Source organism: Tenrec ecaudatus, chromosome 9, assembly GCF_050624435.1.
Source record: "Tenrec ecaudatus isolate mTenEca1 chromosome 9, mTenEca1.hap1, whole genome shotgun sequence".
NCBI lineage: Eukaryota > Metazoa > Chordata > Mammalia > Afrosoricida > Tenrecidae > Tenrec > Tenrec ecaudatus.
Window position 1 is genome coordinate 159,731,558 of NC_134538.1, and position 137,031 is coordinate 159,868,588.

Below are 137,031 nucleotides of genomic sequence, written 5' to 3' on the forward strand. Positions count from 1 at the left end.
GTTTTACGTGGCACCCATAGGATTCCTTTGACCATGCGGCCTGGCAGAGACTGCTCCGGGTCACGCAAGGATCTCTCTCCTCCCAAGAAGACGACCAGACCACCAAGCAAGACAAGACCCTCTCCCTCTCGGTTCCTGCCTTCTTAGGGGTTCCTGGGGGAGGCGTGGTGAATGACCCCAGGTTGATCCCATTGGCTGAATTGCAGTCACCTGGCCCAGGTGGGCTGCTCCAGGTGTAACGCCCATCTCCACCCACTGGCGGGAAAATCCAGCTTTGTCCTTTGCTGGCTCTCCTGGGCATGCGTAAATGGACTTCCTAATTCCCTAAGCTAAGCTGCCTAACATTTCCCCCAAATAGATACCAAACTTAGCTACTTGCTACACATAGTAAGTGACCATACACTTGGAGGTCAATGAAAAGAGGCCAGAGATTATTCTCCCTAAGGGTTATCAATATCAAGAGCAACCAAACTATAAGTCTGTCCCACCCTAAGTGGGGCCCACTCCCTTCTGATAAGGATGGTAGTAGATTGTTTCCTTGTAGGAGAGCCCAGGGAGGCCAAGCCCACTCAGGGATGACCAAGGTTAGGCCACAATATTGAGTCTAGGGTCCGCCTTTCTTGTCACATGTATACCCCTAGTCCCTCCTCTTCCTATTATGTGTACACCCCTAGCTCATCCCCTTCCTGCTACACTTATGCCCATTGTATGCTCCCCTTCTATTGCTTGTATTGCCTATGTTGCAACCCCTTCCTGTGACGTATGTCTTTACCTGCAATTATGGGGCATGCATGCCCCCAAAGATATATAAACCTTGGTTAGTAATAAATCTCGCTCTCCTGCCCTCTCTGCCTGAGCTGACCTGGCTGTTGAGATCATGGTCGTCCAGGAGGTGAGCATGCTACTATGAAATATATCTGACTCCTTTATTTTACTCTCTCTCCCATCTCTCTCATTTCTCTATGACTTTACTATGATCTTTACGTATCTCAACCATACAATTGCACCTATCAAACCCAGGATTGTTTGTGGGGAGCTGGCTTCCCCCACACCCTGGCCTCAGGGGACTCTCGGGCCTGCTTCCTGGCTTTCCCAAAAACTTCCCAGGAAAGGGGTTCAGACAAAATGTTGCCTGTGAGTCTCGCTCTTTTTGGGGGACTCAGCTCCTGCCATTCAGCAGGGGGAGGCCAGAGATGCCACTGGTCATTCTTTACTGGACAACCTCCCTCTTCCCCACCCCCTGCCCTCAATGGGGACAGCACAGTCCAGGAGGCCAGTGTGGCCAGCAGAGAAACCTATCCTTGGGGAGTGAAAGTGAGACTTTGTATAGCCCTCAGTTAAAGGGACTATCCTCACCTGCCTTCCCAGTCTCAGACATTTCAAAAGGTGTTTTAGAGTTCTGACCCCTCCCACAACTTGACCTTGGTTTCTCTAATGATACAACTTGCAAATAGTGCCCAGGAAGTGGCACACATCCCTAGGACCCTGCAACCCTCTGCACATGCACCTGTGGTAGTTACATATTCCGGTGTCAACTCGAGACTATTAAGAGTGAAGGGGTGGAGTCTGGCCTGTCAATCAGGTCGCAGTTGATTACCTCATTTGGAGGCGTGACAGGTATACATAGCTCCCTGGAGGCCAGACAGACACTTTCTGCTTGGTCTTCCTCCTGGCAAGACACAGAGAGCTACATTAGAGCCGTGGAACTGGAGGAGCCATGGGGAGACACCTGCCAGCACTGAGATGCTTCCACCGCCACTGGATCCACAAGCCTTTCCTCCCACTGAATTGTGATCTTCCTGCATTCAGCATCATTGAATGGGCTGTGTGTGAGTCTGAAGAGGAATTTATAGACTGGTACTGGACATATGGGCTACTATCAGACCTATGAACTTGATCTGGACTCGTTGGGATGTTTTCTTAATGCATTCTTTGTATAAAGCTCTTTCTTAGACACATATGAGTGTCTATGAATTTGTTTCTCTGGTCCACCCCAGACTAATACATCCACCCCAGCTCCACAGTTCCTTAAGGGGCTCCCGCAGGCTTGATTAAGTCAGCTCCCACCCCAGCCTACATGCTCCTCCTCCCGTCCCTCCCCTCTCCCTTCATTTCCCTCCATTCTGGCCTCACTCCCTCCTCTTTGCTCTCCTCATCTGTCACCTCCTCTTCCTCCCCTCCCTCTCCACTTCCCTTTTTCCCTTCCTCTCTCCATCCTCCCTGCCTGTCCTGCTTTCTGGGTGCATCCTGCACTTCCATGTTCAAAAGCCCTAAAATACAGAGAGGAGGCATAGACAGAGAAAACTCTCCCCTACCCCCACCCCATGTCCTGCCCCCAGTCACTCAGTGCCCCCTCCTCCAAGAGAACGGTCCTGCCCACTTTCCAGCTCCCCATCCAGCGATGCCAGCACGCACCTATAGCTGAGTCTGTGTACACACACGGCCCATGTCTCCCCCTGAAAAATTGTGGCAACAGCGAATTAAACACCTATTCCAGCGAATTAGAGGACCCGCTCCTTTCTCTGACGAACACGCAGTCTGTCTATTCCCCAACATGCATCTCTAAAAAACTCTGACTTCTCTTTGAAGTTAGGACACATGCCAACTATGGGTGTTTCTCATCAGTCCCAGATTGAGCCCTGGCTAACTGGTCCCCGTCATCCCACTACCCCACACACAGGGCTGTAACATATCTGTGCCTGAGCATCACCCTGCCTGTCCTTGAGCATGTTTACACTGCATGTCCTCTAAAGGAGAATGGCTCTGTGTGTGTGTGTGTCTGTGTGTGTAAAATTGAGAGATGGTGCTAAGCTGTCTCCCCCCACCCCACCCCCGCCAAAGCCTGCTCTGCACACTCCCCACCCAACCGTTATGTAAGAGATGATTTTCCAGGATCCCTGCCAGCCGCTGACTCACCGGAGCCTTCCTCTCTGCCAGCTTGATAAACAGGCCTATCTCCACCGTCTCCGCTCACCACCACCCCAGGCATGGACCCCAGGCCTTGGGGTGTTCACAGCTGTCTCGACGATGCTGCTTTCAGGGAGGGACTGGTTCTATGCTTCACCCGCTTCCCCACTGCATGCTGCACATCCAACCTTTTCGCAGATTTCTGCCTCTTTCTACTTTAGGATAATTCGCTTTTTGACTTTTCTCGTCTCCTTGGTTTGTTTGTTTGGCACGTTGGATTTTGTCAGGTAGGTTTTCTTTTGAATTTTACGCAGTTGAAAGCATCAGCCTTTTTCTTTTAAGGCTTCTGAACGTTGCCGTGCCGTTAGCAAGATGGTCTCTGTCCCAGTTTTATTGTTATTTCCCTCAGGTGCGTGATTGCTGTCCTTTTTAACATTGCAATATGTGATCCAGCTGTAGATGACCCTAGTATGACATTTTAGATAAGAAACCAATGGCTCCATGTCGTAAGCCAGCAGTTGTCCCACCTAGCTGTCAAGCACAGGTCAGCGGTTCAAACCTACCACTCACTCTGCCAGAAGAAGATGAGGCTCTCTATTCCCACAAAGAATTAGAGTCTCAGAAGCCCACAGGAGCAAGTCCCACCCTGTCCTACAGCATCACTGTGAGTCAAAATCGATTCGAAGGCAGTGAATTTCAGTTTCTGGATGGCACATCTTGTAAGTGACAGTGAGGTAGTTAGTTTATTGTGCCAAACTGGTGGGGTTAATTGAAGGGCAGAGAGATAAATGGCTCAGCGAGCCTCGCCTTTCTTGTCTCTCTCTCTTTGCTTATCGGACCAGTGTGCGGCTGCCTTGCTTGTTCTGTGCCTCAATTTGCAAGCTACACTACCCGTGGGACACCTAACCCGTGGACTGTGTCACTATAACTTGAGGTTCTTTCAAGAGCTGCTTCGCTACACCATTGGAATTTACATCTCTTGAGCTGGGGACTGTCGGACCCTGTCATCTGGCTGACTGTTGGTGACCTGCCTTGCTGTTTTCTGCCTGTGCCCGGATAGCCTGAAATGCTCTACAGAGGGCTACCCAGAGGCCCTCAAGATTTGAAGGACTGCCAGTGTCTCACAACTGTCTCATGGGAGTGAGTTGCACTGAGCCATTTGTACTGCTTTATAATTTAATTGTTTCTTTCTTGTGTCATATACCTATCTGTATAAATATATAGAAAGTGATTAGCATTCCGGTTTTGTTTCTCTAGAGAGCCCTGTCTAACACAGACCGTATAGTATGAGCACAGCTTTTATATGCTCCCCAGCCACGGTCAATCACGGTGGTCCCTGCATTATGCCACCTGGAACCAAACTCTCAATAGCACCCAGGCTAATTCCTGTGCATCTTTGTGGGTGCTTCCGCTCCTTAGCACCCTGAACAGGCCCAGCCACATGCTAGGGATAATAGTAATAACGTGGAGCGTGGAGAGACCCAGAATGCCCGTCAGCCCGTGTTGAGAGAAAAAAAGGACCGAGCACATGTACAGACGAGGAAGGAGGGGCGTTATCCTTTTCGAAGAATCGCAGCTAAGAGAAGTGGAAGAAACAAGGAAAGAAGCCCCCAGCCATGCTGCTGCAGACCACCCCGCCCCATCGTGAGTGAGACCAGCAGCAGCAGGATACTTGCAGTCTGGGGCCTCTATGGAGCAGGGGGCTGGTTTTAACTGGGGTTAACTAATCCCTTGATACGCTTCCCTGGAGGACAGGTGGACCCAACACCCTGCTCTCCCCAGCATGAGCGGCACCACCTGGCAGGGAAAACAGTTCAGAAAGGGGCAGCCCCCACCTTAAGCAGGGGCTCGGGTAACAACTCCAGTGTTGGTCCATGGTGCTATGTGTACCCTCTATCATTAGTCAAGAAAAGGGGTACTTTATTCCTCAACTCTGTGATCCCCACCCCAAACCCCACGTCCTGTCTGGCGGTGAGAACGCATGGAGGGACCCCTGAGAAAACACCTGACCACCATGAATTCCAAAGTGCCCAAGGCATGAAGGGCAGACCCGGTGGGGAAGCTCTCGTAGGCTGCACGCTGCCCAGAGACGGGGCAGTCGACGCCTGCCTTGTGGCTCCTGGGAAAACGGCAGAGGGAAACCAGCTGACTCTCGCTCATCACGGTCACAACAGGGGGAAGGAAGCCTGCCGCCCCACTATGTCATCCACTAGCGGCATTTAATGACAGATGGGAAACCACTTCTTGACGTCCAGTGCCTTCTGACTCAGAGCAGCCTACAGGGCAGGGTAAAACTGCACTGCAGGTGTCAGGCCCCATCCAAGAGGCACGGAGAACACATGGGCGCCCAGCCCACCCGAACGGGACCCTATGGCCGCGCCCCACTCCCCCCGGGGAGGTGGGAGGAACGGCGCAGGCTCTCCTCCCACAGCGCCCTCCCCGCACCTGGGACTTTGCCCAAGCAGGCTGCGCCTCAGGTGGGCCAGTAATCGCCCAGCTCTGGGAGTGACGGGAAGCAGGACTGGGGCAGTGCGGGTGGAGAGGCGGGTCTGGGGCGGGGTCTGAACGGGAAGGTACGGGGTGGTCTTGCAGGACAGAGTCCAGAGAACCCAACGGAGGGCGAGGCCAGACACAGGCTGATGCCCTGGGCAAGGCCCAGTGGCGGGGGCGGGGCCTATGGGCGGGGCCTAAAGGAGGCGGGGCCGAAGGAAGGTGGGGCCAGGGGCCGGCTGGGAGGGAGGCGGGTATCAGAGAAGGGGGCGGGGCCTACAGAATGGGCGGGTCCTGGAGCCGGGGGTGTGGGAGGCCGAGGCAGGAGCGTAGCCAGGGAGGCGTGGGGAGGCGGGGCTGGTGTATGGACGGGGTAGGAGAAGGGCGTGACAGAAAGGTGGCAGTCCTAGGAACCAAGGCGGGGGCGGGGCCTGGCGGGGCGGGTCCTGGAGGTGGGGCCGGGCCGGGAGGCGGGGGCGAGGCCTGGAGGCGGGGCCGGGCCTGGAGGCGGGGCCGAGAACAGGAGGTGATCTGCAGCGGGGCGGCCCAGAGCCCTAACCTTCAGACCAGGCAGCGCGCAGCATGGGGCCTTTACCACGGACCCTGGAGCTCTTCTACGACGTGTTGTCCCCCTACTCGTGGCTGGGTTTCGAGGTGACTCAGGGATGCAGGGCGGGGACGGGCCGCGGACCGGGGTCCCTGGGCGATCCGGAAGCCTGGCGGGGGTGGGGTAAACACCCCACAAAAGCCCCGGAGAGCCAGGACCGCTACTTCCACCCGGCGACAGATGGGGGTGGGGCAGGCTGGGGCAGGGTCTGTGGGGCGCTGGCCGTGAATAATTTGCCCGGTGTGAGTTTCACGCCGCCGCCACTGCTCTTAGGCACCCTGGGTTCGGTTCCACCCGAGAACCCGCGCGAGTCCCTGCCTTCCAGGCGCTACGTGTGAGCCCATTGTTGCAGCCACTGTGCCAATCCATCTGGCTCTGCTTTTTGCTGACCCTCCATCTTACCAAGCATGATGCCCTTCTCCAGGGCCTGGGCCTTGCTAATAACTTGAACAAAGTGCGATCACGTGTCCTGAGTCCTTTAGACAGTTTCACTGTCCTGGCTGCTTAGGGACTTTCTGGCCATAATCATTCCGCTACAGATTGGTTTGGGTTTTTTTGGCTTCCGTGGTCATTGTGAACTTTCACTTGCATGTGAGTTCGATTGAAAATTACCATGACTTGGGTCAGGACATCTTGCTTTGGAACACTTTCTAAAAGAGGTCTTTACAGCAGATGTGCCCAGTGCGGTGTGCTGTTTGCTATGACAAAATCAATCTCTTCTCTTTAGCATGAAGTTCATTGTTGGCCCAGTGGCGAGGATTTAGGTTTTCTTTACATTGAGTTGTAATCCATACTGAAGGCTGTAAAAGTCTTTGATCTTCATCAGTAAGTGTTTCAAGCAAGTCATTTTTAATCTGCACTTCAACGACTGTTCCTGAGCCTTCTTCAAGCAGGCAATCCAGCTTGTCAGATCATGTGCTCAGTTTACTGACTGAATAAGTACAGTGTAGGGATACAACCCTGATGTACACCTTTCCTGATTTATTTTTAAAGATCATTTTATTGGGGGCTCTTACAGCTCTTATAACAATCCATCATATCATCATATCACTCATATCAAGCATATCTGTACCAATTTTGCCATCATTATTTTCTAAACTTTTATTTTCTATTTGAGCCCCTGGTATCAGCTCCTCTTTTTTCGCTCCCCCACCCCCACCCTCATGACCCCTTCATAAATTAACATTATTATTTTCATATATTACACCGACTGACTCCCTCCCACCCCACCCCCACACCTGTTCTGTTGATTGTCTCCCCCGGGGGTGGGCACTCCCCACCTTCCCACTACCCTCCTGGTATGGCTACTCCCATTCCGTTCCTGAGCGGTTTATCTGACCTGGATTCCATGTGTCCTGAGCTCTTATCTGTACCTGTGTACATGCTCCAGTCTAGCCTGCAGTGAAAGGCAGGACTGGGGTCATGACAGTGGAGGGTGAGGAAGCCTCAAGGAACCAGAGGAATATTGTGTGTTTCATCTGTGCTATACTGCACCCTGGTTGACTCATCCCTTCCTTGTGACCCTTCTGTGAGAGTATTTTGTCTACAGATGGCTTTGGAGTCTGCTCTGTCCCCCCCCCCCCCCCGTTCTCAACAATGTTTGTTTGTGGCCTTCTGATGCCAGTTACCCGATCCGTAGACACCTCATGATCCACAGGTTGGTGTGCTGCTTCCATGTGGCCGTCTTGCTTCTGTGCTAGATGGCCTCTTGTTTAACTTCAAGCCTTTAAGACCCCAGACGCTGTATCTTTTGCCAGCCGGGGATGGTTCCCTTTCCGATTCTGAACCATGCTTCTTCCAGTTGTTCTTTTAGAAAGACCGCCGCTTGGTCTATGTACAGATTCTTCATGAGAGTGTTCTGGAATTCCCATTCTTGATGTTAACCATAATTGGGTATGATAACATAGTTTAGTAGCTTTGCATCAAAGCAATAAAATACAAGTAAACATCTTTCTGGTCTTCTCTACTTTCAAACAAGATCCACTTGACCTCCGTAATGATAGCCCTCATCCCACATCCTCGTCTCAGTTGGGCTTGAAATTCCCAGCTGCCTGCCGATGTGCCGCTGTAACCATCTTTGTGTGATCTAAAGCAAAATTTTCTAAAGGAGCTCTGCTGGTGTAGTGGTTATCGGTTGGACTAACTGTGGCAGTTCAAAACCACCAGCCACTCCCTGGCAGAAAGATGAGATTGTCTAATCCTGTAAAGAGTTTCAGTCTCAGAAACCCACAGGCATCAGTTCTACCCTGTCCTAGAGCATCACTACGAGTCTGAATCAACTCAATGGCAGTGAGTTCTATATGGAGCAAATCACGGTGTGTGAAGTTGATGCTATTGTTTAATAAGGTTCACATACTCCAGGGTCACCTTTCTTTGGAATGGTGGGTCTCTTCCAGTCAAGTGACCGCGTTGCTATCATCCAGATGTCTTGGCAGAGACCAGCGAGTGCTTCCAACATTGCATGTTCACAGAGACAGCTCCTTTGCTCTCCTGCCAATTCCTGGATCCTTGTTTTTGCCAATGCCTTCGGTGTAACTTGGACTTCTTCCTTCAACACCATTGGTCTTAAATCACATACCAGTGATTGAATGGAAATGATTGAATGCAACCAGTCGTTTGGGGCACAGCGGCCTTGTGTATTCTTTGTGTCTTCATTGGATGCCTTCCTCCTGTGTTGTTCAATGTGTTGCCTGTAGACTCTTACAATCGTGCGGCTCAAGGCTTGGAGTGTCAATTATACAAATGCACACGCAGGAGGTCACTTCCCGTGGTTCGTGGAAAAATAAATATTTAAAGAAATGGAATTGGTCCACTACCTTTTTGAAGGCCTCTTTTGCCTGTGTGCCCCTCACCCCCTGCAGGCTGGATGGGAGTGTGCAGAGTGTTAACTATCTATGATGTAACTTCTTTTCAATGCAACTACAATGTTGCGAAGGACTGCAGCCGGGGCGCAGCCAATTCCATTTTGGCTGAATGGAATGAACTGGCTTGTGGAATTGTCCATGGATGCCGGGTACACCTTCTACAAAAAGAATAATTTGTAGCAATGTTCTACAACAAACAACAGAAATGAGCCAGCCATGTCAAGTTCTAGAGAAGCCCATCCCAGACAGTCTGCCTCCAGGACAAATGGACTGTCGCTCAAGTTGCCTGAAGTGGCTCCTACTCGCACCTGCTCTTGACCCCTGTCTTGTGACAAATGCCGTACTTCTAAAGTGGACACGTGCAGAGACGTCAGACAAGCAACTGCCATCATCAGAAAGCTACAACACATCGCTACAGCGCCTTAATCTCTTTCATCACAACAATGGTGAGGATGGACGGCGCAGGACCAGGCGGGGTCTCCTTCTGTTGTACATCAAGCTGTGGTGAGTCGGCGCAGGCTCAAGGGCGCCCACCACCACCAACAGGTGATCGTGGACATTTCTTTGTGTTGTTTGCTCTTGTGCAGTTGTGATTCCATCCCAATGAGGCTGCTGCACAGTATTGACTTGCAAACACACAAGGATTGGCAGTCGAGTCTTCTTTGACTCGCGGTTTGCAGGTCGAGGACTTTTGAGGGTCTTTAGGGCCAAAGAGGTGTGTGCCGATGTGCAGTGTGTCATCACTGGGTTTAGGGATCTGCCTAAAGCTATTTCAACTCTGGGAACTAGCCATACTGGCTCCATGAACGCCCTCGCCCGAAGCTGTTCGTTCCTGTTATACCACCAGCTGGATCCTCTGTGAAATGCAGCAGAGTCCATCCAGCAGATGCCCAGCTGAACAGAACACCGCCGGGCCCTGCGCCTCCTCACACGGCTTTGGGTTCATTGTTGCAGCCGCGGACCGTGTCAATCCAACTTGTCAACCTCCTTCCTCTCTTTCCCTGCTCCTCTGCTTTACCGAGCGTGACGGCCCTTTCCAGGGCCTGGGGCAATATGGCAAGAGCTAGCCTAAACAGCACCCCCCCACACACACCTCTTGTTATTAGGAAGAAAATGTCTGTTCCCAAGAGACCTGTGGAGAGAAGGGCTCTCGGCTACACGGCACGGGGGCTGGAGGCAGCAGGCTTCAGGGAAGGGGTTGAGTGGTTGGTGCCTTAGAACTTGAGCTCACCCTCGTGAATTTCCAGCGGGCACGGCCTCACTCTCTGGAGCTGGTGCCCCGCCAGGCCCCTTGCTCTGGGTCCTGTCTGGTTGGCATCCCTGGGGCTCTGCGCCTGTGCTTGCCATGTCTGCTGGAAATCAGGCCACCTCCCCACCCTGCAAGGGACTGAGCAGGAGGCCCAGGCCCAGGAGCAGTGTGGGGCCCCTGGATCTCGGGGCTGCGGAGGGTCTGCCCTTCCAGACAGCACTCCTCAACCCCAGATCCACGCCTCTGCAACTGGCCTGCTGGCCTTGTCTCCGGCCTGGCAGTGACCCCCCACCCCCACCCCTCGCAGATTCTATGCCGCTACCAGCACCTGTGGAACGTGGACCTGCATCTTCGTCCATGCCTCATCGGGGGCATCATGAAGGACAGCGGTAGGCCATGCCCCGACCCCCCTCCCCACTAGGGTTCACAACTCCTATCTCTTACCAGCCTGCCCCCCACCATCCCACCCACAGGAAACAAGCCCCCCGCCCTGCTTCCCAGCAAAGCGCAATACTTGGCCACAGACCTCAAGAATCTGCGGGAGCACTACCAGGTCCCTATCTCCTTCCCCAAGGATTTCTTTGCCGTAATCCTTGAAAAAGGTGCTGGGGAAGGTGGGGAGGGGTTGTGCTCAGGAGGGGCCCTCTGAAGTGTCAGGGTCATTGCCAGGGTGCGGGAAGGGCGGGAGAGCACTGACAGGAACAGGCAGGACACCCCAGTGAACCTGAGGGGTCTCTGAGTACCTTGCCCACAGGGAGCCTGTCGGCCATGCGGTTCCTGACGGCCGTGCACCTGGAGTGCCCCGAGATGCTGGAGAAGACGTCTCGAGAGCTGTGGATGCGTGTCTGGTCCAGGGTGAGCACCGGGACCGTGGGAGACCTCTGGCCCCTCCCCAGGCTCCTTGGCTGGCCCCCAGATGGCCGGGCGCACCCCCCCCCACACACACACACCCTCTTCTCCCTCTGCTCCCAGGATGAAGACATCACAGAGCCCCAGAGCATCCTGGCGGTGAGTGCCCTCCCCGCCATCCTCTCCCCAGGAGGCTGAGAGGACCCCACCTTGGGGAGGGAGATGGACAGATGCCTGCTCACTGGGCAGAGCAGCCACGGTGACGTCAAGGGAGAAGGGCATTCATGTTTGAGGGGACAAGTGACTGACAAGACAGAACCAAGAGAACCCCCCCTCCCTCAGCAATGGAAGGGAGCACATGCACTGGTGGGTGGCGTCGGTGGAGAGGAGACAGCACTGGCCCCCTGGAGGTCAGGAGGCAAGGCTTGACCCACCGGACGCTGCCCAGACCGCCCCACACGTCCTGAAGAGGGCTTTGTGGTTAGACACTGCCCACTGGGTTCTGACTCACACGATGCCCGTGCCCTAAGGGGAAACCACCACCTGGTCCTGCACCAACCTCATGTTGGGACGCTTGAGCCCGTCATTGCAGCCACCGTGCCAATCATTTCATTCGGAGTCTTGCTCTTTTTCACTGACCCCGCTGCTTTACCAAGCGAGAAGGACATCCTTCTCCAGGGACTGGGCCCTCCTGGCAACATGTCCAAAGCTCGTGAGATGAAGCGTCTCCCTCCTCACTGCTCCCAAGGCAGATCTCTTTGCTTTGCTGGCAGTCCCTGGTGTATCTACTCCATAGTCTTTCCCAGTGTCCTACTCCAAAGGCATCGGTGCTTCCTTAGCCATCCTTATGCTTTGCCCAGTGTGCGCACACCTTGGAGGTGACAGAAAGCACCGCAGCTCAGATCAGGCCCATTTGAGTCCTCCTGTTTAGGGGCATCTTTAGGGGGCGTCTTGTGCGACAGTTGTTCCCATGCAACACATCATTAGGACTCTGGCCTGATGCTTCAAGCCAGGTTTGTTCACAAGCATGGGGACCCCTGGAAACAGCTCTGAACACAGACAGCCCTGCGGGGCATCGACGGATGGAGCTCACGAGCACATTTCTTCTGAGAGTCATTTCCTTGGGAAATACAGAGCCTATAAATAATACCATTAGCCGCGGGGTGACCCTCGAGCTTCAGCATGGGACGGTGCCCCCACAGCATCTTCAGTGGCCCCTATTTCAGAAGCAGGTAGCCAGGTATCTCCTCTGCAGCACTACTGGGCAGACCACCCTGGCTCACAGCGAAGTATCCCAACCGCAGGCACCCTGGTGGCACAGGGATGGCATGCTGGACCACTAACTGCAAGGTCCGTGGTATGAAACCACCAGCTGCTCCAAGGGCGAGAGATGAGGCTTTCTACTCCCCGTAGAGTTATGGTCTCAGACACCCACAGGGGCTGTTCTACCCTGCCCGCCAGGGTCACTAGACATCGGAAATGACTCGATGGCGGTGAGTTTTGTTTTTGTTTCCCTGTTTATCTTCGCCACTGGTGTCTCCAGGGTGGCTTTTATGAATGAGTCTGAGCATGTGGACTCGGCCGGTCCCACAGAAGTTAAATGTGCAACATGAAAACCAGCCAGGACCGCCCCTCCTGTGCTTGTTGTCTGGGCAGCAAATTAGATGAATAAGATTTAGCTTAATATTTGACCATCATTCCCCACGCCAACTTAAACACCCACGAAGCACGAGTCTTAGTGGTCACCCAACCGTCCATGCGGTGGACTTAATTTTGTTTGCTTAACAACTCTCCCCTCTCACCAAGCCTTCTCTCTGGGAAGCAGACCCCTGGAGAAGCCGAACCCAAAGCAAATGCCCATTACAAGGCCTGGCTTTACAAGGACTTGTGTGTCCCTCCTGGTAGGACGTCTGGGGGGTGGGGGTGGCCGCTCAACCTGGCACTTCGTAAATCCACCTGCCCCTTGACAGAGCTGCTCCAGAAGCAGGTGGGTGCCTGGTCCTTGGAAAGCTCCCCTGAGAGATATTTGAATGTGTGTCCAAGATTGAGCACACCGGAGCAAGGACAGCAGAGCCATTCTGGAGTCCCCAGAGTCTGCTGAAGCAGCCTTGCTCCCTGGGAATTCCATGGGGGTTAGGCCCAGCGCTCTCCCCCAGGCTTCCGAGACACCCAGGGATTGTTGGGAGTGACCGATGGAGAGATGAAACTGGGCTTCTGAGGGCAGGAACTCGGAGGCTATTGGCCTGGCCTCCTAAGCTGCTCCGCTCTTGGCAGCGTGGCTTCCTCTCGGACCGCAGGGTCTGTGAAAGGAGATGGACCGATTGGTGTCGAAAAGGCCTCCTGCAGACACCTGCCCCTTCCCACCTGTCTGGGGGTCCCAGGATTTCTGAGCTCTTCTTGGTGGGAATAGGCAGGATGACCCCACCCTGAAGACTTGGGGGCAGACAATAGAAGGAACATTCACTCCCTTGAGCCCCCTACCTTCTGACGCAGAGACATGGGTGCTCCCCCGCCTCTCACTCTACCCCCCACCACCACCACCCCCCCAGGCTGCAGAGAAGGCTGGGATGTCCCGAGAACAAGCCCAAGGGATTCTGGAAAAGATATCCTCCCCCACGGTGAAGAACCAGCTCAAGGAGAGCACAGCGGCTGCCTGCAAATATGGGGTGAGCACCCCACCTTGGTATTCCTAGCCCTGAGGTTCTGGGGTTCCCCACACGCAGGGGCCCTCCCCAGCTCAGGAGAGGGAGGGCAGGAGCTTTGAGCTGACACCACCAAGAACCTCCGGAGGGTCTAGGCCCGCTGGCAACGCTGGCTCTGGGTTTCAGCCCCAACGGTCACTGCCATCCTAGCCCCCACCCCTCTGTCCCCAGGCCTTTGGGCTGCCCGTCACCGTGGCCCACGTGGAAGGGCAGACCCACATGCTGTTTGGCTCTGATCGCATGGAACTGCTGGCGTTCCTCCTGGGTAAGGCAAAGGTCAAGGGCAGCTGCCTCTGCCTGCTGACTGGCAGGGTGCCCAGGTGACGTGGGTCCTGGCAGGAGGGCAGCTTGCCCTCTGGGCCTGGAGGAGGTCACTGACCCCTAACATTGCCTCCCTTGGACCCCTGAGAGCCCTGGGGGGCAGGGATTCACAGGAGGCCCTGGAGGGCTGACGGGTTCCCCTCTTCCAGGAGAGAAGTGGATGGGCCCTGTGCCTGCAGCCTCCCACGCCAGAATGTAGGCACACCCAGGACGGGGAGCAGACCATGGTCCTGTTCTCCAAAGACCATGCGGGTGGTCTTCCTGGGGACTCCAAGTGCCTGCATTTGGGGTCTGCCTCACAAATAAACTTCAGACATGCATAGACCGTCCAGTCTCGGCTGTCCTGTCCTATCTGCCCTGCCCCCATACACATACCAATCCCTCACCGCCCACTCCTGCCCTGGTTCTTGGCAGCAGCTGCCTCTCAGGAGAGGGGAAAAGGCAAGAGGCAGGAAACCATGCCAGCTGCCAGTTGTACCAGACTCTGACCTAGGAACCTCGGCCCAGGCACTGGCTGCGCCGGCCAGGGAACTATAGCCAGGCTTTCCCTCCCCTTGGGCTGTACCCTGGCCTGCTTTTGGCCTGGGCCCCTCCGAGGTCAGCATCAGGTGCTGACCCCACTGGGTGCCCCATTGGAACCCGGGGAGTGGCGTGGGAACCTGCCTGGTTCCCAGTTCCTGCCTGGCTGCCTTGCTGACACTCCCTCCCTGATTGCTTTCCATCTTACTCTCCCACGTCTGTCTGTCTGTGGGTCCCAGCACACTTGTCTCCCACCTCTCCTGGGGAGCCGGGGTCCCACTCAAGAACACACCACCAATAGCACTTCCCTGCTTCTACACATGCACCCAGGGACCCGGCACCTGGCAGTGATTCCAGGCCACAGCCACCCTGGAGGGCCCAGAACAGACCTTCCTGTCCATGCCTGTCCATCTTCACCCCTGCTGACAGTCACCCCTTTCTCCTGCAGAGAGCTGGTAGATCAGACAGGACACCTTCAGTCAGCAGCTGAGCACTGCAGCCCTGTGCAACCAGGGCTCAATGCAGAACGTGGCATCCCACACCCATACCCATGGCCCCGGGTTTGTTCCCACTCAGTGACCCTGGATGACAGCCCCCTCAGGTGTCCAGACTCCCAAGTCAGTTGCAGGGCTCAGTGAGGCCCCGCCAGGACCCCACACGAGGAGTGTGTAGCCTTGAGAAAGACAAACACAAAACTCAGCGCTGTAGCCCCGACTGTGAGCCCCAGAGGCTGAGCCATCTGCGTTGACTTGCTAGCCGCAAGGTCACCAGTTGGAAACCACCAGCGGCTCCACGGGAGAAGGACAAGGCTTTGTGCTCCCCTCAAGAGTGAGGTAGTTAGTTTATTGTGCCAACCTGGCCGATAAACACATGGGGGGTTAATTGAAGGCCGGAGGGATAAATGGCTCGGTGAGCCTCGCCTTTCTAGTTCTATGGTCTCTTGCTTTCTGATGGTCAGACCAGTGTGCAGCTGCCTTAGCCAGTTCCCTGCTTTAGCTGGCAAGGCTCACTTCTTCCAAGACATCCCTGAGGGGAAGCCACATGGACCTACCCCAATGCAACCCTGGAGCAGCCGCGTGGAGACCCCTGCCAGTGCTGAGATGTTTACATATTCACTGATTTGGCATCTGTTTTGTGAGATGGAGGAGGACTTCGTGGATTGGTGTTGGACATATGGGTTAATGGGTTAATGTTGGACTTGTGGGCTTGGGCAGCACTGGGTTGGGATGTTTTCTTGATGTGCACTTAACCTTTATAATGAGTTTCTGTGGATTTGTTTCTAAAGTACCCAAACTAACACTAAGAGCCACCGACTTGGCAGCCCTGAGGGGCAGTTCTACCCTGTCCTGTAGGGTGGACTCGGGGGCAGTAAGTTTGGTTAGAGCCTCAAGTGAAAGCACAGCGTCAGAACCACAGAAAGCAGAGGGCAGAGGGCAGAGGGCAGCCACGTCGAAGGACCCAGGTCTTGTCGGATGGCCCGGAGGGCAGTGCGTTCCGTTTGGTTTGTGTGACAGCAGGCAGAAGGTGGCTCTGAAGGGTGACCCCTCCTGAGTGCAGTGTTCCTGGCTGCCTCAGGGAGCCTGCCTCAGGGAGACCTTTCCAGAACAACTGGGAATGCTAATTGCCTATGATGTGGGCTGGAGCAAAGATAGGGTGTCCAAGACTGCCTTCCTTCTGTACCTCAGACTGACCCACTCAGCACATGAACCCGAAATGTTTGTTGATCCCAAGTGTGAGAGCTCGCTGTTATTTAGGGCCTGGAGGACAGGTCCCCTGCCAGAGGGGAAGGGGAAGAGGTAGGTGTGTGTGTGTGTGTGTGTGTGTGTGTGTGTGTGTGCTGAGGCTGCAGATCATCATGGGAGCAGACAACCTCATTGTTCTCTCAGAGAGTGGCTGGTGGGTTTGAACCGCCAACCTGGCAGCAGTCCACCACATCCTCGACTCCTTCATCACGTCCAAGGAAAGACAAGAATCACAAAATCCAGGAGGGAGAGTTGTCACAGGGATCGATCAGCTTCTGTGCCCCGGTTGCCTTCAGAGGTGGCCGAGACTCCAGGACAGGGGTTGTTTGTGGGGAAGCATTCTAGATCAGGGTTTGGGCCGCCTGAGATGTGCTTTCATCAGCACTCGGGATAAACCCCAAAAACCCAAACTCATGCCGTCTCATCCCCACCGACTCGTAGCCACCCCAGAGGACAGGGTAGAACCGCCCCTGTGGGTTTCTGAGACTGTCACTCTTAAAGGGAGTAGAAAGTCCTGTGTTTCTCCCGGGGAGCAGCTGGTGGTTTCAAACTGCTGACCCTGCGGATCGTGGCCCAATGCATAAACACTGTCCCACTGGGGCTCCTTAGTCAGGGGTCGGATGGCCCATGCTGAATCTGCATTTTATCCTAGACACCCTGCACTTCGAAACAAAAGGCTTGCTCTGAAAGCCAACACCGCTAGTTGCTTTCATACACAAGGGTGTCCAAGTGTAAGTGAGCCAAGGCCTGCAGCTGACGGTGCAGAAATATGTTCCTGCAACAAACTGTGAGATGAAATGCACTTCGCTAGCCACAAGACATCTCTTGACTTCATTGCCCCATTGAGAGAACCTGTGTAGCATGTGGAGAACTTAGGACTCTGAACACACTGATGAGCATCAGGAAAAGATGGACCACTCAGAAAGAAACTGAGTAGAAGATGCGGTGTTTTCACGGATGGGTCGGACAATAGGCACCTGCTTCATCGTCATCGCACTTGTGCGATGCGCGGCATTCTTCTGTGTGTGTGCACCAGGGTCTCTCCGGCCACGCTTCTCCTGATGCACACAGGGCTGTTTCCGTCTTCTTGCTGTCGTGAACAGTGCTGCGATGGGCTTGGGTGTGAAGCACCTCCTGGAGTGGGTAGTGGGGTGCCAGCCCTCATAACCGAATGGATCCAAAGGGCAATTGTGTAATTGAGGGGTAAGTTAAAGAGACTTCAGGAGCCAGGCCCGGGCAGAGAGTCAGTAATGTAATCTCACAAGTTGATAGATTTTCGGGCATACAGTTTATGGTATGTGTATACTTAACAGGGAGGGGTTGCACTAGAGTCATGCATGTGACAGGAAGGGGACAAGCTAGGGGTATACATGCAATTGGAAGGGGAGGCACACATGTGACGGGAAGGCACATACATAACAAGATGGGCAGGCTCCAGAGTCAAGAGGGCAGCCTAACCTTGATCTTCCCTGAGCTGTGCGGACTCTCCTCTCAGGGAACAATCTCTGATCGGTACCAGAAGAGAGCGGGCCCTGCTTGGGGTGGGACAGACAATAGGGTCGGATTGTCTTAGATGGCAGACCGCCTCCAGGCAGATAGCTTTCAAGTAGTTGACCTTTGAGCACATAGTAAGGACCATGTGTTAGCAGATAACACCTTAAATTTGGCAACATTCTGGGGGGACATTAAGGGGAATAACTTTTACTTAAGAGAACGTGAGTGGGATGCATCTCCAACTTACGAACATGAAGGTTCCCTCCCTCCACTAGAGCCCCAGTTTCCTGAATGTACAGCATTGAGTTTGTCCATACACTCTCTTCCGGGCCTTCAATTTCCCACAGCGGGTGGTCTCAGAGAACATGGTGCCAAGTGGAATCCAACCCAGTAACGCAACTGACTGCCAACTAGTCAATTCTGTCTCCTAGCAACCCTGTAGGACAGGGTAGAACTGACCCTGTGGGTTTCCCAAACTAAATCTTTACGGTGTAGGAAAGCCTTGTCTTTTTCCCTTGGAGCAGCTGGTGGTTTCAAACTGCTGGTCTTACAGTTATTAGCCCAACACGCAGCCCAAAGCAGACAGTACCAGAAAGATGTTTGCTGGCATTACATTGACTATGCAAAGGTACTGGACTGTGGGACTCCCAGCGAGGAGACCACCTCCAAGCCTAGTGGACCCGCGCTGCTGTCAGCCACAGTTCTGCACTGAGCTCGAGCCTGCTGTGGGAAGAAGATGGTGTTCTGCATGGACTGACAGCACAGTGTGTTACCCTGTTTCCCTGAAAGTAAGACATCCTCAAAAATAAGACCTACTCACAGTTACCTCTCACTGAAATATAAGGCATCCCCTGAAAATAAGACCTTCCTGGAAATAAGGCCCCGAAGCTACCTTAACGCTGGACCCTGACCAGACCGGTGGGCACCACTACACAGCTCACTGTTGGCTGTAGTGCAGCCGGAGCAGACAGGAAGTGCAAGGTCTCTTAATAAAACAATAAATGTGTACTGTATTCTTCATGGAAAAATAAGCCATCCCCTGAAAACAAGACCTAGCGCATCTTTGGAAGCAAACATTAATATAAGACACTGTCTTATTTTCGGGGAAACAGGGTAGTGGTGGACATCCCTCGCCTTCTCGCTCAGCCATGCTTTTCAATTCTCTCCTCCGTTCCTTTCTCTTCAATCGCGCTCAGGCTCCTCAGACCACGAAAGGCTCGTGTCCTTTCAGATTGGCCGTCTGAGGCGGCTCACGGTGCATGGTGTCCAGGTCTCTGCTCAGGAAAACTCCGTGGCCTGAACTAAATATTTTTAAAATGTGGATAAAAAACCACTAATATTGAACACTGCTCTTCCCGCACGCCAAAATGCCTTCCTTCTACTTTAAAACCCCTGACGACTTTATTTCCTACTTCCGCCCACTTTCTTCCTGAGCCACCGCAGGGACACAATGTCGACGTTAACCTGTTGTGCAGTGTGGCAGGCACCTAACACACACGTGCACGCACACACACACACACACCCACATCCAACACATGCACACATACACAACACACACCAACACACACGCACACATACCCAACACACACACACACCAACACCCAACACACACATACTCAACACTCACACCCAACACACACACACGCGCGCGCGCACATGGTTTGGGAAAAATTAAGATTTTTGTGGAAGGTTTTACCTCTGCGGTTTGTCTTCTTTTTTTTGTGTTTATGTTTATGTTTAACCTTTATGAACCAAGATTAAACGCTGTGACGTGTGTGTAGAATAACATGTATGCATGCCTGTGCTCACACAGTGGCTGTTGCTGATAGAATAAAAACCAGCTCTCATTTTCCTAAAAAGACAGAGTCCTGGAGGCACCGAGGGTTGGCTTTGCCATGTGGCCGATGGATTGGGTGTTTTGCTCTGGGAAGATGTATGTTAGAAACCAACGCTAGTGGCCACAGACCCAGGAAGGGGCCAGCAGAGGGTGCTGGCTGGTGAGGGACTGGGGGCAGGAGTCAACACACTGCCCTGCTTGGCCTTGGCTGCAGGTGCCAGTGGTGGGATGGCACCCCCTGCTGTCGGTACTGGGAAGTGCCCAGCTTAGGTTGCGAGGGGCCGGCGGGTGGGGAGCTGGGCCATTCCTACCATGTATAGCTGAGGAGTGTCCCTGCCCATGCCATTCCTGCTGGGCACAGCGTCTTTGTGCTCCTCGGCGGCAGGCATGCACACCTTCCCAACTTTCTGAATATCACTGGGTGACCTTAGTGCCATGGTCTGCGTGGTGTGGTGTCCCGGGCCTGCACATTCACTGGGGAGGGTGACCACACGCAGGACTCAGAAACCGAGGTGCCACAGACCCTTCAAGTTAAGCTGTTGACCCATCTGTGCATGAGGCAAGGGCCGTGGGCTGAAGGTGTGCCGGTCACCTAAGCCCGGGCCTGTGGCCACCGTGCCGCTTGGGAAGCGCATTGCTGTGCTCCACTGACCAGGCCTCACCCCTGCGGAGCAAGACGTCACAGCCAAGCCCGCTGCTCTGGAGTCTGCTCATGGAGACCCTGTAGGACTTCGTAGAGCTCCCCAGGGGGCTTCCCGAGGCTGCCTATCTCCACCGAACCAGACAGCCTCGTCTTCCTCCCAGCAGCGGCTGCTGGGCTCCAACTGCTGACCTGTCGGCTAGGAGTCCAACGTGCCACCGCGGCACTGCCCAGGCTTCTTGACTGCACGAGCAGGGCAGCTCCTTTCTTCCACCCAGCCTCACATACTCACAGAGGCCCTGGTGGCACATTGGCTACAGGTTGGGCTGCTAACTGCAAGGTTGGCCGTTCAAAACCACCAGCTACTCCATGGGAGAAAGATGGGTCTTTCTACTCCCATAAATAGTTACAGTGTTGGAAGCCCACAGGGACACTTCTACCCTGTCGTATGGAGTCGCTGTGAGTCAGCATTGACTGGCTGCAGTGGATCTGGTTTGAGTCTGTGGAGCACACACTTGTTCTGAATCTCTCAGGCTGCTGCTCAGGCTGCTGACACCCAGAGCTTAAGGGTGGGGCCCTTCTCCCAAAAGGACGTGGATCCTTCACACCGGATTTTGGGGTCTCTGCCCAGGGGCCCTTGCCTCTCAGCCAGGATTCCTCCTTAGCGAGGCCTACTTACTCCCATGCACTGCAGGGACCTGGCCCTCCTGAGTGAACTAGAGAGGCCACCTGCCTGCTGGACTGGAGGAAGGGAACTGGTGGGAACAAAATAAAGCCAGCCTACCTCTGTCCACCCCACTTGTTGCCCACTGGCTGACCTGCTCCAAAGGAGCCCCGACACACAGCAGTGAACCGAGCATTGGGCAGTGGACAGAAGGACATGAGGTGGGAACCACACCGCAATAGCAGAAGCACTGGGGACCAGTACCTATGAGCGTGAAGCCCACAGCCACCGGGCTGATGCGGACTGCTAATGACTCTAGCACTAGGTAAAGCTGCCTGTAGAAAGCCTCTTCTTTCTTCTAAAGACCAACTGGAGGCTTTGAACCTCTGACCCTGAAGTTAGCAGTCCGAGACTTGAGGGGTAGGCCTGCTTTGTTACATGGTTGCCATGGTAACAGCATGCTTCCCTAACTGCTCTCTGCTCTGCCATCCTCCCCCACTACATACCACACACACGCACACACACACCCCACACTGTCCCTTGGGGAGCCTGGGGGAGCTCTGTGCCATTTTGTCTACAATTCTGCTGGGCTTGTCCACTGGTAATGCTCCCAGGCCTGGCATCAGGTGTGACCCCCACCTCCTCTGGGCCAAGAACAAAGTAGCCACCTCCTGGCACCCGCCTGACAGACACTCAGCTCCTGGCCTGTACCTAAGGACCAGCGGGTGATCCAGAAAGTGAGGAGACCAGATGGAAAGCAACACCCCATGAGAGCAGCCCCCCTGGCCACCAACATTGCAGCCATGAGTTCCTGTCGGGGGCTCCAAGGGGACTGAGGCGAATCCCTCGGGCTGGAGGGAAAGAAAATTTCCAGGAAGCAGAAAAAGACCTATGCATTAGGAGGGTCTCCTTGGAGATGCCCGGAATGCACCCTTTAGTGGAGACACAGTCGATGCAGTGGGCACTGGGAGGCAGCCCACCAACTGCTGCACTGGGCCAGGGCGTGCAGCGAGTTACTTCAAGTGACTCTTTTAACCACTGTCTTCAAGGAGCCCTGGAGGCCCAATGGCCAGACTGTTGGGCTGCACACTGCAGTTCTAGCCTCCCAAGCCGCTCCTTGGGAGGAAGATGAGGCTGTTTCCCTGATCGTAGAGTGAAAGTCTCAGAAACGTTGCTCTCTGCTCTGCCCTAGGTCTCCCTGAGTGGGAATTGACCACAGTGGCCACAGCCACAGCCATAACCAAAGGAGCCTGGTGGCTATGTGTTGGGCTTCTCACTGCAAAGGTCCCCAGTTCAAAACCATCAGCCGTCTGTGGGAGACCGGCAAAGCTTTCTACTCCCGTAAAGGTTTACAGTCTCAGAGACTCACAGGGGAGTTTTAATCCATCCCGTGGGTCTCGGTGAGCTGGAATCAACTTGATGGCCCTGAGTGTTTATTTGGGGCTGGTGGTACTGTCAGGTAAGAAGTGGACTGCTAACCCCAAATCGTTGGTTCCTTTCTGCCAGCTGCTCCACAGGATGAAGTTGAGGCTATCTGCTCCCATAAAGATGTACAGCCTCAGAAATCCTATATAGGGTATGCAGATAAGGCGTTTGTGGACCAACAAAGAGATTGGACAGTTTGGTGCTCACGCAAATAAGGTACATGAAACACTAGAGAGGAAATCAGTCGATTTTGCATTGCTGCTAGGCTGAAAGGAAACCAACTCCAAAGCAAGAGGGGCCCTATCACCAAGAAAAAAGGGCCAAGGGTGGGGTGTGTCCTTTGAACCTCGGGTCCTTGTGCTGAGAACCACCTAGACCCCAGAGCCAGAACTGTAGCACAGAGATGGCTCCAGACAAAGAAAGTAAGTACAGACAGAAATGGCAGCTGCAGAACCAGGAACCCGAGACCCAGGTGGTGTGGTGGGGTTCCTGGCCCCACAGTGGGGGCTCGGACCTCTGGCAGGAAGCTTGCTGGTCAGGGGTTCCTCCCAGTACTTGTGCTGTGGAGCTTTGATCACACAGGGCAGCAGCCAGGCAGAGAGGCAGGCCAAGGGGAGCCTCTTTTCTCAGGGGCCAGTGGAGCCAAGGGAGCTGGCCTACAGTGAGAGAGTTGGGGGAGGATTTTGTTTACATGTTTCCTGATCCCATCTCTATCCGGAGTTTAGCCTGTTGATCCTTAGCCTAGTCTGCCCCAGTAAACCCCCTAACTGGGAGTGTGGCCATGGTCACCACGTACTCTCAAACACAGCAGGAGCAGAGAGGCCCAGGCCCAGTCAGGGTCAGTGGCTTCCAAACTGGTCAGGAGGTTGGAGGGTGGCGTTATGAATATTGCCTGGAGCTGCAGTGCTGATAAGATCTACACCTCCCAGCCTGGTATGCCATTCTTACAGCCAGGGGCAGGTCTGCAGACAATGGGCAGTGCACAGGAAGGACCTGGGCAGCCAGCCCACCCGAGAGACAGTGGCAAAGGCATCCTGTCCCTGCTACACATGAGGTGGCTGCTTTGTTGGGGGGAGCATTGAGATCCAGGCCCCGGATAGACGCCTGCCTTTAAGGTGAGCTGCTGGGGGTTGAAATGAAATCCCCAGTCCCTTCTAGCTCTGGCTCCAGGTGGAAAGAGCACGGGGAGGGGGTGGAAAGAGCACCTTGGTGGGGGTGGGGCAGCGGAGTGAGCAAAACCAAGAAAAATGCGGGTGAGGCCCAGGAGGTCAGCCAGAGGGTGGAAGAAAACAGGCCAGCTGGATCCAGGACCTAGAATCTGGGGAAGGCAGGTAGGCGGGTCTGCGTGGCACCCTGCCCTCCTCCTGGGTGCTGGCTGGGCCCTGCGCACACAGGTGAGGCAAGCTGGGGCCAGGGCAGGGCGGGTAGGTGGGCAGAGGATCCCTGGGCCCGGTGGGGTTGGGGCTGGCACTCAGATGCAGGGACTCAGCTGTGTGGGTCCTGGATGCCCCAGTGGTTGCTACTTTCAGGGGGAGAGACACTCACCACCCTCTGCAGTCACTGTAGTAACCCTGGGCAACTGACCCACCACAGTCCAGTCGGTTCCAATTCATAATGACCCGAGAGAAGAGAGCGGAACTGCTCCCCAGGACTTCCACGGCAGTCATCCCAGGACGGGGTGGTCAGGTCTTTGTGCCGCTCTTGCTGGGGGTGAACATCCAGTCTTTTGACGTCAGCAGCCTTGTCCTGTGCCCGCTGCGCCTCCAGGACTAACAGGTCACGGCAGCAAGGTTGAAATCCAGTTGCCCACTTGGACCGGGGGCCCAAGGGCCTGCCTGTCCAGGACAGGTGTGAACTGGGCTTTGTCCTCTGCTGCAGGTTTTTTGTCCGAAGATTCTGCGTCTTGTAGCCGTGTCCCTGAGTCCACACACACATTCTGTCTCCTGGAGCAGAAATAGGGCGATGGATGCCTACTGGTGATAACTGAGGGCCTCTGTCCGGCCATGGCGGGAGGCCCAGAGCCATCAGGTGGCAGACCAGCAGCGTCCACTGAATGGGAAATGGGTGAGGGTGGGGAGTGGGGGCTGGGGACTGGAGCTGTAGGGCAGGGAGGAAGGAAATGGGCTGTGGGCTGTGCCTTGAGGTGTGTAGCCAGAACTTCTGGGTCTCTTTCCTGGGTGCTCCACCAGAACCAGGACTAGGGGCTTGGGGGACACCCAAGCTGTACTAGGTCCCTGAGAGGGGAGGCCCTAGATACTGGGGGAGGGAAGCCAGACACAGTCTGCAGGCCCACAAGACTGTGTGTGTGTGTGTGTCTTTGCAGGAGCCGGGGCCATGGTGCCTGGTCAGCAGTGGGGGCACCTGAAGAAGCCGCTCTTTTTTCTGGGTGGCACCTTCTCCCTCTTGGGGTTGGCCTTGCTGGGCATCTGGCCGGCCGCTGCGCCCGGCGTGGCCTACTTCCTCCTGGTGCTGGGAGGCTTCTGTGGGTTTGCGTACCTGGGTGCCTGTGTGCTGGAGCATAGGATGCATTCTGTGCAGGCTGGGAGCCGGGGGTCCTCGGTCAGCATGTGGTGAGTGAAGGCCCCCACAAGCAGGCTTTGCTATCCCCACCCCGGAAAAGCTGGGAGGGGACAGGAGGAGGGGGAGAGGGCTCCTTTCAGAAAACTGCTGGTGACCTCATTTCTCTCCCATCAGGGACAATGAGGCCTTTGAGGTGCCAGTCTACCAGGCGGCCACAGCATTGGGGCCACCTTGCGACCCCCAGGAGTGGGAGAACCCGCCATCCTACAGCAGCGTATATCCTCTGGGTCTGAATGTGGATGAGAGGAGCCATCCAGAGGCACCCCGGAGAGTGGGGCTGGCCAGGAGAGGGGGCTCAGAGGGGTGCCTCAGACGAGCCCCAGTCAGCCTTAGGCTTCGGGGAGCACGGACCGTGTCCACCGATCCTGACTTGCAGACCCTGGGCATGGCCCCCAAACTGGAGCCTCTCACTCCGCCCCCAGGCTACGAGGTCAGCCTCAGTCACCTGGATGATGACAGTGTGTTTTATGAGGACAACAGGGCAGTCCCCTAAACCGCTCTCCCTGCTCGCTGAGATAGTACTGAACCTGCAGAGGGAGGGGTGGGGAGGAAGGATGGCCCAGAGATGCTGGGATGGGGATGCACCAGGCCCTCAGCCTGTGCTGGGGTTCAGAGACACAGGGTCACTCGCAAAGGGTGTCCTGCTAGGACAGGCCTAGTGCACGCGGGGCGACGCCCGTGGGGCCACGCCCCTCGACCCACCCTGGAATTGTCAGCTCGTCAACGAATAAAGTGAAAGGTTATCTGCCTCGGTCCCACGGTTTCTGCTATGCGTAGAGCGCAGGAGTCAGGCGCCCAACACACACCCCCAGCCCGCCCAGGCCTGCCCGCCGATCTGCGCCTGCGCACAGTCCAGCTGAGCGACCTAATACGTGTGGGAAGCAGCCTGGAAACGTGGGGGCGGGGCCAACAGTGGGAGGGTGGGGCCGGCTTCGGCGGGTCGGTGACGGCTGGAGTAAGGGCGGAGCCGGCTCACGTAGAGGCCAGGCTCCCTTAGGAGGTAGGGTAGGCCCACATGGGGGCGGGACAAGACCTCGTAGGGCGGGGCTCGTTCGCATTGGGTCCGCGCTGACTCACGTAGGCTAGGTTCGCCGAGGGGCGTGACAAGGCCACGTAGGGAGGGGCCATCTTGCGTGGAGGCGGGGCTAACAAGTGTGGGCTGCGTAAAGGCGGCCCCGCTCTCGTAGCAGCGGGGCCGGGAGGCGTGGCGGGCGCGTGGTGACGTCAGGCGGGCTGGGAGGCCCGGCGTGCGCCGTTGCGTCGGCGCTGGGCGGGGCGTCCGACGCGCTGCCGCCGGGTTCGCTCGGCTGTGGGCGGTGCGAACACAACCCGCGAAAGGCGGGAAATGGCGGCGCCGAGCGCTGTGTCGCGGCTGGCTCTCCCGCCGAGGGGATTAATGGCCGCTGACAGGGGGCGCAGGTGAGTGGGGAAGGGGCACGGCGGTCCTCTGGGGGCCTCAGGCGTGCAGCCCTGGCGTCCCCTTCGCGTTGGACTCGGACCTCGGCCGCGTTGGCCCCTCCTGCTGAAGACAGGAGGCCCCTGAGGGGCGCGGGGTGCTTGGGGTGGTCCCCGCGGCGCCCCACCGCCCTCTCCAGGGCCTGCGGCGGCAGAGCGCCCTGGCTCTGCAGGCTGGCCACCTCCCGGCCTCCCGGAGGGCGCGAAGCGCTGTAACCCGACCCGCGGAGACCCGGGCTGCGGCGTGCTCGCGTCGGTGTGGCGTGGCCCGTAAGGCGCCCTGAGAAGCCTGCTCGGCTTGGGATGGGAGTCCTCGGGTAGGCAGGCTCGGCTCCCGGGGCTCCGATGTGTGTTCGAACCCGCCAGCCGCTCCGACGGAGGCGGATGAGTCCGGCAGCCCCCATGACAGAGTTCAGCCCGGATGGCGGAGTCGGAACCAGCCCGATGGTGGCAGTGGGTCTGATTTTGTTTGGTTGGTTGCTGTTCTCCACCAGACTGCCTCGGAATCGGAAGAGAACCGAGACTTCGAAAGGGCCCCTCCTTTCGTTGGCAAGCCCGCTTTTGGGGGCTCTGGGGTCCTGTCGCGTGATAGCAAAGCTTGTGGACCCGGGGCGACGCTGCACAACCGATGAGCGGTGCTTTGTTTGGCTTTGCTTTGTTTCCGGACTTCTTTCCCCTCCCCATTGTGGTTTGGGTGGAAGTTGGCAACGCATTTTGGCTTTCAGTTCATACACGTTTTGTTGGGGTAGGCGGGGGACAACCCCCCTGATCAGAACTGCACCTTCCCATTTCCTCCCTGCGGCTCTCGCTGCACTGTCCTGCCGCCTGTCTTTGTTCCTGGCATATGCTGTCCTTTTGTTCTGAGGGGTAGGGACCTCTCTGGTTCCCCGCATAGGTACATCTGTGGTTTGGCCGGAGGGTGATCCCTAGGGAAAACGGATGCTCCAGCCTGGCGGCTCTGTGCTGGGAAGGAGAGAAGGAGTACTGGTGGTGAGGCTGCCTGGAGGAAGTTCTGGTAGAGGGAAAATTCTTAAGTGTACGGGCCGGTCTGAGGTCTGCCAAGGACAGGGGATTGCAGTGGACAGAGGGGACCCCAAGGGGATGGGTGGCACAGGAAGGACTCCAGGGAGAGGAGAGGAGAAAGTTCCAAGGGAGGACACCCAACCTGTTCCACCACTGCCCTGGGAATCTCTCTGGAAACACCCATTCTCACCAGACTCTCACTGAGCTCACCCAGGAGTGGCTGTCACTGCAGGTTTTTACCAAAGGTCTGGAGCACAGAAGTGTTGTATTCTAGCAGAAACCACAGGGTTAAAAGGAGTTTCTGGCCACACACACACCACACAAATATTTACCTCCCACTCCCCCTGCTGTACAAGCTCAGTTGAGGGCTCTCATTGGGGCTTTCTTCCTCTGGACTGAAATTCCCCTGCCACGGCTAGCACGCGCACGCACGCGCACACACACACACACACACACACCACCCCCACCCCTACCTTTGAAATCAGGTTGCATTTTGAAACCATCTCAGCTAAGTTATAAAGTGAAGTCCACCCCCATTCCTCCATGCCATTCTGTTCTCATTCGGCTGTGCAGCACACTCAGGGTTTGTCACTCAAATCAGACATAGGTGATAGGTACACGGGATACGGGATTCTGTTGTGCACAGCCAGACCAGAACCGGTCTAAGTCATCCCTGAAAGTAAGGCCGCCCAGGGGACCAGATTCGCACAGAACCCAGCCCCACTAAGCTGAATGCTGAAATGGGTTGGGGGTTCACTGACCATATCTGTGATGTCCTTGGTGTCAAGGGAACCTAAGTTACAATGTCAACAACAAAAGACCCACCAAGTATTCGCTGGTACAAATACATTAGAGAGCCCAGCCCATTGTGTATCTCACCTACAGTGAAAAGTGGCCCCCACTCTGCTGTCCTTGTCCATCCCCGCCAGGGTCAGTAATATGAAGCGTTTTTCTGTGGTTTCAATCATTAAATTCAGACAGCCAGACAGAGCATGCCTCGCCAACAGTGTTTGCATATATGTGTGTGTGTTGTGCGCATGTGTGTGTGATCTCTCACTAAGGTAACCCCCACCCCCTGGTCAGACAGCTTGTCTCCAAAGACTCCTAAGGTGAACTCATTCCACAGAGAAGTGAACCTGCTCGAAGTTCTGTTCTACTTGGGTCTCTGGCATCAGGGTACCTCTGCGCCCCCACCCCCACTGCCCCTCACAGGGTACAGAACCTGTGTGGTCTGAGGACCTCATTAAACCCCTCCCTGCAGGGTGCTGGGCCTGTGTGGCATGCATCCTGACCACCAGGAAGTGCTGAAGCGGAACCGTGTGCTGCTGGCCAAGCAGCTGGTGCTGAGCGAGCTGCTGGAGCACCTGCTGGAACAAGACATCATCACACTGGAGATGCGTGAGCTGGTCCAGGTGGGGCCAGGCTGCCTTGGAAGGTCTGGGGGAGTGCCCAAGTGATCACTCGGCATGACATGTGGCCTTCTCCCGGTATCGCAGGCCCGTGTAGGCAGTTTCGGCCAGAACGTGGAGCTCCTCAGCCTGCTGCCCAAGCGGGGCCCCCGGGCCTTCGAGGCCTTCTGCGCAGCCCTGCGGGAGACCAAGCAGGCTCACCTGGAGGAGCTGCTGCTGGGTGCCCTCGCTGCCCTCCAGCATGAGCCCCCACCACCACCGGTACTGCCTGCCCTTGGGAGCCTGGGGGTGGAGGTGGGAGCAGGCTGCATCCCTTCCCTGAGGCTGCTGCTCTTACAGCTGAGCTGTGACTACGACTTGGGTCTTCCACTGCCTGTGTGTGAGTCCTGCCCCCCACTCAAGCAGCCCCGCATGACTGCAGGTGAGGGACCACCCTCAGTGGGCTTCTCTGCCCAGTCCCCTCTATCACCTTGATTTCCTCCTTGGTATGCTGGGTGATGGCAGGTCATATAGACAGGGCGGTGGGAGATCTCAAGCTGATGGCCTGTCCCCTCCATGTGGAGTCATTTACATCGAGGCTGCTGGTGGAGCGACCTTGTGGACCAAGCTCTCCTCAGACCCTCACACCTTGCAGCGGAAGCAGACAGGCCTGGGCCCTTCTGGGGTGTGGGGGGTACTGACCAGAGCTCAGAGTCCTGGGCTGTGGCCATGCTACCAAGCCAGCCATGGTGCTTGGACGTGTCCCCATCATTGCCTCTGCCTGCACAGAGCCCCTGGAGCCCTCCATGGACAGTGGGGATGGCCCGCCCAGTCTACAGGTCAAGCCCTGCTCGCCTGCCTTCTACCAGGCACACTGCCAGGCGGTAAGCCCCATGGCGGAGGTCGGGGGACCCACAGGAGCCGCTGTCATTTGCACCTTGGGTGGGCTGCAAATACGGGACGCTTTTCACCAATGGGCGAGGCTCTCTGCCCCCTCCTCTCTAGCCAGACTGCAGGATGCAGGCCCTGCCAGCCATGGTCTGGCCTCCCTCTGGTCTTTATCTGTCCTCGAGGTACACACACACACACACACATCATCATCATCATCCCCCCCACCCGCCTGGCCTGCTGCACCCAGGTTGCCAGCCCCAGACTCTGGTTTCTGGAGCACTCACCACCCTTCCCCGGCAGGCGTACCGCATGCAGACGCGTACTCGTGGTCTGGCGCTGGTGCTGAGCAACGTGCACTTCACGGGAGAGAAGGACCTAGAGTTCCGCTCAGGGGGCGACGTGGACCAGGCCATGCTGGCCAGCCTTTTCAAGCTGCTGGGCTACTCCGTCCATGTCCTCCAGAATCAGACGGCTCAGGTACCAGGCAGAGCGGGTGTGCATCTGGCACCTCTGCTCCTCAGGACCACCTGTGCAGGCATGGGGCATCCCCGGGGCCCTGCACTAGGGAACAGGGTGCAGCAGGGGCCATCGGGCCACAGAGGGAGTTCTGGCGAGCAATTGGTTAGAATCGCCCCATAATGCCATTGAGTTATGCCATTTGTTGGAAGTCTCCTGCGTCAGCCAGTGGGAACGCCCTAGCCCTGTGCCCAGGGAGTGGTGCTGTCGGAGGAGGTTGTTGCCGCCCTAGGGCCCCTTACCTGTGGACTCCCCACACAGCACAGCATCACTGGCCCGCTCTCTCTCCTGGGGACCTTCTGTCTTTACTGGATGGTAGTTGTTATTTTGACTCCAGAGTGGCAGTGTTTTACTGAACTTAGCATTGGGGCTGTCGGGTAGGGTAGGGGGCTCTGCTGGCCTTCTAGCTGCCTTGTGACTGGGGGAGGTTGGGGGCAGGGATGACTGCTCACTCCTGAAGGTGGGGACAGATGGAGCAATGGGTGCTGGTGGGGGACTGCCTTTGTGGGTGCTGGAGTACCGAGTCAGAGGTGGCACAGCTAGGGGTCTGCCTGTGTGGGTGCCTGTGCAGCGGGGACACTCAGCAGTGCCTGTCCTCCAGGAGATGGAGAAGCAGCTGCAGGACTTCGCCCAGCGGCCGGAGCACCGCCTCACGGATTCCTGTGTGGTGGCGCTGCTGTCCCACGGGGTGGAGGGTGCCATCTATGGGGTGGATGGCAAACTGCTCGAGGTGCGTGCTGGTGGGCTGGGAGGGGTGGGGGCCCGGCGCCAACCCTGCTGCCTGCGCCCACCTGGGCGCCACTCATGCTGTCACTTCTCCCCCGGCAGCTACAAGAGGTCTTCCGGCTCTTCGACAACGCCAGCTGCCCGAGCCTACAGAACAAGCCCAAGATGTTCTTCGTGCAGGCCTGCCGCGGAGGTAAGTGCCTGGCCCGGCTGGCGCTGGGTGGCGGTGCCTGGCCCCCGCCAGCTCTCACTGTCCTGTTTGCTCCTCTCAGGTGCTATCGGACCCTCGGGCACCTCCTTCTGTTCCCTGCTGCCGCCGCCCTCTTGCTCTGTAAGTGTCTCCAACTCGGTGCTCAGCGTGCACCCCCTCGGAGGGGCGCCGGCGCCCTTCTGCTGTAGGCCTTCCTCTGCTCTGTGTCTCCCTCTTGCTGTCCCTTCCTGTTTCCTCTTGCTCTCTGTCCCAACCCCTCCTTGCCACTTTCAGCTTCACCCCTGCTGCCGCCTGCACCCATAGAAGACGCAGGCCCGCCAGTCCGCTTCCCAGGACTGGCCCCTGGCTTGCTCTTTAGAGAGCTGTTAGGAGTCCCGGCTCTGGGTCAGAGTATAGCAACCCTCTCCATGTGTGAGGTCACAGGCGGTGTCCCAGGTGTGGCTAGCTGGGTCCCTGCTGCCATTGGTGGCTGGTGACCAGGACTCTCTGAGGAGGTTGCACCTGACTGGTAGGGAGGCCTGGCCATGGCTCGAAGGCCCAACCCCAGATCTTTGTGCCCTTGTGAGCAGACCAGTATCACTGCATACAGTGTGCGAGTCCCATTGCCCACCACACATCTGTCAGTCTGTCGCACCGTGGTGGCTTAAGAGTTGCTGGGATGCTGGAGGCTATGTCACTGGTATTTCAAATGCCAGCAAGATCACCCAGAGTGAACAGGTTTCAGCAGAGCTTCAGACGAAGACTACCATACTCACTCAATCTGTGTGCTAAGCAAATACTCAAAGAAGCTGGCTTCTATGAGGAAGACATCAGGATTGGAGGAAGGATGATTAACAACCTGTGATGTACAGATGACACAACCTTGCTCGCTGAAAGTGAGGAGGACTTGATGCCCTTGCTGATGAAGATCAAGGGTTGCCACCTTCCATGTGGTTTACAGCTCAATGTAAAGAGACTAAAATCCTCACAACTGGACCAATAGGTAACATCATGATAAACAGAAAAGGTTGAAGTTGTCAAGGATTTTGTCGTGACTTCGATCCAGTCAGTGTTTGTGGAAGCAGCAATCAAGATATCAAACGACGAATTACATTGGGCACATCTGTTGCACAGAGCTCTTTTATAGTGTTGCAGAGCCAGGATGGTGCTTATAGGAGTAAGGTGTGCCTTCCCCGAGCCATGTGTTTTCCATTACCTCCTACGTGCATTTGCAAGTTGGACAGTGACTAAGGAAGACAGAAGAGACCGGGGATTTGAGTCCTGGAGCTGGGAAGGAAGGCTGGACGTCCCCTGAGTGGCCAGAACCAGAAATAAATCTTGTCTGGGAAGAAGGAAGCCCGTGTGCTCCTTAGAGGGAGGCAAGGATCGTAAGACTTCATTGCACATACTTTCGACATGTGGTCAGGAGAGACCATCCCTGGAGAAGGACGTCATGCTTGGTAAAGTGAAGGAAGGACAGCGCAAAGAGGAAGACCTTGGGCAAGATGGATGGACACAGAGTCTGCATCAATGGGCTCGAACATGGGAACAGTTGTGAGGATGGCGCAGGACTGGGCAGTGTTTCATTCTACTGTACAGCGGGTCACTGAGTTAGAATGAACTCGATGGCAGCAACAGTCCCCTACGGGCTTCCTGAGCATGCACAGACTCATGATGCCAGGACAGAACTGGATCCCTGGGGGGACAGCTGGGTTTGCTTGGAGGCATGGGGAGGCTGCTGGGTGGAGGGTGTTCCCAGGGAGGCGGTGGGCTGTTTGAAGGGCTGCTGTCACGTGGAACTCGGGGTGCAGGGATGTGGCCCCAGGTGACAGAGGAGCAAGCACTATGGTGGTCAAGCAGTTTTCTTCCCTCAGACTGGCCCGGGCTCCCACCACGAGCCTGTCCTCTAGAGAAAGGCTGCATGGTCTGCCCCGTCAAGATTACAGCCTGGCAACCTGGTCAGGGCTGCTGCTCAGTCCTGCAGGCTGGCCACAGTAAAGGCCCCTGAGCCTGTGCTCCGTGGTTTGTGGCAGCAGGCGGGTGGGCAGTGATGTGGAGGTGAGTGCTACTGCTCAGCTCCTGATCTAGAGGTTGGCAGTGGCCCCCATTCAGAGGTGCCTTCAGAAGGAAACCCTGGAAACCGATGTCTCTAAACTCAGCCATTGAACCCCTCAGCACAGCTTCTCTGCCACAGCGGGTCACCGAGTGACAGCCCATCCACCAGCAAGGACTAGACACTGGTCTGAGAGGTGGGGGCCCTCTGCCAGGAGTCTGGCCTCCACTGCAGCAGCTTGCAGCCTCGACCCCTTTCCCCTATTCACGAGTGGATGGCTGATCACTCTGAGCCCATCGAGCGCTGTAACCCAGACTGCTTCTCAGCCCCTCCTCAAAGTTCCCCTCTCAGCTTGTTGAATGAAGTGAACAGCAGGTGGATAGGTGATGGGCAACTGGAACTGATGGCCCGGAGCCTTTTGAGAGACACTGGGTTTTAGATGGCGCCGCACGTTTGATTTATGAGCTTGTTTTTCTCATCTGTGGTAAAACCATCAGTGTTTATTGGCACAGCCATAAACAGCCGTGGACTGGCGCTCCCAGGCTGCAGGTGTGGAACCAGCAAGCAGGGACACGGGGGTCGGTGGGATGCCACAGAATGTTTGCCACGGCCGCACCCTGTCGAATGCGCCTGTGTGCATAGTGCAGGAGACCAGCCTGTGTCCCCACGGGGTTGTGAGGGCAGGGGGAGGGGGAATGGCACTCGGACCCACGTGCAGGGGGTCGAACTTCCCCACCTGTGTTTGCATGTTGAGTGCAGTGCACCTGGACCCCATGTGGCCAGTAGTGAAGCCTGGCTGCATCCCGTGGGCTTGGGGGCCAGTGTGTCCAAGGGGCAGCAAGCTTGGTCCCATTTGCGGACCGTTTGGTTTGCTGCAGGGGTGGGAGGTGTGCACATGGATACACTGTGGAGGACTGGCACACCGACTTGTTCTCCCCTGGGCAGCCCAGGTTGGACGCAGCAGCTGGACGGAGATGGCCCTTCCCACCCTCTTGGGAGCCAAGGCTCTGGGACTGTGCTGACTGGCCCCCCTACCCTGTCTTCCTGCAGATGAGACAGACCTCGGGGTTGACCAGCAGGACGGGAAGAGCCAGGCACAGTCCCCTGGGTGTGAGGAGAGCGACGCAGGCGCTGCGGGGCTGCTGAAGACACGACTGCCCACACGCTCTGACATGATCTGCGGCTATGCATGCCTACGAGGTAACCAGGCGGGGGCCAGGCCTGGGGCCGTGGGTCCAGGGAGGTCCTCACACCGCTGACCCGGTGGGTTGTAGGCACGGCTGCCATGCGCAACACCAAGCGGGGTTCCTGGTACATTGAGGCGCTGGCCCGAGTCTTCTCCCAGCGCGCCTGCGACATGCACGTGGCTGACATGCTGGTGGAGGTGAGTGGTTCTGGTTGTGGCCAGGCCCGTCCCAGACCCACCTCAGCCCCCAACCCCACCCTCCGACTTTGCCCCACCCTGCCCCACAGGTGAACGCCCTCATCAAGGAGCGGGAAGGCTATGCCCCAGGGACCGAGTTCCACCGCTGCAAGGAGATGTCTGAGTACTGCAGCACACTCTGCCGCCACCTCTACTTGTTCCCAGGACACCAGGCCACGTGACCCTCATCGCCTTACAGCCTCCACGCACGGCCCTGCAGGGGTTGTGTGTTGGGATCCCCTGGGCAGGGGGAGCAGAGGCATCTATTTGGGGCCACAGCTGTTTGCCTTCAGGCCTGGCAGCCACTGAGCCCTGCATCTGGACACTGCATGGGGGCCACCTCCCTTTCCCTGGACCTTGGGGGATGGGAGGTGAGAGTCAGCCTGGGCAGCAAGTGGAGTACTACTCCTGCCTCTAACCAGCCCAGGTTTGGCCACCCCCACCCAGACTCTGTGTTCACCCCACTCTGATACTCTGAGCCCACCCCAGCACCCTATGGCCTGCCCCTCATCTGTGGCCTTTCCTGGACAGCTCTCCTGGGTCCCTGGCTATCGAGGGCGAGAGGAGCCCAGGCCTGACGTGGCCCGTGTTCTTCCTCTGCCCCCTCCCGGCTCATCCCGTTCCCTCCACACTGCCACAGAGCCACCCAGGGCGAGAAGGGCTGCTCCTCAGGGCTACCTGGCCTGTCACAAAGGCCTTTCTTTGGGTCCCACCGAGTAGCTTTGGATGGCACAGGGCTGGCTGTGCTCCTTCCACCCAGACACACTCACATGTTTGCGCGTGTGCTCACACACATGCTCACACACACGTGTGCACACACCTGCTGCCCTAGGTGTCAGCTTCTGCTTTCCTTCCATCAACTGCTGGGCTTTGTCTAAGTCCCAGCTGCGGCTTCATCTTCTGCACTTGGCACGCTCTTGCTTCCGCCCTCTGCCCTGGGCCACAGCCTCGCCCCTTTGCTTGACCGCAGGCCCTTGGAGAATGGGCTGGGATTGCCTTGCACCCTCCCTGAGCAGGGCTGCCCAGGCCTCCGCAGGCTCCCTGGCCCCTCCTGCCCTACCTGGTTGCGGCCTGCAATATGTGGTTGCAGGCTGGCCTGTGACTTAGTCCCCTCCCCGCTAGGTTGTAGGCTCCAAGATGCAGCGAGCGCCCCGCCAGCTGGTAGGTGCCCTTGTACTCGCTGTCGCCTTTGGACTCTTTCTACCTATTTGTCACAGGTCAGTGAGCCGCATGGGCTTCTAGTGTGGGCAGCGTGCTTGCCTCCCCAAGGGCTAGGCTTCCCTCAAGAGGATTGGTGCTTCCTGTCCCACCTGCCCCACCCAGCCACCCACTGCCAGGACCCTGCGTGGCCCTCGGGTGCCAAATAAAATGTTTTTGTTACTGGGCTGTGCTGGTGGCTGCTCTCCAAGCTCCTGCGTCTCGCCCCCTGGCCCTGCTGTCTATAGTGCACGTGTGTCCTGAGCTGAGGGGTCGGGGAGTGGGCAGGAGAACCGAGCAGTGGATGATGCAGAGGCTGGGACTTTCAGGTACCCTGAGTCTGCAGTGGGCTTGGGGGCACCAAGGGTCCAAGATGGTGGGCAGAGCAGACTCCAGGTAGGCAGCTGCCCGGGAAGTGGAGGGGGACAGGTCTGGCTGGGGCACATCGGGGTCCTTGCTTTGTGAGAGGGCGCCCTCCCTGAGCCGAGTTGGCGTAGGTTGGGTTTCACTCCTCCACTGCCACCCTGTCCCTGCCAGAGTTCTCTTCTAAAATTATCCCCTTGGCCAGAGGCTGGCTGGACACAGCAGGAGTCAGGTCTGGCCTCCCTTGAGGGATGGTCAGTTCAGCTCTGCCACCGGGCCCTTCCAGCCTCCTTGTCAGAAGGGGAACCAGGCTACCCAGCCAGCATCCAACAAAAGCAAACAGCCTGGGTCTGGTTGGAGCCTGGCCCTCCCTCCTATAGCCTCCCTCCTGAGACCTCCATTTTCCTCATCTGAAAGCCAGGAGACAGTCCTGAGCTCAGAAAACAGTGAGCCTCCTGTTGGGGCAGGGTCACCTGGGGGCTGCGGCCTCCAAGCTTGGCTGAGTGCATACGCCCCCATCCTAGCCGGGATGTCCCTCTGAGACACTTTGGAGCGAGCTCAGGAGTGGGTAGGACATGCCCTCCGAGTCACCCCTCCCCCCAGGGTGGATGTCTTGAGTCTGGACACTGGGGAGCAAGTGTGGCCCCAGATGACAGCTGCATTTGTTTAGGGGTGCCAGTGGGCTGTGCTGTGAGCCCCTAGCTACATGTGACTTCGGGTGCTGAAGGGCACCCCCCTACCCAGAGCCCACCTGGTACACGCTGAAGAAGCTTGCGAAATGTCAGGGCAGGTCATGTCCTGCAGGGCAGTCCCCAACAGTAGGTGTCCCTGACTCCAACCTGGGCCCCTTCCCCTCAGAGCCCGCCCCCAGCCCTGGCCTAAACAGGTCCCTACAGAAAGCTCAGCCACTGCCCTATGCACCTGGCACTGGGGCAGCTGGGTGACTGTTGATGTCACCAAGTCCCCTCAGTAACTCAGCTGATGCCAGTGTCACTGTCTCAGATTGCCCCAAAGAAGGTCTCTCCTTTTCCACCTGCAGGGAATGCCTGTAGGTCACCTAACAGCCAGCCAGCCACCTGCACTTAGGCCCATGCCTGAGGCCTTTGGTCTGTCCTGACAGGCATGGGCCCAGGGTCCCATGTCTTATGTGGCCTGCCCAGTCCAGGTGGGGGCGTTCTCCCTGGTCTTGGCCTGTGGGGACAAGCCCCACCCACTTGCTGAGGACCCCAAAGCTGCGTGCTGGCCCTTGCCCCATGGGAGGGGGCCCAGGGACTCAGCATGCCCTTGGCCTCGGCCTTTATCCCTGAAAGGGGAAGCAAATGGTCACTACCCAAGGGTGCGGTGGCTCCTGGCTCTGCCCTCTGTGCGCCTCACTGCCATAAACCTGCAGCAGTGTGGGAAACGGGTGGCAACCCAGGGCCCCTGCCACCCTGGCCCAAGCTGATTGGTAGGCAGGTCTAGAAAAACCAAGGGCAGGACAGGCCTGGACAGCAGAAACACCCACACCATGAAGGAGCAGCACCCACTTCTCCAGGGGAAACCCCTCTCTATGTGTGGGGACCCTTGCCTCCACAGGAGACAGGTGAGAAAGCAGACAGGTGTGGGGGTCCCGGGACAGGCAGGAGAGTCCTTTGGCCAGGTGTGGAGGCCCTGGGGTAGTCAGAGGAGCCCTGTCTCTAGATGTGGGCCCTGGGGCAGGCAGAGGAGACCCCTCCCTGTCCAGGTGTAGGGGCCTTGGGGCGGGCAGAGGAGCCATGTGTCTAGGTGTGGACTCTTGGGTGGGCAGGAGATGGAGCACAGAGAAAAGGGATGGTGGATGACAGTGCCCGGCACTCCCCTGTGCCCTGCAGGCCTTCGCCCCACCCCCACTGCACTGCCCACACCTGCTTCGACCCCAAGCGGATCAGATGTGGCCCTGGGGTCATGTGATGCTGGGGGGCTGCTATAAATAGCTGGGGTGGGCACTGTGCCCCAGACGCCTTGGGGACGCACAGGAGGAGCAGCTTGAGGAGCTGGGGAGGACGGCAGGCCTCGGTCTGGGGGCATGGAGCAACGAGCGGGGTCACAGGGAGTGGGGGGTGAGCAGAGCTGGTGGGGCAGCGCCCCCCAGTACCAGTACATGCCCTTCGAGCACTGCACCAGCTACGGTCTGCCCTCGGAGAACGGCGGGCTGCAGCACCGGCTGCGGAGGGACACGGGCCCCCACCCCAGCGCCCACCCCACGCAGGTACACCGTGGTCTGCGGGCCACGGAGGGGCCAGGTGGGAGCACGGGCTTCAGTAGGCTGAGCAGCATAACCACGTGGCCCACGCGCGCCTGTTCTGGGCCAGGCCTCCCCATGGGCTGTAGGGTACGCCCACAGAATTGCACACCAGAGGTGAGGGGTTCCTCTTCACCGCAGAGTGTGGGATTCCCCTTCACTCAGTTGCAGGCACCCCCTTAATCAGAGGTGAGGTGTACCCCTTAACTGACAAGTGTGCCCCATTTATCACAGAGGTTCAGGACACCCCTTAACCACAGAGATGGGGGCTCCCTTAACTCAGGTATAGGGTGCCCCTCTAATTGCACAGATGTGGTGCCCCTACAAGGCTGTTCTGGGGCTGGTAGTCCAGGGCCGACCACCTGGCATTGCTGACTGGTTCACATAAGTGTGACCACAGACTGCCTGGCCTCACTTCCGCCACCCTGCCACCTACCCCAAAGCCGACCAGCCCACCCCCAGCCTTGAACCACCCCCCACAGCCAGACCTCCCCCCAGCCAACCCAGCCTACCCCCAACCTCAAACCCATCCCCCACAGCCAGACCTCCCCCCAGCCAGCCCAGCCCACCCCCAGCCTGAAACTTATCCCCCACAACCAGACCTCCCCACAGTTGGCCCAGCCCACCCCCACCCTTGAATGCCCCCACACACCCCGAAACCAGACCTCCCAGCCTCAAACCCACCTGCTACAACCAGACCTCCCCCAGCCAGCCCAGCCCACCCCCACCCCCAGCCTCAAACTCACCCTCCACAACCAGATCTCCCCTCAGTTGGCCCAGCCCACCCTAAGCCAGGCACCAGGGGGAGCTGGGCACCTGGTCAGGGTAGAGAGGCAGCTGCCCTCTGTGACTTAGCATTGGGGGACAGCTACCCTTCCACATGTGGGACCGTGGTTTGTGGGAGACATCCACTTTCTAGGACTTGGGGTATTCACCTTCCAAATTCACCTTGGAAATTCACCTTCCAAAATGTGTGTGTGTGTGTGTGTGTGTGTGTGTGTGTGTGTGTGACCCTCAGAATTGGCAGCAACAGCACCCTCCAGGACAGAAGTTGGGGGGACAGCCACCTTTTGGGACTTGGGGTGGTGGGCCCAGGATCCAAGATGGGGGGTGTCAGGCGCCCGTAGGGTGGGGTATGGAGTTGTCCGGAGCAACAGATGGGCAGCGTGTGAGTCCAGGCTCTGGGAACACAGGAGTGGATCTGGAAGTGGCCCAGGGTCCCGCAGTGAGCAGCTTGGGGCTCAAGGAACCTGGGAGGGGCAGTGTTGTCCAGTGTGTGTGTGTGTTGGTGGGGGGGGCAGTCGGTCTTGCCTGCCCTTCAGGGGACCCACGTTGCATCTTGGCAGGTGTGGCTCTGGCTGAGCACCATGCCTGTCCGTAATGCTCAGCAGGGCTTGGGTAGCTGCCAGGGAGACAGAGTAGGAGGACAGATGGGCGATGGAAGCATGGCGGGTTCTGTTGAACGGCCGGGAGGAAACCTTAATAAAAACCACATTCCCTGCCAGAGGGTGCGTGCTGACTCACAGCGCCCCCTGTGGGTCCACATTGCAACTGCTTATGGGAGTAGAAAGCCCAGTCTGCGTCCCTCAGAGCTGCTGGTGGCTTTGAACCGCCGACCATGAGGATTGCAGCCCAAAGCATAACCACTGCATCACTAGAGTTCCAGAGGATAGCATTAGAGGTTTAAAAGTGATTAAATGTCAGCCTCTGCAAAACAGAAACAGAAAGCAAGCAGTGAGAACCTAGTGGTAACCGCGGCCTGCTTCACTGCTGACCTCGGAACGGCCCAGGTGCCACTGCTGGCCACAGGATGACCAACCAAGTGTTGACCCTGGGGAGTCCTGGTCCACCACTAACGTTGGGGACTTCCTGGGCAACCGCCAACCCCGGGGGACAGCACCAGTGCTGGGGCTCATATGAGTCCGCTATCCAGGCAGTTAATAGCCACCCCCACAAGAAGGGCTGAGTGCTTGGAAATGGGCCAGCCAGTTCAGGCAGCACTGCTGACCTGAGCCCCTGAGTGCAGCTGCGAGGGCCACATGTAAGAGAGATGGATTTCCTGGAGGTGGGGTGACCACATGGGCCTCTGAGCATGCCTATGTCTCAGCGGGAGGGACAGGTCACCACAGCACCCTCCTGCAGGCTCTGGAGCTTGGAGTGGAGGGCTGTGTGGGGACAGGCTGCACTGGTCCCCACCATTCCTCACTACCAGCGAGCCCATGCTGACTTGGCTACCCTGTAGGACAGAGGACAGGGTAGAACTGGACCTACTTGTGGGAGTAGAAAGCCTCATCTTTTCCCATGGAGTGACTGGTGGTTTTGAACTGCTGACCTTGTGGTTTAGTAGTCCGATGTAAAATCCACTGTTTGCCTCCAGGGCACCTACTGGTCTCCATGGGGCTGTCCAAGCCTACAGAGCTGCGCTACCAGTCTCCACAGTGGTCAGTAGTCAGCTCAGTCCCAATCCCTCAATGCCAGACTGCCCCGCCTCCAGACTCCCTTCCCTGCTGTCAGTGGGTGTCAGCTCTACACCACACCTACTCTGCTCATCTCGGAGCATCTTCTGAGCAGGGTGGCACAGGATGAAGCCCCTCCCCATCCTCAGCCTCCCTCAGTCTTCAGTCTGGTCCGGGAAGCCAGGGGCCTGGTCAAGGTTGAGTCTGAGGCCCAGGCTGTGGCTGTGGAATTGGAGCGAGGTGGTTGACTGGCTGGCTGTCGGGCTGCTGCCCTGTCTGGGAAGCCCCTCCAGGGCAGCCCCAGGGGTTCTGCTGATGCGACCAGCCCACCCTCGCCATCCACACCAGACCTAGGGCCGGCTTGGTGCTATGGACACAGGTCCCCTGGTGAAGTCCAGGGTACACGCCATGGGGACAAAGGCGTTCACAGACCAGCACAGCACAGTAGAAGGACAGGCAGACAGAGAGTGAACAGTGGGTCAGGGAGGGGCACTAAGGGCCGAAATGACCCCACTGCCCAGCTGGCCATCAGCATGCCAGGGCCCCCACTGCTCTTGCTCTGCATTCTCCTGTCCTGTCCATTGTCCTCTTGACTGTGAGATGCAGGCGTGTCCGTTGCCCCTCTGCCCAGATCTATGGCCACCACAAAGGGCAGTTCTTCGAGAAGGAGCCAGAAGCAGGGTTCCCCCAGAGGACAGGCTCCAGCACCTCCATGGACAGCAAGGATGAGGACCATGCCTCCAAGTGCCGCAGTAAGTATGGGGACCTGGGGACGGGGAGCTCGGGAGGGGGGGGCTGCTGTGGCTCTCACACACAAGGACAGAGAGTTGGGGGGTTGGGGCACAGGGCCAGGAGGGCAGCAAGGGGGTCCATGCCACCTTCACCCCATGGCCCAATCCCCTTAAGCAGTAGGAGCCCCGTGCCCCTAGTGTCCCTGCTGCCAGGACACATGCACAAGGGCAGGAGCATTGGGTGGGTAGGGGCCAGACGGGTCTGGATGACCAGCCCTGCCCCCCTGCTGCCCCTCAGACTGTTGCCGCCGCCTGGGTCACATGGTGCAGAGGAAGCTGGGGGAGGACTGGATCTTCCTGGTCCTGCTAGGTCTGCTGATGGCACTGGTCAGCTGGAGCATGGACTACGTCAGCGCCAAGAGCCTGCAGGGTGAGCTTCCCAGGCTGTGTAGCGGGGGGGGGGGGGGCGTGGGGATGGATGGGGTCCCCTGGCATGCCGTGGGCACCCGAGGGGTTGGAGGCCCTGGTGGGGGCCATGGTGAAGTGCTTGGGTGCTGGCCAGGGGATACCAACTCAGCAGTGCCTCCCTTGGGGAAGCTGACCACTGAGAGCCCTGTGGGACTCAGGGAGTTGAGCGCCGGATCACTGTCACCAGGGGCCCCCACACAGACAGGACTGCCCCTGCACCAGCACTGAGAGTCCACACCCAGAGTCCTTGGTCCCAGGCCCCACTGTCGCCTCACTCGGGTGGGTTTCCTGCATAGCCTTTAGTCCCCACACCACAGTGTCCACAGTAAACCAATGGGCTACAGGGTGCCGGGCACACTGGCCGGGCTGTGGGTGGGTGGGCGGGCCCCTTGCCCACTCACTGCTCGGCTCCACAGCCTACAAGTGGACCTACTACCAGATGCAGCCCAGCCTGGCCCTGCAGTACCTGGCCTGGGTCACCTTCCCACTGGTCCTCATCCTCTTCAGTGCACTGTTCTGCCACCTCATCTCCCCGCAGGCTGTGGGTGAGGAGCTTGCTGGGCTGTCCCACCACTGCCTGCCTCTATCACTGTCCCCCCACCCACTCCCTCCTATCCCTGTCACCGTCCCCTCTGTCCCACTGCCCTCTCACTGCCCGCCCCTCTGCTGGCCGGTCTGCCTCTGCTGCCTGTCCCCCAGGCTCCGGGATCCCTGAGATGAAGACCATCCTGCGAGGGGTCGTCTTGAAGGAGTACCTCACCGTCAAGGCCTTCATCGCCAAGGTGGTGGCGCTGACCGCTGGACTGGGCAGTGGCATCCCAGTGGGCAAAGAGGTGGGGGCCACATGGTCAGCTCGACAGGTGTCTGACTCAGTGGACATGGAGAGGAGGAGGGTGGGGACAGAGACTCAGGAGGGAGCAGGTACGCAGAGACCCCCACACAAAGTTCTCTGCCGCCAGCCAGCCGCACCTCAGCCCTTGCCCAACCAGGAGCAGGATCAGCCCCCCGCTGATCCAGGAGAAGGCTCCAGCCAGTGAGAGTCCGTGGCCCCAGACCTTGTCCGGTAGTCCATCCTAACCGGCCCTCCCAGGGACACTTTGGTTCTGTGGTCCCTCAGTCACCGTCCGCATATGCTCCAGGGTATCCAGGGCCTCCAGTACACAGGTGGCCAGAGCTCACTGCGGCCTGTGTCCACCCCACCTGTCCTGCAGCCAGGACGCTGTCCCTCCTCACAGCATGAGACCTGGCTCCGCCAGGACCTGCAGGCTTAGCACCCTGGTGGTGTGTGCTCATGGGACACAAGTCTCCATCTCTCAGCTCAGGGGTGGCTGCCCGAGATTGGGGGGTCTCCCCGTCCACTCCTCTGAGGGTGTGGGGAGAATCCGGCCTCCTTCCTGACCCCCACCGGCTCCCATGTGCCTCACGTGGAGTCCATCCTTCCTGGGTCCCTCTGGCCCTGTCTCGCATGGTGACCTGACCCGTCACACCTTCCAACACCCCATTCCCAAACAATGTCACATTAAAGGGATGGGGCTCCGGGCTACAACACAGGTCAACCAGGGGACCTGCTCTGGCTTCCCCACATGCCCACCACACCCCCAGCCCACCCCCATTGGAGAGCTGGCCACGCTCTCATCTCAGGTCCCCTGCTATCCCCCAGTGCAGGCAGGAGTGAGTGTGGGGTGTGGCAGCCCCCCAAGCCCATGCCCATGCCCCCTCCCCAGGGCCCCTTTGTGCACATTGCCAGCATCTGTGCCGCGGTGCTCAGCAAGTTCATGTCCATTTTCTGTGGCCTCTACGAGGTAAGGCTGGGCCATGGGTCCGCTGTGCACGGGCTGCCTCGCTCGGCTGGCCATGCTGCGGGCTCTGCGCCAATGTAACTGGGTGACCCCACGTCCTCCACGTGCCACCCACTCCCCTGTGCCAGCCTGTCCTGTGGCCCCTCCCCTCCCCTGTGCCAACCTGTCCTGTGACCCCTGCCCTCCCATCCCTGTCATGTGGCCCCTGCCCTCCTCTGTGCTGGCCTGTGACCCCTGCCCTTCCTCCCCTGTCCTGTGACCCCTGCCCTTCCTCCCCTGCCCTTCCTCCCCTGTCCTGTGCCCCTGTCCTGTGACCCCTGCCCTTCCTCCCCTGTCCTGTGCCCCCTGTCCTGTGACCCCTGCCCTTCCTCTCCTGTCCTGTGCCCCACATCCTCTAGTCCTGTCCCCAGCGCCTGCCTGCCCGCCCGCCCTCTGTTGCAGAGCACGCCTGGCCAGCTTGAATTCCTGGTGTCGGCCTGCGCAGTGGGCGTGGGATGCTGCTTTGCCGCCCCGCTTGGAGGCAAGTCTCCCACCCTCCTGCTCCGGGGCCGGAGGGGTCAGGTGCTCTGCGAGCCTGTGGGTGCAGCCAGGTCCCCAGCCTGTGAGACACGCCCATCACACATGAGTCCCAGGGTGCTGTCCACTGTGACAGAAGCCCCCTTCTGCCACCCTCAGCCCCCAATCCCATTTACGGGGCGCCTGATAGCCAGAGCCTTTGGCCATCTTCCTCCCTCCCTGATCCGACAGGAGTAGCTTGCTGCTTCCTGTTTGCCAGGCTCCCCTTTCTTGGCCCCAGGTCCACCGGGGGTGCAAGGACTGCCTGGATTTCTGGACTTTGGGCTCTCACCCTGCCTATCCCTCCCTGTCACCCTCCTCCCCTCCCCTCCTCTCTCTGTCCCCTCGGTCTCTCTCTGCCCTTCCTGTATCTCTGCCTGTCCCCTCTGTCTGTCTCCCCATCTCTGTCTCCCCCATCTCTCTCTGTCTCACTCTCTCCCTCCCATCTCCCTCTATCTGTCTCCCCATCTCTCTGTCTCTGCCTCCCCTATCTCTCTCCACCACCACTCCGTCCCCCAGTAGCAGCCCTACTACTATACAGACACCCTGACGGTTGGCTGTGCCGTAGGAGTCGGCTGCTGTTTTGGGACCCCACTTGGAGGCAAGTGACTGATCTCCCCCAAACCAGTATGTGTACCAAACCCAGCCCCCGACGGTGCTGGCCCGACCCAGAATCAAGGGATGCCCGTCCTGAGTGCACGTGGTGGCCATCTGGTGGGCCTGTGTCCTCAGCTCCAGCTGAGTGGGGCCACGTGCTGGGTGCGTGGCTGACCACCGCTGTGTCCACTCCATCTAGAGGCGCCTCCCTAGTCCCAGTGCCCTGCTCTTGGGGCAGTCCATGGGCAGTGGGCCATCCTAGATCTTTTCACTGGGCACTCTCCTTCCCTGACCCAGGGGTCCCGCAGTGCGTGGGTTTTTTCTCAAACACGCAGAGGTTAGGGGGTGTGAAAGTCGGTTTCTGCTCACAAGGAACAGAGATGGGACGTGGAAGCTGGGAGTTGTACCTCTGCTTCTTGGCAGCTAGTGATTGGTGCGTGACTTCATTATTACCTGTAGGGAGGCAGCCACCCACCCAGAGGGGCTGCAGAAAACAGACCTGGAAATCTACTTTCAGACAGAGTCGGCCCCTGGTGCCCCTGTGGAGCCCAGTTCTGTGACATGCGTGGCCTGGCCAGGAGTCAGGCCCTTGGGCACACACAGAGGCAGCAGCTGTGCCTGGGGTCCAGTCATCAAAGCCAGAGTCTGCCCACGCACACTGGGGAGCTCCTGGGTCACTCTTGGGGTGCCAGGTAGGAGGACGGGCAGGGGCATCTACTGGCCCTTCTGTGGAGGGCCTGCTAGGCAGTTGGGGGTGGGGTGAATGGAGGAGGGACAAGGGTGCCCAGGCCAGTGGGCAGTCAGCTCAGGTCCCCTAGGCAGGCTTGGCCCGGGTGTAATTCCCCCAGGCACACGTCTCCCACCGCCCTACCTGCACCTACTCTGCGGCCCTGCCAGGCCCCGAGGTCTGAGAGGGTCTCCATGCTGAGCCAGGTGCAGCACAGTGGAGAGAACTTTGGGCAAGACTGGACCACCTTCCATTCTGTTGTCCATGGGGCCACCCACCACAGCCGGAGCCCACTGGATGGCCCTCGCTCCAGCCACAGTGGTGACTGTCCAGGGGTGCTGGCCAGGGATAAGCTCAGGAGCTAAGGCTGGTGGTAAGCAGGAGCTGACCTTGCACAAGGGGGGACCTCAGAGCCAGGCTCCAGAACGCAGACTTCGGTCTGGGCTGGTGCTCACCCGTCATGCCTTTCAGGGCCCCAGGTGACACAGATGGGAGTTGCTGGGCAGACAGGTATTGTTATCAGTGGCCCAGTGGTCAGACTGTGTGATACGTGAGTGTGTGGCCTGGCACCCTGCCGCCCGTGGGCAGGGGCCCATCTCCCAGGATGCGGAGACTAGAGATGGGCTTCGGGGAACTGGGCCTCTGCAAGGACCACCAGGGAAGGACCCTGAGCAAGATGATGACATGACCGACCTGCCTCTCTGTCCAGTCACCTGGGTAGCCGGGTACAAGTGGGTGGAGGGCCGGAGGTTGACAGGAAGGCCATTGTCATTGGCCTGGTGGGCAGCAGGCAGGAGGGCCAGCACGGCGTGGAGGGTGAAGCTGTGATGGAGGTGGTGTGGCCAGAGGGCATGGGGAGCACAGAGAGAGGCAGGTTCCTGCGTGATGCCCAGTCTCTGACAGAGGGTAGGGAGGGGGCCACCACTGGACAGCCAGCTAGCTGGGGACAGGGCTGGGAAGAGTCTTCACCCTGGATTGTAGCTTCCAGGTGAGGTTGGCCCAGTAGCTGTGGGCAGCAGCCTGGGCTGGGGCTCTGTGAGTGCGGTGCACCGGAGGAGCTGGGGCAGGGGAGGGGACACACTGAGCAGGGTCACTGGAGCCAGCGGCACGCAGTCTCTGTGGCAGGGTCTCACACCTCCTGGCTTCCCACCTGCAGCCTGGCTTCTCCCTCACCGAAGCGGCTTCTCTTGCCTGGGTCCTCAGGGACAGACAGACTGCCATGAGAGGCTGTGTGCTTGCAAAGTTTGCTGTTGTGTGTGACCACCTGCACTGCCTGGGGCGAGGAAGGAGTGTGGGCTCCCCGGACCCAGACCCAGGTCCGAAATCCCACCCACTGGTCAGAGTAGGGACCCAGGCCTGGGGACTGTCGTGGCCAAGCTGGGTCTTTGAAAGCCAGAAGGGGCAGGTGTCACTCAGTCCTGCCGTGGCCTGTGAGATGATGATTAGGGGCCGGCATTGCTCCCCTGTCACTGGGTGTGAGGAAAATGAGGGGTGGGTGTTGCTCAGCCCTCAGGGACCTCTGGGTGACCAGGGAGCCACCCATGGTGTGGGGGGTGACGGAGGAAGGTGCTGGCTGGTGTCGTCAAGCCCCTGGCCAGGAGTGTGCAGACATTTGGACAGGGTGCTGTCTTCTGCAGGGACAGGGTGTCTCTATGTCCCACAGACTTTGACTCGGTCTATGGCCCTGAGGGCCTCAGCGGTAAGCCTTTTGCCTCAGAAGGTGACCTTGGATCCCCCTAGCCCACAGCCTGGGTGCACGGGTGCCACCAGTGGAGAGTCATGCTGTGGGTGGGGCTCCTCTGTGTGTCCTTTGGTCTGTTTAGGGCGTACCTGATCCCTGCCAGCACCACATGACTTGGGGTACAGCCCTCAGAAGGGCCTGGGCTGACTGCCCACCTTTTGAGAGTTCAAGTCCAGCAGCAGCACCAAGAGGGCTGGGGCAGGGGGCAGGGGTCCCCAGTCTGCTGACCCTCTCCCGCCCCCAGGAGTGCTGTTCAGCATCGAGGTCACCTCCACCTACTTTGCTGTGAGGAACTACTGGAGGGGCTTCTTCGCTGCCACCTTCAGCGCCTTTGTCTTCCGTGTACTGGCCGTGTGGAACAAGGACGCCAGTAACCGGGGGTGACGGGCAGGGGTGATGGGGGGCAGGGATGATTGCGGAAGCAGTGACGGGGACAGGGGTGACGGGGTCAGGGATGCATGTGGAACTGGTAGCAGCTGTGGACGGTGGCCGTAAAATGAGGGAGGGGTGCAATGGGGGAGGGGTGAGACACAGAGGAGAGGCCTGGCTATCCTGACACCTCCCTGGCCCGCAGTCACCATCACCGCGCTCTTCAGAACCAACTTCCGCATGGACTTCCCCTTTGACCTGCAGGAGCTGCCAGCCTTCGCTGTCATTGGGTGTGTGTTGCTGCTGGGGGAGAGGGGGGCAGGGTTTGGGGGACAGGGCAGTGGGGAATGGCATGGGGGCACATTGCGGGGCAGGGGCCAGGGCATGTGGGGCACGCAGGTGCTTACTGTGCCTGAATGCTCACTTTCCTGCCTTACCCCGCTGCTCACCACCAGGATCTGCTCCGGGCTCCTGGGGGCCGTATTCGTCTACCTGCACCGCCAGGTGATGCTGGGCGTCCGAAAGAACAAGATGCTGAGCCAGTTCCTGGCCAAGCAGTGAGCCCTGCCTCCCCCGCCCAGGTGACCCCGTGTCAAGGGTCCCCCTTTACCTGTGTGGATGGCACACATGACTCTCAGGTGGGGGCAGGGCAGAGGGGATGTGGCTCAGGGGACAGGAGGGGGCTCAGAAGTTTGAGTGAGGCTGTGCTTGGAGCTCCTTTCTGGAAGACATTGTGGGAAGCAAATGTATGTGGCGTGAAGACCCCCGACTGCAGGAGACCCAGGCTGTGCCCGGGGTGGGGGTGGGCATGGTGTCCATGGGCAGCTGTTCGGGCGGGTTCACTGCATCTCTCTTCCAGCCGCCTGCTGTACCCTGGCATCGTCACCTTTGTCATCGCCTCCTTCACCTTCCCACCGGGCATGGGCCAGTTCATGGCTGGAGAGGTCAGCTTGGGGCGCCTGGGAGGGCAGCTCAGCTCTGCTGGGTGGAGGGAGGAGGGCCAGGCAAAGGGGGGACAGGGAGGCAGTGAAGGCCCAGGGCTGTGGTTGGGCCCAGGGTGGACGCAGTCCTAAGGGAAGGTCTGGGGACCTTGAATGGGGACTCGGGTTCATTCCCTTCCTCCTTCTACCGGCCAGCTGATGCCCCGGGAAGCCATCAGCACCCTGTTTGACAACAATACGTGGGTCAAACACACCGGGGACCCCAAGAGCCTGGGCCAGTCGGCCGTGTGGATCCACCCCAAGGTCAATGTGGTCGTCGTCATCCTGCTCTTCTTTGTCATGAAGGTGAGCCCAGCACCTCTGACCCGCCCTGGGCGGCCCATCTCCCGTCCTTGGTCCAGCCTGACCTGAGACAGCACGGCCTCCATGGCCACGGCCCAGGATCTGGGCCCTCACTCCGTTCTTGTCCGCGGGGTGGCCTTGGGCTTAGAAATCAGGGCTGACACTGGCGAGAGCCTCTGGCTCAATGCCCCCGAGCTGATCCGATTACTCGGAGAACACACACTCGGGCATCTGATTCCCCATCCGTCCCGAAGGCCTGCAGAGAGGTGGAATTCTGCCTCAGAATCATGGAACAGGTAAAAGACAAACCCTCGCCTTGAGGGGGCACGAGACGTTTGCTCAGTAGCAACACTGGTGTCAGCCAGGAAGGTTAACTCCGGGGATAGACACCTTACGAGCTACACGCTGCTTCAGCGCAGCTGTTCTGGGTTCTCTGGTCCCAGCAACTACACAGGCCTGTCGGAGCCTTCTCCACCACCAGCAGGGAGCCCCTGAGACTCCTGGGGTTGCCACCCCCTTTCCAGGTCGTCCCTGTGGTAGATTGGCGCAGGTCAGCGGAGCTGGCGGTGAGCGGTGAATGGCTTTGCAGTTATGGCTCAGGCGGGCGTCTTGTTATAAAACAGGGAAATGTTTCTGCACAAACATTCGCCATCGCCCCTCTGCCTATTTTTCCCAGCCTGGTCCCTCCTGCCCCTAGGGACACCCCCGAGTTTATATCCACGTCTCCATGTTCTGCTCCGGCGACGAGGCTGTCTGCCCGCTCCCCACTTTCTCCTCACTCGGTTCAGGAGACCGGAGTTGGCCTCTGTGATGTCGTCCTTGTCTGTGTCTGCCAACCAGCCCCGTGCCTCTAGGTCCCGCATGACCGCCACAGACAAAGAGAAGATAGTTCTCTTCCCACTCCCGCCTGCTGGTGTCTCTCTGGTTCTGTCTTTTGCTGGTGTTAGGAGCCCACGAGGCCCGGTGCTTGCATGCTGGGCTGGGAGCCTCCAGGCTGGCACTTGGGAAACACCAGCAGCTTTCTACGCCCGTGGGGAGTGGCGGTCTGGGCACTCACCCGGGCAGGTCCAGCCTGTCCTGTAGGGCTGCGATGAGCCGGCTTCCACCCACAGCAGTGAGCTTGGCTTTGGGGGTGTGGCTGCCTCAGCTCTGAGCTTCAAGGCTCTTGTCACCTCAGCCTGTCCACACCAGACGGTCCTGCTTTTGGACCTGTCTGCCTCCTTCCGGACGATTTTTTTATCCACGCGGGTCCTACAGTGCTTCCATTTTCTCCCAGCAAACACATCTGAGCCCTGATCTGGGGCCCATTAAGCACGAGATGATATTGCTTCTCGGTCTTTGGACCGTCTGCCTCCTCCTGAAAGAGTCTTTTAAAATCTCCCTCTGTGTTGTTACTTAGCAAGGAACACTGGTGGCAGAGGGGTTACGCATTAGGCTGCTAACCACAAGGTCAGCAGTTCCAATCCACCAGCCGCTCTGTGGGACATAGACAGGATTTCCACTCTGAGTTACAGTCTTGGAAACCCACGAGGACAGTTCTACGCTGTCCTCTGGGGTCCCTGTGAGTCAGCATCCGCTCAGTGGTAGAGAAAGAGCTATTTGCTGGCATGGAAAGTGGGCCCAGTGGACACAGTGGACAGTGGTCCCCTGAAGCTCCTCCCACATGTCCTGGTCCAGACTGCCTAGAGGCCAATACCCAAGCACGCTCTCTGTCTCTCACATGCACGGCTATGGTGCTGTCTTGATTGCCTGTTCAGGCTGTGGGCACCGTGGGTTTGGGCTCTGGGGGTCAGTGTCCCCAAGAAGGATGATCTGGTCCTGGCTCGCAGTGGCTCCGGACATGAGAAGGGGAGAGGAGGGGTGAAAGTGGAGTGTGTGTATTGGGGGGAGAGGGAGAGTGGAGTGTGTGTATTGGGGGTGGGGATGGTCTCTCAAGCCTTTTTGTGCCCCAGTTCTGGATGTCCATCGTGGCTACCACCATGCCCATACCCTGCGGAGGCTTCATGCCCGTGTTCGTGCTGGGTGAGTCCCGTCGGGGGTCTGGGAGGGCACGGGAAGGTTTGGGACCCTGCTGGGCTCAGCTCTGGGCACCCAGGGGCCGGCACTCAGCTTCCTGGACTCTTCCCCACCCGTGGTCTCTGCTCAGGCGCTGCCTTCGGGAGGTTGGTCGGGGAGCTCATGGCCATGCTGTTCCCGGACGGCATCCTGTTTGACGGCATCGTCTACAAGATCCTCCCCGGAGGCTACGCCGTGATTGGTGAGCCACACGCCCCCCCCCCCCGCAGCCACACCCCGAGAACCTCTGGTACTCACGGCTCCAGGCTGGGTGGGTTACACACCCTGGTGTTTATACCCACTGTCAACCCTGGGCTCTGGCTCTAAGACCTGCTGTGAGGCTGCCCTGGGCCTGGGGGCCAGGTGTGCTCCCAGGACTGTCTGTCTGTCTGTCCTGCAGTGTGGTTGCCCTGAGCCTGGGGGCCAGGTGTGCTCCCAGGACTGTGTCTGTCTGTCCTGCAGTGTGGCTGCCCTGGGCCTGGTGTGCTCCCAGGACTGTATCTGTCTCTCTGTCCTGCAGTGTGGCTGCCCTGGGCTGGTGTACTCCCAGGACTGAGTCTGTCTTGCTATGGGGCTGCTTTGGGTCACACGGGGTCCCCAGATGGCCGCTGGTCCACCGTTGGGATTGCCTTCCTGAGCTGTCACCTCTGGATTCTGAGATGGTTTTCAGGACACCTCGTGGCTTTGCCCAGGATATGCGAGTCCAGGGCAACCCTAGTCCCTTCACTGTGCCGTCCTGCCCCACCCAGAGCCAACTGCAGCCTAGAACCCACACTGGACTCCCCAGTCAGTGGGGCGGTCTGGACTCACAGGGACCCATTCAGAGTCCACCAATGCTGTTGATTGGTGCCATCCAACCAGTTCCCACTCAGCAGCTCCATGGGCAACTCCACCTAGCACTGCCTGCTCCTGAGTCGTCCTCACAGAAGTTCTGTGTGAGCCCGCTGGGCAGCCCCTGTGTCCAGAGACCAATAAAACCCCACTTACCCACATGTTGCCTCCTGCTCAGCTTCCCATGGCACCCAAGGCCATGCCCCCACTGCACCCCCAGATAGCCACAGTGAGCAATTCCAAAGTCAGTGGAGAACCTCCCCCTCCCCGACCCCCAACCCCTTCCCCAGAGCCCCTTCCATGCCATTTCCTCTGCCTCTTGGCTTCCTCCCCACTCCCCAAGCAAACAAAATTCCTCCAATAGCTCAAGTCCTGAGGGGTGCCCTGAGCTCTGCCAGGTGGGCCCTGCTCTTCCAATACCCCCTCCCCACTTTCAGGCACTCAGGGATCCATTTTGCCCGCCTTCTGCAGGCAACCTCACCCAGACACAGGGACTCCTTCAGCTCGTGCGGAGACAGACAGACAGGTACCGTCAGGTTTGACCCACAGGAACCTCGGGCGCAACAGAAGGAAACCCCACCCCGTCTGATCTGCAACATTGTCAGTCATCCTTATGTCAGAGCCCACTGCTGCGGCCACTCTGTCAGTCTGTCTCGGCGAGGGCCCTCCTCTTTCTCCCTGAGCCTCGGCTTTACCAATTACGGTGTCCTTCTCCAGGGAGGGCCTGCTCCCTGCTGACAGTCCATGAGACCAGGTCTCAGCACCCTGGCTCCTCTGGAGCTTCTGGACAGATCTGTTTGTTCTCCCGGCCATCCATGACACCTGTGAAATTCTCTGCCGAGATGATTCTTGACGTGCGCCGTCTCTTCCATTCCCAGGACGCACTCGCCTCACGCGTTTCGTTTTGTGTTTAACAAACCGCAGGTCCCTGGCCATCCTTCCTCAAGAAGGTCTCTGGGCATCTTTTTCCAACAGCGCTCTCACACCGTGCCTCGGCGCCACATTTCCATTCTTCTCACCAGCCCGCGGTGCTGCCATCCACGCATCCACGTCATGGGCCACAGCCCATTGTCATTGTGGCTTGGGCAGGCACGGGGTCTCTACAAGTGCATGCGCTTATTCGTGGTGGTCCGGAAGCGAACCCGAAGCATCTCTGAGGGGCACCGGGGAGCAAGGCAGAGCATGTCTCCACAGAGCTCTTAGGTCCAGAGTGCCTTCAGGAGCTGGTGGCACCATTGCATAAACAGGCTACTAGCCTCCAGTTGGCAGTTCTGCAGTGGCTCCTCCAGAGAAAGATGCCGCTGTCTGCTCCCGTAAAGGTCTACAGTCTCGGAATTCCAAAGGAGCAGTTCCACCCCATCCCACAGGGTCACAGGGTCAGAATAGACCTGAAGGCCGTGGGTTTAGGGGGTTTTTCATGAGTCTCTGGGTCATCCCCTTGGCCTTGCAGATGAGAGTCTGGGGCCGTCTGGTGAGCTGGGCCTGAGCAGGACTGGGAGAAAGAGGGGCGTGGAGACTTGGGCCTGAACAGGACACGGAGCTGGCCCTGGTGCTCCAAGTCCGCAGCACTGTCCTTGGAATAAACCAGCCACTGCTCAGGCACTGTTGGCACCAGGACCTGAGGCCCAAGACCAAAGGACCCGGGGGACCCGGAGAGCCTACGGAGGAGTCACTTCATAAATGAAGCGTGGGTGCACACCGCCTGTTGGCTTGCTGAAGGTCGTAGGATGGATGAGATCGCATCTGCTCCTTTCTGTCCGCTTGGGGCCTGGTCACTTCTCCTGACCTTTTATCTTCTCATGGTGCCTGCAGGGCCAGGGATGCTGTTACCGTACCCCACCCCTCCCCTCTCACTGACAGACCTGCGTCTCATTGCAGGAGCCGCGGCACTGACGGGCGCTGTGTCCCACACGGTCTCCACGGCTGTCATCTGCTTTGAGCTGACAGGCCAGATCGCTCACATCCTGCCCATGATGGTGGCTGTGATCCTGGCCAACATGGTGGCGCAGAACCTGCAGCCTTCCCTGTACGACAGCATCATCCAAGTCAAGAAGCTGCCCTACCTGCCCGACCTGGGCTGGAACCAGCTCAGGTCAGTGGCCAGAGTGAGCTTCAGGGCCGGGGCCACGTTGCCAGCACCATGCTCGGTTGGGGTCTGTGCTCCCTGTGGGTCGGACGGTGGGCTGACCACCTTGCTCTCTCTGTCCCCAGCAAGTTCACTATCTTTGTGGAGGACATCATGGTGCGGGACGTGAAGTTCATCTCGGCTTCCTGCACGTACAGCGAGCTGCAGGTGCTGCTGCAGACCACCACGGCCAAGACACTGCCACTGGTGGACTCGAAAGGTCAGTGGAAGGCAGGGTGAGAGGCCTGATCGGAGGCAGCGCCAGAAGGTGGTAACACAAATAGCAACTTGTTGGACGGTTGGGTGCTGGGATCCACCAAGTGCCCCTCTATCCATCCACGCAGGGGACAGTCTAGAAAGGCCATGGGTGGGTCTGCCCCACATGAGTGTGGTCTCGGTCAGCGGAGTGGACCGTGAGACTGGCTGAACAGCCTGTGCTAACCCGTCCCCCAGAGTCCATGATCCTGCTGGGCTCCGTGGAGCGTTCGGAGCTGCAGGCCTTGCTGCAACGACACCTGAGTGTGGAGCGACGGCTACGGGCCACCCAAGAGCTGGCCCGGAAGCTGTCGGAGCTGCCCTATGACGGGAAGGCCGCCATGGGCCGCCCGGAGTCCTTCATCTTTGTGGACGAAGATGAAGATGAAGACCTGCCTGGGAGGGTGGAGGTGAACCAGTGGGAGCAGGGTTCAGGGACCACTGTGGGGGGACCTGGAGGTGGAGTATAAGGGTCACTGTCAGGAAACCTGGAGAGGGGGTGCAGGAACCACATTAGGGGGTTCAGAAGGGGCATAGGGATCATTGTGAGGGGCCGGGAGGGAGGGTACAGGGACCACATTTGGGGGCTGGGTGAGAGAGTGCAGGGGATAACTGTGGGGGACTGGGCGGGGTCAGATAAGGGGACCATGGTCACCCACAGGGACCCCCACCACCCTCATTCTGGGAGGGTTGGGAGGAAGGGGTTGCAGGGAAGGTTTGAAGGTCTGGGTGTGGCGCCCAGGTCTCATCCAGGCAGAGGGGACTGTGGGCGGGCAGGAGGCGCCGCTGGGCTGCTCCTGGGCACCCCGGAAACCAGGTCTTCCTCACAGCTGCCCACGCCGCTGCCCCCCATCTTCCCTGTGGCCCCACCACCCCCTGAAGAGCCCAACGGACCCCTGCCCAGCCACAAGCAGCAGCCCGAGGCCCCGGAGCCTGCAGGTGACTGCCGATGCTCCTCGGGCTAGAGGTGGGGTGGGGGGTCCTGATGCATCCAGCCTGTGTCACTGCCCCCTGGAGCAGGTGGCCTGGGAGAGTCTCTGCAGAGGGGATGGCCGGAGGTGCGGGCCCAAGGGATGCAAGGACCCAGAGGGGGTGCAGGTCCTGAGCCCACCATGTCTGGGGGGACGTGTGAGGCCTCGGGCAGAGGGTCAGGGCTAAAGCTCACCCGGCCCAGAGTGGGGTGCCTGAGGAAGGGGACCACTGCTGCTCGCCCTGTGGCCTTCCCCCCACCCTGCCCTCCTCACACACAGAGAGAAGACACTGGGTCCTGCAGACCATGCTGTGCTGTCTGCTCGGTGGGCCCCGGCCTGTAAAGAAGAAGCTTGCCCAGGTGAACAGCGGGTGGGTGGAATGAAGGGCCCTGAGGAGGGAGACCCCATGGTGGTCCCCCTTCCCCTGCCCAGGCGTGTGTGGTGGGCCGCAGGTGGGCGGAGTGAGGGCCCACAAGGAAGGGAGTCCCCTCCATAGTGCCCCGCAGGCTGTGCGAGACCCCAGCTGTGGACAGCCGAGCCTGCCTTTCCCCACAGGACTCTGCAGACCTGGTGGATCACATGACCCCTGAAGAGGTATGTGGGGAGTGGGGTTGGCAGGGCATTCTATGGAAGGACTCTGCTTCTCCTCTGTGGTGTGGCTTCGGGAGGTGGGGGGTGGGGCCGAGGGCGACAGAGAGGGTGGGCCAGCTGGGGCTGAGATCAGGGACAGCCATCAGTGATAATCAGACTCCAGAGGCGGAATTTGGGCAGCACAAGGCCCGGCTGAGTGGCTGTGCAGGACATGACGGGCCAGACAGAGGCTGTTGGGCAAGGCCAAGCTCCCCCAAGTCATGTGCCCCAGGTGACGATGTGGAGGCACCAGCATGGGCAGCACTGGGAGGCCTGGAGGGCGGACACAGGACACTCCGAGACCAGAGGCCCCGAGCGTGCACAGAGGACACTGAAGGGAGCCAGGCAACAGAGCTGCCTTCTCTCCCGGCTCCCCCGTGGGGATGACCAGGCCTGCTCTCTACATGAGGGTCACTCTGCTGCCATCTGCAGAGTCTGCAGTTCAAACCCACCAGCTGCTCCTTGGGAGAAAGATGAGGCTGTCTGCTCTCACCAAGACTGACGGTCTCAGAAAACACAGGGGGTGGTGGGGGCAGTTCTCCCCTGTGCTATAGGGTCACTGTGAGTTGGAATTGACTTGATGGTCATGAGTTTGAGGTCTGCAAGAGAGGCAAGGGAGCTGGTCAGACACGCCTCCCCTAAACCCTATGGCACAGAGGAGTGAGGCGCCTCCAGAGCTACCTGGCAGCTACCTCGATTTGGAGTAGAGCTGCCCGCCCCATCCCAGCGGCAGGGCCAGCCTTTGGAGGTAGGCAGCCTGTCCCTGCAACCTGCAACCACGGTGGGGCGTGTGTTACAGCGCCACCTACTGCCCATGCACAGAAGGTGCCACTGTTAGAGCAGAAGCCCAGGGTTCAGGTGTGTCTGCTGCAGGCTGGCCACGCTGCCCGCCTGCAGGCAAAGGAGGCGGGGACAGAGAGGAGGGATTCTATGCTCTTCTCCCCATGGCCCACGGACGCGTGGGCGCGCGCACACACACACACGTATACACTCACTCACAGACACATGCACTCACATACAAATGCTCATACACATATACACACACACACTCCTGATAATTGATTCATGAGCCCTGGAATTTATGGCCAGAGGAAAGAAAAAGCTTGTATCCACAAACGGGCAGCCACCTGGCCGGGAAAGACAGCATCTCTTGTTGGACGCCGAAACCTGCCCTGTGGCGGTCAGGTGCTGTCGGTCCCACAAATAGAACACTGCCCAGTCCTGCCCACTCCCCAGCGGTGCTGGGACCCAGTGTGGCAGGCACCAGCCGTCCAGACCTTGGGGTGTCTTCTTCTTTGTCACTGGTCCTCCACTTCACTGAGTGTGCTGTCCCCCAAGAACTTCAGAATACCCCACAGGGTGGTATGGGCAGTCAGCATGGGGCGCTGGGTTGAGGCACCGTGACTCAGGGTGAGTCCCTGCACTCCCAGGAGGATGCCAAGCCCACAGTGACACCCTCCTCCAAAGCCAATTGCCGGTCCTGGACCAGGGCCAACCGCACCGGATGTGGTGTGCTCCTCTGCCGTGACCTGGGTGGCTGTAAGGGTTGAGTAAGCCCGTGAGTAAGCCCGGGCAGGTGGCAGGCTGAGAGACCCGGCATGGAGGAGGTACCTGGGCTTGTCACTCCTTCAGGGAAGGCAGAACAGTCCTGGAATCAGACAAGAGGACATGCACATGTGAACCTCTCCACATCACCCTTGCAGGCGACTGCACCTGCCACCCAAGGAGGGGACTTGGGAGACACTGCTTCTGCCAGAGAGCCCCTGGGGAGGACAGATGACCACTATGTGGTTTCACACCCACACCAGTAAAAGAGGCCTTGGGTCACCCTTGGAGCCCGACAGGCAAGGGTTGGGACGGGTGGAAGGAGAAGCGGAGAGCGGTGCTGCTCAGAGGCACTTGGATGACGCGGAAAGGACCGCAGACTGCCAAAGGACAGACAGATCGGTCTTGGAGGAAGTGCAGCCCGAGTGCTCCTTAGAGGCAGGGGTGGCGAGACCCTCTCACGTCCTTTGGACGGGTTGTCAGGAGAGACTGGTTCCTGGGAAAGGACCCCATGCTTGGGCAGTGAGAACGAGGAAGACCCCGAGCAAGGTGGACGGACACAGTGGCTGCGACCCTGGGCTCAGACATAAGACCCCCACTGAGGACGACGCAGGGCCGGGCGCTGTGCACGGGGTCACCAGGGTTGGGTCAGGCCGGGATGAACCGATGGCATCAGAGAACATGGACTGAGTCTGGGAATGCCAGGCCTCAGGTGGATTCAGGCAGGCATCTGGGTCCCCATGAGCATCTCTGGGGCCCAGGGCTCAGCTCGCTTGGAGCCTGCAAACCTCTGCCTCAGTGGTGCCAACAGCATTCAGGAGGGGCAACTCCAGGTGGTCCCACTCAGCGCCCCACCCAGCAAGCGTGCGCCTACTCCGCACTCGCTCTCCGGGGAGTTTGCACCTCACAGGCTGCCCCCATGCGGACGCCACCTTGAGAGCAAAAACGGCTGGTGATGTGCAAGGGAACCCAGAGGGGACACCAGGGCCAGGATGAGTGACCAGCCACGTCCAGGGAAACCTGGACATGAGTATGAGGATGAGCAGAACCAGCAAGGAACCCAGCGATGTGCGAGGAGAATGGAGCCGCGAACAGCCAGCAGAGAAGGAGTTAGCCGGGGCACCCAGGCCAGGGCCGACACCCAGGAGGGAGCAGGGGTCGAAGCTGGCACCTGGGCTGAGGGTGTCACAGGAGAGGGCTGAATTGGGGTTCACACCTGGAAACAGATGCCCCTTGAGGGGACACCTGGTGCTCTGCCTGTTCCCTCAGCACCCTTTGTGCTCCAGCAGGCCCCTGGACAGCAGCTGTGTGTGGTGGAAACCAGGCAGCCTGGTGGGCATGGGGCAGCAGGGTCTGGAGTCGGGGAAGGGGAGGTGCTGGGTTTGACCCACTTCTAGCGGGAGGCTCGGGGTGCTGCAGTGACTGCCCTGTGCCCTCAGGTGGCGGCCTGGGAGCAAGAACAACTGGCCCAGCCTGTGTGCTTCGACACGTGCTGCATTGACCAGTCCCCGTTCCAGCTGGTGGAGCAGACAACCCTGCACAAGGCCAGTCCACCCCCACTCGTCAGTGTGGGACACCCGACACGGGCGGGCCGACCACTGACCATCATGTGGCTCACCGTGCGCTGACTGCTGTCAGCCACACAGGGTGTCTCACGGGGCAGGGAGGTGCACTGACTATGACACAGGAGCACCATGGGCTGTGCCCTGATCACTGACCTCTGCATGGGAGGCACTGGGGCGCTGTGTGCTGACCACTGACCACCACTTGAAGTGCCCCGAGGAGCTGTGTGCTGACCGATGACCGCAATGTAGGGAGCTGTGCACTGACTACTGACCACCCCATGAGGGAGCTGTTGCTGCCTGCCAACTGCAGACACTGTGGGGGGCTGCACACTGACCACCTACCAATATACCCGGGTGGGGGTTGGGCTGTGTGCTGACTGCTGGCTGCCATGTAGGAAGCTATGAGCTGACTACCAATCACTCCATGGGGGGCTGTATGCTGACCACTGACCACTAAGTAGGGGTTGTTGTTGTGTGTGGGGGGGATCTCTGTGCTGACCACTGACTACCATGCGGGGGGGCTGTGTGCTGCCAAGTGGGGGTCTGTAAGTGCCCCTGACCGCTGACCATCGCAGGGGGCACACTAGAGGGGTTGTACTGACTGTGGGGGTGGGGGTGGGGAGCTGTGTCCTGATGCCCGACCCCCAACAGACACACACACTCTTCTCGCTGCTGGGCCTGCACCTGGCCTACGTGACCAGCATGGGCAAGCTGCGGGGTGTGCTGGCGCTCGAGGAGGTGAGTCCACAGCCCCGCCCCGGGGCGCTAGTCAGATCCCAGGTCAGGGCGGGGACCCAGTGTGCAGAGGACTCCAGGTTAGGGCAGGGGCCCAGTGTGAGCATCACCACCACCACCCCCGTCTCCATTCAGCCCCTGTCCTCAGGGGTCCCTGCATGCCCACCCCATCTATCCGCTCTCCCCTTCACATCAGACCCTCTCTTCCTCCCCACCCCACCCCCAGCTCCAGAAGGCTATTGAGGGCCACACCAAGTCGGGGGTACAGCTCCGGCCCCCTCTCGCCAGCTTCCGGAACACAACTTCTACCCGAAAGAGCATCGGGGGACCGCCCCCTCCTGCTGAGGGTTGGAGCCTGCCTGAGAGGCCTGGGGCCTCCAACCTCCCTGAGTCACCAGCACCCTCACCTTCCCCAGAGCCCCCCATTGACCCGGTCCCTCTGCGTGATGACGAGCTGGATGGCCTGGAGCTGGACGAGCTAGAGCAGGGCCCGGGGCCCGAGGACGGGCTGGCCGGCATCCTGCAGGGGCCCAGCCTGAGGTCCACGGACGCCGAGGAGGAGGAGGAGCTCATGCTCTGAGTTGGCACCACTGCTGGGAAGGCGGCACCCCCAACCCAAGCCCCTCAGGGGCAGGCCTGGGCAGGGGGCTCCCCACATTCCCTAGGCCCTTCTCCTCTCAGCCAGACAGATGGGCCCTGGCCCCCAGCAACAGGCTTTCTGGGTGTTCTGTCACACCCACCTCTGCCCTGAGCCCGACCCCTGTGGCACCTGCCTGGTGTGCCCCCTGCTCTCTAGTCCTTGGGAGGGGGAGGCCTTGTCGTCACCGGACAGGCGCCCCATGGATGGGGAGACCCAGAAAGGCCTGTGCCCAGCACCCCCATCCCAAGTTCCCACAGGCCCCAGCCCACTGCCATGCAGGCAAGGGCCATAGTGGAGGGGCCCCCAGTCATCTGCACCCCACTTTTGTCCTGCTTGATCCAGTGCCACATGCCACTGGGGCTGGCAGCTTTCAGAGAAAGAGCCACTGCCCACCACCCGGCAGCACTGCACCCCTCAGATGGGACCCCCCTATCCCCTGCACACACACTAGCAGTGGGGTCCATGGGCCACCACAGGTCACCCATGCTGACTCACCGTGCCCCCTGGGGTTCCCATGCTGGCTTTATTTTAAGGCACACCATGTGGCGTGGCACCTGCAGGCTTCATGGGAGCATGAGGACCGCAGGCGGTGGCACCAGGTGCTACGCTCTGCATCTCCCTCCCTCTCATCTCCCCTAGCCCAGGTGCCCGGGTCCCCAAATGAGGCACACACAGCCAGGGGTGCCACCACGTGGTTTAGTGCCCAAAACACAGTCGACATCACAGTGCCCAGGCCAGCGAGGCTGTCCGGGCCGCCCCGCCAAAGACATATGGCCTGGGGTGTTTGTATATATTTGTACAGAATTATCTCTGTGAGACACGCAGCCAGTCGCTCTCGGGTCTGGGGGGTATGTCGGGCAAGAAAACATGCGGAGACGGGCCAGCAGAGGGCATGTCCCAGACCTGGAAGACGGCACGAGGGAGGTAGAGGCAGGGCGGGGTGGGGACTGCACCCCAAGGTTTCCCGTAGCACAGGGATGGGGGGGTGGGAGGTTTGGACTCTCTTTTAATAAAGTGAATTGATTAAAAGTGCAACCCCTCCCCCCAAAGAAAATGGTTCAGCAAGAGCAGTGTCATTCACCAGAATATACAAACGGCCCACCAGGCATGTGCTGCATGGCCTCCCCTGGAAGGAAAGCAGCCCCCACCCCAACAGCTGTTCTGCACATGCCTCCCAGCCCCAAAGTAGAAGCGAACCCCATGCACCCTGCCCCATCACTGAGAGCACCCTCCATCCAGCCCCCCACCCCCAGCGGGGCCAGCTCCATTGGACACAGACCCCTGGCAGTGAGGGAAGCAGGTAGCAGAGGAGCCAGGAGACCCTCTCTGCTCACACCCACCTGTTGCCCCAGCTGCATCTCAGAAGCGTGTGTGTGTGTGTGTGTGTGTGTGTGTATAAGGGGGTGGGCAGGTCACACAGCACTGAAGCGTCTCACTCCTGAGACAGCAGTGCGGGTCCTGGAAAGGTGAGGCAGCTGAGGGACAGTCCTGGGCTGGGGCAGGGAGAGTGGAGTCCATCGCTGCCAAGCCTGGGGCCTGGCGCCCAGGTCCGCGTGGAAGGGATGGGGTGTTGGAGTTCAGGGAAGCTGCGGGGTGGGGGGCTGCGAGAGCAGGAGGAGCAGAGGGCCACGTTGATCTGGGAACCCCCACCTGCAGCACCGAGTCCACACTCCACCCCCTCAACCCTGAGTCCCCCGGAAGTTATAAAAACGTAGAAAAGGCCAAGAGAAAAGTGTAAACAGCCCCAGAGAGTCGGGAGTGGGGACACCGTCCTCATGCTCCCCCTGGCCAGAGACGTCTCTCCACGTCGTCGGCAAGGTGGGTGGTGTCCCCCACCCAGGCCAGGTTCCCAGAGCAGGTAGGGGATCAGGTGGGGAGCAGGGTCAGGCAGTCGGTTGCTTTCCAAATCTTTCCGGGGCCCCACATGGCTGTCCTGTTCCTGCCGACCCTGGGCTCTCCCGGTCTTCCCCAGAGGCCAGCCTGAGCCAGCCCCAGCCAGAGACAAGGCCCGATCAGGAAAAAGCGAGAGCAGGTGGAAGAGGTGTTGGCAGCCGGGTGGACTCCTGGAAGACTCAAGGGCCTGAGGTCAGGCCAAGCCCACGTGGCCACTGCCAGCCTCAGCCCACAGGCCGAGGTCCCAGGCCCAGCCAAACAGAGGCCGCTCATGCCGGGCTCTCGGCACCTGGTGGACCCCGCCGCGGACCACGCATTGCAGGGGAGGCGGTGAAGGGTCATGCCTGGGAAGCAGGTCCCAGAGCGCTAATTGTTGGCCTCGCCCTCCTCCTCATCGAAAGACTGCACCCCGGAGGACGTGACATCAGACACCTTCCGGCTAAGGGCAGTGGGGACCTCAGGGTCCTCCCTCGGGGACAACGACTCCAGGTCCCGGCACCCCGCATCCTCCTCCTCCTCAGGAGCCAAGAGCCTCTTCTCCCCGTCCTCCTCCTGATCCTCCTCCTCCGGCTCCTCCTCCTCCTCCTCGGCAGAGACCCGGGCGAGTTCCACGACCCCCCCACTGGGAGCCCAGTCCGTGTCCACCCCCAGGAACGGGGGTGGCTCCTGGGTGGGGCAGCCCAAAGTGGGCTGCGGGGGCCCCATCTCGTGCAGGCTGGGCTGTGAGTCATTGAAGGCAGGGCCGAGGTAGGAGCCCGTGGCCGGAGAGGCGATGAGGGACTGATCACTGGCTTCCCAGGCGTCCGAGGAGCCCAGACAGTACATGCCCTGGGACACGTAGGAGTGGGGCCAACCGTCCATGGGCGCCTGGGTGAGAGCATCTGCCGAGAGAGGGGCCAGCGGAGGATGCCACGTCAGAGGCTGGGCCACCGCTGGCCAGCGCCCCCACCCCACCCCACCTCCAACCACAGGGCTCAGCAAGGGGCTTCCTGCAGGCAGGGGGACTTCCCTGCGGGGCCATGGCTCAGAGGAGCCCTCACCCTGGCTCTCCATCAGCTCGTGGTAGTTGTCACTGTAATTGCAGCCCAGCGGCTCCTGGGTAGAGTTGACACTCATATCCTCACCGTCCATGGACGACCAGGCCATGAGGGTGGCCTCAGAAATGGCGAACTGCTCCATGACCCCTGGGAGGGTGGACACACAGGGAGTAGCGTCGGGCCCCAGGCATGGGGTACCCCCTGCGCAGGCTCCCTCGTGCTTGCCTGGAGTCTTGGTGGCCCAGCGGGCAAGCACAGGCTGCTAACCTCACTCTGGCAGTTCAAACCCAGGGAGAAAGATGGGGCTGTCTGCCTCTGCCCCTCTGCCCTGACTCAGAAGCCCCAGGGAGCCTGGCTACTCTGTCCTAGAGCAATCATCTGGCCGGCAGTGGGTCTGAAAAGAAGCAGGGAAGGGTGACCACATACAGACAGATAGACAAACGCATGTGATGCTTATTTCCAACAGTACATGTCTCGTCTGGAATCTGACAGTATGATATACCCAATATAACCACCATAAAAAGTAAATTAAACCTAACAACCAATACATTCATATAGTAAATAAATAAACATGGAGGAGAAATAGAGCTGAAACTAAGCAGTAAAAATTGAATCTTAAAAGTGACATATGAGCAAAATAAATGATTAGGCCATCTTTTCCAATCAGAAGAAATGCTGCCTACAGAAAAACAACCACCACAAACGCCGTGGTCAAAGAAGAAAACCAGCAGGTGAAGCTAACTTAGCAGGAGGTTTTGCCTAACCCAACAATTAGAGGTCTCAGGAACAAACCATCCCCGCCGCAGCTCCCAGCCTCTGTGGCTCCTACTACATCTTTGGGTGGACCACACAGCCAGTCGTGGGTGGCGGGTTTGTGGGGAAAGCTGGGGGTCTCTCACTGAGATCTCGTAAGGAACGGAGGTGAGGGCTCCCCCTCCAGAAGTCTGTCTTGGGGTTCTTGTCGGAGCCCCAGTAGCTCTGGGGAGGCAAGTTGCGGGATCCAGGTCAAGGAGCTTCAGGGGCAGTGGTCCACAGCTAGGTACAGTTGAAGGTTCAAGGAAGGAAGGGGAGCGGGACGGGACAGAGAGGATGGATGGGCCTGGGGCGCCCCTAGTCTAGCCAGGAGTCTGGGTAGCACCGTAGTTAAAGCACTTGGCTGCAAGCCCAAAGGTAAGCAATTCAAACCCACAGGAGCAAGATGTGGCCGCTTGCTTCCGTAATATGCAGTTTTGGCCACCGGAGGGGCAGTTCCACTCTGTCCTGCAGGCCGCTGTGAGTCAGAGCTGACTCAACCAAACCCAGTGTCAAGCTCTGGACTCTGACTCACAGCCTCCCTGGAGGACAGAGTGGAACTGTCCCTGGGTTCCCCAGGCTCTCCCTATTGGGAGGAGCAGAAAGCCTCGACTTTCCCTTAGAGCCACTGGTGAGTTTGAACTGCTTTCCTGGCAGCGAACAGCCCAGTAAGTAACCCCACTACACCACCTTATCGACTTCACAGCAGCAGCTTTCACACAGGGCCGGCCGTAAGTTGAAACTGGCATCGCGAGCTGCCTGACCCTGGCTGAGGCCGCTCCACTGCCCACACCCCCATGGCAATGTCGCCCCTTCTCTCTTGTCCTTCCTCGGTGCCACTAGAGACTTGGCCACCTTGTAAGGATGCTGTGTGCCTGTCAGCCATGGCACTACATCGACCCCTGGGCCCTAAGCTTAGCCTGGAGACCCACCTGCATCTTGGTCCCTGGTCTCGTGGGGGCTGCAATCGTTAAGTGCAGCAAGTGAGGTGGGAAGGCACGGTACTGATGGGCAGAGACCAGAAGGCATCTCTGTGGCCGGCCTTCCTGACTGTTTTCTCAAGAGGAAAGAGGACAGGTGGAGTCTTTGGGGACCCAGGTACCCATGTACCACGGGTGGTCAGTGGAACAATCTCGCTAGTAGGTGGGGGTCTCTGGGACAGGTGGGCTTCTTATCTCACTCCAGGGACCATTCTGGGAAATGCTCATGATTTGAGGGCACTGGTCAGAATAACCAGTCAAATGTTGACTCTGGGAAATACACCCCACGATGGGGGTCAGGCTGGAAGGTCAGTACCTGCCAGGAATCTCGCCTCCTTCTCGCCGTCACTGAGGTCGGAGTAGGCATCCGTATCCCGGCGCACGGCCTCGTGGCTGTGTTGGGGCTGGATAGCGGGGGCCTTCCCCCAGCCCTGCCACTCAATCATGTGGGCCACCCGGCCCTGCCCCATGGCTGTGGGCTTCGTCACATGGTCCTTCATGCTTCGAGAGATCCCTATGGGGCCACATCATGAGAACAGTCCAGTGTGCCCAGGCCAGACCCCCGGCTCCCACCCTCCATAGGGACAGCCTGGGCATGGAGAATGGGCCCCGGCCTCCAGGGGCAGACCAGAAGTCACCTGAGAAGGACGACTTGGCTAGGGCCCCGATGCCATAGGCATTGGAGCTCCGTTTGAGCTTCGGAAGGATGGACGTGGTGTCTTCCATGGACAGCTGGAGGAGGGAGGGGAGAGGGCAGGGGGAGAGGAGGCACAGGACGTTATATTGAGGCGGGTTCTGACCATCGAGCCCAAGGACTGAGCCAGCGCAGATGAGGTGAGGCCCCTTGCCCAGCCGACCTGACCACGGGGTGGGTAAGGGGACGAGACTGTGTTCTAGCAAGGTGACAGAGGACTGATGGATGGGATGTGGGCGTGGCTGATGGGGCGGGGGCGGGGCTGAGGGGCGGGGCTGCACTCACATTGATGGCGTCCCAGGAGAACTCAGTCCGTGTTTGCTGTGAGGACGGAGGAGGACAAGGGCATGGGTGTCTCGGGCACTTCCAGCTGCCCACGGGACCCCACCTCCCTTGAGGGTTGTCCTCAAGGGGTGAAGAGGGCTCGGGAGCTTTCCTGAGAGCAGCAGGGGAGGAATTTTGATGGGGGCTATCTGAGGGAAGGGAGACAGTGTTCTGTGAAAGGAGGAGTCTCTGGCAGCACTTGGGGTGTTGCTTTGGAGATGGGGTAGTTCTCTGGGAGGTGCAGTGCTCTGTACAACTGAAAGGTTGTTGGTTCGAGCCCACCCAGGGACTCTGCAGAAGCGAGTCTCGGTGAACGATTCTCATAGAGGTGGAAGCTCTGCAGGGCACATGTTCACTCTGCCACCCAGGGTCACTCTGAGGGGCACATCCACTCTGACACCTGTGTTCACCCCGGGGGCAAGTCCACTCTGAAGCTGTAGTCACCTGTGGGGCACGTTCACCCTGGGGACATGTCACTCTGCTACCTGGGGTCAGCCTAGAGGCATGTCCACTCTGACACCTGGGGTCACTTCGATAGCACCGAGTACCCACCCAGCTGGAGGGCTCGGCAGCTGGAGGCCGAGACTGCTGACTGGGGGTGGGGGTGGGGGTGGCTTACCTCAGTGGATGGTCGGTGCAGGCTGCTCCCCTGCAGCGAGCTGGTGCTGTCCATGGGGATCTGGTCCACATCCTTCAGACCCTTCCAGTCCACCGCAATCACCTCACTCCCTGCAGGGGGGAGAGTCAGCCACCTACAGGTCTGCAGAGACCCCCGGCTCACCCCTACCCCAGGTGCCAGCTCCCAACTGCAACCCCTCCTGCTCCTGAGCACCCCTGTTTCCTGTCCCCTCCCATCCCTGTGGAGCCCACATTCTGGGTGGGAGGATAACAATGCAAAGTCAAGACATTGTTTTCAGGGGAATCAGCAGGGCCACCCGGAGAAGTGTCATATGGCCCTTTGTCTGTTGTTGAGGACAGGGGCAGTGGTCGGTGTCCACGGGGGAACAATTCCCTGGTCTGTCCTGAGGACGGCTCAGGGTTGTTCCTTCCGGTACATTTCCAAAGGAGGACAGACCCTCACCCCCACCCTCATGCGCTGGGGTAGTTGCTCCTTGTGGGGGCGTGCCTCTCTCCTGGGGGACCCTCCCTAAGCCTTGGTGAATTTATGGCTCTGCCAGGAGGTGTGTGTGTGTGTGTGTGTCGAGAGGCAGGGGCGGGGCGGGGGGGGCAAGGAGTGGGGGCCAGCAGAAGCTGGGGTGGAGACAGACCGTGGGTTGAAAAGGTGGCCATGGGGTAGGGACTGTCCAGAGCCATAGGAGGACCTCAGAGGGAGCAGGAGGCAGCAAAAAGAGATGGGCCGCTGGGGGCTGCTGGTGAAGGAGTCAGGTGACTCCTGGCAGGAGGGGTGCTTCAATCTTGAGGGGACCCCTGGGGTGGCTGGGGCCATCTGTCCTTGGCAATGAAGTTCTAAGTTTCTGAATCAAGGGTTGAGGGAGGTTCCCTCTGGGAAAGGAGTACACTGAGGGGGGCTCTTGGGCAAGTGCAAGTCCTGGGCTTACAACCACATAGCTGGTATAAAGGAAGAGGGTCCAGGAGGGAAGGATCTCCCCACATAAAATGGGCCTCTCATCCTGGGACTGCAGGAGGGTGAGGAGAGGGGGTCTGGCCAGGGCCTGGGGCTGCAGGAGGGCAGACAGCACCTGAGCTGGTGGTAAGGGTGCCACACAACATTGCACCCCCAGGAAAAGCTGGGGCCTGGTAGGAGGGGAGGGGAGGGGGCGGCTGGAGTAGCTAGAGGGAGGGAGCGCTGAGTCAGAGCTGGGGGCAGGGAGGGAGGGCTGGGAGAAGGGGGTGACTGCCGTTGGAGGGGTATCCATGGAAATAAACCGACTTCCAGGGAGCACGTTTGTTTGTAATAACACGAATGATTCCCAGCCTGAGGTCGCCCTCAGCCTGTAGGCGGGAGAAACTGGGAGTCGGGATAGGGGGTCTGGGGGTGGGGGGTTTCGGAGAGGAAGGTTCTCCAGCACCACGCTGAGCTGCTGCGAGGGTGGCAGTGGCGTGGGTGCAGGGGGCGGGGGTCAGGGGCGGGGTAGAGCGCGGAGCAGGTGCCTGCACCCCTCCCAAGCAAGGTAAACACCCAGGGCCGCCGGCCCGGACAGGTGCCCTCAGCTCCGTCCATCGCGGGCCCCTCCAGACCCCCGCGCGACCCCTCCCCTGACCTCCCCAGCCCGGCGCAGGCCACCCCCGTCTCTGGCCTGGGGGGGGGCGGGCTCGGGATCTGGCAGGAGGGGAGCAGGTCCGCTGGAGGTCGGAGTGGATGATGGGGTGGGGGTGGGTGGTGAGACCGGGGCCAGGGTCTCGACTGCTCAAGTGACCAGGGTCGCTGACGGGCTGGGCCGGGGCGGCGGACCGACTGCGGGGAGGAGGGCAAAGGACGCTGGCGGGGATGCGGACAGGGATGCTGAGAGGCGGAGGAGGATGCAGGCGAGGGGCCGGCCTGCGGGACCAGGCTGCCAAGCGAGCGCGCGAGCGCGCAACGCGGGTCTAGGCGGGGTTGCAGGCCCGGCCGGAGCAGCGGGGCGTCCGGGCGGGGGCAGGGCCGGGCCGCCGCCCCCGCGGTACCCACCCACGGTCCGGGAGCCGATGCAGCCCATGGTCCGGGCGTCCGGGGCGCAGACGCGGGCGGGCCCGGGAGCACCGACCGCCGCCGCCCAGCCGCTCTGCAGCGCCGCCGCGGCGTCTCCGCGCGCCTCTCCCCATCCCTCCGGCCCGCCCCGGCCCTCCCCATCCCGCCGCCGCCGCCGCCGCCGGCGCCCCGCCCGGCCTGCACGCCGCCAGCCCGGGATTGGCGGAGCCGCCGCCCGCCCCGCGCCCCCCCGCGTCCCCCGCGTGACTCCCGCCCGCCGCTGGGACCCCGGTGGGACAGGAGCTAGGGCCGTCCCTGTACTCTGAGTGCGGGGTGCGCGGGACCGGAGCTAGGGACCCCAGCAGGACGCAGATGGGTGACAGTAACGCCGCACTCCGCAGGCACCTGTGTGCTCCTGCCGCAGGCTGCGTGAGGCGCTCGAGGGCCCGAAGCCTCCAGGCCACCCATCAGACTGGCCTCGTTCCGTGGCAGCTAGGCTCCGCAGAATGGGTGCGAGGGGGTGGGGTACTAGTGGGGCGGGGGCTTTGGGCGAGATCGAGGTGGGAGCAGAGAGAGAGGGACATGACCAGGATCTACATTAACTCCACATTAGAGCTAGCCAGAGGGGGGGGGGAGGGGGGCGAACAGCCACCTCAGTGCAGGGTCTGTGTGAGGCCAGAGGGCTTGCCATCTTGCCAAGGTGCGTCTGGTGAGCCTGAGCTCCTGCTACCCAGCAGACGAACACGCGAGCTTCCTAGGGGTCGTCAGAGAGAGGTGTTCTCTTTACATCCATCATGAGATGGGGGACGCTTTGGGGCTCTTGACCAGAAGCCAGTGTGAGTCGGACAGCTCCCCAGGTTGGGGATAGAGGGTATGGTGGTCAGGGGGTGCTTCTCACCGAGACTCTGAGCCCTGTGGAGAACTTTCAACCTTGGCATCATCCGTGGGAGCTGCCCCCAAGTGGGGGCAGCTATGGCTACCCTGGGGCTTCCCACCTGTGCAGCCTGCTGGGCGAAACCAGTCCCCTATCCTGAGGGTTGGGACCTGCTGAGATTGTCTCCAAGTCCTTCCTGGCCTTGAGCTGCAGAGAACTAGAAAGTATCTGCTATTGTTAGTTTCACAAAAGAAGTGATCAAATAGATGGTTTCTGCCCTCCAGGAATAGATGGTTTGCTGCAAGGGGAAGCGATGGAAAGATGGGAAAAGAAAGGAACCGGGAAAGCAGCCCCGCCTTCCATTCCTCCAGCTACGCCCCAGGCCTATTGTGTGGGCAGAGAAAGCAGTGAGGCCATGGCCAGGCAGGAGGATGTCGGGCCAAGTGGCCAGCGCTGCTGTTCGAGTCTGTCCGCTGGAAACCAGCTCGCCCCTGGGGAGCTCTGTGATTGCGTAAACAAAGCCTGCTCTCAGGGCCCTTACGCACCCCGCACCCCGGAGTCTGGCTGGCTGTATCCAAATGATTAAACCAAGCCATCAGCAGGGACCCAGGGTCTTGAAGGTTCAGTTCCCACCCAGCGCCTCAGAGGAGGCTGCCTTCCATCTGTGTCCCCAGGAACATCCCTTCAAAGGCGTTCATCTATTCCACTTAGCGCCATGCCATCTTCGAGGGCAAGCCTAAAGCTTCCAGATTTGGTAGGAGCTGGCACCATCCGGATCTGGAGGGCAATGTGACAGTCCTGCAGGCAGGTGGGAGTGGGCGTGGGGGTGGGAGGGGAAAAAAACAAACCAAAAATAAGGCTGTAAAACATGCACGATTATTGTTGCTGTCACTGAATTGTGACACAGGCGATCCCACTTAGAGAAGTCACCTAAGGAGATAAAGATTTCACCTCCAGCATTCACCAGGCACTCTGTTTACATGATAATGAAGAAAGGCTGTCCACAACCCAGGCCTTTGAAATGGGATAATTGCGTAGATTATCCCAGAGGTCTGTAAATAGAGTCCTAGGCAGCCTTTGTAAGACTTCATGCTTGCATTTGTGGACCTAGAAAAGTTCATGATAAGGTTATATTTTAAAACAAACGAACTCGCTGCCCTTCAATCTCTCACTGGAGCAGTTCGTCCCTGCTCTACAGGGTCGTTATGAGAGGATGATTTTTAAAAAGCAGGCCATAATATAAGAATTACAGTTACTGCTTATGGGTTTTCTGGTTTTTCAATCTGCCCCCCTCTCGCTCTTTCTCTTACACACACACACACACACACACACCTGCCTTTTGTCAGATCTCTCACCGCAAGTCATGTCTGGGGTTCACCCAGGAAAGCTTAAGCTCCGTGGATGTCCAGCCCCCTTACGGCCTGCCCAGCCACGAAATCTCGAAACTAGCCAGTCTGTTTCCACAGCCTAAAGACCCAGGATGTTGGCAGAATGCCCCAGTGTGGCAACGACACTTCCTCGCGGGGGCCCTTTGGGACTCACCCAAGGTGAGGTCTCATCCCCATTCTTGCCTATTGTGGGCTGACTCCTGGACAGGAGGGGAAAGAGGAGCCGAAAGCCAGCGCTGCCCCCAACAAGGCGCTTCCTTGCCCTGGGGCCGGGGCGGAGTCCAGGCCAACCCTCCTGGACCAGGAAGAACCGGTCTCAGGCTCATACCCTCCCCGCAGAGACCCAGCATTTACTTCAATTACGTGTGGCGCCGCAAACCTCAGGGGGATGCAGGTGCCGGTGTCCTTATCCCCAGTAAAAGGCACAGATTCCACATCACGCGGCCCTGGGGGGACTGACGCTCACAACGCCCTTCATGTATTTGGAAACCGGAGCAGCGTGGGGCCGGCAGGCAGACATTGGTACCGGATGCTTTTAACGGAGAATTGGACAGGTTACTACAGCACCGCCTTTAAAGGACTGTGTCTGAAGCACCGACTCCTTTGTGGGCCTGTGTGTTCTGTTTTATGTGTTCAGCCTTTCAGGTGGCCAAAGGGGTCCTGGCCACAGAAAGGACCCGACCCCTGGATGCCAAGTGCAGAGGGGGTGGGGATTGAATGGGCTCTTGGTGGCAAGGCCATGCTCACACCCCCAAACAAGCCCGAGCCTGGGAAGGCCGCAGACCCTCATTCCCAGGGGCCCTGTAATCCAGGGAAGATGTGGCTCCGCAGGGCTTTCTCGTCTCTTTCAGGATCGCTTGTCAGGCCTTCTTCTGCGATATCTTCAGTGGGTTTGAGTCACTGGCCTTCAGGCTAGTCGTCAGAGCGGACCACTTGGAGGACCCAAGGACTTCAGTCCTGTTCCTGGTCCCGATTGAAAAGACCTGGGGAACACTCCATGTCCCCCTGGGAAGCCGGCTTGTTTTCCCAAGAACAATGCTGAGGTCTGTCTGTGCTCTTCGGCACAAGCCAAGCTTGTCTCCACCCCAATCTATGGAGACATGGCCCCCAACGCCGGCAGCCCAGTGCGAACATATGCTGTTAATACAACTGGAATAATGGCTGGCCACACGTGGGGCCCCTAAGTGGTATGTATGGTTAAGCGCTCCACACCAAGGGCGAGTCTAACCCACGCGGAGGCCTTGAAGGACAGGCCTGCCATCCTATGCTTATGGAAGGCCACAGCCTTGAACCCCGTGGCTGTCCCCCTCGACCCTGGGAGTCCGAGTGCACTGGGTAGAGCAGATCGCATTCAAGGGGTTTCGAGTGTCGGGCAGGGGCGGGGAGGCTGATGACTGGACACTGTGTGGGTCGTCGGGCAGCAGCCAGGAACGGGAGCCCGGTCCACAAGTGGTGTGAGGCTCCTGGCCGTCCGCGGAAGGGCCCCCACTCTGCTCCTGCTGGTGGAGGGGGGCAGGGAGAGGAGGCACAGATGCCAGTCCTCTATTTTCTCCCCACAGTGGGAGGGAGATCATCTGCTGAGAGTCAGGAACGGGGGACACAGGGAGGAAAATAACAATAAATAATATGCAAATGTACTGTACCGCTGACAACCTGCCTGCTGTCTGTTCTTACAACACCCCAGAGAAGTCGCTGCCGCCTAGCCTGGTGGCGCTTGAGACAACACAGGCTTAGCAGCCACGCGCTCTGGTCCCCAAGATCACCGGCTGGTAAGTGGGTCTGGATCAGTGGTTCTCAACCTGTGGGCTGTGACCCCTTTGAGGGGTTGAACAACCCTTTCACAGGGGTCCCCCAATTCATAACAGTAGGAAATTTACAGTGATGAAGTAGCAATGAAAATAATTTTATGGTTGGGGCTCACCACAACATGAGCAACTGTATTAAAGGGTCATGGCATCGAGAAAGGTTGGGAAACCACTGGTCTACATGGAGGTAGTGGTGGTTGAGGCGTAGAGGGCTTGCCTCCCACTCAGGAGAGCCAGGTTTGACTCCCATCCACAGGCCCTCGTGTCCGCCAACACCTGTTTCTTCCGTGAAGGCTTGGATGTTCCTCAGGTGCTGAGGAGGTCTCAGGAGAGCTTCCAGACTGAGATGGGCTAAGGAGAAGGGTCTGTTAGGTAGCTTAGCCTAGGGAATTGGGAAGTCCATTTACGCATGCCCAGGAGAGCCAGCAAAAGACAAAAGCTGGATTTTCCCGCCGGTGGGCTCGGATGGGCGTTACACCTAGAGCAGCCCACCTGGGCCAGGTGATTGCAATTCAGCCAATGGGATCGACCTGGGGTTGTTCACCACACCTCCCCCGGGAACCCTTGAAAAGGCAGGGACCAGAAGGGAGAGGCACTTGGGCTCTTGGTCTTGGCTTGCTTGTGCGGTCTGGTCGTCTTCGTGGGAGGGGAGAGATCCTTGCGTGTCCCTGAGCAGTCTCTGCCAGGCCGCATGGTCAAAGGAATCCTATGGGTGCCGCGTAAAACCTGAAGCTTCTTTTAACTCTCATTAAATTCACTTGGATCACGAGCCCGGCTTCGGGGTGAAATCTTTCTCGCGTGGAGCCAAGGACCGAGGCTGAGATTTAGGCCGGAGAGAAACCTAACAGGTCTGGCCATCTACTTCCTAAAATCAGCTGGAGAAAGCCCTATGCATCATGCTTACCCATCCCATGAAACACCACGGGGTCTCCATAGGTCTGGGATCAGAATCCATGGCTCTTGTGTAGCTGGGGAGTGTGGGCTGAGGCTGGGGCGGTGGGAGGGACGTGTCTGCAGATCCAACACTCGGGGCTGCTGCAGCTGGAGGACCCCAGGGGGTGAATGTTCCACTCAGGTGGTGTCACCCAGTTCCCCAACTGGTATTGTCACAGCCACCACCTCCTCTGCCAGACATAGGGAGGCTGTGCTAATATTGATGATCGATTTTCATCATAGACGAATACGTGCTAAATACGAGGCAGCTTCAAAATGTGGAAAAGCCCCGTTATCTTTTTTGGCTGCTTGCTTGAAATTAGCCCACATGGCCTGACAGCACAGGAGTCTGTCTCCACGGTCCTGCCTGCTGGAGCTCTGTGCCTCCTTCAGTGACCAGTGTGTAGCTCCACGGGGATGGACACTGGAGGGCGCCCAAGCTGTGACCATTCTCTCCTTTTCTTTTCCTGTGTACTTTCTCCCTTGATTTGTCGAGTATCACACAAACAAAGAAAAACATGTAAAACACAAGTTCAGAGCCCATCCTGCCAGGACAGTGACAGTAGCCCAGGAGCTCCCCATGGGTGTGGGTCTTGCTTGTTCTCGGTTTCCTATGCCAACCTCCCACCATCCCTGCCTGTCTATCCCGTCTCCCCAGCCGCCCTCAGAACTGTTCAGTGTCTGCTTCGTTAGTTATGAAAAACATTCTTCTTAGGTTTTTTTCTTTATAATAATGGTGTCATGAAGTGTCCATTTTTATGAGATTAACTAACTTTGCTGCACATAATTGTGTTAGGCAGGGTTCTCTAGAGAAACACAACCAGGATCCTTATGAATAGATAGATTGATAGATTTCTACCGCGAGAAGAAATGTAACAGCTAAATAGTCCACACAGCAGGACAGAGGGCTCAGGTCAACTCTCTTCCATGGAACAGTTGATATACTGGAAGTACTTCAACTCATGAGGGCTGCTGAGTCCAAGGTCAAGGTAGCAGACAGCAGAGTTCTCCCTGGGGCAAGGCAAGCAGAGTCGGCCCACAGGCAGCAAGCAGCAGGGCCGGTCACCAATAGTCAGTAGCTCAGGAGCTTAGCAAAGCAGGCCCTGATGGGTTATCAAACGCAAGCAATGCAATGCAATGGAATCCACCAGCCTCAAGTTCAAGTGATGTACACACCAGCAGCACGACAAAGCAGGTCTCGAAGGAGTACGGCCTGGCTTGGCCCACAGGTAGTGTAGCTCACCCGTTGAGGCAGAGAACCAGCTACAGCAGCAGCATGCACACACACACACACACACACACACACACACACTCCAGCACGCGCCAGCATGCTCCAATCACCAGAGAGCAAGAGAGAGGAAGGCGGGCCTCACAGAGCCATTTATCTCGATGCTCTCCAATCAAAACTGCGAAAGCTGCGACCTGATTAATCCCACATGTTCCTATTGGCCAGGGTGGCACAATAAACCTACCTATCACCATAGTGTCTTTTTTTTTTTTTCACCATAGTGTCTTCCAAATGAATCCATGTCATGAGGTGCTGGACAACTTCATTCTAGGTTTTTTGGCTGTTTGTCTTTGCTTTGTTTTATGTTTCCTCCTTTTTGAGCCATTCAGACCAATATTTAGATCTGTGGGGGGAGACTCTGGAGGACTTTGAAGGCTCACAGCCTTATTTATTTCGATTTCTAAAGAAAAAAAATGTGTTCTGTGTAACTTCACAGCCCATCTCATCAAATCGAATCAGTAAGAGCCTCGCCCGAACGCCCTCATAGGGTAGTTAGGGAGGATGTCAGCTAGACACTCCTGGCTGGGGGCGGAGTCAAAGCTGTCAATTGAGGCACAATCTGATGATACCCCCTTGAAATCATAAGCCTTTTGTATAAGAGCAAGACAAACAGATGCTTGCTCCCTCTGCCACTTTGCCTTCCTGCCTGCTGGATCTCTGTGCCTGCCTCAAAGGGTAGTCCCAGGTGGGCGGCTCCACCCTGGGAGCTGTGGGCACCTTATAGAACCTGGATTCAGGCAACTTTGCACCCATGGGTCTGTGATCTTCCTACTTCGTTGGTCTGCAGTTTCATGAGCTGGAAGCGGGACTTGTGGACCAGCATCAGACTTATGGACCTGATTTGGACTGGGCCGGGATGCCTCCTTACTATCCAATTAATTCTTGGTTTTATAAAGAGCTCTCTGATGCATAGATGGATGATACTGGATTTGTTTATCTCTATACAGCCTGAACTAACACACTCCATACATGTTGTTTTGTTTTGTTTGTTGTTTCCTCCCCACCCTCTTTCGCTTCCTCCAAAATTTTCTTTGCGTCTCTTCTCCCTGCCTCCGCCTCCACCCTCATCCCCGGCCTCCTTGTACTCTTCAAAGTTTAATCCTTTGGTATGATAACAACCTTCCTTATTCTTTGTAATAATGATGTCATTAAATATTGTGTTTGTCTGGGTGGACCTAGAGAAACAAATTGAGAGAGACACTCATATGTGTATAGGAAAGAGCTTTATATAAACAGTAATTGTGTATTGAGAAAACATCCCAGCCCAGTCCAGATCGAGTCCATAAGTCTGATATTAGACCGTATGTCCAGTACCAGTCTACCCTTTTCAGACTCACGCACCACATGCAATGATGCTAAGTGCAAGAAGGTCACAGGCCAGTGAGTGGAAAGTCTTGTGGATCCAGTGGCGGTGGAAGCATCTCAGCACTGATGTGGGTCTCCACACGGCTCCTCCAGCTCCAAGGATCTGGCTCCATCAGAGTAGCTCCATGTGTCTTGTCAACAGGAATGTCTCACAGGGAGTCAGTGTGTCTCGCCTCCAATGAGCTGTTTCCCTCCCTTGGGCCTCCAAATGAGGTCATCAGGCTGTGACCTGAATGGCAGGCCGACTCCGCCCCCTTCCTCCAAGTGGACAGATTATGGAACTGCCGCAAATGTGTCTCTTTACAAGACGAAGTCTGCTAAGCATCACATTCTCCAGTGTTGTCCATGTCCTGTGGTGTTTGCGGAGTCATTGTTGTTTTTGTGCTGCGTCATATTGGTGTGGGAATGTACCAGTGCTTGTTTCTCACTCCTCTGTTCTCAGGGTTTGGGGATGCTTCGATGTTCTTTGTAGGATGGAAACTGCTGCACTACACCTTGCCTACGCCTGCTCACGATGTGTTCTTTATTTCTTTAGGGTGTATGCCCAGCAGAGGAAAGGATGGATCATAGGTACATGTGTTTGCATTTGTTTAAAGACGTGCCATATTGATTTCCATAAGGGTTATGTAATTCCTCAATCCCGCCAGCAATGTGTGAGCATTTCAATCTCTCCACATCCCTTACAGTACTTGTTATTTGTATTTTTAATTTGCTAATATTGTCCATGTGAGGTGGTAACTCATTGTTGTTGTGGTTGTTTTAATTTGTATTTCTCATAGTGCTAATGAATATGGACATTTCTTCATATGGTTATTAGCCACCGGAGTAGAGTATCAGACTGTATTTAGTAAATTGTCTATTAATGCCCATTTTCTTTTTTATAACCCTTTTATTGGGGACTTCTGCAACTCTTATCACAATCCATACATCCATTCATTGTGTCAAGCACATTTGTACACTTGTTGCCATCATCATTTTCAAAACATTTTCTTTCTACTTGAACCCTTGGTATTAGCTCCTCATTCCCCCCCTCCCCACTTCCCCCTCCTTTATGAAGCCTTGGTAATTTATAAATTATTATTTTGTCATATCTTGCCCTGTCCGACTTCTCCCTTCACCCACTTTTCTGTTGTCCGTTCCCCAGGGAGGTTATATGTAGATCCCTGTAATCGGTTTCCCCTCTCTACCCCACCCTCCCTCCACCCTCCTGGTATCACCACTCTCACTACTGGTCCTGAAAAGATCATCTGTCCTGGATTCCCTGTGTTTCCAGTTCCTATCTGTACCAGTGTACATCCTCTGGTCTAGCCGATTTGTAAGGTAGAATTGGGATCATGACAGTGTGTGTGTTAAGGGGGTGGGGTGGAGGAAGTATAAAAGAACTAGAGGAAAGTTGTATGTTTCATCGGTGATATACTGCACCCTGACTTAATGCCTGCTTTTTGATTGAGCTATTTGTGTTTTCCTTATTAAGGTCTTGTAGTGTTCCATCGGTGTTTGAAATTAGCCGTTTATTTCATGTATCATTGCTAGAATTTTTCTCCAATTTGTACATTCTCTTTTAACACTTTTGATGAAGTCATTTGATGTGCATAAATGGCTTATTTTTAGAAGGTTCCAGTCCTTTATTTTTTCCATGTTAATACATATATTTGAATAATTTTTCATTATGTTCAGTAGCATAGTTATGCTTTGTACTAGGGCCCTTAAGTTTGTTTCTCTTTATCAAAAATCAGGTGGCTGTAGGTGCTTGGTTGTATTTCTGGGTTCTCAATTCTAATCCATTGATCTTCATGGTTATCATAATACCAGTACCAAGCTGTTTTGATTTCTGTCACTAGAAAATAGATTTTAAAGTCTGAGATTGAAAGGTCTCCTACTTTGGTTTTCTTTTTTAATAGTGTTTTATTTATCTTGAGTATTTTTCCTTTCCATATAGAGTTGACATTACTTTTCCCATTTCTTTGAAGAATTGTGTTGGTGTATGGTTCAAAATTACATTAAATCTGTAAAGTGGTTTTAGTAATATTGATATTTTCCCATACATGTTTGTCTGGTTGAATAGAGAAACAAATTCATAGACACTCGTATGTGTATAAGAGGGAACTTATATCAAAGAGTGATTGTACATTAAGAAAACATCTCAGTCCAGTCCAAGTCCTGAAGTCCAATCTTAGCCCATATGTCCAATACCAGTCTCTGTATTCCTCTTCAGACTCAGACGAAACATGCAATGATGCCAAATGCAGGAAGATCACAGGCCAGTGGGTGGAAAGTCTTGTGGATCCAGTGCAGTGGAAGCATCTCTGGGGTGGGGTGGGTCTCCATGTGGCTCCTCCAGCTCCAGGACTCTGGCTCCATCAGTGTAGCTCCATGTGTCTCCTCAGCAGGAAAATAATGCAGAGAGACTGGATATGGCCTCCAGTGAGCTATTTATCTCAGTAGCATCTCCAAATGAGGTCATCAAGCTGTGACCTGATTGACAGGCTAAGCTTCACCCTTCACTCTTAATAGTCTCAAGTTGACATCAGATTATGTAATTGCCACACTATATTTACCTATCTGGGAGTGTGGCACATTATTGACTTTTGCATGTCTACTTTGGCTTCTTGTAGGAGTGTTTTTGTAGCTTACCTTGTCCAAGTCTTTTGTTTCTCTCATTTTCATTTTTAAAATATGATAATATTCCATGGCGTGTATGTACCAGAGTTTGTTTATCCATTCTTCCATAGACAGGCTTTGTGGTTGTCTTCATCTTTTTGCTATTGTAGAAATCATGTAGATAGCTGTTCATGTTTTGTCCTTTGTTCCTTTGGAGTGCCCACTAAGTGGAGCAGTTTCAGGGTCACGCAGTATTCCGCTCACGCTGTCTAAGGAGGGCATCATGATGCTTTCTGCCTTGGCTGTGCAATTCTGCCATCCCACCAGGAGAGCATGGGCATTCCCATAGCTCCATCTCCTTTCAGGCATTTGCTATTTTCTGCCTTCCCCCCCCCCCCAATTGTGCTATCAGTGTCAGATAGTTCACAGAAGACGACATCCAGGCAGCCAACAATCACATGACAAAATGGTCACAATCACTAGATCTGAGAGAACAGCAAATTAACACAGTGATGAGGTACGACCTCACACTGACCTAGTGGCTGTTGTTCTTGTCGTTGTTAGGTGCCATCGAGTTAGCCATGACCAAAAGTGACCGTATGCACAGCAGAATGAAACACTGCCCGGTCCCGGGCCGGCCTCACATCTGTTCTTGTGCTTGAGCCCGTGGTTGCAGCCACTGTGCCCAACCATCTCCTTGAGGGCTTTCTATTTTGCCCCTCTCTCTGTTTTCTTTGCTGCTCCTGCACTTCACCAGACTTGCTGTCCTGGTGTCTCCTGACAACATGTCCAAAGTATGTAAATGAAATCTTGCCACCGTGCCTCGAAGGAGCACGCTGGCAGCACTTCCAGACAATCCGTGTGCCCTTTCATCAGTCCATGGTGATTTCAATATTCTTCTCCAGCACCGCAATTCAGACGCATTGATTCTTCTTTGGTCTGCTCTAGTCAATACCCAACTTTCACATTTCTATGAGGCTATTGAAAATACCCTGGCTTGGGCCAGGTGTATCTAGTTCTCAAGGCAACATCATTGCTCTTCAACACTCTATAAAGAGGTCTTGAGCAGCAGATTTACCTAGTACAATCCATCTTTTGGTTTCCTGACTGCTGCTTCCATGAGCATTGATTGTAAATCCAAGTAAGATGAAATCCCCAACAACTTCAATCTTTTCTCTGTGTATCATGAAATTATCTATTGGTCCAGTTGTGAGGATTTTGGTCTTCGTTAAATTGAGTGATCATCCATATGGAAGGCTGCAGTCCTGGTCTTTATCAGCAAGTGCCTCAAGTTCTCCTCACTGTCAGCAAGCAAGTTTGTGTCATCTGCATATCGCAGATTGTTAATAAGCTTTCCTCCAATCCTGATGCCATATTCTTCTTTAGATAAACCAACTTCTCAGAAAATATTTTGAGAATGATAATGGCAACAAATGTACAAATGTGCTTGACACAATGGATGGGTGGATTGTGATAAGAGTTGTAGGAGCCTCTAATAAAATGATTTAAAAAACAAACAAACAAAAAACTACTTGACAACACCTAAATCAATAAATAAATCAACTTCTCTGATTATTTGCTCAGCATGTAGATTGACTAAACATATTGAGAGGATACAACCCTGTCGCACACCTTTCCCAATTTTAAACCTTGCAGTATTCCCTCTTCTGTTAGCACAACTGCATCCTGATCCTTGTACAAGTTCAGCACGAGCACAATGAACTGTTCTGGAATGCCCATTCTTGTCCAGGTTGGCCATCGTTTGTTATGATCCACACCGCTGAATACCTTGGCATAGTCAACAAAAAAACAAGTAAACATCTTTCTGGTGTTCTCTGCTTTGAGCCACGCTCCATCTGACATCAGCAACGATATCCCTTTTTTCACATCCTCTTCTGAATCCATCCTGAACCTCTGACAGCTACCCGTCATTAACTGCTGCAACCATTGTTGAATGATCTTCAGCAAAGTTTTACTTGCACGTGATCTCAGTGATATTGTTCTATCGTTTGAGCGCTCTGTGGGGTCACCATTCCTTGGAATGGGCACATGGAACTCTCCCAGTCAGTCGGCCAAGCAACTGTCTTCCAAGTTTCCTGGCAGAAAAGAATGCTTCCAGAGTCTCATCAGCTTGTTGAAACATTTCAATTGGTATTCTGTGAATTCCTGGAGCCGTGTTTTTGGCTAATGCTTTCAATGAAGCTTGAATTTCTTCCTTCAGCACCATTTGTTCTTGCTCATATGTTACCTACCCCCTGAGATAGTTAATTGTGCCAGCCTGACCAATAAACACAATTGGGACTAATTGAAGGGTGGAGAGATAAATGACTCTGTGAGCCTCGCCTTTCTTGTCTCTCACTCTTTGACCATCGGACCAGTATGCGGCTGCCTTGCTTGGTCTGTGCCTCAATTTAAAGGTTACACTACCTGTGGGATACACCACTGTATTGCTGTAAGTTGAGGTCCTTTTAAGCCTGCACGATTGGAATGTACATCTCTGGAGCTGGGGACCGACGGTTGGTGACCTGGCTGACAGTTGGTGACCTGCCTTGCTGTTTGCTGCCTGTGTATATATAGCCTAGCTCTCTCTCTACAGAGGACTACCTGATGCCCCTCGAGACTTAATGGACTGCCAGTGTCTCACAACTCTCTCACGGGAGTGAGTTGCAAAGAGCCATTTGTACTGCTTTGTAATGTAACTGTTCATTTCTTGTATTATCTACCTATCTATCTGTATATAATTTAACAGTTCATTTCTTCTGTTATATAGCTATCTATCTATCTATATATTGTATGTATATATATATATATATATATATATATATATATATATATATATATATATATAAATTACTAGCAATCTGGTTTTGTCTATCTAGAGAACCCTGTCTAACAGCCCCCTGAAATGGTGGAATGTTGACTAGTTTTTTGGGGTACAGTGACCGTTTATTTTTTCCATCTTCTTTTGATGCCTCTTGCATCATTTAATATTTTGCCCATAGAATATATATATTTAGGTTTTTAATCCACCTTGACTTCATTTTGTATATGATATGAGGTACGGATCCTGTTTCATTCTATTGCAGGTCAAGATTTGATTTTTCTAGCACCATTTCCTACTACACTTGATCTTAGCCAAAAGGCCGAGAAGCGATCTAGCAACATTTCTTGAAAAGACTGTCTTACAAATTAAATGTGTTTCAGTTTATTATATAAATATCTGATGGCTTCTGAATCCTTCCTCCCCCCAACTACCATGACCCAGTTACAAATCTGACTAGACTGGAGAACACACATTGGTGCAGATAAGAGCTCTTGACACATGGCATTCAGGACAGATAAACCCCTCAGGAACAGTAGTGGGATTAGCGATCTCATGAGGGTAGGGAGCTGGTCAGGGAAGAGGAAGGTTGAGAAAGGGGGAACCCATCAAAAGATTGGATATATATCCCCCCCCCCAAGGGAACGAATAAAAGACATGTGAGTGAAGGGAGATGATGAACAGTGTAACATACGAAATAACAATATATAATTGATCAGGATTCATGAGGAGCTTATACCAAGGGGTTGAGTAGAATATGTGTTGGAAATGATAATGGCAACATATGTACAAATATGTGCAATTGATGTATGGAATTTATGAGCTGTAAGAGCTCCCAATAAAATGACTTAAAATACAGGACCAGCAGGGAGAGTGGCGATACCGGAAGGGAAGGGGGCATAGAAAGTGGGAACTGATCACAGGATCTACATATAACCTCCTCTCTGGGGGATGGGCAACAGAAAATCCATGAAGGGAGACGCTGGGCAGTGTAAGATAAGATAAAACGATAGTTTATAAATTATTAAGGGTTCATGAGAGAGGGGGGAAGCAGGGAGGGAGGGGGAGGAGAAAAAGGAAAATGAGGAGCTGATTCCAGGAACCCAAGCGGAAAGTGAATGTTGAGAATGATGAGGGTAACTAATGTATAAGTGTGCTGTAACAATTGATATATGTGTGGATTGTGATAAGAGTTGTATGAGCCCCAATGAAACAATTAAAAAATGGCTTCAAATATCTGTATATTTGAGGTCTGTAGGGGCTTGGTTGTGTTTGGGGGTTTTCTGATCCGCTGACTTACATATGTGTTGTACCATTGCCAAGCTGTTTTGATTACCATGGCTCTGTACTGTGTTTTGAAATGAAGGCGGGAGAGATCAGTAAATCTACAGGGACAGTGAGTGGGTCGATGGCTCCCTAGGGCTATGGCAGGGGAGGGTGGGGTGAGGGGTGGGGAGCGAATGCTAACGAGGACCAGAGAGAAGAAAATGTGCTAGAATAGAGTGGGGCGCTGATTGCACAACTCCTGACATGTGTCCCCACCATGGGACTGTTGGATGCGTGCATTACATGCCCACGACTGGCCCAAGAGTCGTTGCCGGCAGGCCCATTCCAAACCATAGCATCCCGAGAGGACAGGGTAGCCCTGCCCCTGTGGGTTCCTGAGACTGTCGCTCTTTAAGGGAATCTTTAAGGGAATCTTTAAAGGAATCTTGCCCGTGGTGGCTGATGGTTTCGAACTGCTGACCTCGAGGTGAGCAGTCCAATGCTTAGTCACTACACACACCAGCAGGGTTCCGATAGGTCAATAAAACTTAAAAAAAAAAAAAAAGCAAAGAGTTCCAGTTCTCGCCGACAATGCTTGGAAGCAGAAGCAGCTGTCATCTGATTGGCTTATCCAACCTCCTGTCCAAGTGCAGTCTGGACCTCACTGGCCCATCGGGATGACCTGCTCTACGGGAGCCCCGGGAGTTTACAGGTCTTTGTCCACTGGACTGCCAGCACCTTACTGTCAACCACAAGGCTCCAGTTTGATTCACTAAGCACATCTATTGGACCAGTCTCACCAGGTGACAGCCCACCTTTGGATTCCTGGACACACCTGCCTGCTGGGATCCCAACTCTGTGTCCTCCCCAAAAGATCCTGTACCCTCAGCTGTTGTGTTAGTCCGGGTGGACTAGAGAAACAGATCCAGGGAGACACATATGTGTATAAGAAAGAGCTTTATATACAAGAGTAACTGAATATTGAGAAAACCACCCAGCCCAGTCCAGATCAAGTTCATAAGTCCAATACTAGCCCATATGTCCAATACCAATCTATACATTCCTCTTCAGACTCACAAAACACATGCAATGATGCCAAATGCAGGAAGATCACAAGCCAGTAGGTGGAAAGTCTTGTGGATCCAGTGGTGGTGGAAGCATCTTAGAGCTGGTAGGAGTCTCCACATGGCTCCTTCAGCTCCAGGGCTCTAGTGTAGCTCCATGTGTCTTGTCAGCAAGCACGTCTCACAGGGAGTGACCATGTGTCCCCACTCCAGTGAGCTATTTATCTCCTTAGTGCCTCCAAATGAGGTCATCAAGCTGCAACCTGATTGACAGGCTAGACTCCACCCTTGCACAAGTTGACTCCAGATTATGTAACTACGACAGCTGTATTACCGGATGGATGCAGCTGTTCGGATAATGGTCTGGTCTGTGCTCCTTCCCTCTCCCAAGCAGGTGTGGCTCCAGGTCTGAGCCAGGACAGGTGTGAAGGGGGGACAGCAGAGACTTCTTTCAGGCAGTGAGCATCAATGGTGAAAATGTGAGAACCAGACCCTGGAGAGCTCACCCGCCACATGCTTTTGCAGGCAAGGCAACTCCACTCAGATGTCGGCAGTGGCCCTGCTCGTCCCTGACTGTGCAGAGGCCCACACCCAGCTCCTGTTTCCGAGTTCAAGTTTTTTCTCCTTCTGTCTGAGGCACGCTTACATGCATTCTCCTCACGACACAAAGGCCTTTGTGTGGATCATAAAAAATTATGTCTAACACCGGGAAGGCTGATTCCAGAATACTCCATCGTGCTCGTGAGGCGCTGGTACATGAAGCAAGAGGCCGTGGTGCAAACAGAACAGGGGGGTGCCGGGCGGTTTTATCTTCATATAAAGCAGCACATTCACAGTCCTCAAAGCCCAGACCACGCTGGGCAGTCCTCTCTCTTTGGCGGTCTCCCACTGCCACCCCTTAGCCACAGCGGCAGAGAATGGAAAATGAGGCGCCAGCAGGACCTCTGCTAGAGGAGCCTGCCCCAGAGGGCTGGGGGGGACACAGTGCAGCTGTGGGAGGAGCCTGCCCCAGAGGGCTGGGGGGGACACAGTGCAGCTGTGGGAGGAGCCTGCCCCAGAGGGCTGGGGGGGACACAGTGCAGCTGTGGGAGGAGCCTGCCCCAGAGGGCTGGGGGGGGGGACACAGTGTAGCTGTGGGAGGAGCCTGCCCCAGAGGGCTGGGGGTGGGGACACAGTGCAGTTGTGGGAGGAGCCTGCCCCAGAGGGCTGGGGGGGACACAGTGCAGCTGTGGGAGGAGCCTGCCCCAGAGGGCTGGGGGGGACACAATGCAGCTGTGGGAGGAGCCTGCCCCAGAGGACTGGGGGGGACACAGTGTAGCTGTGGGAGGAACCTGCCTCAGAGGCCTGGGGGGGGACACATGCAGCTGTGGGAGGAGCCTGCCCCAGAGGGCTGGGGGTGGGACACATGCAGCTGTGGGAGGAGCCTGCCCCAGAGGGCTGGGGGGGGGCACATGCAGCTGTGGGAGGAGCCTACCCCAGAGGGCTGGGGGGGGGACACATGCAGCTGTGGGAGGAGCCTGCCCCAGAGGGCTGTGGGGTCACAGTGCAGCTGTGGGAGGAGCCTGCCCCAGAGGGCTGTGGGGTCACAGTGCAGCTGTGGGAGGAGCCTGCCCCAGAGGACTAGGGGACACAGTGCAGCTGTGGGAGGAGCTTGCCCCAGAGGGCTGTGGGGGTCACAGTGCAGCTGTGGGAGGAGCCTGCCCCAGTGTGCTTCAGGACACAGCGCAGCTGTGGGAGGAGCCTGCCCCAGAGGGCTGTGGGGGTCACAGTGCAGCTGTGGGAGGAGCCTGCCCCAGAGGGCTGTGGGGTCACAGTGCAGCTGTGGGAGGAGCCTGCCCCAGAGGGCTGTGGGGTCACAGTGCAGCTGTGGGAGGAGCCTGCCCCAGAGGACTAGGGGACACAGTGCAGCTGTGGGAGGAGCCTGCCCCAGTGTGCTTCAGGACACAGCGCAGCTGTGGCGGGAGTGGCAGCTGCCACAGATCCCAGTCTCTTAAGTTTGACTGCTGCAGCCCCAGCTGGTGGTGGGCAGACTGGTCCTACAGCAGAAGTCCAGGTGGCAACACTCGGAGCCCCAGAACAGGAATGGAATGAGGGTTCAGAGACCCAAGGGGAGAGAAAAGAGGAATGAGATGGGAGGACCCTCACATTTTGGCCCCCAGAGTCCAGATGGTCCAGTTTGGGTGAACTTGGGGATGGGAATATATGAAGTCCGAGATGGGAGCTGCCACCACCAGGCATCTCCAGAGGAGATAGGCCAGTCTGGTCTGCTTCCTGGGCTGTGGATCGGGTCCCTCGTGTCCGAAGTAGGTGAGATGAAGTCTCACCATCCTCACCTCCAAGGATCCTTCTGGCTCTATCTCTTCCAAGTTAGATTTATTGGTTCTTTTGGCTGTCCATGGTAATGTCCACGTTCCTCGTCAGCCCCATAGTTCCAGTGCAGTGATTCTTCCTCTGTCTTCCTTAGTCCATGTCTAGTTCCCACATGCATAAGACAACACAAAGCCCTGGTCACACCCTGGCTACAGCTTAGGCTGCTAACCACACAGTCAGCAGTTCAAAACCACCAGCGGCTTCACAGGAGAAAGACGGGGCCTTCTACTTCCGTAAACAGCTGCAGTCTCCGGAAACCACAGGAGCAGTGCGACCCTGTCCTCTAGGGTGGCTATGGTCACTATTGACTCGATGGCAGTGCGTTTTGCTTAAATGAACCATTCTTGGGGGTTAGGAGGGTGGGCAGTGGGAGCAGGATCAGAGGCCTTGACTTGGCACCCATAGCCTGTCCTGCCTGCAACCCTGCGGCATCCATGAACTCTTGCAGCTGCCTGTCTGAGAAGTCCTTGGTCTCCTTCCTAGATTTCTTAGGAAACTAGTTGAATCTGCAGAGAAGCGTCCATTGTCCCCGTTTACTGCCAGCCCACCCAGTTTCATCCGAATCGTGTACACAGGCCATGTCTATCCCTTCCCAGAAGCCCACCGTCCACATGATGCTGGTAATACTGATGTCTTCAGGGACAGAGAGATCTGCTCCATCAGCTGGAAGTCCAAGGCAGGGGCCTGCGTCTCCTTTATCAGGGCGTGACCCTCAGGTATGGCGTGTCCATGAGCCCACAGATCATCATGTCCCCTTGAGCCAACTCTGGAAGTTGCCTGGGCCAGGATGAGGCTGGTCCATGCTCTCTTGGCCCTGGATGGTAATCCACTAGATCAGGAGATTCTCTAGGTCTGAATCCTATTGAGCCTAAGTCTTCAGCAGCACCTCGGGACTCAGGTCATAGGCGAGTCTCCTGCTGGCCATGCTGAGGGGTAATGGTGGCTGTGGGCAGCGCCCGGGTGGATGGGAGAGAGGCCCATGCCGGGAAGGGGCTGCAGCAGCCAGCGAGTCTTGCGTGGTTTTAAACCAGGAGACACCACTGCCTGGAGAGGGACATGATCATTGGCAGGGGGTCAGGGGAAAAGAAGCAGACCCTCTGCGAGAGAGATGGACACAGTAGATTCATAGCAAGACTTATGAGGACCAGGCAGTGTTTTCTTGTGCTGCACAGAGCAGGTTACTGGGAGTCAGCACAGACTCGAAGGCACGTAACGACAACAAACAACAGCCTTCTGATGCCTTTCCATCTTTGTAGTAGAAGGTTCTCTCCTCCAGTTTTCATTGCAACCCTGAACCCCGTTGGAATTGGCTGCCCTTCTACTTTTCCTTGAAGCTCCTTAGAGATGAAAGGGCTTAAGGCGAGCCCTGAGCGGTTTCACTCGGGACTTGAGGAACGCACTGTTCTCTTTTTCCTGGGGTTCAGCATGGGCATGAGAGCCTCGCTTGTATCCTCGGGTCCTTGCATGCTGCTGTAGGCTCACAGCACCCCTTTGTGCAACACAGAAGCCCCTGCCCTGCCCTGCACCATCCTCACGATGGTGGTTGCTACGTCTGAGCCCCTTGTTTTAGCCTTGGTGTCAAGAGTCCCCTCTTTCTCACTGCCCCTCTACTTTACTGAGCACGACGCTCTCTCTGGGCGACCTGTCTGAAGCAGAAGTCTCAGCAGTCTCTGGTGAGACTCACCAAGGACTACTCTGGCTGTACCTCTTCGGAGACAGATGGGTTTGTTCTGCTGACAGTGCATGCTGGTTTCAGTACTCTTCACCCGCCAGCACCATCATTCCAGTGCACGAAGTCTCCTTCAGTCTTCTTAACCCAGCATCTAGTTTTCACATGTGTGAGAGTGATCGAAAACGCCATGGCTTTGGGCAGGTGTTTCAACCCTGGACCCAGGTCTTCCGCAGCAGATTGACCCCGTGCTGTGTGTCCCCCAGCAGCCGCTCCTCCAGAGAAAGACAGGAGTTTCTACTCCTGTAAGCAGTTACCATCTCGGAAACCCACAGGGGCAGTTCCGCCCTGTCCCATGGGCACCCGGAGTCAGCATGGACTTGATAGCAGAGATGTTTGTTTGTTGGCGGTGTCATTTGATCGCTGACTGCAGGAGGACACCCTTGGCAACATCGCTCCAAGCTTTTGCAAGCAGGATGAAGTCCTTGAAAACGTCAATCTTTTCTCCATTTACCGAGATACCACCCATGGGTGCTGAGGCTTTTTTGCTTAGAGAAGGATCTTGCTTTTCCGCAGAGATAAGCTGTGGGGCACAGAGCATTGCTCTCCTGGGGTGGGTGGGCTTGAGTCCCCTCAGGGACTGTGGGAACCACAAAGATCCCACCCAGGCTGGAAAGCTCCGGAGAGACCGGACCCTTGGAACTGAGTGCTGCGTGTCTGTGTGCGTTTCGGTCTTTAATGGAAAGAAAGCACACCCGTGAGATACACTCCTTGGAGAAAAATTTGAAACACAGAGGAGGGAATTGAAACTCAAAATCATCTCTGTTTTTAACACGCCCCGCTGCCTCATCTTCTCTGTGCACATGCACGCGCTGGGGTGCTGGCTGAGCTCGAGTCCCTGGAAATTGAAAACCTTGCAAGCCACAGCCGTGAGGGTGGCACCGGACTGGGCGGGCTTCCTTCTGTTGTGCTCGGATCACTATGAGTCAGAACCCGCAAGATGTCAACAGCAACCCCACCCCACCCCCCAAGTCCTCCCTCGCCACCTTCTCTCCCTCCCCTCCTCCCCCAACCACCCTCTGGCATCTTCCCGGACTTTCCCCAGAAATGGCAAGCCAGTAAATTCTTCAGGAGGAGCCTTTCCTTATCTCTGTAGGAATTTGATTTCTGATCTCACTCTCCAGCATTCCAAATCGCACAGAACCTCTTCTCCCTTGGGGACAAACTCCTTCTAGTCGTCTGCCTTTCTGGGTCCTCCTTTTTCTTCTGGACCGTTTATCTCCTTCATTCATGCAGATTACTCACATTCCCACACACAGGAATGATGGATGGAATGCCCCCACACCGGGAGCTGTCTTTCGACATTGGGCATGGAGTTGTGCAGTTAGCCCTTGCTGCACCGCTCGGTCACGAACCAGGGCTCTCGGCGGACGAGAACCACCTTTGGGGTGGCCATGAGTCTGAATCAACTCTGTGGCACACAGCAGCCCCCCAGTTTCTGGGAAGATGACCTTGTTTGGAGGTTTCAGCAGGGGAGCGCAGCTACTCCTACATCCTTGGCTGACAGAGGTCCTCCTGCAGGGAAGGTCGTCCTCTTCAGCAGCTTCAGAAGGGATGCGCATGGAGCGGTGAAGGAGAAAGGGGACAGCCGCCTAGCTAGTCCGGTCAGCCAAATCAACCCTGGCGATCAATGAGGTGGCAGATGTCCCAGCCGGATCACACCCCCTCACCTCCATGGCTGGGGGGGAATAGGGTCTTTGAAGAGGAGGTCACACTGTTGTTGGGTGGGTCCCACTTCCACCTGGGTGGTGTCCCTATAACAGAGAGAAAGGACACAGGCCCTGAGGCTGGAGAGAAGGTGACATGAAGATTTGGCAAGAGTCACGGGCTGTGGCCAGAGACTGGGAAGGAGCACAGAACACAATCTCCCTCAGAGACCTCAGAACGAGTCAACGAGGCTGATACCCAGACGTGGGCCTTGTTGTCTCCAGAGCTGTGTGAGAAATCACCTCATTAGCAGCTTTCATTTCAGTGACCAAGCAAGAGAATAACTTAGTGTTCGGTAGCGAGAAGCAGGGGCAAGTGGTTGTTCCTCTCTATGCCTGAAGGGCCCCCTTAGCCACCTAAAAGCTAACTGGGCATGCTCCAAATTCAAGCCCCAGCCAGGTCAGCGGCACACCGGGTCAACCAGTCCTGCAGACCATGCCCCCAGCCGAAGGCCCTAAAGGCGGGGACCTGTCTTCTGCTCTGCAGTGCAGTAGTCTCTCTCTCTGGCCTCAGGCCACCACATAGGGGAGGGGAGGGGGAGGAGCGACTGTAAAACCTGGAACTTCTTCCATCCTTTAATAAACCCACTTGGATCACAAACCAGGCTTTGGTGTGAATTTTTCTCGTGGGAAGCCAAGAACCGAGGTATTTCCCACCCGAGAACTCTAATATCCCATGCCTGCAGAAGGTGGTGTCGGTGTTGGGTTGACTGCTGCCTCTGGGAGCATTGACTGGGGATCCAAGTAAAATGGAATCAACTTCAGTCTTTACTCTGTTTACCACGAGGTTGCTCATCAGTTCAGTTGTGAGGATTGTGCTTTTCTTTACGTTGAGTTGTAATCCATACCGAAGGCTATGCAGGCTTTGATCTTCATCAACAAGTGCTTCAAGTCTTCTTTGCTTTCAACAAGGAGCCTTGTGTTACCCGCATATCGCAGGCTAAGGGGCCTTCCTCCCATCTTGATGCCAAGTTCTTCCAATAGTCCAGTGGCTCAGATTAACCCGTTTAGCGTACAGATTGCATATATATAGTGAAAGGATACAACCCTGATGTATTTCCTTGTTTAGTTCAAATGGCTGCTTCCCGATCTATATAAATGTTCCACATCAACCTCCTCCACCCCTGCCAACAAACAAACAAACAAACAAACAAACAAACAAACAGCCCCACAGCGGTTGAGTCCATTTTGATGAATAACAACCCTTCAGGGCAGAGTGGAATTGTTCCGTAGAGTTCCAGGACTCTAACTCTGTACTGGAGCAGACCGTTTCCTATTTGTCCCAAGGAGCGGCTGGGGAACTCGAACCACTGAATCTGTGGTACGCAGCTCCATACATCACGCTCTGCACCACCAAAGCTCCTTCTGAGCACAATTACGTTACTGGAGTCCCAGCTGCCCTCAATGCTATCCATCCTTCGCTATGACCCACTGAGCTGGATGTCTGTACAGGGTGTTTAGGGAGTCCATGAGGAACAAGTGATCCTCATTCTGGTGTCCCGGCTTTCAGCCAAGATCCATCTGACGTCAGCAATGACCTTCCTCTGGTTGCATCCCCTTCTGAAGCTGGCTTAGATTTCCGACAGCTCCCTGCCGATGTCCTTCGGCAACCATTTTTTGAACCATCTTCTGTGGGGAGAAGAGGGTACCCCACAAATCATCACAGGTCCGGTAGGCGCAATTGTACAGCGATAATAATAGCGCAGTGGTTTTCAACCATCCTCATGCCGCAACCCTGTAATGCAGTTCCTCATGTTGTGGTGACCCCCAGCCATGAAATTATCCTCATTGCTACTTCCTACCTGTGATTTTGCTACTGTTATGAATTATGACGTAAATATCTGATATGCAGGATATATTTTCATTGTTACAAATTGAACATAATTAAGGCATAGTGATGAATCACAAAATGTTATCATATTTGTAAAATATTTATTTCTAATTATAAAGAAATGAAATTTTGTCTTGAAGCATGGTGTAGCATGGGTAACAGTCTTAGTATAATAACAGTAATCTGCATTGCTACATTTTGCAACAGTATGTGTAAAAAGCCAGTGTCAGTGCAAAGATAGAGATAGCCTCCACAGAGGAGCGATATCTCGATTCCTAAGACCATCGGAAATCCATGTTGTCCAATGGTCTTAGGTGACCCCTGTGAAAGGGTCACTCGACTCCCAAAGGGGTCTCGACCTACAGGTTGAAAACCGCTGATCTAGAGCATGGTGATTGTCCAAGGGGTTAGCCCACTCAAAAGGGCATGGGGCAGAGAGGGGTAGAGGGAACAACAAATTGATAGTGCCAACAATTGGTAAAGCTAAGGTTATTATTAGACCTTAAATTCTGAGCACCCCGTTTGCAGAAGGCTGGGGATGACAGTGAAAGCCCAAACCCACTTGCGGGGCCCCCACTCTGATCGAGCCTCTGATGAACTCCTCTGGCATCGTCCAGGACTTTGAAAGTGCTTGTCCTCAGGCAGAGCGCATGGGGAAGTGGACTGCTCTGCCCTGCCAGACAAGCCCAGGGCGCAGTCTTCCTGAGGGGTTTGCCTGGGTGTGTCCTCGAAGGAGAGCATTGTACTGGGTGTGACACAGTCAACTGTCATGGCCTGACTGGTTGGTTGAAAGGCCAACCTTGTAGGCTCTTCTGTCTACCCTAATGTTGTTTCCCTATCATAATTCCAGTCCCTACTCTGTTGTCCCACCTCTCTCCGTGATGTGTTCATCTGTCACCACTGACAATTTTGTGACAGTCTCATTTGCCCTCTCTCATTCTTTCTAAAGCTCTGTGTCTCATCTAACCTTGAGATATTAGGGCCTAGGGTCAATGGCCTCCTTCATCTGAAAGACGTGCTTTTTATCTTGGTTGTGGTCCCATTGGAGACTTAGTCAATGTTGTCCTTCATTATAGTTGAGATCTAAAACAGTGACAAGAAAGGAGTGGGCTGGGAGGCTACACGGAGGGCTAGAGAGAGGGCCAATAAAGCTGAGCTTGTGACAATGGGATGGCCACCCGGAGCTCTGACTTCAACTAGTATCCAGTGGGATGGCCACTGGGGATGTGTGATTATGGAGCTGAGATGAGGGGAGAACAAATGGAGAATGCCTGGGAGCATCCTCCGTACACCGAGTAAATTACCAAGGCTAGGACTGACCACATCTCCTGAGTCATCTCACAGTGCTGATTCCATTAGGAGCTGGCAGTATTTCGGAAGGACTGGCTTTACATAGAGTTTATTATTAAGGGGAGTGTCGTTTTGCTTTTTACCAAAGAACGTAGGTGGCTGCCATATCATGTCTACTGGTCAGCTCTGATTGAGGGTGTTACCATGGGACCAGGGTGGTGTTGACCACAGGAAGGGCACTGGAGAAGAGGAAGGGTTCAAGGGACATGAGGGCAGCATTGAAGAGGAAGGGCCATATCCCGGGAACTGAAGTCACCAAGAACCAACAGGGAAGTTGTGTTTGAGAGAGTGACTGTGAGCTAGAACCTAAATCCTAACTAAGTGACCATAAAGGACCCCAGGCTGTCAGCTGATAGTGTAAGGAGGGCCCGTGGGCAGGGCATTGGAGGGTTGGGGGTTGAGGGAAGGAGGATTGTTGGAAAGAAGCAGTGAGGTTGGAGGGTCATCCGGGGCTCGTGACCAGAGGGCTATGGGAGGAAGGCCATCAGCAGAAGCTGTCTTCTCGGAGGTGACCAGGTTAGAGAAGTAGACAAGGGGAAGCGTCAGGGAGAGGAGACTCAGGTGAACGAGACCTCGGGGCTCCAGGTGACCATGTGCTGTGAGCAAGAATCCCAGGCTTGTGAAGGTGACTAACATGAGGGGTTAGGGACCTGTGTGAGTCCTGGTTGACTAGGGAACAAATACAGAGACCCTCCTATGTGTGTAAGAGAGAACTTTATATCAAGAAATAATGATGCATCAATAAAATGTCCCAGCCCAGCGCAGATCAAGTCCATAAGTTCAGTATCAGCCCTTAAGTCTGATATTAGCCCATGAATTCCTCTTCAGACTCATGCAGCACATGTAATGATGCCGAATGCAGGAAGCTCACCGGCCAGGAGGTGAAACTCTTGTGGATCCTGTGGTGATAGAAGCATTTCAGCACTGACATACGTCTCCAAGTGGCTCCAGGGAATTATTTATCTCTGTCTTGCCTCTAAATGAGACCATCAAGCTGCAACCTGATTGACAGACTGAACTCCACCCCTTCACTCTTAATACCCTCAAGTTGACAGGAGAGTATGTAACTACCACAGGGCCCCATGAAATTCGTCTCACTGGTCTCCAGGCGGAGCCAATGGAAGACAGAGTGGTGGGGGACGGGATGGGGCAGGTTCCCCTTCTTTTCTCCTACAGCACTCATGGGAGACCACACTGGCGTTGAGTGTGTGCTAACACAATGTGACTTGGCGTGATTGTTAGGCTCTGTGTCAGCCTGGCTGGACCAGGATTCTCAGTGGTTTGGCAGCTAAGACCTAGAAATCCGCTATCGTGTGATCTGAACACGATGTAATCACTTCCAAAATAGGATGGGCGACGAGGAGCCAATCCACTGTAAGAAGATCAGTGGAGGGGGAGGGGCTTTGGAGGGTTGGGGGTGTGGCACACTCTCACTCAGATCACAGCCCTGACGCAATCATTTGGAAGGACGTTTTTTTCCGGGGCATGGCTGGGTTTGCGTGTACGTGGAATGGATTGTCTGCTTTTTGTTGCACCTGGCTCCTGTTTCTGGCTCATCAACCTCTGGCTCTTTGGACTTGACCAGCAGCCTGCCATCTGACCTCCCCACCTAGGATTCATTTGCCTCTTCACTAGACATCTCCTCTCAACAGCTGGTCCACAGACTCAGAACCTGCCAGGACTGGCTTGCTTCTACAACCGCCTCTCTCTATCAATGCATACACCACACACACACACACACACACACACACACACACACACACACACACACATCACCGTTTCTGCGTCTGTAGAGAACCCAGCCTAACACACCTGGGTAGAGTGGCAGCCACAGGAGAAGCATATAATCCCCATCCTAGTCGATGTCCACCTACCCCAGGCATCGTCAAGCTTTACTGCACTCTGAGGGGTTACTCAGGGGCGCTGCTTCCTGGGCCTCCCAACCTGGTCAGTGTCTGCAGAAGACCAGGACCAAGTGCCCTTGAGTGGTCTCCAACTCCTGGGGCCCTATGTGTATCAGAGTAGCCCTGGGGAGTTTCTACGGAGTTCCCAGTAGCTGGTTTTGTTTCTTCTGAGGAGGTGCCTGTGTGTGAACCACTCACCCTTTGTTAGTAGCTGTGAGCTCACAGTTTGCACCACTGGGGACTCTGTCTGAATGGGAGTGTTATGCCTACCTCTTGGCTCTGAAGGTTGGGTGTTGGGCTGCTAACTACAAGGTCAGTGGTTCAAATCCACCAGCTAGTCCTTGGGAGAAGGATAAGACTGTATGCTCCCCTGAAGATCTCAAGTCTTGGAAACCTGATATTGGGTGGTCATGTGTTGGACAAGGCTCAATGGCAGTGGTTGGTTGGTTGGTTTCTGGTGCTTACTAAAGTACTCCAGAAACTAGAGAAATGTCCAAACCTTTTACTTCGGGCGAGATAGGTCAGCTATTTATGCTCACTCTCCCTTCTTCCTCGCCAAGATGCCCTGCTGGCACAGTGTGTTAAGTGTCAGGTTGGAGGTTTGAGCCCACCGGCTGTCCATGAAGACAGCCTTGGAAGCCCTGGGGGCAGGGACAGGCTCCTCTGTCCTGGAGGTCGCCATGAGGTTCAGGGGACACTAGGGGGTTGGGTCCTTGCTCCCTGTGTAGTTTCAGGGACAAAATAGGCAGCCTGTCTTCCTGGTGTCTGAGGGGAAGCGGCAATGGCACCTGGCGCTGGTGGCTTGGGGGCTGCAGTGGAGTCGGGCCTGTCCTTCCAAGCTCTGGCTGCTGACTCTCCACCATCTGACCATCTGACCATCTGCCCAGCCAGGCCCCTGCAGCCTGCCCCCCATGCTTCTGGCTTGCAGACACTGCAGAATCTCTGGCTACCATCTGTCAGGAGCTTTGGGGTGGGGGTTGGGGGAGGGGGCTCCTGCCTTCCACTTGGCATCCTCCTGACCTCTGCTTCTCAGATACCCCTAGTCCCCTGACCCAGTGATGACAGGGTTGTCCAGCTCCTGTGAGCAGGGTGGTCACCCCACACAAACACCATTGGGCGGGCGGCATTTTCTGTCTAATCCTAACACCTACCTTGCTGTATTAAAAATATCTACACAGGTGTCTGCCTCTAGCTGAGAGGCCCTCCCGGCAGGGCCAGGACTCTGTCCCTGTCTGTCCAGAGTAGAGTCAAGAGGTTGTCCCTTCAAAGCGGCTGAGGAGCAGCTGGAGAGCAGAGGTAAAAGGAACCAGGAGAGGGGCGCGGCTATGAGTCAGCCTTCTGGGCCCGCCCGCCTGGAAGAGAGGGGCAGAGGGGTTTGTGGTTGATTGTCAGACTCTCCCTCTTTTCCTTCCGGTGGGGAGGGCTGCTGGGCACAGCAGGAAGTCACCCAGCCACAGGGATTCCTGGCTCATCCTGGGGGCTGTGTGGAAGTGCAGGCCCCTGCTTCTTCTGAAGGGGGCCTTGCTTAGAATGGGGTTTTTTTTGGGGGGATGGAATCTTTGATAATGCTCTTGGTCATGTTAGGATAAGGTCACAGGGCAGTAGTATGGGTTCTCATCCCTTCCGAGAGGTGTCCTCGCAGCAGAGGGGAGGAGGCTCAGAGGCAGGCAGAAGAAGGGCGTCATAGGAAGGTCGCCTAGAAGGTCTCAGCTGAGAGAGACTGGGAGGCGCTTCCCCTGAAGCTACAGAGAGAGTGGTCCTGCAGACCCTGGAGACCCCGCCAGGATGCTTCTTAGAAGCTCCGATGTCCAGATGTGGTCTTATATACATCAGACATGCTTGGTCAAGTGGTGGGGCAGCGAAAAAGAAGACCCTCTGCTCGAAGGATGGACCCCCATGGCTTTGGCAGTGCTCTGTCCTGGGGAGAGGGTTGCTATGAGTCGGAACGGATTAGATGGCACTGACCAGCATCACCTTCCAGACTGGGAGGCAATGCATGTCTGGCAGTTGCAGTCTGTTACTGCAGCCCTCAGGCACTTCCTCCGGTTCTCACCTTGCCAACTCCACCCACCCTTCCTGGGAAGATGAACCTCAAGCAAAGGAGATGCCTTTGAGCTGACCAGCAGAGCTGCAGGGCCAGGGGAGGGGAGGACTCTGACACCAGGAAGGAGGCATGAGTCCTGTCCTCCTCTTCAGACTCCTTCACTTCCCCCTCCCTCTCTTCATTTCTTTGCTGGTTTTAGACTTTCACCTGAGACGTTTCTCTCTGGCACTTCTTGCCTGTTTCAACGGCATTGATAGCAAGGATTGAGGGTGTGGTTTGGTTGTGTTTTTAAACTGATTGTTGTTGTTGAGAATGGTGCACAGCACACGCACACCGCCCCCCCCCCCCATACACACACTCCAGTTGTTAGGTGTGTAGCCACTCCCATCTGTCCTGTGTGAGCTGCTCATCACAGTAGCATGAGCTCACCACCCTGGAAGCATCCTGCCTCATCTTTCCCAACGGTTGGGTCAATCCCAAAGGATCCCTGGTGACACAGTGTCTTCATGCCCTGTGCTGCTAACCCCAAGTTCAGCAGTTTGAAACCACCAGCTGCTTCATGGGAGAAAGATGAGACTCTCTACTCCGGTAAAGAGTCACAGTCTCAGAAACCCACAGGGACGGTTCTACCCGGTCCTGTAGGGTGGCTGTGAACTCAGAATTCACTCGGTGCCAGCGAGGCTGCGTTTTTTTCCATCCCATTTAGACAGTTCTTTAAAATAACACAATGCCGAAGGCAGGCAGGTGTTCTTTGCTAATTACGATAATGTTGGTTGAAGGTTTAAAGATTCTTTCGGGGCAAACCCTGTGAGTGCTCAGAGCGGTTCCATGGTGATGTCTGAATTCCGTGAGGCTTTTCAGTTCTCTCCTACATTTCCCTCCTTTCGTCAGGATTTCTCCCAGGGGCTCTTCGGTCAAAATGCTCAGCCCAGGTAGCTGGGCACCATCCGGCCCTTTGTTCTTCTTTTCAGGACAGAAGGAAGGCACATGGTCAGGGATGGATTTGAGAGTCGGAAAACATCCTCTCTCCCGCCAGGTCTCCTCTCACATGCTCCCCCGGTGAACCATTCTCTAAGAAGCTTCTGGGAGGTTCTGTCAGGCAGACGTTGGCATGTACACAGCACATGTGTCACACACACACACACACTCAGAGAGAGCAAACTGGACACACAGTGGAAGGAGACAGTGGTGGGGGGTTTGAAGCAATGGGGCTCAGACTGGGAGTGCTGAGGGGCGGAGGAAATGAAGTGAGGGTGGACCAGGAGGTAAGGGTGCTGGGATGATACATTGTTAGCATGGCTGCATGGTTGGCTGTTCCTTGTGGTTAAGAGCCTTCCGGCCACTTCTCACTGAGAGCAACCCCGGGGAACAGCAGCACAAAGCACCGCCTGGCCCGCATATCCTCACAACTGTTACTGTGTTGGAGGTCATCATGGTAGCCGTGTTGGGGTGTCAATCCATCTCACCGTAATTCTTTTTCTCTGCTTGACCAAGCACGATGTCCTTCTCCGGGGAGACTAGGCCCTACTGATAACACGTCCAAAGCACGTGAGACAAAAATCTCACCATCTTTGCATCTGTGTACCAAAGAGCACTCTGGCTGTACTGCCTCCAAGGACAGGTGGGTTCACTCTTCTGCCAGCCTGTGGGACTTTCCATCTTCACCGGCCACCACCCAAATTCAAATGCATCCCCCCCACCCTTGCCCACCCCCCTGCCTCCCTTATTCATGGTACACCTTTCACATGCGTATGAGGCGATTGAAAGGCTACTCAGCCGCTTGGGTCTGATGAACCTTAGTCCTCAAAGTGACATGTGTTCTCCTTAACCCTTGAGAGAGGTCTGGTGCAGTAGATAAGCACCAGATAAGCAGATAAGCACCTTTGATTTCTTGAGCATTGCTTCGGAGAGCGAGTGTTGATCATGGGTCCAATAAAATGAAGTCCTGGACACCTTAAGGCCTTTCCTCTGTTGATCATGATGCCGCTTAGGGATCCAGTTGTGAGAATGTTTCTTTTCTTTCCTTGGAGGTGACAAATGGGATGCCTAGTTTGGGTAATAACTGTACATTCCTCCTAAATGTCTGACCAGGGTTCAAGGACATGCCTGACATGCTTGATGCTGTGCCCGGTAGCTCATGTCAGCATGGCATGTTCCTGCTGGCTGTGCTGCTGTGATCTTACTGAGAGTCCCTGTACAGGAGCCCTGGCCGTTTATTGGGTGATGCGTCCGCCTGCTAACCACAAGGTCAGCAGTGTGAAGTCACCACTTGCTCCGCAGGAGAAAGATGAGATTTTTCTACTCCTGTAACTTGGAAATCCAAAGGGGGCAGCTCTACTCTGTTCCTGTGAGGTCACTAGAAGTCACGAGGGACTCCATGGTAGCAAGAGTTTGTGTTCTGCATTGTTTTATCTTGTCTTGCCTGGCGTGTCGCAAGGGACCTTCACTGTTCTCCATCCGTCTGCATAACAAACACAGACTCACTGCCACGGAGTCAGCTCTGACGCATAGGACCCTCCGGAGCAGAGCAGTGCAGCGCAGCTCCTCTGGGGCTTTGGAGACTGTCGGTCTTTATGAGAGCAGATGGCATCATCTTTCTCCTAGGAGCAGCTGGGGGGTTTCATGCCCTGGCCTTGTGGTTAGCGGCTCAGGGGTGTGATCCGGTGCCACCCGGGCTCCTCTGCCCCGCTACAGCATGTGCAGATGGTGCGGCGAGTGCCTGTAGAATTGGCTAACTCCTAGAGGCGGGATGCATAAGAGACCAAACCAGTGCCTGGTCCTGTGCTGCCATCACGGTCGCTGGTATGTCCATGGTGGTGAGGCTGATGTAGCCATCCATCCTCCATTTAGGTGACCCTCTCTTTGACCAACCATGATGCCCCTTCCTGGCATCTGGACTTCCCAGTGGATGTCACCAGGGGCTTCTTCTGCTTTTTTTTAATGTCTTACAATTTTATTTATTTTTAAATCATTTTATTGGGGGCTCATAAAACTCTTATCACAATCCATACATACATCAATTGTGTGTAGCACATTTGTGCATTTATTGCCCTCATCATTCTCAAAACATTTGCTCTCCACTTAAGCTCCGGCATCAACTCCTCATTTCCCCCCTCCCTCCTCAGTCCCTCATGAACCCTTGATAATTTATAAATTATTGTTTTGTCATATCTTACACTGTCCGATGTCTCCCTTCACCCACTTTTCTGTTGTCAGTCCTCCAGGGAGGAGGTTATATGGAGATCCTTGTAATCGGTTCCCACGCTTCTGACTTCTTGCCCTGTACCCTTTGCAAAAGCTTTCTGCTACTGGAGGGTGGGAGGGTGCTCCCTGGTTGAGGGGGGCAGAAAGCCTTGAGGGTGTCTGGACATTCTAGGCTAAGACCGAGGCGCATCTTCTCTGTCCCAAGCTTTGGGTGGGACATCTACTCCCCCCAAGGATATCCATCTGTATCACTCACTTAAAAAGACCCGCACTTCACTGAGATCCTCCACCCTTGGGTTCCCTTTTCTATAATTGCCCTTTCAAGTCCTTACAGCTGTACTTGAGTTTGCCTTGTCTTTACAGTACAGATAGTGCTCCTTGCAGTGCTCGCCCTTTTCTCCCCATATCTCGCTGGGTCACCAGCTCCCTTGGTGCCATTTTTTCATGTGCCCATTGCAGCCCTCCCTGCTGTTGGGCCTGCCACGCTGCTGCTTCCAGCCATTCATTTCCTGGAAAGAGTCGGAGCTCTCTGGTAGCATTACGGAATTTCAGTGGAACCATTCTTTTCTCTTTGCCATTAAACACTGGCATACTGAACGATTGAACCTATATATTGAGAACTGAATCAAAATACAAAATTTTAATTAAAAAAAAAAAGACCCTTCCTTGGGGGTGTGGCCAGGAACTGGTAACCATGAAACCAGAAGGAAGACGAAGTTCTGAAGCGGACACTGTGGTGGTGATTGCACCGCTCTGAATCTGATCGAAAGATCGCCTTGTCCGCTCCCTGTTAAAAAAACCAAAGGCTAAAATAAAGAAAGAAAGTGAAATTAGAAAAAGAGAGAGAGAGAGAGAAACCCACTGCACACCAGGATAGCTCCTGCTCACTGTTGGTACTTCATAGCTTAGTCTCACAGACCCGCTGGGCTCTCCAGCTCCTTGGGCAGGGGGACAGCCCTCTGGGGCCCCTCTGAGTCTCTAATTGTATTTGGAATGATTGGTGTCAACGCTCCGCGGGGGATTTTCTGCATCCCTCTCCATCGTCAAAAGAAACCTGCCCACACACTCCTCTTTTCTTCACTTATAAATAGGTCTAGCTGCCTAACAATTAAACCTAGTACATTTTGCACATGCGTATTTCTTCAGGAGACATTGGGACGGTAGATGGTCTTTGCTCCCATTAGACTCTAATGATCAGCTTTCTCACTTTTATGTCTTCCTGAAGTGGGTATTTTCTCACAGTCAGGACCCGCCCGCCACTCTGCGGGAGGAGGCGGCGGCCACGGGCTTCTGCAGTGCTGGGGAGCCTCGGGAACCCACCCCAGGGCTCCCTTGTCTTGTAGGATGGCCAGGAGTTGGAGTGGACTCCCAGGCAATGCGTTAGAAGATTTGGTTTTGTTTCTGAAGGGTTGCTGGTGAGACTTTTTTGTCCTGGAATGCTAAGACACCATTTCCAACAGGCATCAGTAATCCTGTCTCATATTTCTAGCAGGTCTTCCAGGGGACAGGCCCAGGCCTGGCTCATACGTGTCCTAGAAGGTGCCCTAGCACATGCAGCGAAGCACACGGCCACACATGCCTGCTGAGGTGAGACGTGCAGGTGACAACTGCGGGTGTCAGAGACAAGATCAGGGGAACTCTGAGAAGGTGCAGCTTCACCTGGCAGAGGCTGTTGGGCGCTGTTAACTCCTGCTCATGGCCTGCTCCCCAGAGACTCGGGCCGGGACCTCCCCGGGCTGACCCCTCCCTGGGAATGTTTGCTGTTGTTGAGAGGTGCTGTGCAGTCGAATCCTGCTCAGCAACCCCATGGACGACAGAAGGCAACACCACCTGCTCCCGCTCCACCCTCAATATTGTTAAGTTAGAGCCCATGTGGGAGCCAAGGTGTCAATCCATCTCGGCGAGGGTCCCCTCTATCTCGCTGTCCCTCTGTCTTACCGAGCATGATGCCCCTCTCCAGGGACAACATGTCCAAAGAACTTGAGACAAAGTTTCAACAACCTTGGGTCTAGGGAACATTCTGACTGTATTTCCTCCAATGTTGCCTCTGCGAGAGACCCACTTACTGATAGAGGGTGGAGTAGAACTGTACCTCAGGGTTTCTGAGGCCGCCAGCCATATGGGATCACAGGACCATCTCATTCTCTTGTGGAGCTGCTGGAGGGTTCGAACTGCCAACCTTTGGGTGAGCCACTGGGCACTCACACATTGTACCACCAGGGCATGCCGCAAGGCCTATGACCCAAGTCTTGCCCAGTAATGGTAACCCAGGGGGGTATTCGATGGAGGAACCGCCTGACTTGGTGAGGGGTCCCTGAGATGTGAGAGTGGTGCCTCCTGAGCTTGGCTGTTAACGGAAAGGTGGAGGTTTGAGTCCACTCCCAGGTACCGGAAGAGAAAGAGCTGGCATAGCTGTTCCCCCAAAATAAAACAGAGTGGCCTATGACCCTGTACTCCAGCCGCTGCCACCCGTCCCTTGCTCCCCGAACACACTCACCAGCCAGTGGAGGCCAGCTGTGCTGGGGGTTTTGGCTTTGGGCTGACAGGGCAGAGGTCTGGTTACTACACGGTACGAGGCAGTGAGGAGCCCTGAAGCTCAGCTGGTTAAACACAGGGCTTCCTTGGCTTCTGCAAGGACTCACTGTCCAGGAACCCTGCCGGGCTGTTCTGCTCTGTCCCATAGGGTCACTGTGAGCGGCAGCAGCAGGCCCCAGGGCGAGGGGCAGGGCTGGCATGAGGCAATTGGTAGATCACGCCCTTTTCTGCGCCTGGAGAAGTGGAATTTGGCGCCTTTTTGGGGCAGCTAAACAAGGTCTCGGCCCACTGGCCGGGCCCACTCTTGTGTGCCACAGGACTGCAGGGGAAAGACCCGGGGTTGGGGTGTGTGTGTGCATGTGTGTGTGCGTGTGAGCACGTTGGCAGTGGGGGCTGAAGGCCTCTCCAGCTCCAGGCCTTGAAGAGTCATGCAGGAAGGTCCCTGACGCATGCTGCCCACCCTATTAGCTACAGGAGTTGGGGGCCAGGCCACAGGGGTGGGAGGGTATGGGCAGTGGTTGGCAGGGATGGTGGGGTGAGAGCCGCACCTTGGCTGGGGACTGGCTTTTGAGGATGGACAGTGGTTGGTTGCTCAGTGGCTGCAGGTGGTGAGTGGAGGAATTCAAGGAGTGACCAACGGGTAACTTTCCACCTTTGTGAAAAACATCCACAAGCCCATCCAGGCCTGGCCTTTTTTCCTGTTGCCTGGGGTCTGCGGCCTTGGAATCCAGTACTGCCACTGGGGGCCTCTGTGGAGCACAGGCTCCAGGCGCCTGATGGGCTGGAGGTGCGGTGGTGAAGGGCATGAAAGGGGTGTGTGAGTTTGCATCTCCCTTTCCCAGTCTACCCGCTGCTCAGCCGGCCTCTGCTCTGGTAGGGCTTCTGTTAGCCCTAGGGACGGCCCACGGTTGGTGCCAGCACCCACTCCCCGTGCCCCTGGTGCGCCCCAGTTCCAGGTGGGCTCAGGGCGAGGCGCGACCACTCGCCAGTCCAGTCCTGGCACGCCACGCGGAACCTGGTCCCGCAGTCAGGATGTACAGGGCAGGGGACCTGGGGGAGGGGAAGGGGTTGTCCCCGGGCAGCCAGCCAGGGCGACGGTGAGTCAGAGGCCCGCGGGCCAGGGGAGGGGGGGGGTGGTGTCAGGAAATGACGTCAGAAGAGGGCTGGGGGCAGCCGGGGAGCAGGGCGCCTTCCGGGGGCGTTTCCTGGCCCCTCCCCGCCTGGGCCGCCGCTCCTTGTATGGTCGCGCCGTGAGCTGCCCGCCCCAGTGAGTCCCCGCTGCGGCGGCTGGACGCTGAGCGCGGTGCCGGGCGGCTGGGACCCCGAGCTAGCGCGCTGCCCTCGCCAGCATGGCTGCTCCGCGCCCACCGCCCGCCGTCGCCGTCTCGGCGCCCTCCTTCTACGCGCCGCAGAAGAAGTTCGCCCCGGTGGTGGCCCCCAAGCCCAAAGTGAACCCCTTCCGGCCCGGGGACGGCGAGCCCTCCGCGGCGGCCGGGGCGCAGCGCGCACAGATGGGCCGGGTGGGCGAGGCGCCCCCTCCGCCGCCCGAAGGTACGAGTGCCAGGGGTGGGGGCGCGGGGGTCGGCGGGGCTCGGGGGAGATGCACAGGGCGCGAGAGGAGGTGGGGAGCTGGGGGAGAACCAGGAGGATGGGGCCACTGGCGGGCCAGGTGGGGCCAGTGCCTGGGTGCAGGGGCCTGAAGAAGCCCCGGGGCAGATTGGAGGGGAACCGGTGGGTCTGGCGGACGATGGTGGGTGGGGCACCCTTGGAGGGCCTCGGGGTGAGGGGGAGGCCGGTGAAGAGGGGCTGGCCCAGGCACCCCCGCCCCCCCCCGTCCCCTGTCCCGACAGATGTTCTTACCTCATCGGCTGGTGGCGCGGAGCCAGGGCTCTGGGGTCGGGCCAAGCCCGCGGGGCTGGTGGGGCCCAGACTCTCCCCTCAGGCCGCACACTCCGAAGTGTAACGGGCGCCCAGCGCTCCGGGTGCCCTCGGCTGACCCCGCGCCAGGCTTCCCGTGCTAGGCTGCGCAGACCCACGAAAGTTGGGTGGGGGCTGGAGCCGTGGAGGAGGGGCCTTTGTGGCAGCCAGAGGAGTCCCCACTGACGACCCCCTCTCTCCCTCCCACCAGACTTTCCCTTACCGCCTCCTCCGCCCCTGGGGGACTGTGATGACTCAGAGGAGGGTGCCCTTGGAGGCCCCTTCCCGCCGCCCCCTCCTCCCATCGATGAGCTTTTCCCCCCTGCGCCCCCCGACGATGACATCTTCCCGGCACCACCGCCCCCATTGGAGGATGAGGGAGGGACTGAGGCGCCCCCAGCGCTGCCTGCTCAGGTAGGGGGCTGGGACAGCTGGGGTCTGGGGGGTGGGGAGGAGCGGCTGGCTGGCTGGCTGGGAGGGGTGCAGGGCTTTTGCTCAGACGCTGACCTCAGCCCAGGGAGAAGGTGAGCAGCATTGACCTGGAGATGGACTCCCTCTCCTCCTTGCTGGACGACATGACCAAGAATGACCCCTTCAAGGCCCGGGTGAGGCTTCTGGGAGGAGCTGGGGGGGCGGGGTCCCTGGCTGCCCCATGTCCAGCTCCAACCCCACTCTTCCCTCTGTCTTTTCTGCAGGTGGCCTCTGGATACGTACCCCCACCTGTCACCACGCCATCATTCACCCCCAAATCCAACCCTAGGCCCGCAGCTGGGGGTGTAGCACCCCTGCCTCCATGGAAGACCCCACCTGGTTCCCAAGCTCCAGCCCCAGCCCTGGCCCCGACCCCTCCCCAGAGCCAGACACAGGTCTCTATTCCGCCCCAGGCCTGGCCCAAGGTCCAGGTCCAGCCCCAGTCCCAGCCTGTACCCTCAACCCATATCCAGCCCGGAGGTCCCCCAGGCCCCCGCAAGTTTTCTTCATTGGCCCCCAAGTTCCCTGTGGCCCCCAAGTTCAGCCCTGGAACCCCAGGTGGACCCTCGTCCCAGGCCAGTCAGAAGTTGGGGTCCCCTGAAGCACCCTCTCCTGTGGGCGCAGGCTCTCCCCAGCCCCCCAGTGTCACCTTTGCACAGCATAGGGAGAAGCCCCGTATCCAAGAAAAGCAGCCCCCAGTGCCCCCACCGCCGGCTCCAAACCAGGTGAGGGGGGCCCAGCTGATACCGGGGCCTGACACCGGGGGTTGGCAGGGGAGGTTGAGTGGCATTGGGGCGGTGGGTGGGTGGGGATGGCTAGAAGAGGAAGGGTCTCTAGAAGAAGGGCCTGCCAGGGACTGGTTTGGGTGAGGCCCTCCTGGGCGAGGGGACAGGTCACCACTCAAGCCTGGTCCTTTCCCTTCTGCATCTACTCTACTACCCTCGGCCATCTGGGAATCATGCCGGGGTGGCACAGCCAGCTTCACACTGCTGAGTTCCTGTGCCAGGCCTGCAGGACAGTGAGAGACCCTGGGGATCCAAGGGTGGGCACTGGGGGGTCTGGGGACAGCATCCATCTGGGCAACCCCAGGCGAGCGAGTCAGGGGACCTGGAGTCTGCAGTTAGTTAGCTTTGTCCAGACACTCTCCCATTGATTCAAAGTGCATGAGCTCCTCAGACAGGCCTGGGCACTGGGCAGAAGTGGTGACTCCAGGACAGAGCCTGCTGCCAGTGCCCAGGGTCTGGCCTGCAGTAGGGTCATGCCCCCACCGACCAGGTGATTGTCAGTCTATGTGAATAGAGCCACTTGGGAGGGAGACCAGCTGCCTGGGAGCACTGGTCTGGGAGGCTGCAGGCTGGGGGAAGCTTGTGGATGGAGCTAGGGTGCCTCCCAGGGTGGGGCCGGAAGGGAGCTCATGAGCGCCTCCCCAGGGCAGGAGCCCACTGAGTGGTTGGAAAGGCAGGCAGGCTCAGTGGGGAAGAACAGCCCTGGAGGAGGGTCAGGGAGGGCTGTGAGGGCTGGGGAAGCAGTATGGTTTCTGGTCGTTGGGGGAACTGAAAGCAGGCTTCCAGAGGCTTTGGGCAGTGTTCCCCACAGAGGAGTGGGTCCACCCAGGCCGGCCACAGTGACCCTGGCCTGTGGACAATGGGCTCCTGGTGGTGGCTGTACAGAGGAAGGCGCTCGCCCTAGTTGCTGGGCTGATAAGCGGTGGAGGCGGTGGAGGCCGGGCAGGCGTGCCGGCCCTGAGCCAGATTAGGGAAGTCCAGAAGGGGAAATGGGCTGGAGGGGGCCTGCTGGGAACGTGTTGAGCAAGAGTTGAGCAAGAGGTTCTTCCAGTGATGGAGGGTGGGTTTCTGGCTGGAAGTGTACAGGTTGTCCTGGGCTGCCATTGTTCTTGGGGGGCATTTGGGGACCTCGATGCAGGGAGGGCATGGGGGTGGAGGGAGGGAGACAGCTGAGGTCAGGGGACGCAAAGGGCTGCGTCTAGAGGGAGATATGTGTTCCCTGGGGAGTTATGGAGATGCCTGCTCCCATGGCAGGGCTGGGGTTGCAAGTTGGGGACATGGTGTGATGTGAGTCTCAGGGGGCCAGGGTCTGGGGGTGGTGTGAATTGGTTTCCATCTCCTCGGCCATGGGGGCAGCATGGACATCCCTGGTGAGAGGGGAGTGGGTGATTAGTTTGGGTCTGCTGCTGTGGGGAGGCAGCTGGGGACCCCAGAGCCAAGTTGAAGGCAGGTGCCAAGTGTGATGGGCACGTGTGCTCTGCTGAGCCTGTGTGTTGGGGTGGAGCAGGAAGTTGGAGACTGGACCCGAAGAGTGGGGATGGCCAAGGGACAGGCTGAGGAGGGGAGAGCACTTTGGAAGGGGTCCATGGGGCAAGAGGAGAGAGAGGAGGGCGTTGTTGGGGGCCTCAAACCCTGGGGCTGGAGGTTCGGAAGCTGGTACACCTGAGCAGTGAGGGGTCAACTGGGTGGCTAGGGAGGCAGGTGGAGAGGAGCCGTCAGTGTCTGGGCCTGTGCTAGTGAAGCTGGGATGGTGCTGCTGGCAGGCGGAGCAGCCCTGTGAGTCGGGGGTGGGCTGGTCAGCAGTTGGGTCGGGGCAGCAGCCCTTCACATCCTGCCACCCCTTTCTCCGGTTCTGGCAGTGCCCTGGGCTCCCCACCCTGGGTCTACACCCCCTTTCCCCCACCGCACAGGGTGACCGGCCTGGCAGGGGGGTGGGGAGTCCCGAGCGGCCTGGGTTCTAACGGCGGCCACCTGTGTTGTGTCCCCACGCTCCCGCTGCCCGGCAGCAGGCGGACGGTAGGTGTGCCCGCCATGCGCGGCCCAGGCGGTGTGTGGCATGCTCCGTCGTTGTGTTTGCTTCTGTGAGCTGAGCTGCTGTGTGTGGCCTGTCTGTGACGCCCAGGGAGGGCTGGGTAAAGGGGGGCTCGTGCAGGTGCAGGGCCATCCCTCCCCCCTCAGCGGGGGGCCGGCTGAGATGGGGGCTGGGGCCACACCGCTTGAAGGGCCATTGCTGAGCCTGGACATAGCTGAGTGCATGGCCCTCGAAGGCTGAGAGAGGCCTCCTGTTTCAGGTCCGCGCCTCTGGGCCCCCTGGGGGCCCTGGCCCCCTGACACTGAAGGAGGTGGAAGAACTAGAGCAGCTGACGCAACAGCTGATGCAGGACATGGATCAGACTCAGAGGGCGGGCGCGGCCCCGGTCCCCAGCGGTGAGCCTGCCGCATCCACGCCTCTCACGTTGCCGCTGCGTGCCCCTCACCTCACTGCCCCTGCCCCCCAGTGCTTTTCCTGCAAATGCCCACCTCCCCGCACCCCAGGGCCCCTCCTCACCACCCTGCCTCCTACAGATCTCTGCGGCCGCTGCCACCAGCCGCTGGCCCGAGCCCAGCCTGCGGTCCGAGCGCTGAGCCAGCTCTTCCACATCACCTGCTTCACCTGCCACCAGTGTGCCCGACAGCTGCAGGGGCAGCAGTTCTACAGCCTGGAGGGGGCTCCCTACTGTGAAGGCTGCTACACAGTGAGTGCTGCTGGGGCTGGCCAGGGGACAGGGCTGTTGCCTGGTGAATGTTCCCTGCAGCCTGCCCACTGCTGCCTGCTCGCCCCCTGCAGGACACCCTGGAGAAGTGCAGCACGTGCGGGCAGCCCATCACGGAGCGCATGCTGCGGGCCACGGGCAGGGCCTACCACCCGCACTGCTTTACCTGTGTGGTCTGTGCCTGCCCCCTGGAAGGGACAGCCTTCATTGTGGACCAGGCAGATCGGCCCCACTGCGTCCCCGACTACCACAAGTGAGGATCCCTGCCTTCCCTACCCAGTGTCCCCTGCAGCTGCCCCCCTCCCCCTGGGGACTATGGTCTGGCCTGGGTGTCTAGGCTCACTCTTTGCATGCGGAGCGAGTCAGTGGCCAGCTTTTCTGCAGCCAGGTGGGCTTTAGAAGTCCCTGTGGCTCCTTAGAAGTTGTGATGTCCCTTGGGCTAGACTTCTGAGGAGCCTACCTCAGGGGCAGGTCTCCACTTCCCCTGTGCCCCACAAGCTCCCTTTGGGTCCCACTCCGCCTCCCCAAGGACTTCAGGAGCCCCGGGGCTGTGCTGAGCAAGGGCTAAGGACCAGGGAGCCAAGGACAGTCCCTCCCCTGTGTGTTCTGGGGGTGAGGACGGAGCCTGGAGCCCAGTAGTGGAACTCGGAACACCAGTGGGTGGGTGGGCAGGGAGGCACGTCGGTATCCACGCTGACCCATGCCCGTCGCCCTGCAGGCAGTATGCTCCGAGATGCTCTGTGTGTGGCGAGCCCATCACGCCCGAGCCTGGCCGGGATGAGACCGTGCGGGTGGTGGCACTGGACAAGAACTTCCACATGAAGTGCTACAAGTGCGAGGTGCTCGCCTGGCTTCCTGGGTGCTGGGGGTGGGTGCACCCACAGGTCAGGGAGCCCCTGGGGTCTGCGGTCCTCTCCTGAGGTTGTGGACATGTTGTGGGAGAAGCAGAGCAGCCCTGTTCGCTGCCATCTGGCAGTGCGCAGTGGGGCCCAGTTCTGCGTGGGGCGTGGAGGCCAAGCCCAGCCAGGGCTCACTATCCCCCTTGCCCTACCCCCAGGACTGCGGGAAGCCCCTGTCCATCGAGGCGGACGACAATGGCTGCTTTCCCCTAGACGGGCACGTGCTCTGCCGGAAGTGCCACGGCGCCCGTGCCCAGACCTGAGGCATGTCCGCCAGCCACCTCATTCCAGCCCGTCTTAATTCCAGGTCCCCCTCCATCCGCCCCGGGCCCTGACACCCTGGCCCACACCTACCACCCTCAGCCCTGCAGGGCCCACGCTCCCCATGCCCCCCCCCGCCCCCACTGCCCAGAGCACCAGGCCTCACTGCTGCTTCGCTGCTGTGAGCCCAGGGCCCAGCACCCCGCTTTGGAAGCAGGTGCTGTGCTGGGGGCGGGATGGCTGCCCCCCCCACCTGTGCCAATAGGCGTGGCCACTGCTGCAATAAAGACCTTTTTCCCAGAATACCTGATGTGGTACCTGCTGTGCTGTGTGCGCACGCACACACACACTCGAGTGTTGGTGGGGGAGGGTGGTGAAAGCTCAGGGGTACGGTAGAGTTCGGTCCTGTTTATTTACAAAAATAGAGATGTGCATCTATTAAACCCCAGTCTTGCCTCCTTGGCCCCATAGCGGCTGGGTGGCGTGGGGGGGCCGGGAGCTCAGTCCTTGAACCCCTGAATACTGCAAAGGATGCGCTTCTGGTGACCGGGCAGCGTGATGCCCATCTGCGTCAGGTCCCTGTGGGGACAAGGGCCGGGGGTGAGGGTGCAGGCTCCACTACCCACTTACCTGCCCACCTCGGCCCTGCCCTGCCCTTCACTCACTCAGCCGACAGCTCCAGCACACACTCCATGGTGTCCAGGCCGGCCGAGCGGAAGTGCAGGATGTAGCGCTTCATGCGGATGGATTCCAGCCACTCCGCTACGCTGCGGTATGGGATTCCGTCTGAGCCGCTGAGGCTGGGCAGGCGGAGGGTCACCCTGAGGGACATGAGCTGAGTCACAGGCTGCTTCGGATGGGGGAGGGTGGTGGGTACGTGCTGGGCTGAGTTCCCTTGAGGGGTGGGTGGGTGCCTGACTATTATGGGAGAAAGGGTATGCAAGCTCAGTTTTGCCAAAAACCAGACAGCCTTCTGAGTTCATTGCACCCCACTTAAGTGGGGTATCTGACATTCAGCTCCTCAAGGGTGTGGGGGCCTGCCCGCTAGCACCTGCCCGCTGGCTTCCCCACCAGACTGAGCACAGTAGGAGGCGGTCAACCCTGCCGGCCCTCACACCCTGGCCACCAGCCCTTGTCCCCCAAGGGGCCACTTGTGCAGAGAGCCAGGCACAGTCCCAGCTGGGGATTGAGGGCACACAGCCCAGGCCTGGGGTCGCCATGGAGTGCCGACCACCTCCTGCTACTCATGACCAGACACCACAGTATAAATTGTGTCCTGTGTCTGCGGCAGCTGGAGCCATAACTGTTGAGCAGAGCAAAGCTGCTGCTGGGGAGAGACATCCCACCTTCCAGAGAGATGGGCACGGGCTGCACTGGGGCTTCTGGGTCAGCCTCGAGCTCCCCTCAAGCCCTTTTGTGCGTCTAGTGAAACACGGTTCTAACCAGGTCGCTACATGGGCAGCTGGAACAAGGTTACCCAGACTCGGAGACCAAATGCCTACGGGGAGCTGACCATCCAGCTCTGACCACTGCCCCAGGGTTCTGCCTGCCCTCAGTCTCGCCTCCCCCACCCTGAAGGCTGCCCCTGCTCCTGGCACAGCATACGTCACTGTCTTGCATTTACCGGTGCACTTGCCCTCCATCCCCCTTCACCCCCCCCCCCAGGTTTGATTGAACACCTGCCATGGTAGACAAGGGCCAGGCATGGCTGTCACCACTGCCGGTTGCCTCAGCTCCGACCCAGAGACCCATGTCAGTCAGAGGAGCACTCTTGATGGGAAGTAAGCTCATCCCCTCCCCCCACCCCAGCCCCGGCAGGCCTCTCCTTGGGATGTTGCCAGTCTTGTAGCTGACCCGTTGACCCGATGGGGCAGCCCTGCTCTGTTCTACAGGATGGTTGCCTGTGGAATCTACGTGAGCTTTTTTAAGATCCATGGACACAGAGAGACAGGCCTTCTCTTCCATTGCTGCTGGGTGGTTTGAACCTGCAAGCTTTCAGTTAGTGAAAGCCACGTGTGCACACCTGGGACCCTGTCAGCATGCAGCAAAGCAAACCCAGTGCCAGTGAGGCCCCTCTTATTCACGGCCACCCTGCAGGCGAGGGCAGGACTGCCCGTGGGTGTCCGGGGCCGTAGCTTTGTATGGGAGTGGACAGACAGCTGCGCTCTTCTCATGGGGAGTGGCTCCTGAAGCGAGTGCCACCAAGGCATGGCCATCTAGTTGATTCTGCCATTAGGACAACCTCACTTCCGGGACTGTAAATCTTTATGGGAGCAGCCAGTCTCGTTTTTAACTAGAGGAGCGGCTGGCGGCTTTGAACAGCGGCTGACCTTTCAGCGAGCAGCCCAATGCCTAACCCACAGTGCCACCAGCCTACAGCAGGTCCCCCCCCGCCTGCATCCCTAATCTGGGGAGGGCGTCCCTTTTGAGCGCTGAGGCCTGAGGCTGCTCAGGGAGGTTGGGGCTGTGGAATAGTGTGTAGGGGGGTAGGCAGGGATGAGACCCTGGCCGGGGTCTGGCTGTACCCTTTCTGAACATGCACAGGTGTTCTCTTCCCCGCCTTCTACTGGTGGGGGTGGGGGGTGAGGTCAGGGTAGGGCATGGCTCTTCAGGAGGCAACCCTTCTTCTCCAGTGCCACCCCAGGGCTTGGTGCCATCCCTGGCACGGTACCTGGGGTCAAAGTTGGCCAGAGTGCGCAGCGAGTGGGGGTTGGCTAGCAGCTGCTCCAGGTGGGCATCGAGCTGGTGGAAGGGGGGCCGGTTGGCGCGGTCATAGGCCCAGCAGCTCTTCATGAGCTCGTACAGCGTGGCCGGGCAGTCCACGGGCGGTGGCAGCCGATACCCATCCTCGATGCTCTTCATCACCTGTGGGCGCCACAGGCAGCTGCATCTACACGGGCACGGCGGCGGCCTCGGCTGGCCCGGCTCAGACCATGAGGTGTGTGTGGGGTAGGCAGGGGGCCCCAGCCTCACCTCTTGGTTGCTCATGTCACCGTAGGGCTTGTCCCCGAAGCTCAGTACCTCCCACATCACAATCCCGAAGCTCCACACATCACTGGCGCAGGTGAAGATCCGGTGGGCAATGGCTTCAGGGGCTGTCCAGCGAATGGGAATTTTACCCCCCTACGGGCACCGTGGACGGGGAGTTCAGGACACAGTGGTGGGACCCCGGCAGCGGGGTCCACACGGCCACAGGCCCTTCTCGTGCATTTGCTGTGTGTGCACAAATGTGTGTGCATGCGTGAGTGTGTGCACATGTGAGTGCTATGTGATACGTACTGTGTGTACACATCAGTGAGTGTGGTGCTGACTGCACATACTGTGAGTACATGTGTGTGTGTATGGGGTGTGATCACCTCTGTGAGTATATGTGTAGTTCTGTGTATAGTATATGATTGTTTGCATGTGTACATGTGTATGGTGTGTAGCATGTATGTGCAGTGTATAGTATATTAAAACATGTACATGAGCATGGTATGTGTTTGTATGTGTATGTACAGTGGATGGTGTGAACATGTGCATGTGCCGTGTATGGTGCGTGGATACATATGTATACATGTGCATGGTATGTGATCACATGCGTGCATGTGTATAGGTCCTGTGGTGTGGTGTGAGATGTGTGTATGTGTGCATGAGTGTTGTGTGGTGTGAGATCGTGTGTGTGTATGCGTGCATGAGTGCTATGAGACCAGGCATGTATATGCGCGTGCATGGGTGCTATGTAGTGTGAGACCAGGCATGTGTGTGTGTGTGTGCCATGGCATAAGGTCAGCATGTGTGTGTGTGCTCACATGGGACTGTGTGTATGCCACGCCGTACTGTGACATCACACAGACGCGCTGGACCTCGGTGTGGGATGAGACCAGGCGCATGTGCCGTGGAGTGTGTGGGACTGACTCACACCTGGGTCTCATAGGTGCCCTCGAAGTTGTCGAGGAGCCGAGTCAGGCCGAAATCAGACACCTTGCAGCATAGGCCCTCGTTGACCAGGACGTTCCTGGCGGCCAGGTCCCGGTGGACATAGTTATGGTCACTGAGGTAGCTCATGCCGGATGCTATGCCCTGCATCATGGCCGTCAGCTGTGTGGGGGACAGCTGGTCCTCCCTCTCCTGCAGTAGGGAGGCACATCAGTGGGTAGGGGGCAGGGAAAGGGGGGGAGCTGTCCTCGGCTCTGTGCCACCCAGCCAGCCTCTGCCCTGCTCACCCTCAGGAAGGCATCCAGGGCACCCCGGTCCATGTACTCTGTGACAATCATGATGGGCTTCCCTAGGGCAGGGCACGCACAGTCATGCCACAGTCATGCCAGCCCGCCGCCCCACACCACCCTCTGCCCCCTGCCCAGGACCCTCATCACCGTACTCCGGGTGATAACGCCTTCCAGCCGCAGGATGTGTGGGTGGCTGAACTGGCCCATGATTGTCGCCTCGCGGAGGAAGCTCCACCAGTGGCCATCAGGGGAGGTATCTTTTAAGGTCTTGACGGCCACTGTCTTGCATTCCTGACCAGGGAGCCGGAGGGAGCCTCGGTAGACCTCCCCAAACTCTCCTGGGGGTGGGGGAGGGGCTGGCTCAGACCCTCACAGCAGACAGGGACCAGGTGCAGCCCTTGGTGCCTTGCCTGGGTTCTTGGAGGCTGCCCGCCCAAGGGCACAAGGGCTAGAGATCTATAGGAGTGAGTGCCACCCCTCCCTCCCCCAGCACTGTCCTGGGCTCTTAGATGTGCCCAGGGAGGGAGGCTATCAGCCGGGCAGGCAGGCAGAAGAGCGGTGAGGGGGAAGGTAGGAGGATGGGGGGACAGGAGGGCTGGGGGGTGGATAGGAGGGTGGGGGATAGGTGGACTTGGGGGGACGAGGAACAGGTGAGGGGCAGAGAGACTGGGGTCAAGGCCAGTGCAGGTGATTGTCCATGCCCCCCTCCCGGGGGCCCTTCAATTCCAGCTGGTCAGCTCATGCTTTGTTGTCTGGGCAGATCGATTTCCTGAGGTGGCCCCAGGGACCAGGGCAGCACAAGGACATGGACGGGGGTGGGGTGAGTACAGCACTTGGGCAGGAGGCTGTGAACCTAGTAGAGCCTGGGCCGACAGCTGTGTGAGCTCAGCCCAGCACTCAGACACGCAGCAGACGCTGGGTAAGGGTTGGATGAGGGTACCCATGGGGGGCAGCTGGCAGGTGGGGGTGCAGGGAGAAGGTTGCAGGAGGTGTTACCTTCCCCGATGACTGTGTCCACGACCAACCCGGTAGGGTCCAGCTCATGGGTGAAGTCTAGCGCTCCTTGGGCAGGGTCATCGTATGCCTGAAGATCCACGTATGGCTTCAGCCAGAGTTTGTCCTCTGTGGGGACAGGGCGCTTAGCTGGAGACTTACAGTGCTAGGGGCAGTAAAGGAAAAGTCCAGCCGGCTCTGTGGTTTTCTTCCCCCCACCCCAAAGTTAAGTGGGGAGAAGCCCTTCAGGGACATGCTCCCTTACCCAGCAACCCCATCCATGTCACCCTTACTTCAGACCCCTTTGTGCCGGCCCCAGCCTGCCCCCATCACTCTCGCCTTGCTTTCAGACAGGCTGCCCTGGCCAGTGGCCAGGAAGGACACCCTAATGAGGTGACCAGCACAAGGCCCACATGCCTGCAGTCCCTGGGCTTAGGACCACGGGTGACATGCAGCGGTGCCCTGGGCCATGCGCTGACTCATCTACCACCATCAGTGAGGCCCAGTACTGGACCAGCAGGCACAAGGAGCTCTGGGCCCTTCTCAATACCCTTGCCACACCCTTCCCCCTATACACACATACTCACTCATGTACACATGTGCACACACACAAGCTGGCATGCATAGTTATGCACACACAGGTGCCTGCTTGCTCACCGTGTTCCACGTCCGCCCCACGCTCACGCTGCCTCTGCTGCCGTCTCCGCTGTGCTCTCCTATGGGGTGGGGGCCGCAGCTTCAGCGTGGGGGGGCCCCTCTCCAGCCACAGGAATGCCTGAGACCTGGATGCTGACCCACCGGGCCCTGGGCTGAATCCTCCCAGCTGAGAGGTGGATGGGTACCAGGTCCTAGGGGTGGGAGGGGTTGGGGGAGCTGGGGATGGGAGGGACTGGGGGCAGCACCTGGATTGGAAGACGAGGATGCCCAGCAGCAGTGCCACACCCAGCAGAAGCCCGAAGATGACAGCGACGATCTCTCCTCCTGACAGACCCCTGGAAGCTGAGGACAGGTGGGGTTAGTGAGAGGAGGGGGTGGGGGGCAAGGCTGGGCTTTGGTATGTGCCCTGTCCTGTATGGGGAGATGTATGTGTGTGCCTATATACGGGCACATATATGCGGTGCATGGCATGTGCTGGCCCCTGCACTGAGCATTGCACATGCATGGCATGCCTGTATGGACCATGTACACACACACACACAGGTGTGTGTACACCAGTGTGCCCACACAAGCACGGAGACTCACGGGGCAGGCTGGTCCGGAACTCGTGGTTGGGAGAGAAGGGGCCGGGGCCCTGTGATGTCACCATGCGCACTCTGACGGTGTATGTGGTGTCGGGCTGCAGCTCGGTCAGCAGGACCCTGGGCTCCAGAACCATCTGGTGCCGCTCTTCGTCCTGTGGGTGGGGCCATGTAAGGGAAGAGCCTGGGAAGCTGAGGGGAGTGGGGGTGGGGGTATCTTGGGTGCATGCCCCCTGACCTGGCTCAGCACGTGTAGCTCATAGGTGAGGTTGTTGGTGGGGCTGCGAGGCTGCGTGCCCGTCCAGGCCAGCTCCAGCTGGTGCGGCGCTTTCTTCACCAGCCGCAGGGACAGGCTGGCCAGTGGCTCTGGGACAACAAGTGGGGTGAGGTGCAGGCATGTGACAGGAGCCCCTCACCAGCCCTCCTGCTGGTCCTCACCTGCATGGCCTGTGTTGACACTGAGCGAGGCGCTGGCAGGCTGGGAGGCACCCAGCCCCGACACCCCATTTTGGGCGTCCACCTCAACGGTGTAGTTGGCCAATGACTCCAGGCCATCGATGCGCACGGCTGGCTCGGAGAGCCCTCGGGCCCCCGGGGAGAAGCGCACACTGTCCCCACAGGGCTGGCAGGGGCCCCCGTCCAAGCGGGTCCCCAGACACCGGGAGCACCCCACATTATACCTGATATCCTGGCGATCCCCCAGATCTGCTGGGGGCTCCCAGCGCAGGAAGAGCTGGGACCCCAAAACAGAGAAGCTCAGGTCTCGGGGTGCAGAGGGGGGGCCTGTGGAATACAGGGTATCAGCAGGGACTACTACCCCTTGCCCACTTCCACCTTTAGAGGGCCTGTGTCCTCTACTCACGTGTACAGGCCACCTGGGGCCCTTCCCCGGGGGCTCGGTGGTAGCCACTCTCACAGGTACAGATGGTGGTTCCTTCCAAGGGGGCCGAGCTGTGCAGGGGGCACGGGACGCATTGAGGGGTATCCATATTGGCACGGTAGGAGTCCTGGGGACAGGCTAGGGGAGAGGAGAGTCCGTGTCACCTGACAGCTTATATGCCCAAGGAGATGCCCAATCCCACCCAACCTGGGCAGGTTTCTGAGGGCCCCGGGCTCTGCCCCCAGTGGGTGGTGGTCCCTCTCGAGGCCTTTACCTGTGCAGGCCGAGCTGTCTGGGCCCTCCTGGAAGCCAAGCTCACAATGGCACTGCCCCACGGGCACCAGCCACTCACCATCGGGGCTACAGTGCAGGCGGGGTACACCTGAGGGGCTGGCGTGGGCATGGGGAACACAGGTCCCTGTCACTTCCACCAGCCCACCAGGGCCTGGGAGCGTGCCTGGGAATTGGGCCAGGCCATGCACGGTCTCCGGACAGCGCTGATAGAAGACCCGCACAGATACTAGGGCCACACAGGCGCCAGGGTTGTGGAAGGCCAAGTAGAGACCGCGGCGTGCCAGGCGGCCCAACGAGCAGCGCTCCACGTTGAGTTTGACTGTGCCCGATGCCAGGTCCCGGGTGGTAAAGCTCTGGTCTGCGGCCACGGTGGTCACCTGGGGAAGGGGCCGTGGCAGAGTCACACTTCAGACCATGTGGCCAGGGTTCTGAAGGCAGCCCAGGGCCTCTATTTCTGAGTCCCTGTAGCCCTTCTAAGAGGCGGATGGGTATCGCCCCATTGAACAGAGGAGGGCGCTGAGACTAGGGGTCGCGCAGCAGGGTAGGCGCTAGACCGCTAACTTCAAGGTCCTATTTCAACCACCAGCCGCTCCTCTTTCCCCTCAGAAAAGCACAGGGGGCAGTTCGACTGTGTGCTACATGGGCGCTCGGAGTCAGAATCCACTGATGGCAGTGATGTTTCCGAGGGGTGAGGCTGGAGCTGAGCGGGGCGCCTGGCCGAGGGTTACGGCCTCCACTGTAGCGGTGTCCCACCTCAGACCGTGCATGGTTATAAAGCGCGTCCTCATGCACTTCGTCTTCGCAGGCTGGGCACCATCTTCTCTTCGGGTACAGCGAACCAGCGCGCTACACTCTAGGCCCCCGCAGCCCCGTGCGCAGTAGTCAAGAGTCCGCAGTCGGTCTCTGGGGCGCCCCACCCACCGCACAGCCCCGCCCTAACCCCCAGCCCCAGCATGGGTGCACTGGCCTGCTCACCACACCCGCCCGCCTCCAGCGGATCCCGACTTGGTGACTCGACTCGACAGGGCAGAGAACGCAGGCTGTCGGGTTACTGGAGCCGATTACCGTGTGTCTTTCTCTTGATGAGCAGCAAGTGGGTTGGAGGGGTCTTTTAAGTCCGCACAGCGGGGTGCTTTAACCGGTGCGCCAGCAGAGCCCCTTGGTTTCCCCACCAAATGGACCGTCGAGGGGTTGATTCCAGATACAGACCCTGCATTGAGTTTCGGAGGCTGCAAACAGCCTCATCTTTCTCTCCCGGGGTGGCTGGTGGGTGTGAATCCCGGCCTGATGCTGATCTCACAGCGCTGCCAGGGACTCTTGGCCTCCCCACGGGGTCTTCTAAGAGCCGCCAGCACCCTTGGGGGCACTATAGTCGGTTCTACTCCGCACTGTGGCTGTGCGCGGCCACCCATCCTGCCCTGACCCCGCTGGACCCCTGACTGGACTTCTTGCCTTCTGGAAGAGGGGCCGGCGCAGCTGGACGCCCACATCCTGGTCGCTCTCCATGAAGAGCAGGCTGAAGGTCTCCTTGCAGCTGGCAGGCCCAGCGCCACGCGGGAAGCTTTTGCAGTCGCGCACGGTGAACTGCAGCTCCACGTGCACGCGCGCCGCCGCCTCGCCCCGGTAGATCCAGCTGGAGCGCAGCCAGTGGTCGGCGTCGCCACCTGTCTCCAGCGGGCAGTCCTGGTACATGTACAGCGGCGTCCCGTTCAGCATCTGCTGGACCTCGCTCCACTAGGGGAGGGACAGAGTCAAAGGCTGCCCTGGCCCCACCCCCGCCGTCCTCGGAGCCCGCCATCACTAGGCCCCAGAGAAGGGCTCAGGGTGAGAGTGGGGGGTTATGTGGGGATGAGTACGATGGGGCAACCTAAGGCCCTCCCAGGAGCGCCCCCTGCCTGCCAGGCATTGGCGCCTGCTCCACCACTTTCCTTGATACCTCAAAGTCAGATACCTGGCCTCTTTGTCCAGAGAGGGGAGACTGAGGTTGAGTACTTACAGCCCCTACCCCTCCCACCCTGCCCCCCAGCTATTTCTGAAGGGAGAGGGCACTCTCCGTCTTCCCCAAGGATCAGCCACCATCAAGGTCAACAAATGCCCAGCTGTCTGACTCCCAGCTACCACTGAGGCCCCCTCTCCAGAATCTCTATAATAAAACCATTAAAAAAAAACCTTCACAATAAGGGTGTACCCCATTTTGCAGGGTCTGGAGCCCTGGTGGTGTAGTGGCTACATGTTGGGCTGCATTCTACATGGTGGGGAGTTTGAGCCCACTAGCTGCTCCACAGGAGAAAGACTTGGCTTTCTACTCCTGCAAACAGTTACAGAAACCCACAGGGGGTCGCTAAGAGTCAGCACTGACTCAATGGTAGTGACCTGAGTTAGCAAGGAGGAGGGGCAGCTCAAAGCCCTCTCACGGGAAACAGGCACAGAGTACTAGGTAAGTGGCTTGTCAACGGTATTAAGCACCCTAGCTCTTCATCATTGTGCTATTTCTAGAATGGTAAAGAGGAAGACTTTCATAAAATAAAAAAAGAATGTGTCATCCCCTCCAGCCCCACCTTCATCCTCCCCCAACCAGAGCGGCCACTCTTAAGAATGTGGAGTAAAACTTTCTGGGCCATTTTCAACATCTCCACAGAAATGTTTTAATGCGTTTGTTTTCCTTTACAAGCATTAATGTGTGTGTGTGTGTGTGTGTGTTTAAACACATCGTTGAGAGATATTCACATCAGTGAACGTATAGACCTGATCTGTCTTGGAGGGAAGTACAGTCAGAGTGTTCCTGAGAGACAAGGATGGCAAGGCTCCTTCTCATGTTCTCTGGACGTGTTGTCAGGAGAGACGGGTCCCCAGAGAAGGACATCATGCTTGGGGAAGGAGAGGGCAGTGGAAAGGAGGGAGACCCTGCACAGTGGCTGTGACGTCGGACTAAGAACACAAGAACCACTGTGAGGACCGGGCAGGACGGGGCAGTGTTTCCTTCAGCTGTACAGCGGTCACTACGAGCCAGACCTGACTTGAAGCCACCTAACAACAGCTGCTTTTGGCAGTCCATGTGAGAGCACTGCGTTGTACACATGTCCTGCAGTGTTGTTGAACCAGTCACCTCCTGTCTGCCATTTGGGAAGCTTCCCGCTTAGTTTCAAGTGAACACACAAATTTCCAGAAGATTTTTGCAGGATGCTTATTATCGGGGCTGGCCTTCCAAGGTGCAACTACTGATCCCTCCCCCTCTGGAGCAAAATAAGTGAAGAAAATTGAAGACACAGAGAAACAATTAGCCCAATGGACGAATGAACCAAAACACACCAGACCAGAAGAAATAGATGTTGCCCGGCCTCCACCACCAAAACCACCACCGACCGACTACTCTGAAGTTCCTGGATAGAGTGGGAGGACAATGTGACACTAAACTGCAAATCATTAAAAAAAAAAAAAAGGCCAGGCTCACTGGTCAAATAGCAGTGGGCTGAACCTCTGAGACTAGGGTCTCCCATTCAGATCTGTCACTGATCTCACTCCCCTGCCTCAATTTTCAGCTCAACCACAGACAGGTTGGTAAGAGGGACAAGAACCAGGGAGGTACTCGTATCGCCGACGCATTAAACGTTTGCGATCAAGAGGGTGGCACTGACCCAGGGACCAAGCTCAGAGGGTGAGGAAAGAAAAAGAGAGGGAACCAGGAAACTGGAAGGACATGGGGTCAGTGAGGTTACTTTATGGGAAGGGCAGTGCATGACGGGAAACAGACTCACTGCCATTGAGTGGATGCTCACTGGCAGGGACCCTATAGAGAGAGAAGTGAAACATACAGCAGGGGAATGAAAACTGGGAGCATTGTAATAAGATCAAGTCACACTGCTCTTCCAAATGGCTCTCTACACCAACAGCCCTATTGACAAAGCCTCGGTCCTCAGTGTTTCAGGGTCTCATCCACACAGGCTATCAGTGGACCCCAGGTCCCTTCCTACTTTCTGCCAGCCTGACCAATGGCCGAAGCCCAGCTCCTCGGCACTTTGATGCATATGTCTTCTGAAGAGGCTGCACACGCGTTCCTGTGGGTCCCCGGGCACTTATATTTTGGGGCAACAACCTGCTCGCCGGGGAGCCATAGTGGTGCCCTCGGCCACTAACTGGAGAGTGGGTGGTGTGAATCCACTAGCTGCTCTTCAGGAGAAGGCTGCTGCAGACAGAGTGCTAATCCCCTTGGGGCCCAGGGAGCCGTTCTACTCTGTTCTGGAAGGTGGCTGTGAGTCAGGATGGACTCGTGGGCTGTGGGTGGGAGGTCTGGCTTTTATCTGCTCATCACTTTTCCTCATCATCCTGTTGTTCTCGTTAGAGTCTTCCTTTAAATCAATATTTTTTAAGGTGTCGAAATGATTGATCATTTCCTGGGCATGCACGGTACAGATGTTCTCTCCCTGCCAGCCACATGCCACCTGCTTTTGCGAATGGCACCTTTCTGGTTGACACACATTTAAAATTCTCCAGAAAGTGACACTCCTCCCCTTCCCCCTTTTAGTTTCTGTGCGGGAAGGACTTCCTCTCCCCAGACTGTGAAGCGCGGCTCCTGGCTTTGTGTTTGGGGAGCTTGGTTTGCAGCCTTAGACTTAGCCTGGGCCAGATGGTGAAATGGATGGCGTATCTTTACTGATGGACTTTTCTTTCTTCATGATTTCCTGCTCCCTTCACTACTCTAGCCTTCCTACTCCGAGCTGCAAATTCACACCCCAAACGTCCCGACATGTTCTGCTGTGAGTCTGTTTGGGGATATTCTCTTCTGCTATGTTGCCCTCTGTATTCCTGAGCAAGGCCATACATTTTAATTATAGTCGGTGCACAGCTTGTCCTGGTATCTGGTCAGACAGGTCTCCCGTTTCATTATTCTTCTTGTAATTTGCAGTCTTCTGTAAGTATTTTTTTCTTCTTGCAGGCAAATTGCAGTAAAGAAAGTGGTTCTGAAATGCTACGGGCTACCCCATTCACAGGGCACCCCGAGACTGTCTAGAGGAGCCAGGTGGGGTTCTTAGGAGGCTGCCTCGCCCATGGAAGTGGGGGGTATTTGCCTGTCTGCGTGACCACTCAGACTTCCACACGGACCACTTCTCTGCTCTGAAGGAGGCAAGAAAAGACACTACCAAGGCATCTGGAAGATGATGCGGCTGGGGTACTAAAAGGACCAAGAGCCTGGTCCCAGGGTGGCACGGAGTGAGGCCAGGGGACAAAACGGCAGCAGAGGTTAATGCCCAGCCCGCTAGCCAGGTAACCAGGGCCGCAGCTGGAGCCAGAGCAGCCAATGTTCCCCACTGTGGCTGGCTCACCTGTCTAAGTCACAGCAGTGACAGGTGTGGAGACCAGTTGTTAGGGACCTGAAGGAGCCTGGCACTGCCCACTGCAGTGGCTATGGAAATATTCTGGGGAGCTGGGGCTGTGTGCATGTGCACACATGTGTGAATATGAAGCTATATACATATGCACGCATGTGCTGAAGCAAGGAGGCACACAGTGTGGCCAGTGTGATGTCTCTGCTGGCTGCCCTCCCAGAGTAAAGGGGTAGAAGGGTCCACCCTGACCACTGGGCACGGGGAGGGCCTTAGGAGCCACCAGATGGACCGGCAGCCATTGTCGTGGGGTGATTAGCTGGTTTATAGGACTAGGCGCCTATTAGGACTGCCCTAATCCGGGACTTCCCAAGCAGCCTGTCCTGTAGGGTACATTAGGGTTTAGTCTTTTCATGCTAATTATAGGCCTCTGTGGGAGAGGAGAGACTGGAGCCAAGGCCCAGGACCCAGAAGGAAGGCCCTGTCAGCCTGGGCCAGGTGCCTGGAGAGAAAGCCCACCAGAGCCAGGGACCCTGGACCGTGGAGGCTCAGCAGGGGGCGAGATGTGCTCTCGAAAGTCCGTGGCTGGTCACCTGCATCTTGCCCTGTTCAAGGGGGGGCACAGGGGCATCCAGGAGGGAAGGACAGGGGCAGGCCCGGCCCGGCCAGCCAGCGGCTGGGGTCTGCGGTGTGCACTGTCCATCTGGTAGGCATGGCTCACATCTCCAGGCCCCCAGGAGCAGCTTGCACTTTGGAAGCGGGCCACAGACCCTCTGAGGAACATGGTGACAGTGCGGCCCCTCCCTGCCCCATACGCTCAATCTGCAATATCCATACGGGTTCCCTGGCCCCAAAGTCTCCCTTCTGTAGCCCTTTTAGGGCTGGTGAGTCTAATGAGACCACCATTGGAGGTTTCTAGCCTCCCCCACCTCCCCCCACCCCAAGTAAGTACCTGGTCTCAGACCTAGCACCCAGGCACAGCCCACTCCTCAGGAGGGTGGGCTCTGAGACCCCATAGGCATCTGGGGCTGGGGGAGGAGTCAACCAGGTGATATTCCCCAGGGTACCCTGCCACCATGTCCTATTCTGCAGGCTCTGACTCAGGCTCCCCCAACCCCCAGCCTCCCCAGGAGACACTTCCGGTTTTACCTGCTCTCCTGGGCCCCTCACCAGCCTCTCCACCCATTTCCCACCAGCCCAGAACTCTGCCCTGTGCTGCCCCACACTTACCCCATTCTCCGGGGGGTCCAGCAGCCAGCCCAGCTCCCCCTGCGCCATGCTGGTGTCCATCAGGGTGACTGGGTGGGCAGAGAGGGGCTGTCAGCTGGGGGAGGGGGCCTCAGTGCCATGCCACTCACTTGACGAGGAGGGTGCCCTGGGTTCACGTCCACTTCCTAAGGGTGGGGGTGACCTCCTTGGGCTTGGTGGGGAGGGGACAGGGCTCTAGGGAGGATGGCAGGGGTGACCAGGGAGGGAGGCTGTGGGGCTGGGTGGACAGATCTTTGGCTAAAGTCCCTGCAAGAAGCATAAGGGTCTCCTGCCAGCCTAGCTGGGGAGCTCCAAGGGCCTGCTGCTCTGCGTAGACAATGGGGTGCAGCGCTCCCCCATCAGAGTGGAGAGGGTGCAGCCGGTGAGGTGACTCAGGTGGTATTTGAATAGAAAGCCTCACCAGCCCTTCCCAAGACTGAAGTTGGCTTGCTTACAGGCAAAGTGGAGAGGAGAGGCCCAGCATGGAGGGAGCACAGGGCAGCTGAGTGCCCAGGCGGATACAGGCAGAGAGGAGGGGTACCGCCTAGCATAGAGGGGCAAAGCCTAGCTTGGAGGGGTCCAAGTTCAGCTGTGGGAAGTCCAGGACTGGCTAGTAGGGACAAGGCCCAGCTCACAGGGGCCACCGTTCAGCTCCAGGGGTCCCGGTCTGGCTAGGAGGGGGCGGCGTCGAGGTGGGCCGGCAGTCAGGCTGGGCCTCCGCCCCAGCGCCAGCCCCGGCTCCTCCGTCCGCCCAGGCTGCCTGGGCGCGTCCCACCTCGAACCCCCAGGCGCGCCGGGTACGGGGTCCAGGCCGCGCCGCCGGGCTCCAGGCGCCCTCTGGGCCCGCGCGGGCAGAGCCAAGCCGGCGAAGGCGGCCTGGGTCAAAGAGCAGGGCGGGCGGCGCCCCCGGCGCGGCCACGCCAGGGTCTCTGCCGGCGCTCGTACCTTCCTCGGCGCGCGACCCCGGGGGCCACGGGGTGCAGAGTAGCAGCACCAGCCCGAGCCCCGCTGGCCAGCGCCGCTCCATGGCGCCGGCCAGGACCTGGGACCGCGGGCCGGCAGGCCAGCGCGCGGAGCCTGAGGGGGCGGGGCGCGCGAGGCGGGGCGGGGCCGGCGCGGGGCGGGGCCGCTCACCTGGCTCACCTTCTTAAAGGGCCAGGCCTACGGCGAAGCCTGGGGGTCAGGTAGCAAAGTTGGGGGTGGGTCGGGGGAGGGCGGGAACGAGACTGCGGGCGCCGCCTGGTGGGAGGTCCGAGATGGACACTCCGTCCTACTCCAGCCCTCTCCACCCCAGCCTAAACCTGCCTTTGACCTGTTTCTACACAGACACCACCTGCACCATGGGGTCCCCCTTCACCCTTCTTCGGGGCCTAGCAAGCCGTTGAACAGACCGCAAGCCGTTGGCGTTAGGAGAGTCGTCGGACCTTCCGGAGGAGCTGAGGTGGGGGACACACCTGCACGGGTGCAGGGGAAGGGACCGGCCCCAGGCTTGCCAGTGGGGAACAGTGACCTGGGTCAAAGCCACAGAGATTGGGAAAGGGGCGCGCCCAGAGGCAGGGTGCCCCAGGTGCGCTGGGGCGTTGGGCTGCGAGGCTCAGAGCAGAAAGGCAGGTGTGCCCAGATGATGTCGGCAAACCTGTCAGGCTGTGCTAACTTCCCAGCGCAGCAGAAGGCTGCTGGCTCTGGGGTTCTGAGCAGATGTGCGGGGGTGCATGGGCTTGCAGGCTGCGTTAGGCCAGCAGGCACTTGAACACAGGGATTCTCGATGATGCCCTGTTAAATGTAGACATGAGCTGGCTCTTCCGAAGCAAAGTGCCAGGCCTTTTTTCTGAGGCACCCTGGGCAGACTGCAATCACAATGAGCTTAGCAGCTGAGCTCGGTTCTATTTGCCCCATTGAGGGGCTCAGGTATGATCCGGTTCTGACTCATCGAGACCTTATAAGACAATGTAGCACGGTCCCTGTGCGTTTCCAGGGCGTTTGCCAGAGCAGGTGGTCAGCCCTTCTCTTGCACAGAGCGACTGGAGCATTTGAATACCTGGCAGCCGAGAGCTAACTGCTTGCTGAGGTTAAACTCGGCCTCTGGAGAAGTCACCGGTCCGAGGAGTGGTGAGGTGGGTGAAAGAGACCCACAGAGGTGGCTCCGTCCTGAGGGGCACAGAGGAAGAGCAGGGTGGCCTCATGGCCTGATCTCCTCTCAGCCGCCGACCACTCCTTCCTCTGGCAGTCTTGTTTCCCTCCCCATGGAAGAAGGGCTGGGCTGGGTGAGAGGTGCTTATTACAGGAGCAAGAATGAGTCCTTCTTGGGGTTTGGGCTCTGGGAGAAATGGGAAGGGATGTCCCCAGGCTTTCTGGCCGGAATGTCCTAACGGACAGACCATGTCACCCATACCGGCTGGACCCTTCACACGGGAGAGCCGCAAACACGGCGAGAGGCAGAATCCTCCCTCCTGTTGCTCTTCAAGCTCTGTCCTGACCTGAGGTTTTCCCATGGGTTCTCCATCCTAGGCTCTCCCCCACCCCACCCTCCTGCCTCCACCCCCATGTCTTACAAAAATACACACTCACTTCCCCCAGAGGAGCGCTGCCTTGCTGAGGTTGACTCTGTAGGTGTTGGGGAGGAGACTGTGTGTGAGTGTTTGTGTGAGTAAGTGCCTGTGTATGAGTGTGCGAGTGTGGGTGGGTGTGAGTGCAAGCGTGCTCAGAGTTTAGTGCCTCCGGATAGGTGGATGACCAGCCAGCTGGTGTTGCACAAGGACTGCCCAGAGAGAAGTCTGGCCTGGGGACGTCACCTTATCCTGAGCTGTCCTCGATGCTGACTCTCAGCAGTCACTCTAGGCCAGGGCAGAACTGCTCTTGTGGGTTTCTGAGACAAATTGTTCCCAGGAGTAGAACACCTCCTCTTTCTTTCTTGGAGCCCTTGGTGATTTCAAACTGCCAACTTTGTGGTTCACAGCCCAATTTGTTACCCACTATGCCACCAGGGCTCCCATGGGGTTCCAGGCATGGGGTGGGGGTGGAGGGAGGTCCCTGTCTGGTTTTCGGGCCAGCTCTCTACCCTAGGCTTGGACAGTCTCCCTCAGGTGCAGCCTCAAACCAAACCTACCAATTCTGATCCAGAGCGACCCCTTAGGGCAGTGTACAAGCGGATCCTTAAGGTTTCCCAGACTGTAGCTCTTTGTGGCGCCAGTGGCTCATCTCCCCCTCCCCTTACCCGTCTCCCCAGGAGAAACCAGCACATGGTGAGCTGTCAGTCCCATGGTTAACCCACAGCACTACCAGGGTTCCCAAGTGCACCCATCCAAAAAAGAAATCTAAAGCCCTGCCATGGAGTCGATTTTGACCCACAGAGAGTCTATAGGGGTTTTCATAGGCTGCAAATGTTTATGGGAGCAGACAGCCTCATCTTTTTTCCACAGAGAGGCCGGTGGGTCTGAACTGCCAGGCATGTGGTTAGTAGCCCAACGCTGACCCCACAGGGGCACCAGGGCTCCTTCTGTGCACCCACAGATTCTCCTTAAAGTGGAGTTTTCCCACCGGGAGGGTGGCCCTGTGAACTGTGGCAGCCTGTCGGCGAACACTAGACGGAGAAAGGGTTTGGTTAGTCTCAGGTCCTCTGGCAGGGCCTGCCGGTGGACCCACACACTTCACTGGCCCTGGGGCTACACTTGCAGCCAGGGGTCCAGCGTGCAGTGCAGGCGGGCAGCGCTGACCTAATTCATTTGTATGCGGCTTTGGCCCTGAGCCGACTGGGGCCTCCCACCCCTACCCCCACCCTGGCCTGTCTGAATGCTGGCCCCTGCTTGCCTGGTGCAGGACCAGGCGAGTGGGGTAATAACAGCTCCCGTTTACTGCCGAACCTACACAGACTCCTCCCACGACGCAGACCCCTCCCATTGTAGACATCAGTGCACTGATTGTCACACCAGCCCCAGAGGAAGGTATTATTAGTCCCATTTTATAGATGGAAAAATCTGAGGCAGGGATTTTACTTATTCAAAGTCTCTCAGCAGTAGGGCAAAATTCCAACCAAGTTTTAACCCCAAGGCCCAATTCAGGGGTTTCGGGCTCTGCCCGTGAATGTCACAGTGGGTCCTGCTTCATACACAGAGGGGGTCATTTGAGCCTCATAGGCAGAGTTGCCTGCTGTGTTCTGGCTGGTGTTCTGGGCTCAGAGTCCCCATTGCACCCGTTGTGGACTTGGCGGGCGTGTTGTGTCCCTGTCGTCCAGCTTGGATTCCGGGGAGGCAGGAGAAGAGGAGGATGGGGCAGAGAGCCCAGGCGGAGCAGCCCTTTAGTGCTGATGTGTTTGGGGGAGGGTGGCAGCTCCTGTAGTCCCCTGAGGGGGGTGGAAGTGTGTGTGTGTGTGTGTGTGTGTGTGTGGTTAAACATGTTTCCTGCTAATAGGATGGTTGGGGCTCACCCAAGGTACCTCATAAGAAAGGCCTGGTAATTACCTTCTAAAATTCAGCCCTGGAGCTCAGTTCCACTCTGACGCCCATGGGGTTTCCCTGCATCTGGTGGTGGCCTCTAGGTCACCTGTCACTTGACCAAAACTCAAAACCAACCTCACTGCCATTGAGTCAACGCCGGGTCCTTTCGACCATGCAGGACAGGGTAGAACTGCCCTGTGGGTTCTCAGACTGTCGTCCTTTACGGGAGTAGAGAGCTTATTCTTTTTCCCAAAGGGCAGCTGGTGGTTTTGGACTGCTGACCTTGCAGTTAGCAGCCTAACTCGGAACCGCTGCCCTACTGGGGCTCTACAGTTCCCTACAGTTCTCAGGATTCAAGGGGTAAGTTTTGTTGTGAACCGGGTGAAGGTTGACAGAGTAGATTGCCAGGTTTCCATTCAACGATTCAGACCCAATAGGTTACATACCAGGGACCTGTTCCCTCAAGGTGAAGTCCCTCGGTCCACCCCTCTCCCCTCCCTGCATTTCCTGTTTCCGCTCCTCCTCCTTAGCTCGACCTCTTGAACTTTGTCCTCCAAAAAAACGCTGCCCTATTGATCTCAGCTCCCACAGCACACCCCTCGTGTGACTGATCTTTTAAATCCTCTGTCCACTGCTCTGACCGTCCAGGACAGGGTGGGCCTGCCATGGTGGGTTTGAGATTGGGTCTCTTTAGGGGAGTGGAGAGCCTCAGCTATTTCCAGGAAAAGCTGATGGTTGTGAATTACGATTCTGAAACCTCACAAAGCCTCGTGTGTGTGTGTGTGTGTGTGTGTGTTTCTGGGGCGAATGGGGGCGGAAACTGTGAGGCTGCTGAGGGTCCTAGGGTTGTCCGAAGAGCCTGGAGAGCCCTAGTTGGAGATGGGCTTTCAATAGCCACACCTTTGAGTCCTGGAGCTCATGGGGCAAAAGGGGACGGGATGAGCTTGGGGCTGTGCTGCATCCCAGGGTACCTGTAGGTCGATGCCATCTCCTGCCACTGCAAACAGGCCTTATGCCACCCTGTGAACCGAAGCAGCTCGCGGGGACCAGGGCTGCCTGGCTTTCACGTGACTTCCATGTGGGGAGGAGGCATTGTGTAAGGACAGCCAGGCCAAGGGGCCGTTACTCTGCATCCCTTCCTCGTGTTCACCCTTGTGTATGAGTCGGCAGGACAGAAGCATTGTGTCTCTCTCTGACCGTGTGTGCCTGACTCCTGGGGCAGCTGAGAGCAGGCATCAAGGCCCAGGCAGGCCCTGGAGGCAGTTCAGGGAGCCGAGGCATGCCAGGCAAGGATGGAGAACAAGCCCTGACAGGCACTACACACCCCACGGGCCCTGCTTCCCACCATCAGGAGCAGAGCAAGCTTGTCTGGAAGCTGACCAGCCAGGGCTCTCAAGGAGTGGTCAGCCACCATGTGAGTGCGGCCTGCCGAGGAGACAGCTGAGTCCACCCAGAGCTGGCTTAAGGACTAGGAGTGCAGAGGAGGGGGGAGGCTGGGATCCCCCAAGTGCACGAAGTGCATCTTTGTGTCACCCAGTTACAGCTCCTGAGGTCTGGGGGTCATGTTAGCCTGTTGCCTTATGATTAAAGAAGTGTTTGTTCACTGTGTTATCAATATCAGGGTCTCCTACCTCTTCAAGAGAACCAAACACAGCCTCACAATTGTTATGTTGGAGCCCATTGTTGCAGCCGCCATGTCAATCCATCTCCCGGAGCATCTTTTTCTTCATCGCTACCCCTCTACACTACTAAACGTGATGTCCTTCTCCAGGGACGGGTTCCTCTCGCCAACAAAGTGTGTGGGACGAAGCCTCGCCATCCTGGCTTCTAAGGGGCATGGCCTGTCTTGTTTGTCCTTCCGGCAGGTCCGTGGCACGTCCAACATTCCTCTCCAGCTGCACTGCTCCAGCGTCCCACTTCCTCCCTGGCTGCCCCTATCTCCTGCCCAGCTTTCACATGGGCATGCGAGGATGGATGGAAAGTGCCCGGGGTTGGGGTGGGCCCACGGAAGTCCTCAGAGTGCATCTTTGCTCTTCGACACTCTCGAGGGGTCTTGGGCAGCAGTTTGCCCAGTGGCTGAACGTGGCCCCTGTTAACTGGGCAAAGGAGCTGGTGGTTCAGTAGACCAGCACTCCACGGTAGAACTGAGCGCCGAGTAGCTTGAGCTCACCAGCCTTCCCCTGGGTGGAAGATGAGGCAGGCTTGGAAACCCCACGTGAGCAGTTCTCTGTTCTCTCTCCCTACTGATTCATAATGACCCTGTCAGAAAGGGTGGAACTGCCCCCAGGGATTTCCAAGACTCATCTTTCTCCCATGGAGCAGCTGCTGGGTTTGAACTGCTGACCTTGCCGTTAGCAGCCCAACATGTCACCCTCTGCCCACCAGGGCTCCTGTTATCTTGGAATTCCATGTTCCCCAAACCCCAGCTTAGCGGGTCTCAGGAGGATTTGCCAGCCTGTGGGAAGGTGGTGGAGATGGCTCCCACACCCCATTGTCACAAAGACTGCAGGAGAGAAAAGGCTGTTCATGGGCTATGAAGCCAGGAGGCAGTTTCTTAGTCACCCCAGTAATGACAGCCTTCTGAGGAAGGTGGGGTCCAGGTGGGACCGAGGGAGCGGGCGGGGAGGGGCTCGAAGAGGCTGACTTTGGGGCCCGGCAGGCCAGGCCGTGTGCTCTGAAAACATGCACACACGCGCGCGTACACACACACACACACACACACACACCACATGGCACACTAGCCAAGGGTCAGGAGGCGTCAGCTGGCTGGGGGCAAAGGGCTCCCTATGTTGGCAGCGTACTCTGTTAGTTTTAACCCAGAAAGTATGCTATCTGTCTGACGGTGTCCTCTCAGGCCCAGCGGCCTGGCCACCTGGGCAGGCGGGTTCAGAGATGGGAGCCCCCCCCCCCCAGCTCCCTTCTTCCCCCTCTCCCTCCTTTTCCTTTCGCTCATCTTACCTCAAATGCCCCCTCTCTCCCTTCATTCAAAACAGTCATGCTTGGGACGCTCTCCATATAACAAACAGACCAACATTTTCACTGACTGTGTTGGTTGTCGGTTTGGAGAGGTGCTAGGTGACCTGGTGGCATAGTGATTACAAGTTGAGTTACGAACCAGAAGGCCAGCAGTTTGAAACCAGCAGCCGCTCCCAGGGAGAAAGAAATAAAGAGGGAGAGTCCTGGAAACCCACAGGGGCAGTTTTACCCTATTCTATAGAGTCGAGGTGGGTTTGGGTTGACTTCAACTCCATGGCAGTGGGTTGAGTTTTGGGGGATCAGTAGAGAGGGTCTGGGTGGCCTTTGTGTTCAGAGGGGGCCTCAAGTCAACACCAGGCTTTCTGTCCCCAAGGTGTCAGAACTGCCTGGGACGTATTTCTTATTGCCGCCCCAGCTTCCTCATCTACAGGTAGGCTCACTTACTTTTCAGGAGCACTGGGTGTGCAAGGGTACACCCATGTGTGCTCTGGGGAGTTACAGCCCACCTGCCTGGGACACTCTGGGAAGGGGCAGCCCCCGTAAGACCCTCTCTATTCACAGAGATGGGTGACACCTTGGCAGTCTGCCAGGGTGAGCCTGGGCCCTGCCATGGGGTGAGTGCCCAGTTATACTGAAAAGGTCCCATCCACTCCGGGGTTTCTCAGAAGAAAGGCCTGGAGAGGCTTCTGAGAGGCCGTGGCCCCTGCAGACTCTGTAGAGCGCTGATCTCCTTTGTCCTTCTGCAGCTCTCAGGACTGACAGGAAAGCAGGTCAGGCCACAAGGAGATGGCAGTTACCATGTCATTAGCATTGCCTTAGCCTGAAGTCTTGATGAAGTCTCTGATTGTACCTGGCCTTGGGGCAGAGTGGGCAACTAACAAAATTATCCCACAGAAACTATCTTGGCCCTTGGGGGTCTGGGAGCCAGACCCCACGGTGACAGACACTCACCCACGTGAAAGTGGCCACTGAACTGGTATTGCTGGCTCAGCCTCCACCTCTGCTGGCCTTGGATGCTGGATTGTTTCCTTGGGGGAGATCCTGGGGGTGTCTTGCTATCTCTGAGCGTCAGATGCAGATGATGAGATCTGAGATGAAGCCAGGGACCTTTTCAGAACCCAGATCTATCATTCTGTGAATTCTCTTCACCCGACATTCCCAGGCACCAAGACACAACCTTCGGCCTGGCCTCAGCCTTCTCTCTCCCACGCCAGAGTGCTGGGAGCAGGAGGTGGTGCAGGAGAAATAAGATGGGCCCTATGTCTGAGCCCTGCTCCTTATGTCTATTGCGGGGTACACTTGTAGGTGACCACTTGTAGGTGACCACTTGTAGGTGCCTTGAATCACCACCTGGTCCTGCACGCCCTTATGACCCAGTCCACTGCTACGGCCACAGCTGGTTGCATCACAGTGAGTTATAAAAGACAATGTTACATGTGCACGTGGCTTGGGGACCAGCAGGAGACACCTGGAAGGAGCTGGAGGCTGGCACCTGTCTGTAGGCGCATGACCAAGACAGTTCCAGGAGCAGACCCATGTAGGTATGTTTCATTAGTGACTCACGCGCTCCGGCGGGTGTTGCTAGCAATTTCCTGATGTTTCTCAAATAACGAGCAGTGCTTGGTGAAGAGCCAAACTAAACAAAGTTCCAATCTCTCTTTCTCTCCACACACACACACACACACACACACACACACACACACACACACACACCTGTATAGATCAATACCTATATCTAATGGTTCCTGGTGCTATAATGGTTACACATTATTTTTAACCCCAAGATTGGCAGTTCCAACAGCCAGTCACTCCATGGGAGAAAGTGGCAGGCTCTCTACTCCATGAAGAGTGACGGTCTTGAAAAACCCACGGGAGCAGTTTTGCCCCATTCTACAGGCTCGCTGTGAGTCAGCACCGACCCGATGGTAGTGAGTTTTTGGCTTTTTAGCACCAGTCTGTCCACCTGTCGCACTGTGGTGGCTTGTGTGTTGCTGTGATGCCGGAAGCCATGTTACTGGTGTTTCACACGCCAGCGGGGTCGCTCAGTGTGAACAGGTTTCAGCAGAGTTTCCAGACTCAGAACAAAGAAAGAGTCGGCTCTGGAGGAAGGAGACGCAGTCAGTCATACGTAGGCATCGCATTGAGACATTGTCAGATACCCAATGCCTAATGAGTGGAAGTACAATGTGGTTGGGGACCATGCTGGAGGCTGGGGGCCCCTCAGAAGGCTGGGGCCCTCTCATGCTGAGCCTGAGAGGAGCTGCATTCTGAGCACGTCATCAGCGACACCGTATGAAGAAGAAGGCCGTCAGTGATGCGCGTCGACACAGTGGCTGCAGCAATGGGCTCCATCAATTGTGAGGAGGGTGTAGACCAGGTGGTGTTCACTTCTGTTGTGCGTGGGGTCCTGTGGGTTTGAACCAACTCAGTGACACCTAACAACAACAACAACTTCAATTGGTCGACCTACCTACCTACCTACTCATGTACTTACTGACCTAGCTACCTGTTAGGTGGATCTTTGGATGTGTGCTGCATCTTATTGTGCGCATGAGGAGCCTGAGGCATAAAGTTGGATTCTTCTCCAGAGAGGCTGTGAAAAGGACATCAGCTCACAGGAAGTCAGTCCTGGGTCTTGGCTGCCCACCCATGAGTGAGGACCCCATCAGACACTGCAGAGGTCCACTGGCGAGGAGCAGGACTACAGGGCATCTCGCAGGAATGGGGGCAGGATGTGAGACTCGTTGACACAATAGAACAATAGAACAGATGTATCTGTCATTTGCAGAAGAGGAGTCTGATATCTCAAGCCAGGGGATGTTTCCCTTCAGGAGAGTCCTTAGTACCAGTACCAGAAGAGTCCTTAGAGGCCTGGCATTCTGTTTCCTCTACCTTGTGTACATTGCCTCTCCTGCATCTTACCTGTGTATTTCACTTTATAGAGAACACAGAGGACTCATCAATGGACATACTTAGAAGCCAGAATGGTGAGACTCCATTTCAAGTACTTTGAATGAGATGTCAGGAGAGACTAGTCCCTGGAGAAGGACACCATGCTTGGTAAAGTAAAGGGGCCCTAGAGGGGCAGAAAAAGAGAAAGACTCTTGATGAGATGTGTGGCAGTTACATAATCTCCTGTCAACCTGCGAAGGGGTGGAGTTTGGCCTGTCAATCAGGTCATAGCCAATGGCCCACGTGTGGGCATGGCCTTCTTCTGAGGATTCTGGGGACTCCTGTCTTCCTCCCTGGAGGCGGGACAAACTCTCAGCTTCACATTGCTGCTGACAAGCCACATGGAGCTATGCTGATGGAGCCAGAACCCTGGAGCTGGAGGAACCACATGGAGACCCATGTCAGCACTGAGATGCTTCCACCACCACTAGATCCACAAGACTTCCCACTCACCAGCCTGTGACCTTCCTGCATACGGCATCATTGCATGTGCTATGTGAGTCTGAAGAGGAATTTATGGACTAGTATTGACATATGGAGCAATATTAGACTTATGGAATTGATCTGCACTGGGTTGGGATGTTTTCTTAATATATCATTGCTCTTTGATATAAAGCTCACCTAACAATAGCAATGTATGAAAATGCATATAGATATTATATAATTATACAGGTATGTTATATAATAGATACACCTTGCCTTCTCAACTATTCAAAAAGCTCCAACCAAGCACTGATGGTGAGAATGACACAGGCAGCTGCTCCTGTTGAACCCGGGGCCCCTGTGAGTCTGTTCTGACCCAACAACTCCTAACAAGCCGTAACAGCAGATCCTCCCAGTCTTGCTCAACGGGATGCTATTTTCTCCTGCTGTTTGCTGCCATTGCATTGGCCTCAGTTCCCACACAAGGGAAGGAAGCATTCCCAGTCCTGCCTCATCCCCACGACCAGTTGTTACAAGTTGTAGGGCTTTTCATGGACAGTCTTGAGAAGTCGATCACCAGGCTTTCCTTCCGAGTCTGTCTTAGCCTGGAACCTGCTGAAACCTGCTCAGCACGTTCTTCCAATTGTGCAACTTGAGGCTGAGAAAGAGAAAGAGACTCACCCAGGGCTCCACGCTGAGAGACGGCTAGAAATACAGGGTCCAGACCCACGTCTTGGGAACTGAAAACTATGTGCCCCTTGCCAGTCGGTGTCTGTGACTGTCCACTGTGGGAGGCCACGCTGTTTTCAGGATCTCGCTCTCTCTCACCCTTTCAGATTGTGGCTTCACCCTTTGCCACCTGCTAGGAAACAAAAACACATCTTGGGTGCCTGGGGGTCATGGTTCCTAACAGCATCTGTGCGGCTGACCCGGCTGGCGAGGCCAAGGTCATTCGAGGGCGTTCTTCACATCAGAACATGGAAAGGCGCTTGCTCTCCGCTGCTGCGGAAGATGGAAGGCTTTATAAATATGCAGTTAAGTAGCAGGTTTGTCAAGAGGAGGTGGGGTAGGGAAAAAATAGGATGGGGCGGAGGAGGAACTAGGCGGAGAGCAAACAACCACGGGCTAATGACTCTTGAGACTCGATTGCTGAAGAATGAAAGTAGGTGAGTTGGCCTGCTTTGGGCCAAGGGTATATCTGTGGGGAGGGTCCAGGAGTCAGTCTCAAACAGCATAGCACCCCGCAGGACAAAAGCTGGGGTGGGGTGGGAGCTCAGCAGCAGCGCTCTGTGTGTGCATGTGTGATATGCATGTGTGTATGTATATATTTAAGGAGCTCTGGTTGCATCTTGGTTACACATTGGGCTACAAGCCACAAGGTCAACAGTTCAAAACCACCAGCTTTTCCTTGGGAGAAAGGCAGGGCTTTCTACTCCCACAAAGAGCTACATTCTCAGAAACTCACAGAGACAGTTCTACCCTGTTCTACAGGGTCGCTATGAAGTGGCATTCACTTGATGGTAGTGAGTTGGCTTTGGTTTGGTGGCACAGTGGTTACCATTTAGGCTGCCAGCCACAAAGTCAGCAGTTTGAAACCAACAACCGCCCAAAGGAGAAAGACAGGGATTTTTACTCCTGTAGAGAGTGACAGTCTCAGAAATCCACAGGGGCAGTTCTACCCTGTCCCACAGGGTCGCTGTGAGTCAGAACCGATTCCATGACACTACCCACTCTCACTGCCATCGAGTCACTGCTGACTCATAGCGATCCCCTTGGGTTTCCAAGATTGTTAGTGTTTACGGGAGGAGAAAACCCAGTCTTTCTCCTGCAGAGCTTATGGTGGTTTTGAACTGCCCACCTTTAGGGTCACAGCCTAACTCATGACCACTATTCCACCAGGGCTCTGAGTGGATATATATATATATATATATATATATATATATATATATATATATGGAAATAAAACAGAGCGGCCCCCAGGGCACAGGCAGTAAGTGCGTGCCCTGAGAAAGAGCAGACCCCAGTAGGCATTGTTCTGAGTGAGAATGAGCGGGGCTGGGCTCACACACACAGAGATGTCCTCTGCGAGGCGTGGGCCA

At 57.1% G+C, this 137,031-nt stretch overlaps 7 protein-coding genes across 9 annotated transcripts; 5 read left to right on the forward strand and 2 right to left on the reverse strand.

The window, feature by feature from the left end:
* The first annotated feature begins 5,888 nt into the window (after window positions 1–5,888).
* Window positions 5,889–14,314, forward strand: GSTK1 (glutathione S-transferase kappa 1). 2 transcript variants are annotated; one of them, XM_075558756.1, is made up of 8 exons: window positions 5,889–6,051; window positions 10,425–10,506; window positions 10,591–10,719; window positions 10,872–10,972; window positions 11,090–11,125; window positions 13,516–13,632; window positions 13,840–13,933; window positions 14,139–14,314. In XM_075558756.1, exons 1-8 carry the CDS (start codon window positions 5,980–5,982, stop codon window positions 14,186–14,188), a joined length of 681 nt encoding a protein of 226 aa, XP_075414871.1. In that variant the 5' UTR covers window positions 5,889–5,979; the 3' UTR covers window positions 14,189–14,314. The 2 variants fall into 2 exon arrangements, with proteins under 2 accessions (XP_075414871.1, XP_075414870.1); XM_075558755.1 differs by having other exon boundaries at window positions 10,872–11,125.
* A 10,330-nt stretch (window positions 14,315–24,644) lies between these two features.
* On the forward strand, window positions 24,645–25,383 carry TMEM139 (transmembrane protein 139). The gene is made up of 2 exons (XM_075557431.1): window positions 24,645–24,880; window positions 25,005–25,383. Exons 1-2 carry the CDS (start codon window positions 24,645–24,647, stop codon window positions 25,381–25,383), a joined length of 615 nt encoding a protein of 204 aa, XP_075413546.1.
* A 768-nt stretch (window positions 25,384–26,151) lies between these two features.
* On the forward strand, window positions 26,152–35,940 carry CASP2 (caspase 2). Of its 2 annotated transcripts, XM_075558758.1 has the most exons (11): window positions 26,152–26,309; window positions 28,630–28,780; window positions 28,865–29,038; window positions 29,117–29,198; window positions 29,546–29,640; window positions 29,948–30,124; window positions 30,765–30,893; window positions 30,992–31,082; window positions 34,183–34,332; window positions 34,407–34,516; window positions 34,606–35,940. In XM_075558758.1, the coding sequence occupies exons 1-11, from the start codon at window positions 26,236–26,238 to the stop codon at window positions 34,735–34,737; spliced, it is 1,365 nt and encodes a 454-aa protein (XP_075414873.1). In that variant the 5' UTR covers window positions 26,152–26,235; the 3' UTR covers window positions 34,738–35,940. The 2 variants fall into 2 exon arrangements, with proteins under 2 accessions (XP_075414873.1, XP_075414872.1); XM_075558757.1 differs by having other exon boundaries at window positions 28,865–29,198.
* Window positions 35,941–38,159: 2,219 nt separating this feature from the next.
* On the forward strand, window positions 38,160–60,393 carry CLCN1 (chloride voltage-gated channel 1). The gene is made up of 23 exons (XM_075557771.1): window positions 38,160–38,342; window positions 41,463–41,583; window positions 41,861–41,992; window positions 42,447–42,575; window positions 42,730–42,863; window positions 43,755–43,832; window positions 44,907–44,985; window positions 47,694–47,819; window positions 48,024–48,108; window positions 48,274–48,375; window positions 48,678–48,762; window positions 48,955–49,104; window positions 51,054–51,123; window positions 51,248–51,358; window positions 53,866–54,079; window positions 54,199–54,332; window positions 54,566–54,777; window positions 55,198–55,306; window positions 55,618–55,697; window positions 55,894–55,932; window positions 58,953–59,057; window positions 59,730–59,816; window positions 60,040–60,393. Exons 1-23 carry the CDS (start codon window positions 38,160–38,162, stop codon window positions 60,391–60,393), a joined length of 2,919 nt encoding a protein of 972 aa, XP_075413886.1.
* Window positions 60,394–61,139: 746 nt separating this feature from the next.
* On the reverse strand, window positions 61,140–68,929 carry FAM131B (family with sequence similarity 131 member B). Its single transcript, XM_075557772.1, has 7 exons — window positions 68,803–68,929; window positions 66,793–66,902; window positions 66,135–66,170; window positions 65,794–65,887; window positions 65,472–65,669; window positions 63,387–63,530; window positions 61,140–63,227 (listed from the first exon to the last, which is right to left on the reverse strand). The coding sequence occupies exons 1-7, from the start codon at window positions 68,828–68,830 to the stop codon at window positions 62,713–62,715; spliced, it is 1,125 nt and encodes a 374-aa protein (XP_075413887.1). The 5' UTR covers window positions 68,831–68,929; the 3' UTR covers window positions 61,140–62,712.
* Window positions 68,930–104,134: 35,205 nt separating this feature from the next.
* On the forward strand, window positions 104,135–110,269 carry ZYX (zyxin). Its single transcript, XM_075558759.1, has 9 exons — window positions 104,135–104,431; window positions 105,009–105,206; window positions 105,305–105,402; window positions 105,493–105,993; window positions 108,345–108,480; window positions 108,619–108,788; window positions 108,881–109,059; window positions 109,525–109,645; window positions 109,864–110,269. The coding sequence occupies exons 1-9, from the start codon at window positions 104,230–104,232 to the stop codon at window positions 109,966–109,968; spliced, it is 1,710 nt and encodes a 569-aa protein (XP_075414874.1). The 5' UTR covers window positions 104,135–104,229; the 3' UTR covers window positions 109,969–110,269.
* A 197-nt stretch (window positions 110,270–110,466) lies between these two features.
* EPHA1 (EPH receptor A1) lies at window positions 110,467–125,175 on the reverse strand. Its single transcript, XM_075557773.1, has 18 exons — window positions 125,094–125,175; window positions 124,131–124,198; window positions 119,032–119,313; window positions 117,560–117,956; window positions 117,268–117,423; window positions 116,844–117,188; window positions 116,644–116,771; window positions 116,410–116,560; window positions 116,070–116,166; window positions 115,825–115,883; window positions 115,171–115,296; window positions 114,327–114,512; window positions 114,172–114,233; window positions 113,870–114,076; window positions 112,940–113,089; window positions 112,638–112,831; window positions 110,632–110,787; window positions 110,467–110,545 (listed from the first exon to the last, which is right to left on the reverse strand). The coding sequence occupies exons 1-18, from the start codon at window positions 125,173–125,175 to the stop codon at window positions 110,467–110,469; spliced, it is 2,925 nt and encodes a 974-aa protein (XP_075413888.1).
* Window positions 125,176–137,031: the final 11,856 nt, after the last annotated feature.

What these genes read in the sequence shown, in the direction of transcription:
- GSTK1 (XM_075558755.1), top strand. Translation starts at nt 5,980, where the DNA reads ATGGGGCCTTTACCACGGACCCTGGAGCTCTTCTACGACGTGTTGTCC. An exon ending in TGCCGTAATCCTTGAAAAAG is followed by an intron (nt 10,720 to 10,871) that starts GTGCTGGGGAAG and finishes CCTTGCCCACAG; the next exon opens with GGAGCCTGTCGGCCATGCGG. An exon ending in AGCCCCAGAGCATCCTGGCG is followed by an intron (nt 11,126 to 13,515) that starts GTGAGTGCCCTC and finishes CCACCCCCCCAG; the next exon opens with GCTGCAGAGAAGGCTGGGAT.
- TMEM139 (XM_075557431.1), top strand. Translation starts at nt 24,645, where the DNA reads ATGGTGCCTGGTCAGCAGTGGGGGCACCTGAAGAAGCCGCTCTTTTTT. An exon ending in GGGTCCTCGGTCAGCATGTG is followed by an intron (nt 24,881 to 25,004) that starts GTGAGTGAAGGC and finishes CTCTCCCATCAG; the next exon opens with GGACAATGAGGCCTTTGAGG.
- CASP2 (XM_075558757.1), top strand. Translation starts at nt 26,236, where the DNA reads ATGGCGGCGCCGAGCGCTGTGTCGCGGCTGGCTCTCCCGCCGAGGGGA. An exon ending in ACCAGGCACACTGCCAGGCG is followed by an intron (nt 29,641 to 29,947) that starts GTAAGCCCCATG and finishes CTTCCCCGGCAG; the next exon opens with GCGTACCGCATGCAGACGCG. An exon ending in TCCAGAATCAGACGGCTCAG is followed by an intron (nt 30,125 to 30,764) that starts GTACCAGGCAGA and finishes CCTGTCCTCCAG; the next exon opens with GAGATGGAGAAGCAGCTGCA.
- CLCN1 (XM_075557771.1), top strand. Translation starts at nt 38,160, where the DNA reads ATGGAGCAACGAGCGGGGTCACAGGGAGTGGGGGGTGAGCAGAGCTGG. An exon ending in CGTGTGGAACAAGGACGCCA is followed by an intron (nt 47,820 to 48,023) that starts GTAACCGGGGGT and finishes CCTGGCCCGCAG; the next exon opens with TCACCATCACCGCGCTCTTC. An exon ending in GCCACTGGTGGACTCGAAAG is followed by an intron (nt 54,333 to 54,565) that starts GTCAGTGGAAGG and finishes CCCGTCCCCCAG; the next exon opens with AGTCCATGATCCTGCTGGGC.
- FAM131B (XM_075557772.1), bottom strand. Translation starts at nt 68,830, where the DNA reads ATGGGCTGCATCGGCTCCCGGACCGTGG. An exon ending in CATCGGCTCCCGGACCGTGG is followed by an intron (nt 66,903 to 68,802) that starts GTGGGTACCGCG and finishes TCCCCCCTGCAG; the next exon opens with GGAGTGAGGTGATTGCGGTG. An exon ending in TGCACCGACCATCCACTGAG is followed by an intron (nt 66,171 to 66,792) that starts GTAAGCCACCCC and finishes CCGTCCTCACAG; the next exon opens with CAAACACGGACTGAGTTCTC.
- ZYX (XM_075558759.1), top strand. Translation starts at nt 104,230, where the DNA reads ATGGCTGCTCCGCGCCCACCGCCCGCCGTCGCCGTCTCGGCGCCCTCC. An exon ending in ATGACCCCTTCAAGGCCCGG is followed by an intron (nt 105,403 to 105,492) that starts GTGAGGCTTCTG and finishes TCTTTTCTGCAG; the next exon opens with GTGGCCTCTGGATACGTACC. An exon ending in TGAAGTGCTACAAGTGCGAG is followed by an intron (nt 109,646 to 109,863) that starts GTGCTCGCCTGG and finishes CCCTACCCCCAG; the next exon opens with GACTGCGGGAAGCCCCTGTC.
- EPHA1 (XM_075557773.1), bottom strand. Translation starts at nt 125,175, where the DNA reads ATGGAGCGGCGCTGGCCAGCGGGGCTCGGGCTGGTGCTGCTACTCTGC. An exon ending in CCCTGGATGCCTTCCTGAGG is followed by an intron (nt 114,077 to 114,171) that starts GTGAGCAGGGCA and finishes TCCCTACTGCAG; the next exon opens with GAGAGGGAGGACCAGCTGTC. An exon ending in CTGGCCAACTTTGACCCCAG is followed by an intron (nt 110,788 to 112,637) that starts GTACCGTGCCAG and finishes CATGTCCCTCAG; the next exon opens with GGTGACCCTCCGCCTGCCCA.